Consider the following 111,272-nt stretch of genomic DNA (forward strand, 5'->3'; position numbering starts at 1 on the left):
GTAAAAGGTGTTTATGCATGTTTGTCCCGGGTTTTTGTTGCATTTACACTGTTCTGCCCACTAGGGGTCACTGTGGAGACGAGTGTCGGATTGTTTCGAAGCCTCACATTTGCTTCAATTGTTTCAGTGTTCCACGAAGCCTTGATCTGCCCACCAATACCATCTACTTCTGATCCAAAACACGGTGCAAAAATAATTAAGTCATTATTTAAACAATTAATTTTTATTTTCATTCACAAATAAAACGGTAATGAGTTATTTTACGTTTGGAATCACTTCTACAGCAGAAGCATTACTCAGACCAGACTATACAGAGCAACCTCAGACTCGTAAAGATGCATTACTGAAGCTCTGGGTGTTGCTAATAAATTACAGGTCGGCGATAGGCTTGTGTGGCCAGTATGGATATTTTTCCTTGTCCAGCTTGGTCTCCGGGAAGGTGTTGTTGAGATCCTCTATGGTCATCTGGTCGAAGGGAATCATGTTCCTGAACTTATCAAGCTGCCAAGGACAAACAAGGACATTTTATTGAAATGCTTCAAGCTTGTGAATTTGATCAAATCACAATTATTTCATTAATGAGTATTATGGAAAAGCTTGATTTATTAGCACAGCCCGACATATCTTCGGTTCTGTAAGAATTCAGCGCTCGTAATGTGACAGGTACAGGTTGAACTTACCCCCTTCTCATATTCGGCGATGCGAGATTTAGACGCTTCCAAGTAAGCAGCTGCAGTTTTGTTCTGAATACATTGAGACACAACATAAATATATGTGCAAAAAAACAAAACTATTCTAAAGAGAATAATGGCCTGAATTTGGCCTGGTACAGTAAAACTCCCTGTATTTTCAGAATGACACCTTAACCTGCCATTACAATTAGCAAGTTTGATTCAAAACTCAGATTTTTTCAATATTTAATTTGCATTAGGACTCCCTCCTGGAGCGACGTTTGACACACTTGATATAAAACATCTCTGGGAGACTCACAGAATCCTGCTCCTGGGAATCAATCTTTGCAGTCTGAGTGTCCACTGGCTCAGGGACCGCCAACACAGAGAACTGGAGATAGAGAGACGGGTAGACAGAGAATATAAGACACACTGCAGAAGAAGAGATGGGTTCAGAGAGAAATCACTGGATCTCACCTTCTTCTCAAACTCATCCACCATGCCGGCTTTGGCCACAACTGTTCTGTAGTAACTCCAGTCAATGGGAGCCGGTTTCTCTGGCAAGGATGCAAGTCTGCAAGTAAACATGGTTCAGCACAAATTTATAATTGACTTGACTGATACAACAATTTCTACATCTAAAAACCTTGACAGTCAGACTTGATTAACAATTTTTAAATGTTTTTATTTGATAAAAATCCTCTTTTGCTCACCAAGGCTGCATTTATTTACAGTTTAAAAAAGAAATATTGTGAAGTATTATTTCCAGTTAAAATAACTCTTCTCTATGCGAATATATTGGAAAATGGAATTCATTCCTGTGATGCAAAGCTGAATTTTCAGCAACATAACATATATATATAATATATATAGATAGATACTACTTTTATATTTAAAATAAATGTTATGTTGAACTTTTTTTCCATCAAAGAATCCTGAAAAAAATGTTTTCAACATTGATAATCAGAAATGTTCATCAAATCATCATATCAGAAATGATTTATGAATAATAATGCGACACTAAAGACTGTAGTAATGATGCTGAAAATTCAGCTTTGCATCAGAGGAATAAATTATATTTTATAGTATATTCACATAAATTTTTTTTAAAAAAAAGAGTTATTTTAAATGAAATAGTACTTCATAATATTGCTGTTTTTACTATACATGTATAAGCATATTAAGACAATCTGCTTTTCCATGCATCCAACACAGCTTTAGCAAAGTTTAGCCAGCTTGTCCATTGACCTATGGTGTTTTGCTCAAGGGCACATAATGATGATGGCTTATGGATCACCCCGTGCTGGGTTCAAAACATAAATTCCAGCATACCTTTAAAACCATCACTCCTGTATGAACTACATGCTAGAAACTGTGCAGTGATGTAGAGACTCACTTTGCTGTGATGGAGTCACTGCGGGTCTTCAAGCTGTTGAACATGGCTCTCTGGTTCGGTGGGACCCTCTCCGCAAAAGCCAGCCAGTCAATGGCCTTTACAGCTGCACGTCGGCCTGCCATCTTTTACTCCTGTCAAAACATTTTATGAAGTTATGGTTATTAAGAATAACAAAGATCTTTCACAAGTTAAGCAAACGGGTTCCAGCTGCATGTCAAGCTAATTGTACGACCAGTCGTCCAAAATTGACTTTAAGAAAACATATCATAATATCATAATTGTGAAACCAAGCATGATAATGATTGTTTTCCACATACAAGACATGTAATAGATTCAAAATGTAGCCTAACGTTACATATAATCAGCTACAGAATACCAACATATAGGATGCCAGATGGCTCTAATGTAGCATACTAAAACACAGTTTTCGCATTTAAACAGTATTTATAACTAAAGTGTCACTATTTTCTATTTTGATTACATAAATTAGGTTTATAAGAACAACTGAAATATAAAGCCTTCACTAATGCACACAAGTCGACAAGACAAGGTCAGCGTACGAATTATATAAGATAAAGACAAAAATAAACACCACAAAACCGCGACATTTCATTTAAACATGAAAGATAAAGACTAATGTTTATGGTTTAAACAAGTGAAACCAATAGTGCGCTGTATTATTTAATAAATGACTGGATTTTGACACATACTCACTGCTCAAGGATCAAGCCGCTGCAATGACAGAAGCGTGATGGCCGCCGGAGAGCGGAAGCGCGGTTAAGAAAGCAGCGCTCGTTACTGACACCCAGCGGACTGGAGAAAAGCTGAAGCAGACTTGCGGGTCCAGTTTGTCGCTTTCAGCACTAGCGTAGCCAGAAAAGCGTCTCTGGGTGTGCATAAGAAAAATTGGGTGTGCCACATTTATTGTCAAATTAATGTGCAAAAACTCGGACCCGGCTTATCAGTAACTTTACAGAATAGACTGGGCTGATGTGTAAAACTGGCTTGCCACATAAACATAATACTAGGCCTACAGTATATAAAATATAACTCAGGGCTCAACATTAAGGCTTTACATGTGCTTGTCCTTCGAACAAGTAAAACGGCCATTCTCTTGTCCGGGTAAAAATCCAGAAATCGGTTTAAATGTATGCTTCATCTTTCATTTTAAATTCTTAGATCTGATCAATAAATTCAATTGAAATAATAAGACACTATGCTGTTACCAATCAAATTAATTAATTTACACTGAAAAATTACAACTGCATTAAATAATGTTATGAGATTGTTTTAAATATTTTTGGAAAATACAAATATGACATATTGGAAAGAATTATCCTACTTATCCTTCGCAGGTGACCGTCTTAATGAGTGAGTTATTGAGTAATTTATTCAAATGATTCGTTCAAACGGCTGAATCATTAAGGAATGAGGCAGTTGTTTAATGGGTCATTGAATCTTTGACTCAATCGATTCATTCAAAGCGCTGAAACATTCAGTAATGCGGTGATGTGTTCAGGTGAGCTGCGCTGTGGTTCTGCTGTTATCTTTGTTTTGAACTATTTTCGCTGCTCAAATAGAACTAAAACAGTCAATATTGTGTCTAAAATGTAAGTGACTTGATATTAATTACTTGTTAATTGAACTGTCATATGAAATCAGTGTCATATTTTCAATCGTGATGGTATACAGCACTCTTGGTCACTGTGATGTTGCTTAACTGTATCATATCATGTTATAAATATAAAAACTCCACAATTTTTGAATCGCTCTATATGTTCATTAAGTTTCTTTGTGTGATCTGCTCTCATTTGTTTCCATTTCCCCTCATGAGGCTGCGCGAGCCTCAACAGCACAACCGTACCAGTCAGCGGCTGTTTACGGATTGGTTGGCACTTGGCAGTCCGAATGTCGGCAGATATTTTTTTAACGATAATAATTTAAAAATTAAAATACATTTTAAATGTACAAATATTTTAAGTAAACAACAATAGTCAAAGTTTAGGAAACGTTTTTATTAAAACTTTAAAAAAGAATTCTGCATCTATTTTAGGTGTGCCACCTGCCACTGTGGGTGGCACCGGCACACCCTGGCACACCCGTGGCTACGCCAGTGAGCTCACCTAAAACAAATTATTTCAATTCTTTAGTTGCATCATGGACCTCATCCTAAAATTTAAAAGGCAGTTATATATATATTATTTATATAATTTATACTGTAGCTCAAACAGTAGAGCGTTGGCTCTTTAAAATGCCAAGATCATGGGTTCGATTCCCAGTGGATGACATCGATTTTTTTGGGGTAGGCCTATACCGTAAATATATAGCCAAATGGTATTCTGAAGCAATATTCTCATCAGTGTTTTATCAGCTTTTGTATATACTGAAATCTGCATATTTGTTATATTTACCTCAGGGCGTTATTGACCTTAAAGGCACTGATTTTTATTTTTTACCGTATTAAATGTATACATCATGTTTCATGTCAAATTCTTACATTTGATCAATGAATTCAGTTATTATAATAGAACGGGGCTGTTACCAATCAAATTAAATAATTTACAATCCAAAATTGCAATGAATAGCCAAACGTTGTGAGATTAATGTTTTAAATGTGTAAATATACAAGGGGAAAAAAACAATAATTTTAAACATTAACCTAAACCGCCAGTAGGTGGCGGCAAGTGGCGGTCTTAATAACTGAGTCATTCGTTCAAAACGCTGAATCGTAATCATTCAGTTACAAAACACCGCGCTGGCTGTTGTTTTCTTTTGGAACTATTTTCGTAATAGTTTTGAAATAATTTTTTACAAAGCCTATATTTGAACTAAAACCCAAACCTTCCAATGTTCAGCTCCCCCATGACATTTTATCTTGACAAACATGTTTGAATGAAGTGAAGAAGTGTGACGCAAGTTTTTTTTTTTTAATATAAGGTCTAAGGCAGTCATTTTGACCCCGGCCAGTCAAAATGTCTTAAATGTCACCTGTGACTGTCTCTGTCGGTGACTCGTTGACTTATTGGCTCATTCTATGAAAAGGACCCCTTTTCCTTTTATGTCACCCAATATGTAGCCTAAGCCATAGCCTATTGAAATAGTTTTATGTAAATCAAACAAAATACATGTAGCCCGCACTCATCAGCAAAACCTGAAGTGTTCTTCTCATAATTAAATAATAAAATAGTCGAGTGAAATGATAGATTGGATTAAAAAGAATGAACTTTACGCTACTGTGTACTTCTATAGGCTACAAGTGGTCACTGACCACCCGTCCCCTTTGCGTTGTAGGTTACCGCACAGCTTTTTCACCCCTTGTCCCGCACATCAGTCTGTTGGTTTTTAGTGAGCATATTAAGAAAACGTGCATGCGTTCTTTTGCCTTTTAAAAAAAACATTTTATTTATTCTTTCTGCAGCGTAGTTTTTAACCTGTATTTAGCGATTCGTCAGAAGTCCAACAAATAACCTACAACAGCCGTTTTTAAAATCCTATCCAATGGTTGAAAGCAAAGGAGTAAACACGGGCACTAGTAGGTTGTGACGGCTGTCAATCAAAATGTGGAGCGCTGATTCGTTCCATGTGTTCCCTGTATGAAAACAAATGAATAGTAAATACACATTTTAATTTAATAAAATTGATCAACTTGTTGCTTGCTGTGGTTGTTTTAATTCACATCCTTTCTAAAAGAAAAAAAAATAACGTTTTGGTTTAATATATTCTTAATATATAAGACTGTCAATGATCTAAGTTCATGTTGGTTTATATTTTATTTGTTCATTATTTATTTTGTTGGATTTTAGTTGGACTTGGTCAGAACTGTTTCAAAAATAGTGATCAGCATGATGCCTGCTGCCTTTGGGCTCAGTCATGTTGAATTTAAATTGCATGTACAATAAAGACATGTTATGTTACATTGTGATGTAATTGTGTTTTCTGGAAGGGACTTTAAGAACAAATATTTTTTATCAGCTGAAAGGCAGAATACAAATGTTTTTTTATTACGTTAGATAAACATTATAGTTTCAGGTTATGTTTTAGTGTTGGTAACATGTCCCACATTGTCCCACACAAATTTATAATCGTCCCACATTTGGTTTGTTTGATGGTGGTCCTCCTACTAGGCTACATAAAGAAAATAAAATCGAGAAAGACCTCATTATTTTGGGATGCCATACGGATTGACCTGGCTGAAATTGGTGAGAAATTGACTCATGTAGGCTACTCTGAGTCATTTTATTACGTCAGAGTAAATAGCGTGGAAAAGGGGCAGTGATGAATGGGTTGATACTGTCACTAATAGTCTAGCTCTCTCTCACTCACTCAGCGCGCGCCGCCGTTCACTCGCGTCGCGCGGGTCACGCTCGGGCCAGAGGGCGCGCGACTGGTCGACAGCAGCACACGCGGAGGAGGACCTCTTTACGTCAAGCACAGATGACACCTACTTCTTAAAGGTGAGGAAAAACATATTGGTGGTTATTTTGTTGCATTCAGTCGGATATAATAATACCCTGCTGGCTGCTTTTATGACGGATGATAAGAGCAGGTGTGGTGTTTGTATCTCTTTATCTCAGCTTTGTTTGCGGTAGGATGCGTTATTATTAGGATGGGTGGTTTAAATGTGAGATGTCCGATCATCTAGGTACTTTATCTCGTGTTTCAGGGAGTTAAGGCAGTTTTATTTGCGCATGATTAAATTAATTAGCCTACTATAACGCTGTGCCAAAAAAAAGGTAACCTGCAGCGCGTGCAAGTTTTAGCTTGTCAAACCACTCTCATGCAGTGAAATATGAAACTTAGAAATACATTAAAAAATACTTTCGTTACGTTCGTAACAGGTGCGGATTACCGGTGCTGTTCGGGAACTGATCGCGCGTTCAAGTCTATGCGCGTGATGCTGCCGGTCAAAGTAGACTTATTATATGAACAGAACAGGATCAGAAAAAAAGAGGAATTCTGAAACTTTCATGAAAAGCTACATTGTATTGTCAAACAAATGTTGGGTCAAATAATAAATCAGTCAAATTAATTCGTCGTCAATTTTTCTTGTATAGCCTACTCAGCGATGATGTTTTACAATCAGAAAGCTTTTTATTTTGTACTGGTGTAGAGAGTGCGATCTGTGTGGCCTAAATAAGACACAATGTAATGTAGCATGATAATATCGGTATAAAATATAGTAGCCTAATAATAAAAAATATTTTTCGAAGTGAGGAGAATTTGAGATTAAAATTGACAGTCAGAATGAAATCTATAGGCTTCTATACAGATGACAAAGACTATTATGTTTTGACTAATGCACTTCCATATGTTCAAAAATGTATAACCATAAGATAAAGATACATAGACACAATGGTATAGACATAACCAATAACAAAATAAAATATTTTTTAAATATCTATAGCCTATACACAGCCATGATATAATGTAATTTATTATAATACAAATATAATATAAAAATATCATGCAAATAAAAAATGCAATATTGTCAAATTAATGTAATTAATATAATGAAAAAAATATTTGTATTATTATTTCTCTCTTTTCCACTTTTTTTTTTTTTTTTTGCTTAGTCACAGGAGAATTTGGCATGGCACAAACATTACTCTAAAGCATATTAAGTTACTCAGCACTCAATCCCACAGAACAAACAGGGTTGTGTGGCTGAATGTGATAATTTCCATGGTGGAGATTTAAAACCAGAGAAGTTTACAGCATGCAAAACAAGTGCTTCACCTAATAATCAACCTAGTAATATAAACAAGAAAAATACTATTTAAGGACATGTTTTTTTTTAGATAGTATTGTTAAAAGGCTGATAATTTGCTTGTTGTCTAATTGTATAGGCACTTGAGTGAGGAGACATAATGACGGAGGGTGCAGAGATTCATCAGACCCTGCAGCCAAACAGGGCTGATGCTGCCAGGACGTCCTCTCTGCGGGCCGTAGAAACAGATTCTGGGCCGGTAGAGACGGCCAGCTGGGAGTCAGAGGAGCCGGACCACCAGGAAGAGCAATCCTCCACTTTTCCAGAAGTGCAGCATCATTCCTCTGCAGGACCGGAGGACAGTGGCCAGGTGGCGCCTGAGGGTGGCTGGGGCTGGGTGGTCGTCGCTGCTACCGTCCTGGTCTTAGCCATGACTCTGGCTTTCCCTTCTTGCATCGGGATATTTTACACAGACTTGCAGAACGACTTCCAAGCCAGCAACACCGAGACGTCATGGGTGCCAGCTATCATGATGGCAGTGCTGCATGCATGCGGTAGGGAGGGTTCTCTGATACGAACCGATTCATGCATTTGATCCATTAGTTCATCCGCGCTTTGTGACGCAATCCTCACGGCGCTCCCGCATTCCCCCTCACCACAGGGTCAGATACAGTATCTGAAAAACACTTCTATCAAGTTACTTTACTAATCAGTTGTGCAACACTGATCTGTTTCATAACATGAAATATAAACAGGCACAGAGGTCAGAGGATGACAACGGTGGTCTGTTCACTTCCAGCGCTCTTGAACTCTGGGATTGTACTCAAGTTTTTTGGCCATCTTAAAGGGTTAGTTCACCCAAAAATTTTAATTATCCCATAATTTGCTTACCCTCAAGCCATCCTAGGTGTATATGTATACTTTCTTTGTTTCAGAAACAACACAATCAGAGTTATGTTAAAAAAATATCCTGGCTCTTCCAAGCTTTATAATGGGAGTGAATGGTGCCTGAGATTTTGAAGCCCAAAAAAAGCGCATCCATCCATCATAAAAGTACTCCATACGACTCCAGGGTGTTCATAAAGGGTTTCTGAAGCGAAGCAATGGGTTTTTGTAAGACAAATATCCATATTTATGACTTTATAAACTATAATCACTGGCTTTGGGTAACGACCATACGCGAGTCTAGTTCCGGCTGAAGAGTGACCTTTGACCCGACGCATGACATAGGATATAGGAGTAGCGTAATCTTAGGTGACAGTAGATGTGTCTCAAAGTTCAAACAAATAGGGCTGGGCAACAAACTCAAGCTGCTCCGAAATTTCTTTGTAAAAATACTCACTTTAGGCTTCTAATTCATGACCGGTGTTTTGTTTTACTCTTTCCTCTGTGCTTTTGCGTTCGTCAATACATCATCCGTCGGGAACTAGACTCGCTTACAGCCAGAATCCATTGATTATAGATTATAAAGTTATAAATATGAATATTTTTCTGACAAAAACGCATCACATCGCTTCAGAAACCCTTTATTAACTCCCTGGAGTCGTATGGATTACTTTTATGATGAATGGATGCCTTTTTTTGGGCTTCAAAATCTCAGGCACCATTCACTTCCATTATAAAGCTAAGAAGAGCCAGGATATTTTTCAACTCCAATTGTGTGTGGCTGAAAGTAGAAAGTCATAAACACCTAGGATGGCTTGAGGGTGAGTATATTATGGGATAATTTTCCTTTTTTGGTGAAAACTATCCCTTTAAGTGTGATTCTAAATCTTAAGGAGTACACATGCTCAGTCATGTCGCTGCACTAGAAACAAGTGGGGGAAATCTTCACAGGGAAATTCATCCAGTCATTTCGGTACAACTCAAAGAATAGCTGACGTGGAGAAAAAGGATTTGGGGCCCGGCATTTTTAATCAGCTTAATGCAGCTCAGTATTCGTTTCTAGGCAGCAGTGTCTGAGTTCAAAGTACGCTATGCAACTATTACAATCCATTAGTATGGGTTACATAACAGTAGAATATACAAACGGTGTGTATGCACAATAATTTAGTGAACTGTAGTGAACATATACAAATAATTGAGTAGTGAAGACTGCATAGGGACAGTCAGCTCTGAGTCAGGCAGGAGATTGCTATTGCTGATATTGCTGATCCGGTTCTGGAACAGCTAAGATGCTCTTCTGTGAGAAATGTTTATTTGTCTTTCCAGCCCTTTCTCTTTGCAGTCTGCTGGACAAGTTAGTGCCAAAGACAATGTTAAGGTGATCCCTATTGGTTTATTTTCACACAGTGCTGTGACACCTAAAGTATTCATTTAAGCGGTGCAAATGTTCAATCTCCCTTGGGGTTTTAAAGAGCTTGAAGTAATTTGCACTATACTAACTGCTGTGCTCAGTGGGTGCAGAGTGTCACATCAAATCAAGTTTCTCATTTTACAAACAAAAGGAAAAGGGGCAAAAGAATGACATTGTGTGGCACTCATTTTCCCTCTTGATATGATACCCACTTAGGTGTAACTCAATCGATAAAATAGCTTTTTTAAAAGTGTGTCATTTTTTCTTATCCCAGATTAATGTGAAAGTCAGCTCTAAGTTAGCCTTAAGGCTTGCTTTATGAAAAGTAAACCATTTCAGGACATTGCTCTGTTTGTTTGAGTCGTGTCAACATGTCAACCAATGGCGTGAGTTTAGGGCAGGACTTGGAGGATCACTATAAAAAAACATTCCAGTATAAATGACTAATTACTTACTAAAAATGTTGTTTAATACTGTCATTTATAGTGAACTAAAATATCCTTGATGTCATTTATATTTTAATGCTCATGCTAACTTTTGTCAACTTTACAACAAGTAAATCCACTTCACCAGCTAAATACTCTTAGACAGCAATGCCATAGAAATATACAGAGCTATCTCAAAAACGGAAATTCAAAGACAAATTTCTAAAGATGGCTGTGCGCATAAGGTCTATCTTCACTTGTAGTATGGTTGCAGTACAAACGTTTACTTCTGTTACACTTAAAGTATACTCACTTTTATACACTATAAGACTACACTAAAAAGTAGCATTGAAATACAGTAGTACACTTACAGTACAAGTATATTACTAGTACAATGATATTAGTATACTTAATAAAATGAACTTGAAGTGTACTTATTTTTGTAAAGGCAATTAAGTGCACTTCTTTTTCACAAGGGACCAAAATGTGAAGTTTAACAGTCGAGTCCATATCATCCAATATTGTTTATTACAACAGGGCCACATTTTACTAATTTTTTTTTTTTTTACAAATTTAGTCAGCGAAAACTTAATTTGTGGCCACGATTTGCATTTTTCCCCCCTCCTGCATGTCATAAAGTGATACGACGTAGGGGCTACGGTAACCCATATTCAGAATTTGTCCTAGTAGTGAACACACACACACACACACACACACACACACACACACACACACACGGAGCAGTGGGCAGCCATTTTTGCTGTGGCGCCTGGGAAGTGATTGGGGGTTTGGTGCCTTGCTCAAGGGCACTTCAGTCACTTCTATCAAAGCCTATCAAATACAATGAATGAACTTTAATTTGCATATATAGTGTTTTAATACCAAATGCAAATAGCCAGTGGTTTGGGTGAAAAAAACTAAAAAACTATTGTTTGCCATCATCTGCATATGTGGGAGCGTGAGGAGGACATTAAACAGGATCATCTGTAAGTCAATGTGCGCTATTGTGCGCACACCGTAACCAACCATGTTCATTATTGTTCATAAGACAATGCCATTGTCTTTCCGTAGGCCCCATATGTAGTGTTCTCGTGGAGCGCTACGGTTGCCGTGCAACAATAATCATCGGCGGGATCCTGAGCGGACTGGGAATGGCAGCCAGCTCATTTGCACAGACAATGGTAGAGCTGTATATCACTGCTGGCATTATTACAGGTGGGTATATATTACCTTCACAGAAACAGTGGTGTGAAAATTATTCTTGCTCAGCAGGATGAACCACATGAAATGGACTGAATTATCATCTTTCCTTTAGGAATGGGATTCTCTTTGTCTTTCCAGCCATCGATCACCATGATGGGCCACTACTTTGTGCGTCGTAGGGCATTCGCCAATGCTCTGTCTTCCACTGGCACTGCACTTGGGCTGAGCACCCTACCATTGCTGGCCAACTATCTGCTCAGCAGCTTTGGTTGGCGGGGCAGTTTTCTGGTGCTGGGAGGGGTTCTGCTGAACTGTTGCGTTTGTGGGGCCGTGATGCGCCCCCTTGGGGCTAAACCAAAGACAGAAGCCAGAACCGGACCTACGGACAATCACCACCTCAAAACCAATTGCCTTTCCGTTCATCAGGAAAGAGAGAGTCTGAAGGGCCGCCTACGGGCCACTCTCTCCACCGTCATGCCTTTCCTGCGCAGACACATGGCTTTTGACCTACTGTGCAGTAACCCATACTTTTGTGCCTATGCTCTTGGGGTGTCCTGGATGATGCTGGGCTTTGTGGTGCCCCTGGTTTACCTCGTTCCCTATGCCACCGCACACGGTATGGAGCAAGACCGGGCCGCCCTACTGATGGCCATCCTCGGATTGATCAACATCACCGTTCGGCCCGCAACAGCGCTGGTTTTCGGACTGCCCCGTTTGCGAGGAAACCATTGCTTTGCTTATCTGTTTGCCACGGCGGTGCTGATCAACGGGTTGAGCAACTGCATCTGTGGGATGGGAACAAGTTTTTCAGTACTGCTGGCGTACGTTATAGTGTTTGGGTTTTCTATGAGCCTTGTTGGCTCCTTGTTGTTCACTGTACTTATGGACACGGTCGAGATGAGCCGCTTCCCATCCGCCCTGGGCCTCATCAGTATTATGGAGAGCATCATGCTTCTGCTTGGTCCACCATTAGCAGGTGATGTAATGTTTCCACAGTTGATTTCTCTGACGTTTGTTTGACGTACTACATTTATTAGTTGGTGAAAGCAGAATGCCTGCTTGTATTTGTCAAGGCCAACAAATATTCACCCTCATGTTGCTTTAAACTCATGTGATTTTTTTTGGAAGTACTTACACTTTACTCTTTTCCATAAAACAATTACAATGAGCTCTCAAGCTCCTAAAGGAACAACAACAACAACAACAACAACAAATAAAATAAATGTAGTTCCTCTAGTGCAGTATGTAGACTCCCAAATCATGAACTATATCAAAGAGTATAGATACACCAAGACGGTTCACTCATATTACTACGAATGGGAGAAACTGTAATGTGCAATATGGCGGAATAAGGCTCGCCTTCTAAATAAAAGAGCCAATTCCCACTTGATAAAGTCATTGCGTCACAGTAGCTGTTGTTAAAGCTTCAGTTCCCATAGCAAGCTTTTAGGACTTTTAATGCTACTTGAGCGTAAGAAACAACATTTATGAGACAGCTCATGTCAGATTTGATTCCTGATTTGAAAAATGTTATTTAAATGCGAGTTTGTGAAGCAGATGTTAAAATGTTGCTATTTCTTCATACGTGTAGATAAAAAGCTCCCTAGAGTAGGGTGACAGTCCCGAAATTAGGAGCTTTGTTCCTGCGTCCTGCAAGAAGTAAGCAGTGTCCTGCATTTCAATTGTCTGTATTATTTTTTCTTCCCTGAAATTACAATATCACAATAAGAATTATATTTAAAAAAATACCACTGCTGTTTAAAAGTACATTTGTGCAGCCATCAAATATAGAATGGGGGAAGTAACAAACTAACACAATCGTAGAGAAGGATTTTTCCGCTGATGATGACTAGACAGAGCAAAGGAATCAGTGATGACCCCATCAAACGTTGTTAAATAGAGCTAGACGAGCCAGGACTTCATCTAGACACATAATGCATGGATAAGAGCCCTAATAATGACCCTAAGTTAAGTGATGAGATCGTCATTTGCAGGCTGGTGTCCAGAACATTGAGCACAGGGCATCCTCTCCAGTTACCATTACCATGGTAACTCAAATGTCAAGGCACATGGAAGGTCTGCTCTCACAGCTAAGGCACTTTATATGATGAACCGATTGAATTTGACTTTTTTTTTCACATAAACATTGATCAGCAAACATGCTGATCAGTAACACATGAGGAGTGAACTTCATTGGATCTTGTGTAAGCTCAAACGTGCTGCGTAACAAGAGAATGATCCTTATTGGTTCTTACTGAAGCTCAGAAATGCTGCGTAATATGAGAATAGGCCTAAACCTCATTGGTTCCCGCACGTCAAGTGAACATGCTTGAGCTTCCGTTTACCAGATCTGATGTATGTGTTGATGATTTTTATGTGAATAAAAGCTTAAAATGAAATATGTTCATCATATAAAGCGATCGAGTCTCTTCAGAAACTTTAGAATAAACCGCTCGATTCATATGTATTAGTTGTACAATCTCTTCATGAACAAAATGACAAAGTGGTAGTTGCGCGGACTGTCAATGGAGAAACAGAAATCTCTCAGATTTCATTTCAAATATCTTGATTTGTTTCGAAGATGACCAGTTTTGCGTGAACTAACCCTTTATGTAATTCACAATGATTCATGGATTGAGTTGTTCACTTCCTCAAAAAAAAAAGATGTTAAAGGGATAGTTCACCCAAAAATGAAAATGTTGTCATTTACTAATGCTCATGTTGTTCCAAACCTGTATATGAGGTTCTTTTTTCTGTTGAACACAAAAGAAAATATTTGAAAGAAAGTTGATAACCAGACAGTTGATGGTCAACTTATGCTGGGTACACACCAAAAGATAATCGGGCTGATTTTGGGCCGATTTTCCCCCTTCCGACAATCCTAGCTATGTCCCGATCATCTTGATGGTTCTACAGATTATCTTATCAGATTTTCCCTTGGTTTGAGGTGTGTTAAGAGTGTCCGAAGAACCTGCTCAGAAGAACGTTGGAGCCGCCTCAATCGCGAACATGTTAAATATTTACGATCAGAAATCCTGATGTGAAAAATACTTCTAGGGATCGACTTAAAAGTAATTTATGTGGCTTATTATGATTTTTTTTTTACAGGAATCCTGGTTGACACCACTAGGCAATACGCTTATGTGTTCTTTGCCTGCAGCATAACCGGGTCCACAGCTGGTCTCTTCATCATGTTGTCCTTCTACTGGCTGGACAAAAAGAAAGACAGAGAGGTTAAGAGCTCCTCCACTCATAAAGACACTAATACACTGAAGCCAAGCATTAAGATGACCATAGACTGTGAATATAGTCCAGTGCCTTTGCAAAGTAAGAATGACAGAAATAGAGAGACTGATGTGTGATGTGTGCCAAGACACCACCTTGAGTGCATTTTACCATAGTCTTTTCCCATCCTCTTCTTATTGGTGGACAATCAGCTGTATTTGCCATAGACTATGTACACAAGAGATAACGCATAACATTTCCTGGACTGCTGTAGTAAATGGATCGGACCAGAATTGCAGGTCTAACTGTTCATAGTGCCATATGGAACTGTAATCACGTCAGATCATCTCACAATTTTTTTTTTTTTTAAATACAGTTTCTGTTATTACTCTAAACTACTTCAGGATTACTGACAAATGCCAGTTGCAATTGACATTCATATTACTGTAACGTGAATGTAGAAAACACGGAGAATGTGCAAGACAGGGTCATGCAATTAGTGTTTTTTAAAATGATTTCTAGATGCCTTAAATGATAAATATTAGATCATATATATATATATATATATATATATATATATATATATATGCATAAAACATTTTTAGTTTTGTATAGATGCTGCTTTTTAAAATCAGTAATTTATTTATATATTTGTATGTATTAAACAAAATGTATGCATTTGTGTTGTTTCAGTTTTCCTTAACTAAGCACGGTTTCTGCTTGCTCTTCTGTAGTCAAATCATGCTGTAGAGGAAAAGTGGCACATTCCTCCAGCTGTGCCATATGTTTGTTTTAGGGTGTTCACACTTGGCAGGTCTGGTTTGAAACGAATAGTGCGATTGCTGAGGAGAATGGGTCGCTCGCTGTGTGAGAAGACGTATACAGATCCACCGCTGGCCTATCAGTGGGAAAGTCAGTAGGTAGTGGCTATAGACAAGTCATTACTCCTATTTTCGGACCTTCCGGCCCGCCATAGAACCCTGGTGCGCACACAAACAAGCAGACCAAGAACAACATTTCAGCTTCCAAATGAACTCTAGTGTGGTTCATCTGAAATATGATCGTAACACTGACCAAAGACATCTTAACTAACTAAAAACTGGATGTGATGTCACAAGATGCGACCCTAGTAAAAAGGACAGATGGTCAATAGTGAAGTTACGTTGCTCATTATAGCCTACTGTTACGTCAGTAGTACTGAGAAAATTGTATAGAATAATATCAAAGAAAACAAGAAAATCCAGAAAGCAGAACTAAGAGACAACACAACATCCCACAAAAGAAAAGACCTGACAAAGAACACAGGAAACACAAGGGCTTATAAAGGGAAACATTACCATTACAAGACACAGCTGAATGTAACCGCAACAATCATGAGCGCACAGGCAAAGCACACTGGGAAATGAACTTTACAATGCAAAAGCACAGGAGTCCAGAGGTGGATGTAACAATTACAGTTCGGTACAGGCTTTAGAACTGCATCTTCTGATTTGACTCCTTACACGTTTGATGAACTCTTGAGTTCTTAGCTAGTAAAAACAAAACAAAACAAAAAAACACCATATGCACATAAACATCAAGTGCAGTTAGGGTGAATCCCAATTCTCTGTCTTCCCCCTAGTTTTGCATGTTCACGTGAGAGTAAGGGCTATCCCGATTCTCGTTTTGATCAAGGGGAACTTGATGTCTCCAAGAACCACAAGAGGGCGTCATGTTGTGACTTGTGCAAGATAAACTCTCTCAAGCTATACGGAATCATTCAAAAGCACATACACACTAACTTTTACTTTTGTACAATTTTTACATTAGAGGTGCAAAAGTTCTTATAGGATTAATCTTTGTTTTAATTTTTACCTCACAGAACAGCTGTTTTAACAGTGGTGTGTAGGACTTTTAGATCCACTGTATAATATTTCCTCTCTTCAGATGAACACAAAGGGCCTCAGTCATGAAACAAGAGCATAATGAATCTGTGGAAACCCTTTATAAAGCCTTTCTGACAAAATTTCAGATTCATGAAAGTGGATTCAACAAGTTCATTTGCCCATATTGGTACTCTTAGGTAAGATATTGAGATAAGGTTAAATGCACACATTATAAATAAAAGACCAAGTAGACAAAGACATCGTCCACTAACATTAAATCATGCAGCCATTTTATTTGAGTGTATCAGGAGTATCATATTTAAGTTCTTTACAGTACAGGTTGTGTGCACCATGTTACCTTTCCACTCTTTTCCAACAATTAACTAAATCTAAATAAAATGTTGAGCTCCTTCCATGAAGTGTCCTTCCTTACAGAGCTCAAGAAATGGTTTAATGTCTGTCAGTAGGTCACTCTTAAAATGTCAACCCTGTTACCATGATTACACAGTAAACGAAAAGTGGATTTTTGTGAACGTATCTACATTCAATTCTTTAGTAAGCATCTTAATGTTTCAGCTTGGGTACTATAGGTCAAACTATAGATTAGTCAACCATTTCTGAAGGCACAAGTACACTATACTGCATAACATTGATGACTTGATCACACTTGTAAAATTTCATGAATTTCCCAGACTGCCGTTTACTGTATGATTATGAAAGAAACCTTAACTCAACACTCATTTTATCCCTTTATTTATTTGCGCATATTAGACAGCCAATTTTACATCTTGATATATGCTTTTAAACCAATGCACAGTATGTAAAATTCAATCCTTGTGTCAAAACATGCCATAACATTTCTGAAATAAATTAAACAGCAAATCAGCCCAATTTTAGTATCTACAGGCTTTACTGGGCAACGCTGCTATGTTTACAAATCTATATACATGAAATATAACAAGACAGCCAACAAAAGTGCGTGTGAAATCAAAGACTCAAGGGGTAAATAAACCCTAACAAGTGCTCCTATACTTGAAGTTGAAGCTTTGCATAAATTAACTTAAACACTGTGACAAACAGAAGTTGGCTTCCGTTCCATGAGTGAAATAAATAAACCGTGAATATCAAACTCACCAGCAGATCCAGAGGCACATGGGATAGAAATGAGGTTCGTACAACCACTGACGAAGTTCTGTGACGACGGTCACATTGCAGAGACTGATTTACAGTCGAAGCAGTTTGTGTGTCATTACAGGGGGATGATGACCATGAGATCTTGCACAGTAAACACTTCATAACTGTGGTTCAGTACAGAGTGGCAAATGCAGACATCAGTCTTGAAAACATACATACTTTTTGAAGCCCTAAAAGAGTGGTTGCATTATGCAGACTGGTGTCCAGCCAGCTGGGTTAATAATTCTTTAAAGGAGCTTTTAAAGGTAGGTGAAGTTGTGTAACATGAAGGTTTTCTTGCATTCATTCTAGTTAAACACATCTGCTGACCTCCACATTAAGACCCTTTACTGAACCTGAAAACAGTGGACATGTAAATCAAGGCTGAGGGGACGTTCAGATCTCACACATGCCCAAAACACTCATACAACACACACACACACACACACACTCATCTGTGTGCAGCATACAGTGACGTTCACCTCAAAGAAAATCCCTTTTCATTCTTTTTAATCGTTTTTATATTTGCTAAACATCTTTTAAATTGTGTGGCTCACTAAAAACACTCACACTGAAGCTGAGGTCCGACTCGGACCCTTGTCGTTTCGCTGGCTTTAAGTGAGACCTCGTGAGGACAAGAGAACCACGCGGGACGCTCCTCCCACGCCTGACATGTATCTGTCAGACGCGCGTCATCTCAGTCTCTCTTACACACACACTCACACATTCTCGAAGTGTCCTCTCCGTTTCCCCAAAGTGTCCGAGCTTGTGTGGAAGTGGAACGTCTGTCACACGCTGAGAGGGAGCATGCCGGGAGGAGACACGGCTCGTGGGGAAGCCATGGCGGTCAGGGCACTAGAGTCCAGTCCATTTACAGTCCTGTGAACAACAGCCATGAGCAAAGCATCAATAAACACAAAACACTCCACCATTGAACTTTTCAGCAATAATATTTTCACTATCAGAGGGGGCTGCACGCTACACACTGCTCTAGCCATCACACTTAACCAGGATGTGATCAGAGCACTATCATCAACTATCAAAGAGGACACCATTATCGCTTTCATGGTAGTTTGTAGTATGCAAAATGGACATAAGGTTTTCTGGTAGTCACACACTATTAATGTCAAATTAAATTAAGACTCTAGACCCTTCCCAACAATTAAAAAGCATAATTTACAAAAGTGTGTTGTCCCCGTATTTGTAGTTCATATATAATAAGTAAGATTTCAATGACCACTGAACTAGGAAATGTCCTTGGTTCACATTTCAGAAATCTGGTTACCTTAATTTAGACTTGTTTACCTTAAATTTTACTTGGAGAATAAGAACAAAAAAAAAAAAACTCCTATAATTATTATGAAGGTGACCGGGTCAAATGTGGTTTAAAAACAGCAAAATTATGTTATCAGAGCTGAGAGAACTTATTAGAAAGTTTAGAAACTTTGTTAGTTAAAAATAAATCTAACTAATAATAATAATAATAATAATTATACTTAAACTAATAATAATAATTTCTAATAACAACAACACCATTACTACTAATATCTCTAATATTTAATATCTGTTAAATATATTTCATACACAAATGTCAACCTGTGCAGGCCTGCTAAGCAGACAACAGCAATCCAAACTCTTACGTCTTGTCAAAATACGTAGTGTGGAGTGAATGAGAGAACTTGGTTGCGTTGCTGTTGATGAGATTTCCATTTCCTGTGGCGTAACTTTTCCTTGCTGCCTGGTCCTTGGCAAAGTTCCTACAGGCAGCAAGTTTAGACTCAAGAGCCTGCACAAAAACAGACACCCCACATTTTCCCATCAGTATTTTATTTTAAATCTGTTTTGATACAGGTATCATTTTTAAGTGTTAAAGTGTCGCACACCGATCAGTTTCATGATTAAAGTATTCAGTAATTACCCCGACTTTCCGCAGGAGGTCACCGACGATGTTAAGGGCTGAGATGCGTGCAGATGGTGTGAGGGGAGAGTTTCCATAGCCATTGGTCAACGCTTTGGAGAGAAGAAAAAAAATAAAAGTAACAAGAATGTTACTGCTGTCAGTCAGACACTGTTAAAATAACATGAATATCAATGGCTAATACAATGTTGGTATTATTATTTACATAAAATCATACAGATAAAAAGAAAATGTATCCGAGTAGCCACTGAAAAGACTGTTGGTAGATGTTTGAACGGATGCAAAGGAAACCACCTCTACTGTTGATCAGGTAAGAAGGGAGAGCTATTGTTTGATACTAATAAACTCAAATGACAAAGAACACCAACCTTTGGAAGCGATGAAAGGGTGGTCCATGGTCTTATTCCCTACAGGTGTGGCCGGGAGGGACAGGGACGCTTGCACGGCGGAGTCTGTCTTATCAATGTCTAGGGTGGGAGAGCTGGGGGCCGACATCCTGACAACATCTGTCCTCTCTCGTACAGCCAGCTCTTGCCGCAAGTCTACGTGAACATGAACATTTTGCACTGATAAGCCAGAACAAACTGAAGTGGAATGTTTTGTTCAATTCTTCAACTTGATAGCATCTGCAAACATATTGATTACCACAGAAAAAAACATGTTTGTTTGATAAGATGGCATTACAAAACCTGTCTTTGTGTCCAGAATACCTTGACTTCTATTGTAAGTTCATGGCAACATTTTTGATTGTTTGTAAAGTAAAAATTGACGACGCGGGAACTTTGTCGTGTGTTTCTAAATGATTTATGCGCGCGATTTATGATTTATTTAAAAAAATTAATGTGCTCTCATAATAAGGTCGTCCAAAAGCCACACGAGTTTCAATTCCTCCCCTCCAGCAACCAGTCACACACACAAAATCATTTAGGTTTACATGGGACACTTCTACAATACAATCCATTCCCAATTGACAAAATCAAGTCCTGTCGTACATGTTTCTTCCTCATTTGATAAATTGCAATTGTGAAGAAAACTTGGTCGTAATTTCCGCTTAATCCCCTTGAAAAGCTGAGCAATGAGTCAGTTTGTGTGAGCTACATGCCTTTAATTGCCGTGCTGCACTGAAGCGTGTCCTGTAGCAGGGCTTGACATTAACACCCACCAAATGCGGGTGGATTTCAGAAGTGGCGTGTAACGCAGTCACTCTTACTAACCACTTTGGCGGCTCAAATTTTGGCGTGGGAATACTGTGCGTATTGCACATAATTTGACTCATTCCTGCCGTTTTTGTGCTCAAAGTGCGCGCACAAATCCGCCTCTCAGCACTAAATTGAGTGACTGTTAAAGCGCAATAAGCAGCGAAAAATTAAATACACACAAAATAATGTCAAAATGCCAGTCTTGGCGAGTATTCACGTAAATAAAGAGTCATGTTCTAAGTGAACAAACAGTTGAGAAAGAAAATGCATGTGTACAGTAAAATGGATCGTGCGTCAGGTCTTAAAGTGACAGCAGCCAAATTATGAGGTATTAAAAATATCTATAAGGCAGTTTTCCCCATGGTATTGATTTCAAAATAGTGGCCAGTGAAAATCCTGAGTAGATAGTTACTTTGGAAAACCCCGAGCCACAGTGGCTGGTGAGCAAAAAGGTTAATGTCAAGCCCTGTAGTAAAGTTTACCTCTAGCTTCATCCTTCAGCCTCTGCACTGAGACCAGGAGCGACTCCTTCTCGTCCAGTTCGCTCTCCAGGAAAGCGTTCCGCTCTATCGCCTGGTTTAGCCTCTGTTCAAAGTCCTCCAGAGATGTGATGGTGGCCCTGCACAAATCCAGACCGTCATTGTAAATATATCTTTAGCACAACACTTGCTCCATGTCCATTACTAAACGGTCTATACAAAAGTAGTCTAGCAAATCAGAGCAAAGTTAGTTTAGAATGACAAAATGTTGTCGTGTACCTCTTGGCTCTCTCCAGGTCGTCGTTGGCCTGCTCTAGCTCTCTGACATATTTGTGCAGCTGTTCCTTGATGCCACGTGTTTGGACCAGGTCGTCCTCCAGCATGGAGACCTGCTTATAGCTCTGGGCGTACTGCTGCTCCAGTTTATCCTGCAGTCAGGGACATAGGGGAGACATAGTTTGAGTCACAACCCTCATAAACTATTTGAACTTTCTTACAATGGCTGGTGAAATATATAGATCAGCTATAAATACTTTGTTTAAAAAAAAAAAAATGCAGTTTGATGGTTTGTTTGGAAACTTGCTTATGACAGTGGGTATATTTTTTTCGTTGCAGTGGCACAACACTTGTTTTACTTGCATTTGTCTTAATTATTGGTCAACTGTCCGTCTCTTAAATGAGGAACAGGAAAATGAGGAATATCAGTGACCATGGCAGACTTCTCCTGTAGGTAACCTACTTTATCCACCCCATTTCTTTCAGTCTAAATAAGCATATTGTTTTGAACCATGGTCAAATAATGAGTGTCCTATATTTTCCAAAATGAATCCAAGGACAGTGGGCAAAGGCTAGTTCTGTTTTGGAGAATGTGATCAGTTAATTATCGTGCTTTCTAGGACAGCACAAGCAATCAGTTTAAAGGTTATTTGGGTAAGTAGACCTTGCCCAAATATAAGCAAGCTGTATAAATCAAGTGTCTACCTAAACTCAAGCCATTATCAAGCTATTTCGGTCAGGGTCTTAGAGGATCAACTGTGCTATAAGAGAACTTTTCTGCTGAGCCATTAGCCTTCTATTTTCTTCCTCTTCATCCAGACATCCAATTACAGCGCACTTGGGATTAACCAAGACCCTCGACAGCTCTCACACTGGGCTCTGCTGCATCACACCACTGTGGGGTGTTCTTGATTGAGCACATGGGCTACACTGCTGATCTTTTAGAGATAAAACTGCAGATTAAAGGTGTGTGGAGATATCTCCGTCATTAGGTGCTTTTGTATCCATAGAAGGGCCAAAAATTTACACTTTTGTTGCATTTGATTTCCCCAAATCAATTTGATTTCTACCTGCTACATACTCTTCATGCTCTCAAACACATCATTAGGTTACTAGCACCTAAAACATTTAGACTAAAATAAAAAAATTATTTTTATTTTTTTTGCAATTACCATTCTTCTCAGGTTAGGTTTACACTAATCTGGATACATTTTAAAACGCTCTGTCCACACTAGCGCATCCATACTGAAACTTCTGAAAACGCTTACATCCATGTACTGCGCATGAGTACAACATAATACGCTTTGACGTGTCATTTCTGTCCCGCGTTTATTTACTTTCTGCCTCTTTGATATGTCGCAGCAATGTTGAGGAAAGGCAGTTTTTTTAAATGTACAGCCAATGAGGTGGAGTTGATGAGGGTAAGAAAAAGTTGACATTAATCTTTAACAATCCTATCAAAATGGAGAGCAGCCAAAATAACTGTGGTACAATGTTGTCCACCATCTTGCTTTAAGATGAATGATTCATGACTAAAAATGCGTCACTGTTTTCGAAAGCCTCCATTTTCACAGTTCACACTACAATGTAAAAGCAGCGTTTTCAAATTTCAAGTGGAGAGAAAAAGATGCGTTTCCTTCCAACAAAACGTATTAGTGTGGACAAGGCCTCAATAGTGATTCTCAATATTGAATATTGCTTACAGTATTGGAACAAAAATTTAAAAATTCTAAAATATAACTACATAACTGAAATATACATAACAAATACTACCATTACGTACAGTACCGGAATATTACAATGATTTCTGAAGGATCATGTGACAGCTTTTGCATCAGAAATAAATTATATTTGCAAAGCACTGATGGCTTCTGGGAAGGCTGGGTCGTGTAGTTATTTTTTAATTGCGTTACATTGTAGGCGTATTAAAAGGAAACTACAAAATGGTGCATTTACTTTTTTATTTTTTTAACGTCTTTGCAATTGGTTGATTCCCGCTCCCGTCTGCTCCCGTTAACCATTTATCCTGTACTGTCCAAATCCCGTGATTGATAGCAAAGATGACTCCCATCCTGCAGGAATCCCACGGGAATCCCGTGACCCGTGGGATTCCCGAAAAAATGTCAGCCTCTACTTTGCATCAGAAATAAATTATATTTGAAAAAGTATATTCAAATTGAAAACCATTAATATAAATTGTAATAATATTTCACAATATTACGTTTTTTTTCTTGTATTTTTGATCAAATAAATGCAGACTTGATGAGCATAAGAGACTTTTCAGAAACATTAAAAAATAGTAATTTTTCCAAACTTTTGAACTGTTCTGTATATAAATTAAAATTACAATTTAAATAAATTATTTTTGGCAGTACTGTAATGAGAATTTGGGTGGTAAATGACAATTTATTAATTATATTCCATTATATATTAATTTGTCATAATTCAGACAATAAATGTAACACTGCAAAATATCATTAGTTTGAGTTTGGTAAGAACTAATGTTTTGAAAAAGTCTCCAGTGCTCACCAAGGCTCCATTTATTTAATCAAAAATACAGAAAAAACCCCAGTAATATTGTGAAATATTACAATTTAAAATAACATTTTCATTGTAATATATGTTAAAATGTATTTTATTCCTGTGATCAAAACACCATTTCTGTCCTGTGATTTGCAGCAACATTACTCCAGTCTTCAGAAATCATTCTAGTATGATGATTTGATGCTCAAGAAACTTTTCTTATAATAAATGTTGAAAACAGTTTTGCTGCTTCATAATTTTGTGCAAATATTTTTCAGGATTCTTTGATGAAAAGAACTTAATTAAAACAGAAATATTTCATGACATCATAAATGTGTCACTTTTGATCAATTTAATGCGTCCTACCTGAATAAAAGCAATATCTTAAAAGAACAAATCTTGATCCCAACCCTTTGAATGCTAGTGTACATTTTAAAAATGTATCCCAGATAGGTTTAATTTTAAGGCAAATATAATTGACTATTTCTTTATGTATTGGAATGAAATATGTCCTAGACATGCTAGACAGGTGTTAGGAGTTTCTCTCCAATAATGTGATGATTTCTGAACAATCCATTTTCATAGCTTGGTTTCCAAAAATGGCCTGGCCGGATTTTTTGAGTCCTTTCAAAAGAGCAAGGAAATTCCCGCTCTTGTCTACCTTGAGTGTGTCCACCTCGCTCTTCAGCCGCTGGTTCTCTGACTGCAGGTCCCGGATACGGTGTTCAGCCTGACCCAGCTGAGCTTCCAGCTCGGCCTCCAGCTCCCGACTGCCTTCCTGAAACTCCTGCAGCTCCTCCTGAGCGTCATGACAACTGCAGATATGCAAACATATAAAACAATCACACGTCACCAGCCATCTGGAACAGTGGCGGCATATTCATCACATTAACTATGCAATGCAAATTGACACCCAGACTGCAACAAAGAGCTGACACGCTACAAGCATTTAGGCCTTGACAGCTGGTGCTAAAGCAGATAATGAATTACAGTCACTCAGGACTGTGGCCATTCAGACTGGAGGTCCTAAAAGTGGTCCAAAAGCGACACCCAGTTAAATCCCCGACACCGTGTAACCTAACACACATCACAAAGAAGAATTCAGCAGTTCCTGTTTTTTGATAGTGAATCGGGAGCATCTCATGGCCAGCAATCTATATAATATATACTTTTAATATCTAGTAATATCAGAAATATCTACTTCATGCATTTGCACTGCCAAATGTTCACTGTGAACCCTTGAAGGTCAGGGGTCAGGGGTCACAGACCGGCTGGAGATTAATAGTGCGGTCTGGTGGCAGGAAATGAGCCAAGCAGACTGAATGCAGGGTCCTGGTTGTTTTTAGACCGCGTTTCCGAAGCCATGTGGTGCTGTTTGACATGACACATCCCTTTAACCCTGGTCACTTCCCTCAGGCCTTATTGTGTAATATGCAGAGGGAACCTTAAATCTGTCACCTCCCCCCTCCTTCCCTGAAATACCAGAAACGTGCGGTCTGCCTCCTCAGCACAAAACACTCACTCGACAACAGGAAGCTGCTCAAACGGACATTCAGTCCATATTGGAGGTATTACTCACTACTTTTCAAAAGTTTGAGGGTCAGTAAGTTTTTTTTTCTTTTTCAAAAATAAATGAATACCTTTTATCAGCATTGATACATTAAACTGATCAAAAGTTACAGTAAATACATTTATAATGTTACAAAATTGAAATTTTTTAATCTTACTGACCCTAAAGGCATGTATAATCCAAGTTAATGTGAGTGCTGTTTTCTCACCAATCATGATGTCAGGATGTTGTGGGTGGCTGGGAGTTTGCTTACATCTTTTAAAGGGTTAGTTCACCCAAAAATGAAAATTTTGTCAGTAATTACTCACTCTCGTGTTGTTCAAACCCTGTAAGACCTTCGTTCATCTTCGGAACACAAATTAAGATATTTTGATGAAATCTGAGAGCCGTCTCAATCCTCCATAGGCTTAGAAGCCTATGGAGGAAGCCTATGGAGGAGTGAGACAGCTCTCAGATTTCATCAAAATATCTTAATTTGTGTTCCGAAGATGAACGAAGGTCTTACGGGGTTGGAACAACACGTGGGTGAGTAATTACTGACAGAATTTATTTTTGGGTGAACTAACCCTTTAAAGCTTGGTGTTCTGTCAAGTGAGTTAAAAGGCCGACTCATTTGTGTGACTATTTCCAGGAAAGCATGTTCTGCTCCTTCCTCAGAAGGAGATTCCTGGGATTTGAGAACTTCCTGTGCTCCACCAAGGCTCTGAGACAGTAAAACCACAGCCCAGGAGGAACATGTGCACGTGTTGAAACTGTGTAGGAGTTCAGAGCGAAACAGACAGAGACCACCAGCAGACTCACGGTCAGCATTAGTGCCAGCACCAACTGGCCGCCAGCTCTGTTTTAGATCAGAGACACTCTCCCTCCACTTTTTTTAAGAAGTCAAAAATACGTTCTGAGCTAAAGAACACCTAAACAATACTTTTAAATCCAGCTTTTGCAGGCATGGCTCAGTGAATGATTGAGGTTGCATTTAAGTTTATTGCCATATCAGCGTCACAGGCTATTGAATAACAAACTACAGTTAAAATACAGTACTTTACATCTGATTTAGTATGCAAGTCAACACAGCAAAATAAGTGCACTTTAAAGCAGAAAAAGATTATTAAAACAATGATTTAAAATGTACTACAAGGCAAAACTAAGTTTAACATCATTTTTTAAAAGAGTACTTGAGCGTGTTGGTGTTACGAAACACTGAAAGAGAATGGAATCTCTTCAAGTACATTTAAGGCTAATTCAAACCGCACCAACATAGATCGACCAACGGCAACAGGTACACTCTTCAGGTTTTGTCGGATCAAGCGTTGGTTGGTGGACGTTTACGCAGAGTGAACGTTAAATTGGCATTTGTCGTGTTGTAGAATGATATATGAAACAAACTAAAGGGTTCCGAGGAGTAGGGATGCTAACCGATGACCGTTTGACCGATGGTTGACCGTCTCAACGTTAACCGATCAAAGTTGTCGGTAAAAAAAAAAGTGATCTCTAAATTAGGCTAATATAGACAGTGGACTAAACACTACTACAGTTAGCCATCTTATTCCAAGATATTTTTGTGTGAAGTGAACAAATCCCTCACACTAAATTTTTCATAACTCGCCTGTTTGTACTTAATAAACCAATAAAAACATTTGGCGCGAGGTCACAGCGTTTGTGTTCAAATGCAATGTTTCAAATGAGCTTCTAACGCTAGACTAACGCCTTCATTTTCAACGCGATCACCTTGCACCCAAACCATTTCGAAACTAAGGAGCCATTTGTCCTCCGATTACATACAAGCTCCTCGGCGCCGCGTTTGCGGGACTCATGTTTCGCGCTGTAGGGGATTTTAAAAAAGTGATGTGAGTGGAAGCGCGGCGCCGGGGCAGTGTGTGTGTGTGTGTGTGTGTGTGTGTGTGTGTGTGTGTGTGTGTGTGTGTGTGTGTGCGTGTGTGTGCGTGTGTGTGTGTGTGTGTGTGTGTGTGTGTGTGTGAGAGCGGGAGGCAGAGAGAGATGCGAAATTGCAGGCGCGGCTCGAAATGGCTGTTATGTCAAATAGCGTGGCATATTTTAAACTAATCGGTTAACCGGTTTCAACCGGCTAATGAGGCTCGGTGGTCGGTCAAGAAAATTTTTAGTTTTCGCCATCCCTACCGAGGAGTAGTCAAAGATATGCAGGCAAATCACATACTTGCATAGAGTGCATTTAGGTCCTTAAACTACATAGATATGCATTCCCCACCACTATTGTTATTGTGTAATGAGAACTAGCACATACTATTTAATTGATCACATAATCCAATTTCTTCACTTCAAGCACTGTGAAAGGAAAGCTTGCCTATAACGGAACCGAGAGCTCAACATCATATTTCAAGCATTAGCTACATGTTTTACAAATGACATTGTGAGATGCCCAACACAATAACTGGAACTGTGGAACATTTCCACAGTGTTTCAGTGCATCTCTTTTGTCAGGAGCAGTGAAAGGCTCTGTATGTTGTGGCATCTTCTCTGTTTTTCCATGACAAAGTGCTATAGTCATATTTACAGCCATTCACCACCTGCAGGGCTTGTGATTGTAGGTATGACTATGAACACAGAAACAATCATTACTGCCTCAGCCAGCCAAAGTTTAACTAAAAGAACATGGCCATTAAAAAAAAAAATGAATTGCAGATTGTTTGTTAGAACATAAACAGCGGACTTCCCGTGGCTTTTATGAGAAGGTAAACTGCACAGTTGTAAAAAGCTCAGCTAGTTGCTATATTTAGTAGTTAATGACTTCAGCTTACCTCTTCTTGTATTTGAGAGATAAGCATTTCCAGTAATTGATTTCCTCATCTTTTGAGGAGAATTTCGGCATCATCTCTGTGTCCATGGTGGAGACCTGTAGAAGCAGATGGGAATTAGAGCAGTCCTGAGAGACACACCAAACCTGTTCATTTGCACCTCCAACTAGTTTTGTCCTGGTACAACCCCACAAACAGATCCCAAGGTGTGTGTCCTCATTTGACACAAGCCCAATAACATTTTTTGTTCTCTTAGCTCTTTGCAAGCTCACAGTTTTTCAGGTTTTTCAGGGGGGGGGTTATGTTGTTTATTTATTTCTGGTGCTTTTAAATGTCTTATGTGTCCCTGTACGGTGTCCTTGAGTGCAGAGAAAGACGCCTTTAAATAAAATGTATTATTATTATTATTATTGTACGGTCAAAGCAAGGACATTCTGTCTAAGATCTCCTTTTGTGTTCCACAGAAGAAAGTAAGAGGTTTAGAATGAAATGGAGGTGGGTAAAAGACAATATTTTCAGTTCGGCATGACATAAGCCTTCATATAGATAGACACATGTGAAACCATTTATCACAGTAGGGCAATCGCAGTCCTTCCTTGCTTAAAAGCTTGCTCAGATTAAGATAAATGTTTACAGGTATTGCCCTTTTGAAAACATTCAGGCTAGGCCTAAAGCACACTTGGACATTTATGTGCATCTATAAGTCATGTGTGACTAAAACAACGTCTCATTAACAATCTTCATCCTTGTCTTATTTTGTTTTGGGAAATTGTTTGTTTAACAAGCACAGAGATGTGGTATTTTTCAGATACTTTGACTCAATTAATTCCTATCGTAGGTCATTTAGTGGACAATCGCTCATTAGATCTGACATGATGAAGAGCAGTGAGCCGAATACATCAGTTTCGCTCATCACGGGGCCTCTAAACTAGTAGCAGATGGACCTATACTGCTCCTAAAACAGTCCCAAATATTTCACACATCTATGAATTCTCCGGATTCTCAGCAGTGTCACACGGTGTGACCCAGTGCTTTCCCACACCTTCTACATTCCTGTTGCAAATGACTAGGCATACACATTTGTGTTTGGCACATTTAAATAGTTAGTGAAACCATCGCACCCTCATTATTGTAAAGTTAAACATGGAAGTACAACAAGCAAACTAACATCAGGTTTGAAACTTCTGACTTAAGATTTAAATGATCATTCTTGAAGTCGGCCTGAAACAGAAGTAGGGATAGGCCTAGTCTTCTCTTGACAATTCTTGTGACGTATCCAAGTGAAACAGCTTCACGAACTAGAAAAAAAATGTAGTACAGGACTTGATTTTGTCCATCAGTAGCCTAATTGATTGCATGGTTGTGGTTTTCTATTGGTGGATATCATGTAAGTGACATGTTGCTCCCACCCTGACACCAGTAAACATCATCAGAGAAGAGATGTGAGAAGAGCAGCAAAAGGAGGGGAAGTTATTTTGCTTAAAGATTATGAAGGACCATGGATTAAAATAATGATGTGCTTGGATTAATTGTTTATAATAATGCAATATTTAGAGATCGGCCGATTTTACCAATAAAGCTTAGGTTACCATGTTTGATTCATCAACATATAGTCTAGTTTTTAAAATGGGCACTGAATGAAAACAAACATTACACATGAAATAGTACTGAACTTTAAAATGTAGGCTAAACATAGTACAGAACCATGAAAATGTAATGCACTTTTTTAAAATATAAAACATATATTAATTAGGCTATGCCTTGATCATTTGTTAGTTCATAGTGCATTAAGTACTGTCAAGAGATACAACTTTAAAATGTAAAAATGTATTAGTTAATGATGAAATTAACAATGAACCATACTTTTATTAGCCTTAGTTAATGTCAACTTACAAATGGACACTTAAAGTGTTACAATCATTATAAATACAAACAGTCATGCTTAAAGATGGCCATCTTTAAATATCTACACAAAGGTCACAGCATTGAAGTGTCCCGTTCTGTGCCGAGCACAGTTTCACGTGTCAAAACAAACACCACGAGGCGTCAGTGATAGTTTTCAATTCGCCTCTATAATATATACTATATAAGATATACTATCGGTAAGGATCTTTGCCGATTACCGGTTGTTCAAGCAATCGGTCAACCTCTAACAATATTCCACAACAAAAATAATTGTCCATTTTGATTTCATTGTGACTTATAGTATAAGTTTTTTTTCCAATTCATGTATGACTGTTCCAGCCCTGGATATCACAATTTTAAACTTACTTTGTTTGAAGTCATGTCTAACTTTACGTTTAAAACGCTACACATAATTTCCTTGAGAATAGGTGGCTGTACAGATTCAAATTATAAAAAAGGGCAAACCATAAATTGAGTAAGTTATTTTACATGTGATAAAAAGTTTCATGTTGAACACGGTTGTGTAGTAGTGTTGTTGGGTATGTTCTTTTGAGACTCAACAAATGGTGCCATTTACTGTTTGGACTCGATATTAAACAGATTGAGCAGAAAAGTAGAAATATTCGTTTAAAAAATAATCAAAACTATCCCTCTAATTTATTGAAACAGCATGCAAAAGAAATCACACCTGTCCTGTACAGAACAATCAATCAAACACAAAAACAGCAGTGTTTTCCAACTATGTAGCAGGATTTGGCTCCAATGGGATTCACTCTCCTGAGGGCAGTCAAAGCTGATGTCATTTCAATTGTGGTCATTTGTAATGTCTTAAGCCGTCACGCAGAGTTCCTCAAACCTCCCAAACTGACTCCTGACAGTTAGGCCATCTGTCCGGCCACAGAGCGCCTATACCGCACCACAGGACAGTGGGATGGTTCCTGTCTAACGCAATGCTTTCCGCAACCTACACTCTTTGCCAGTGACTTACACACTGAGTCAGAGGACTAGAGGATAGGCCAGATTTTTTTGCTTTTTTTTTCCAAGGATGACATTCCCAAAATCACAATCCATCACACAATATCCTGCTGAGTAATGCACTTTAAACATGTGCCATATCCTAAAAGATTTGGGGACGAAATCTGTACTTCCATTGAACTGCTTTCAAGTAGCGCCAATATACTTTTTTTTGTTACAAATACTTAGTGGGCTAGGCTATAACTTAAGTTTTTGGTGTTTATTTAGTAGCATATATTTTTGGGGTATGAAAAGACCGAAATGGCATTAGAAATCTTATCAAACCCAATGACACAAAATGTAAACTGTGAACACAAGCACAGACATTGATGTAACTTATACATTAAAGGTACAATTCATATTTGTACATATGTGCAGGACATAAGTAGCCTATTTATCATGCATGTTATAGCGCAAGACAAATGACAACGGATGAAAGAACATAATCAGACATTGTAAACAGCAAATAATCCAAACAGAATGTTCATGTAATATTACTAACAAATATCTAACGTTATGTGAAGATGTGCATGATTTATCTAAGGTAAAACATAAGACCAAGGAGGTCAGATTACCAAATCTGAAGACGATCACGGGTCAACACTCAATACAAAACAACCACGACCACGAGTCTGAAAATTAATAACTAACCATTAGCAAAATACGTCCTGTTGATTCGTTGAGAATCGAAAACCGCCCGTGAATCGTTTAACGTTAGATTGGTGTTTCTCTCGGCAGGCCAGCGGATTTGACCAACGTTTAGAAATAAAACCCAATACAGACTATTATATAATTTAAATAATTACTAGCACAAATCAATGAGCTGCGGTTTAAATTCATCGCGATATGAATCGTTTAATCAAAGACGTTTTAACTGTAACGTTACGCCAGAAGAAACCGGCACTTGAAAAAAAAATCATGTTTCAACAACTGTTGGTCTTCAGTGGCCAGAGAATGACAGCTTAAGATAACAGTCTGTTTAAATTATAAAGCCTTTCATTTCATTACCGCGCTTTGAGCAGGATTTATTATCATAAATGAAATCATAAAGGTCTAGAAGCTGTACCTTCTCATGTCCTAATCCTGAGGTCTGCGAACAAGCTCGGCGTCTCCCCTGAGCTCGAGCGTCGGCTGACACAAATGCCAACGCGACTCCACTGTTTCCCTCTTCAACTTCCGGTATGATGACGACACCGCGTCTTTGCGTCATTCTAACGTCAGTGAAACGCTTGCAGGGCGCGTTCTTGTTTATGAGGTATGTCGGTCAATCTGAAACTGACGCGATCAGCGCATATGGGTGCTTTTAAAACGTGGAAAGATTTCATGTTCCATTTTAATATTGACCAAATCTCATCTGTGAATCACACCACACGATGGCGCGTTAGGTCTTCACGGTAAAGTTCCTGTCTGCCTGGAATAAATAATAATAGGCTAATAATAAGTTAATAATAATAATGAATTAAAACATATTTTTGTAATTTCATCTGAATATCGACATTTGTGAGATTTAGTTAGAACAGTGTGAGGTTAATTGATCTAATTTTGTATCTCTGGAAAATAGTGATCCATGACATTATATTATGTTGAATATCAAAGTTGTTGTGTGTCTGTTTGTTACTGAGGAATTTGTGGACAAATCAATGTTTTTAGATTTGAGTAAATGTTATATATTTTATTTTGAATTGAAAAGATGGGGTACCGTGGGGTAAGATGAGCCACCCAAAATTGGCACAGTATCATGATGTTACTAATGTAAAATTAAATAATTATTGTAATAAATGGAGTTATTGTTCTGTATTTCCATGAATTAAATGTACATTTCAGACATCTTCGGTTTTATTAAAACCTATAGGTTAGTTGAGTGAAATCGTTCAGTTTCATCATTCAATCATTCATAATGTTGTTATTATGGCATATCGTCAAATAAAATATGGGCACTTAAATAATTTAATATTCATATGCCTGCATAAGTGATAGAATAAGTTTACCTTTTAGATGAATCTTTTTTACAGGGATTCTGTTTTGTGTTATTGGATGTTCAATTATTCCACTAAATGGTCAAAATCAAATTTTAAATAGAATAGTTATTTTACATTAACAACACTTAAAAATATATAAAAATAATAATTAGAATTATATCAAATGTCATTTTTGGGCTAACTTACCCCCACTGGGATAAAGTGGCCTCTTTGGAAAAAAAAGGGATGCATTTTACAAGCAAATGTCTCTATTTATTTCCTATAATAACACATTAGCTGATGAACTTACATCCAAATATGTTACAAAATGTTTAAAAGTTGCTGTGACTTAAATAGGACCTTCTTTTTTTAAATTAAATTATCTTTGTTTCCATTCAATTTAGTTGCTGTTGCTGTATTCGGCTATGCGTTTATTTCTCCTTTTTTCATTTATTTATATAGACCTAAATGCTTTGGACCCTTAAAAAAAATATTTTCATGATTTGTCATCATTTTCAATTAACTTAAAATTGACTTACTTTTTTAAGTTAAACCAACAATAATTGTTACAGTGATTAATAATAATAATAATAATAAAGACTGTTATTATAATTAGGCAATTGAAAATATTGGGAATTATTTAATGCGTTTTAAAACTTTTAATTTCTCTCAATATTTCATATAGTAATATTATTATCATCATCATTGTTGTTGTTGTTGTTGAAAATACTACATACATAACGAAAGTAGCCTATGTCTAAAAGGCACAAGTGCTATATAGCCTACTTAAAAGCAGCATAGCTACGGTCCATTTTGAAACATTTCCAGTTTAACGCAGATCTAGTTTTTCAACATTCTTCGCGTAACAATGTCTGTGTCGTCACGAGTGTCAGCATGTTATCTTATGGGAGTATCGGTTACCTGTGCCAGTGTGTGTTTCCGAAGTCTCAAAGCCAGCACAGGCGATCCAGCTGGAGTTATTGAAAGCAGAAAGTCATGGACAAAGAGGCTCAAGAAGACAGCGAGTGTCCGGTGTGTTACGAGAGTCTCACGGACAGCGCCAGGGCGCTCAGCTGCGGGCATCACTTCTGCCATGACTGCTTAGTGCGAACCCTGGTGAACACCAACCAGAACGGCTCCATTAAACGGGATAGTATCATCTGTCCTGTCTGCAGACACCTGACATTCATCACAAAGCACCACGGATTAACATTTTCCCCGTCTGAGGGCAAAAGGATCGGAAGGACACTGAAAGTGCCACCCGTCCCCACTCCTGTGTTCCCAAGGAATTCTGATCACAGGTCTCGCAGTGGAGGTCTCGGCTGTATCGGCAGGTGTCTAAGCAGTATTTCATGTAGAATATGTAGACGAACACTCATCTGTCCTAAAGATGCTTCAGAGGTGTTTATCATAAGTGAGTCGGGTCGACCCATGACAGAAGGGGATGTTATTGACATTGGGACTGCTTGGGGCTTGCAGAGGGACTATGGCAGTAATGGACGCAGATTTTGCACCATCTCCTGTTGCCTTCTGTTCTTAATGATCACTTTCACCTTATTGGCACTGGTGGCTGCCACACTTCCATGGGTTCTTCTGGCATAAAGGCTCCAGCACTGGTATCTCGTGTCCGATCAAACGCTTTAAGAATAGCATATATTATTATTAAGCCACGCTTTCTGAAAAGAGATGCATTGACTGGTTTCACTCAGTCACAATGAATGATTTATGAAGAACAGACGATTAGGAGATCATTTCCAAGGCTTGCTCTGACATGTCTTGGAGGGAAAGGTTTCATTACAAAAACAAAGTCGTTGTATAGTGTTACTTAATGGATAAACAAGTATTTTGTTCTGGATCTGAATCTACAAATGTGTTAGGAAAATGAGGATCTGGAGCCTGACACGCTTCCCTTGAGTTACTGAGGGGACGGGAGACGTTTAAACCTTCAGAAGTAAAGATGAGATTGTCGTCTGGTTGTCATGATCTTGTAGAAAGACAGACTGTGGGATTCAGCTACCGTGGACACAGCAGGGTTGAGAATGGAGAAAAGGGAAGGGTGTGATGGTGAGGCTTTACTTTGAGCTCTTCTTGACTGCTCGCAATGCCTGGAAGGAATGATACACACCCTCGCTTGTCCAGAAATTCTTGTAATGCGGGTTAGCGCTTAGATCCAGCCATGACATGACTAATACCTCACATTCTGCACAAGTTATCAGTCACTACTTGATTGGAGGTTGTTTGTGTCACGTACCTGTGCAGCAATGCACACTTGAACCCTTAAAAATATTAATGTGTACATGTTTGTTCTGTAAGTGCGTCTTCTGCCAGAGGACAAACTGTATTGCTCAGAAGTGTCTTTCATGGCTCAGGTGACATAATGGATTTCTCAGTTTTAAGCATCAATTTGTTTAATGGTTCTCCTAAAAAAAGGAACTTTTTCAGAATTTTTTTTCATTCATTTATCTCATAGGGAAAGCGTTATAAGCACTAAACCAAACTAATCAGAGGTGAATCACAACATTACAAAAGTTTATTTGAAGCAAAAAAGTAAAAGTCAACCAAAAAGACAAAGGTATACAAGACGTTGTACAGTAGTGGCCAAAAGCGATGTTTGTTTTTAATGACCCTACAAGTTCGATTAAATTGTGAGGAAAATATTTTATATTTATCTGACAAAATTGTTTGGCAAAACAAAAGGGGGTAAACTACAGCTACAGTTTTATTTGACTTTGCAAAACAAATGCATAAAAAAACAAAGACGCTGATAGGAAAAAGCATTCATTGATCTGATGTGTTCATAATTTCTTAGTATGACAGCCTGGCCATAAATTATATCCGCACAATTTTGCATGTTTCATTGCGTTATCACAAACAAAACAATTGACTCCAAGCACACATACGCAACATGCTTACAAAATCTTTAACAGAAATTGTAATAATTTGAATAAAGGGTTGAGATGTAAATTTATTTCAAGGCCAGACATCACTTTTGACCACTTTACTGTACTTAACAATGAGTGAGGGAAAGAACTACAATCCCATGAAGCACTGCGAATGACATAATCGAATTAAAACCGATGGAGAATTATAAAAGTATGAATTTAAAGTTGTCGATTATATCCAGAAACAGAGAAATTGTAAGTTTATTTCAAAATATGCATAAATATTCAAACTTTTCAGTATTTTGAGAGCATAGGGAGATCAACTCGATTTTAATGGGAGTGGGCGGAGCTAATGAGATGTTTGTTTTGCTTGTTGCGACTCTCTGATTGGTGTACTTTTCAGTACTGCATCATGGGTAATGTAGTTTTTCACCACATATTCCACTGTTAAACAATTATTTTAAGAAGAAATATTCTTAAAATATTAAATTAAATATTAATCCAAACATTATTAAGATGAAATAATGCAGGCTGACAGCTACAGCAGAAGCAAATAGTGCCGGTTAACAACCTTGTAGCTCACAGTAAGGCTGTGACAAAAGACTTTAAAGGTTTATAAGTTATCATTAAAAATCAATTTCCCTATGGAGAAAATGAATGGAGTTTTTACTTCCAGAACCAGATCGTTGCACTATATAATCACCATTAGTTGGAACTAGATGAGAAATGTTTGAGTTCATATTGAAATAAACACCTGATTAGTCAAAGATACAGCAGTGTCAGAAATCAAGCTTTTACATTTTCTCCCTACAATCCTATAAGGCATGCATACCTTATATAATGTCAGGACATTGTTATTACAGCAGTTTGAGGTTAACATCACTTCTTAAAACACACAAAAGCACTTAGACCAGAAGTATTATTACAAATGTAGAGTTTAATATATATCTATGTATTTCTGACATTCTGATAAGGACTGCGGCAGGCTTCACAGTACAGACTGTGTTCTTCCACTGATATGCTAAGCTGAGGAGGGTGATTTACAGGCAGATTTGTACATTAGTTCATTAAGCAGAGCTGGAGAGGGCTGTACATTGTTGGAACATGTGCACTGATCAACCTTTAAAGTTCAAACATCCCTGGTTCATCACTGACTCCCTTTATTATCTGGATAATTAAATGCATTCTCTGTTCTGTCTCTCCAACTTGCTGGCTTTAACAGGATGATGCAAATGGGCAATATATCAACCGAGATGTTCAATACAGATGATTGAAGTGCATTGAGAAAGAGATCAGATCTTAGTTCATTTTGTCTCCTTTATAAGATTTGTGGGCTCTTTGTCCATTCTGTTCTTTTTGAACATTTAAGTGTATGCTGAAAATGTCACAGATAAATGAATAAATGCATGTATCTGTATAAATTATTGTACTTGTCTGTTCATTTTAAAAAGGTCTTTTGAAAAGATAATTCAATTCATACATTTCCTGGATTCAAGCAAGTAATTAGAGTCTGTTTGACCCTTAGGGTCTGTTGCATGTTGGTTTAACATATTTTGACTTGTATGATAATGCTTACAGTGCTCAATAAGAATTTAACACATCTTATCATTTAAAACTCTTTCTGCACTGATTTCCCCCCACAATCAGTACATAAAATGCAAAGAAAAGCATCTGGTTGAATTTCACAATAACATGTCCAGGTAAGGCCATTTCACTACAAAATCAAAAGAAAATAAAAATATGATTATTAAGATTTTTTGTTACATCATTGCCATGATAAGTACATCAGAAATTACTGCAATACAAATATTTTTGTTTTATTTTAATCTACATCAGTGAAGTACAAATCATACTACGATATAAATACAATTTAAATAATGTTGAATTTTTTATATTAGATTGATTTTTTTTTTCATCGCGGTAATGGCATTTGGTTGTGAAATTGTGCTTAATTATCATGAAAATTATTTCATGTAATAATTTAAGATACAATAAGCTTCTTATTCTTTACAGGAAAACAATTTCTTGTTTGTTTTCTTCTAATTTTGGGGTGAACTATGACCTTGACAGTTTTATGACATTCACCTGTGCAGATTCTGTGTCAAATCATCAGTTAAAATTATCTTTGTATAGTTCATCAGCTGTGATTCTTTAAAAAGTTCCATGGCTATTACATCCATTCTGTTTTGAGTAAATAAAGAACTGAATCTGATGACAGACTAGCTTAATTTTAAGATCAGATTGAGGGTCCGTTTACATGACAAAGACGTACTAAAAAAAGAAAAGTTTTTCGTTAGTGTTTTTTTTTTATGCGCACAGACAACAACGTTGCCAAAACGATCCCCATTCACACGGATCTGCGACTAAAACCGCTGTATTATTCATGCTTGGCCAATAGATGTCGATGTCACTTTGTAAAGAAATACGATGCGCCTATAGACTGAACACGTAACAGGCATGCGCATGACGTTACGTTTTCACAAATTCTCGTTTTTGTAGTAACACGGAGACGATAGCGTTATTGCTTTCAAAAACTTCTACTTTGAAACCCATTTTCTGTTGGCGTGTAAATGAACGGCCAAAACCCATTAAAAAGTTTCCGTTTTTAGTTAAAAAACGATGTTGTGTAAACGGCCCCTTAGATAACGTTTAGCTGTGCCTTTTAACCTTAGAAAAGCGTGTGATAACCGATGCAGTGTTGAACTGGAATGAGAATGCATGTACATACTGTATAAAACCCTCCCACGTCTTCATTAACAACAACATTAGCATTCATTATGGTTGCTAACAGAGAGAGATGAGCAAAAGTTTCATGTTCATAAAGAAAATAAAACATGCTTCTATTGCAGCTGCAATAAGGGGCCTTTACGCTAGTGCATTTCCAAGTATAGGCTAAATCACATTCAGTCAGCACAATCAAACAGACACAACGGCCTCCTCACAGAACACCGCGGGAAACGGCACAGACAGAACCTCACGTACGCACGAAACTCGCCGTTAGCTTCAGGTTATAAATACTGAATGTGAGGGCACTTGCAATTATCATTGTGTAATTACTACAACTATTACTCAGTCACCAATAATCATTAGACTATATTTCATCAAGAACACACACTGAGGCATATCACAGATTTCAGCAAAAAAAAAAAAAAAAAAGTCCTTTTGTCCCTGACGAACACCAATGCTCAAAGAGAAAAACAGAAGCCATGGCTATCCACTGTTGGGAGTAGGGTCCTTCGTATATAAAGCAAAGATTGTGTTGTGCCCATTCCTTCCACAGGACAGAAGTGAGCAAATTTTTCTTTGACCTTAATAAAGTCCTGCGTTTTGTTTTTTTGTAAAAGTTCAGACAAGAGAAATTGCAGCATCTGGTAGTCTCGTATAGTCTTGTTTACTGATGAAACAAATGGCCAGACTCGTGCCATCTCAGTGTGGCATCCGACTATGTGTCTGGGAAAAGCAATGAGACTCTGAAGGATTTAAGGGCCTGATATATTTGAGATGACATTTCACAAAAAGGATCCCTGCCAAGTTATAAATCAGTATCTTTCCATTGATTTTATGGGGAGATACGCTATATAGTGGCCCTAAAAAGTATGTGGACACATCGTGCTTGTTAAACATTAGTGGATCATGTTGATACTGTAGTTCATGTGATGAACGACACCAAATGGGGAACTGACTTTGTACATCAACTAAAAGACCACTAGTTGATTAAAAGTAATTGGGGAACAAAATGGCTAGGTAGTTAGTTCTGAGAAAAGATCTAACATTTGTTTTTAGACATTTTAAGTGTCCAAAACGTTTTAGGGCCAGTGCATTTTTATTTATATAATCAGCCAGTTGCTATATATGGCTAAGAATGAACAGATATACAATTAGTATAATCTGTCGACGACTTAACATATTTTCTAATAATAAGTAGATTGTGTTGTTGATTTATGCTGTTGATTAAGGCTGTTATTGATGAGGTCGGTTTAGGGATAAAATCTCTCTCGGGAGCAAGTCTACCTAAACTTCTGCCAAGTCTGCATTCATATTTCTACATCTAGTTCATGGCTTACAAAAGTGCAAAAAACTCACTTGCTATGTGAACCTGACAAAAAGTGTTCAGGGACAAAATAATACTTAGAACATTATCTCTATACAAGATAAATATGGCATGTCACATTTATGAATATATAACTCATATTTGCCTTTACATTTGTCCTCTCGTTGACGCTTATCTACACGTTTATATACAGTATTGGTATTTACATAAAAGGATAGTGTGACACTGCATTTGAAGCACTTTGGAGGGCATATGGATGCGGAAACACAACAGAAAATGCAAGGCAGTGCATTAGAACAGAAACAGCGGATGATCTCAGTAGTGGCTGCCTAATGTCCTGATAATGAAGAAACACATTTGCAGAAATGTGTTTGCAGTGACCCATTTTAGCACAAGTACTGTTTCTGTTTCGTGGGTAAAGGGCGAGGAATCAATATTTCCAGGGTTCCCACACTTTCTGACCAAAGAATTTCTATGAACAGTTGTTCCAGTTTCTATGATAAGGATTTAAAAATTGACTTCACAAACAGGGAATACTGAATACTCAGTATAATTAGAAAAAACTATAAAGACTATAAAAAAATCTATATTTTTTTAACAGAAATTTAAAAAATGTTATTCTTTTCCCATGACACAATTAAAATTCCCTGATATTTTTCATGACTGTGGGAACCCCGGATTTCCTACCTTGGTTTCAGACACTTTGAGCCTTTAAGAAAATACACTCTAATGCAGCAGTTGTCACTGTGTTGCTAATACTGTATTATGTGTGATTCTGGATACTGTTGTAGCGCAGATAAACACACACCATATTAATTGAATTGACCCTCCGCTAAGCTCCTTACCTCAGTTTTTTTTACTCAATCTGACAACCTTTACTGAATCCCCACCCTGAAAAAAAGTTGCTGCCTTAAATTTTTAAGTATAATCAACTTTGATGTTTAAGTCATTTAAACTTAATTTACATTAAACTGACTTAACTTTGTTGAATCCTGTATAACGTATATAAATAAGTTCAAAATTGCTTAACTTATTTTGATTTTGAGTTAAAGCAATCTAAAAACATGTCATAACTTATTGATCATATAATTAATGTAATTTAAGTTAAAATGACTTACCGGTAAACATTCAAGTTGATTGTACTTAAACATTTAAGGCAGCAACTTTTTTTCTTATACCATGTGGGATCTTTTATCACTATTTGAAGTGCCCCGGCAACAAGAGTTTATTGTATTCTTATTGATATTTTTTTTTTGTAAAATTCAATTTAAAACTATCTTAACACATAGGACTTCCACAGATCTACATTTGCCCTGCATTCCATTGTGAAGGACTTATACCTTCGCCATAATGCCTTTGAAAGGTGTGAGCTTCGAAGGAATGAAGGGTATAGGGACCAAAAAAAAAAAACACATCTTTGCCGAGCCAATTAAAGATGTGCCGTAATCACACAAATGTGCTGCTTGCCTGTGCAAAGAATCATGGGAGTGAATGGGCCATTAGTTGTACCCTTCAAATCCTTCATTTCGAAGGGCCCTTTGAAATGGCCAGTTTTGAGCACTCCGATTTGGAACCACCCTTCAATATGGCGGTCATGATTGTTCTTACTTCGAAGTGCCCTTCGGAGGTGGATTTATCCAGTTTGGAACGCAGCCTAGATATGAGCACTTGTCTGATAATATAATCGGTGGAAATAATTGCTAAGGCCAGAGAGTAGCAGTAGCATTTTAAGGCGAGGCTTAGCGAAAGGCCAATTGGATTGGATTGCTACTGTAAAGTAGTGTAAAGTTTATATTTGGAGAGTTTGAAAGAAAGAAAGAAAGAAAGAAAGAAAGAACTCAGCATTACAAAATTAGACTTAAACATGCTATATGCCAAGTGACCCATAAAGAGCATGGCATGGACCCTGTAGGGAAAACAACAATGTCCCACTCTCATACAGTGAGGGTGAGTTTCAGTTCCAAGCCTTCAGCAAGATTAAGTTTATGAGGTTCCTTTAAAGTATGCAGACTGCCCCCTATGTGCATTGTATTGTAATTGCAGCTCTGATAAGGCAGAAATAAAATAAACAAATCCATCCCAATCAAACAAAACCAACAACACAACAACAAAACGAAACAGACAGAATCGTTCAGAGAGAAACAGGTAACGTAACACAAAACTCCAGGTTCCTCCAGTGGCAATTTGAACAAAATCCATTCTGTTGCTTTTTATGGCACCTGTTGTGTGGTTGGCATCTTCTCTAGTCTAGTATCCGTGACTCAGGGTTTGGCCAAGATGGGGTTCCAGTTGGGCCTCAGCAGAAGATGGCAAGTTCTGGGCGAAGTTGCTTGGTGGGCTCAGGGGTCATAGCGTGGTGCTTTGGCCCACCTCTTCAGACACGGACTCCCCCTCCGGAGAGCTGACTGCAGCAAAGGAGCTCCGACATGGGCCCACCCTGAACTCATCCAACAGGCTATCCAGATTGACATTGATGGAGGGAATTTCCAAACTGAAGTAATCTGCTACAGGATCATGGGAAATGAGAGCAATGGCCACAAAAGTGAAGTGACAAGACATGTTTACAGTAAAACAGAGAGAAACAATGGAAATGGCGATGATGAGGATGTTGAAAAAACACAAGGAGAGAGAAAGCAAAAAGTAATTTCAGTTCCAAGGCCACTGTTAGAAGCGAAGTCAGCGAAGGGTGTTGAATGTGTGTTGCAGCAGGAGAGGGGCATATCAGACTGTTTCCTGGTATTCTACACAGGGATTCTTTCTTTCACACAGAGCCATTGGGAAGGAAGGAGAAATAGGTTTCGTTTCATATATGAAGCCTGTAGTGCTTGCTCCTCCTGCTTCAATCTCTGCTTTGCTTATAAAATATGAAGTAATACATAAAGCTTTTTGCAGTTTTTTCAGAAAGTAAAAATGACTGAATCAGCAGTTCACCACAATCAGTGCTGGGGAATGTTACTTCAAAAAGTAAGGGCCGGATCACACAGAACACGTTTTTGCTGTTAAAAACACGAGACGCGGGTCAGTGGAATGTAAAAAAGTGCAAGGTCTAGACTAGAGAGGCTCTTTCTTTTTCTTTTTTTAAATTTGAACCCCTTTTAGTTTGAGCGCCACCTTTTTAGAATGCCGTGTTATGTGTGAGAAATATGCAAAAGACATGACAGCAACGGTCAAACACGTCTTTCTAGAGCGTTTAAATTGAAAAACAATGAAAAAGCACCACAATGGAATGGCAAAACGAGTACTGTGTGAACGGCCCCTAACGTGTTGCAGTTACTATGCTCCTAAAAGGTAACTAATCCACTTACATTGTTACCTTTTACAGAAAGTAATATGATATTTTGTGTTATTTTGTCTCGAGGTCAAGAAGTCATCTATAACTGTGGTTCCTCTTCAGTCGTTCAGTCGACGAATAGGAATCTCACTAGAGAAGCCAATCTACTTAGAGTGAAACTAAACAAGCCAATGCACATTGGTGTGCAATTATTTGCTTCATCTGCTCAGCCTCGCAGCGTGGGTATATAATGAGCAGAAGGTGCGATTGCACTTCGAATGCTGTCTACAGAGTGTGAATCTACGAGCCATCCTGGTGCGGGTGTTACAGCACAGCAGCGCGAGCAGTCTTTCTCTTTCGCCTCCGGCTTTTTGTTTTTTTCAGGTTTTGAGCAAAATAAAAAGCTGTTATAACAGCTGGTAAGGTGCGCCGTTCAGAGCGCTACCAGAGGGTTGCTTCGGGCAGTGACGAGGGATACCTGAGGATTACGGTGAGCGCGCTTCCTTCGGGGAAGCAACTGCCTAGGAACCCTCATCCCTATCCCACTCCGCAGCCAGTTGAGCCACCAACAGAATGTGCTGGACAATCCTCGCGATGTGTACCAGTCGTTTCCTTTGGTGAAACGACTGGTTCACATCGCGAGGATTGTCCAGCACATTCTGTTGGTGGCTCAACTGGCTGCGGAGTGGGATAGGGATGAGGGTTCCTAGGCAGTTGCTTCCCCGAAGGAAGCGCGCTCACCGTAATCCTCAGGTATCCCTCGTCACTGCCCGAAGCAACCCTCTGGTAGCGCTCTGAACGGCGCACCTTACCAGCTGTTATAACAGCTTTTTATTTTGCTAAATAAAACAAGCCAACACAAGCCAAACAAGCCGACAGCGACGATCAGATGCCGATCGCTGCATCGGAGGGTGGGTCAGACCTCTCCGCGGACGACGACACGGCGCCGCTGCCTCCTTCGGGTGTGCCGGCGGTACCCGAGTCAGACCCGGAGATGATGGCCATGCTTTCCTGGGCCGCCAACAGGATCGGGCTAGAGTGGAATCTTCCATCGTGTCCCGAGCCCTCGAGGCTGGATGATTGGTATCTCGGGGTGATGCGCGCTGGTTCTCAGCAACCCACCCCAGTACCTTTCTTCCCGGAAGTGCACGAGTAGCTCACGGGAACGTGGACGGCACCTTTTACTGCCAGAAACCGTCTCGGTGGCTCCTCCTCCCTGACCACCCTTGATGGCAGGGCAGCTAAGGGGATACATGCGTATCCCGCCAGTGGAGCGGGCCGTTGCAATGCAGCTGTTCCCTAATTCCACTTGGTGCGGAGAACCGTGTCTTCCTTCCCGGGCCTGTAGGTACTCGTCGGACCTATCCGGCAAGGCTTACAAGGCCTGTGAGGAAGCTGTCTCTGCCATGCACGCCATGGCGTTGCTGCAGGTTCACCAGGCCAAGGCACTGACGAGGTCGAGAACTTCGCCCAGCAGTTCTCGGCTGTACAAAAGCAGACAGAGGCCATCAAACACATCCTGCAACTCGCTGCCCCACTCTGGATGTGCATACGGTCCCTTTGGTACCGCTTGTATGGTCTCTGCGAGCCTGGTTAGCGTTCCCCAGTCTCATTCCAGCTGGCTCATTCGGGCCATCAGGCTCGGCTATGCGATTCAGTTCGCCCGGCGTCCCGCCAAGTTACGGGCCATTCACTCCACTACAGTGAGAGTAGCCTATGCCCATGTCTTGCGCGTGGAGATCACAGTCCTACTGGCGAAGGACGCGATAGAGCTGGTCCCTCCAGCCGATATGAGGTCAGGGCACTACAGTCCCTACTTCATTGTACCCAAGAAAGGTGGTGGGTTCCGACCGATCTTGGACCTGCGAGTTTTGAACCGGAGTCTCCACAAACTACCGTTCAAAATGCTTACACAGAAACGCATTACTTTCATGTCTCGATTCTTCCTCGACACAGGCCGTTTCTACGCTTTGCGTTCGAGGGTCGAGTATATCAGTACAAAGTCCTGCCCTTCAGGCTGTCGCTGTCCCCCCGTGTCTTCACGAAAGTCACGGAGAGGGCCTTTGTTCCCATGAACAGGGCATTCGCATCCTCAACTATCTCGACGCCTGGCTCATACTAGCACACTCGAGAGATCAGCTATGCAAACACAGGGACCTCGTGCTCAGGTCAACTGGGAGCAGAGCAAACTCTCCCCTGTGCAGAGGATCTCTTTTCTCTGTATGGAGTTGAATTCGGTCGCACAGACAGCGCGCCTCACAGAGGAACGCGCTCAGTCTGTGCTGAACTGCTTGAACAAGTTCAAAGGCATGACGGCGGTCCCATTGAAATTCTTTCCGAGGCTCCTGGGGCATATGGCAGCGGCAGCAGCGGTAACCCCGATCAGCGTGCTCCATATGAGACCGCTTCAGCACTAGCTTCATGGCCGAGTCCCGAGATGGGCGTGGCATCACAGCATTCACAGGGTGGCAATCACACCGGCGTGCCGCCAGACCTTCAGCCCGTGGTCAGATCCCTCGTTCCTGTGGGCAGGAGTCCCCTTGGAACAGGTGTACAGGCATGCTGTGGTATTCACAGATGCCACCGGCTGGGGTGCCACGCACTTTGCTGCTGGTTGCACTGGCCTCTGTCAAGAGGGTAGGGGACCTGCAGGCATTTTCGTTTGACGAATCGTGCCGAGAGTTTGGGCTGGGTGAAGACCATGTTGTACTGAGACCCCGGCTTGGCTATGTGCCCAAGGTTCTTACACTTCCTTCAAGGACCAGGTAGTGAACCTGCAAGAGCTGCCCCTGCAGGAGGCAGACCCACCCCTGACTTTACTCTGTCCAATGTGCACTCTGCTTTAAACGTGGACAGAACACAAAGTCTCAGGACCTCAGACCAGCTCTTTGTCTGTTACGGAGGCCAGCAGAAGGGAAAGGCTGTCTCCAAGCAGAGGATGGCCCACTGGATAGAGGATGCCATCGCCTTGGCTTACCAAGCACAAGGCGTGCCCTGCCCATTCAGGTTAAATGCTCACTCCACAAGAGGCATTGCATCCTCCTGGACGCTGGCACCTGGCTCCTCGCTAACAGATATCTGTGGATCTGCGGGCTGGGCGACACCTAACATGTTCGCTAGATATTATAGCTACTCGTAAAGCCGGTCTCCTCCCGTGTTCTCACCCTAAATTGTCGGCTTACTGCACCCTTACTGTAAACCCTTATTACTCCAGAGTTAAAAACCTGTTGAGTCCTCCAACACCCTCAGCCCGGACATGTCAGAGCGTTGGGTGCCAGGCCTTTATCCGCTGAAATCTCGAGAACCGGGTCTAGGCTGGGTCCCATATGTTTGACCCTACTGGGATCCCATATGTGTATATTTTCTCCACGGCTGCTCCTAACGGAAGCCTGTGTTAAGTCACCCAGTATTCATATGTAGTACAACCTTCGGGCTAGTCCATAGGTATTTCCCACATAACTCCTTGAAGAAAGTGGCTTCCACAGCATTTTACTTCCTAACAGAAAGGGCACGCTTTCCCACTGATATCCAATATCTCACTGTATGGGTTATCACGGAACAACGGTGACAGATTCACTCTGTGTAAGCCTCCTCCTATCATCCTTCCAGGCAAGAAGAGGTAGAGGCTTGCACAGGGCACTGGATGGGGTGCAGCAGCTGTGGCCCTTTGGTAGGGATTCCTATTCGTCGGTCTCGAAATTGCGTCGACTGACCGACTGAAGAGGAACGTCTCGGTTACATTTGGTACCCCTCGTTCCCTGAAGGGAACGAAGACGCCATGTCCCGTCTCCACATCTGCTGCCGCCCGCCGGGGTGGCCAGCTTATCAGGCTTAGCTCCTCAGCAAAAAACTGAAGTGCAATCGCACCTGCTGCTCATTATATACCTGCGCTGCAAGGCTGAGCAGCTGATGCAAATGATTGCACGCCAATGTGCATTGGCTTGTTTAGTTTCACTCGAAGTAGATTGTCCTCTCTAGCGAGATTCCTATTCGTGGGTCTCGACGTGGCGTCTCCGTTCCCTCCTTCAGGGAACGAGGGTTACCGTATGTAACCGACACGTTTCCTGCTTGGCTTGCAGATGTTTGTATAAATTCTGAGGTTTTTTTTTTGCTGTGAAAAAGTATTTGTTCCCTGACATAATTTGCCTGCAACAACAAATATAGCATGAAAAATGTCACACAATGACTGCATTAAATGATTTACACAGGAATTACAATAGCTGGAAACAATGCATGACACATTTGTCACCATTTGTAACATGTTACAGATTATAAGGTGGCTTTACTCTGCCTTTTATCTGCCAATGCAGGATTTGGATCTTTAATTTGACAGTGTAAAGATTCTTAATTTACTTGTATTATTTCCAATTGTATCGGAAAATAAGCCGAAAAGTAGTGTAACTTGTTACATATTACCGGTATGTGCCATTATGTGTTACTTGTTACTTGTTTGAAAAGGTATTTTAGCGTAAATTAAAAAAGTAACACTACTTGCTACCTAACACAAAATTTGATTACATAATGTGTTACCTGTAAAGCACATTACCTGTAACACAGGTTACCTGTTACACACATTACGCTTTACCCCCAACACTGACCACAATGACTAAAATACTCCACCCATAGACAACAAGATGGGAGCAAATTGAAGATGTGGTAACATTAAGAATGTTGGCAGTGGACTATGAGGATTGGTGGACTGTATCTGATTGTGATGACCTCCCCTGTGTAAGCATGAGATGGACGCGGATGGCGTAGTCATGACCATTGGGGGGGGGGGGAGGGGGGCAAGAACTGCCACCCTATGATGGACCCGACTCAGAAAGAGTTTGGTTGGGTGTTTTCCAATGTCCACCAATGCGGTGGTGAGGATATTAGGAAGGGGAATGGATCACGATGTGAGGTCAGGGCCAGAGGCGTTGAAATGAACTTCATAAGTGACGACGTTGGCAAATATGGGGTGTTGCTCAGGAAAGTAAGGCCATAAGCCATGCACAGACCAGTCTCGCACCATGCACAGACTACACTGACAGAATGAAGAAGCCAGAAGCAGTCCCGCGACTTGGAGAGAATGACAGAGCTGGGGAAGGAAGTGTTACGGTATGAGACAGAGAGCAAGGCTGTGGTAGGCCCCAGATTCAGCCACAGCACCAGGCCAGATGGTGTGAGATGAGGCTATGGCACGGGCACAGCAGGTTCTGGCTTACCCTAAATGTCCCCCTCACACTCAGCCCACACTCAGTCCCTGGCCTCACACAGCTGCAAGGTGCACAACGATGACAGGGGATAAAAGAGTCATACATCAATCAGTGCTCAGGAGAATGACTGACAGACACGCCTCACATGATAGAACATACAATCAGTGCAGTACAGCAGGCCACTAGAATGATACAAAGACCACAGAACCTAATTTTAGGGAAACAGTCGCCGTCTGAAGCTGAGAAAACAAGTAGGGCTCGTACTGAAGGTGAAGTGTGTAATTTTTTCTTCTTCTAGGTTTTTTCAGACTTTCGCCATAAAGACGTGGATTCCTAGCATAGAAATCTAGACGCACCCTAGCGGCAGCAAAATAAATTTTGCAGCCAGTTTAGTCTAGCAACTCTCCATTGGCTTTCGAGCTGGAAAAACCAAACTCTAGAAAGGCCAATCACATTGTGTATAGAGTTGGTGGGCGGGCTTTACATAATGACGGCAGAGTTGTGACAGTTCCGCGTGGATTCCCTGCTACTTGAAAACAAAGAAGATGACCGCTGCTGCTGGCGAACAGCTGTCTTTCGAATTGGCTTTGGCCGCAACTCTGGAGGACTCTGAGTTAAGCTTTTCTTTGAGAAAAGAACAAAGAACGGCACTTAAGTCATTCTTAAAAAAGGAAGATGTGTTCGGAGTTTTGCCAGCCGGATACGGCAAAAGTTTAATATATCAACTAACTCCGCTGGTGGGAAAATGCATGGGACTCACTCAGCCACAACCGTTCGTTGCTCTGGTTGGTTGTAGCGCTATCCTATTGCGTGCTGAGAAAATCTGAAAGACAACCGTTTATCCCGCCCCTTTAAATTGAGGCATGCAAATGGTGAGTTCCCAGACCTAACATCTTGACGTGGATCTGGCTTGCCAGGCTAGTGGATTCCTACTGAAATGATTGGATTTAGCTCACGAAAATTCACAAAGCAGTTGACGATTTCCAGAAAATGCTTGCAAAATCTCCATGGGGAAATCTTTCACCCTCACATGTAATTCTCGGTTAACGGGGATTCCTATTGAAGTGACTGGATTTCGCCCGTGAACATTCACTGAACAACTCTAAATGTGACTGCACTTTCAGTGCGAAAGTTGAAAGTAAAGCTAGCCAATTAAATTGGAGTGGATGATTTTCAGCTTGCTAATTTTTTTGTACTGTGGGAATTGTCTGCAAGTTGACTACTCTAAAGAGCGTAAACTAAGTGGAGTCTGACATGTCAATCAGCTTCTTGCTCAAGTAAAGGCATGAGTTTGAGTTTGGTGTTTAGTTCGTGGTGGGGCGGAAGGGTCGGCATAAAACCTGAATGGAAACACTCATTATTTTTACATTTCTGTTTGGTTGTGCAAAAATTACACACTTCACTTTCTAGTAATATATATATGCTACATCCCTGGGTTTTGAGTGAATTCCCTTTGTGTCCACTTTTTCACAAGTTATAGAGCTAAAATATAAAATCATAGGAATTAAAAAAATAATTATCATACTGTACATCTCAAAGGCAACTGAATCTATTGGTGCCCTATATTTAAGACAAACAAATCTCTTCACATTTCATAAGGGATCTGGCTTTTTAAAGTCCATCGCCTGCGTAGGATGGAGAGACAGACAGTTCGAGAGAGGGATGCTGGACTCCCACTCGTGATGTTGCCACTGAGGCATGTTTACCTGTGGACATGCTCTCTCCAGGGGACAATCCGTCAAGTAGACCCTGCTCCAGGGGCTGGGGAACCGTAGGAGGGACGGTGGGTGGCTGGGGAGGGGGTAGGCTGGGTCTCTGCCTGGGCTTTGGTGTGGGCCGGGACTTTGTGAGCGTACCAGTCAGAGAGGGCGGCGAAGACAACATATGGGGTCCCCCTAAAGGGGTCTGGCCAGGGGAAGAGGTGGGCGCGTGTCCAGTGGGACAGCCCAAACCGTACGGGGAGGGGGTACTTGGGGGAGTGGGGGACAGGCTAACCGGAGACGGCTGACCTGTGGATTGGTCTGACATCCCCCCCGACTGGCAGTAGGGAATCTTGGGTGGCACAGGGGCCAGTTTCTTAGACGCTGTAGGGAGAGAGAGAAGACACAATCAAACATGCATGTAAGTAGCTTGTAGACCATGACCCTGTTTAAACCTGGTATTAACATCTGTTCTGGGTGAAGCGTGAATTATGTGAAATGTTATTATTACAATTTAAATCAATCATTTTTTATCACTCAAGCTGTGATTTGTATATGCACATTTCTGAAATACATAACTTAGACAGTTACCTCTGATAACAGATCACTCTAAATTGTAATGTGTAATTTTCTGTAAAGCTGCTTTGAAATGATGTGTATTGTGAAAAGCGCTATACAAATAAATTTGAATTGAATTGAATTGAATTAAATAAAAAATGTCATGATGTAATTATCAAATAAAATGAATAGCATTTTCCTTTCACCTTTAATGCAGGTGTGTACATATATATATGTTATCAATACTTTATAGTTAGAAGTATTTTTAAAATAATAAACATATCATTAAGTTTTGGGGGACTTGCAACACATGACAAAACATTTTTTTTTCTCGCTCATTATTTTTTGAAGACTTGAAAAGCAAAATTATGTCTCACGTTTAAGTCTTGTTTTCTAAAAAAATATATACAAATTAAGTGTTTATGCTTAAAACAAGATTTTTTTTGTAAACTTAACATCTAAAGTAATTTTCCTTCTCATGTAAATTAATCGTGATTTAAGAATTTGTAGATATTAGTACTGGCAAACAAATTTGTTTATTCATTGGTTTATTTTTTGCAGTGGACTAACCTTAACTTGTCATTAAAAGGACAAATGTGACTAAATCAATTAAGACGTGTATACACTGATCTGTCTGATCACCCAAATCACATGTTATACCAATTTTAAAGAGAATTGTATCTCTACGTGAAATTTTATAAAACCATTAAAGTGGAACCCCAATGGAACGAACCATTGCGTAAGGTGTGAGGACTGTGCTCGGCAGAGTGGGGAGACTGGCTGTTGCTCTGCTGACCGCTGACAGGGGGCACTGTAGCTCCTGCTGCCTGCACAGCCTTGTGGCCAATCACAGGAGAGAGCTCCTTGCTTTTCAGAGTGCTGGAGAGAGATAAAGACATGACTGCCTGCCATCAGTCTGCACACATCATATCATTAATGACAAGGACCCCTCATGTCCCCAATCATCAAAACTTAAGTGCTAAACAACATGCTGCCGGTTTTGATTGTGTCTGAAAAGACCTTGACAAAGCATTGGCATAATTGATCTGGGAATCGAACCCATGTTTCTGGCACCATGCTTAACCAGATGAGCTAAATATGGAAGCTTGTTTCTGCCACAGAATAAAAAAAAGAAACCCTTTTTCTCGCTATTGTGAGTTTATATCTCACAATTTTGACTTTATAAACCACAATCGTGAGTTTATATCACGCAATTCAGACTTTTTTTTATCGTAATTGCGAGTTTATAACTAGCAAATTCAGATTTTTTTTAAAATATAAACTTGCAATTGTGAGAAGTCTCAGAGAAAAAGAAAATAAGAAATCTTTTTTTATTTTTTCTTCTGGGGAAGAAACACGCTTCCATTGTTAAAAAATAAATAAATAAATAAATAAAGCAACAAAATGTTTTTGTTGCTACTGTAAATTCTTAGCTAACATGAAGGAGATTTGAAAACATCCACAAATAAAATCTGCTTTCATGTGAGTGTGATGTATTTTTTTTTCCCAAAGACATGTGAAGGTGGATTTACAACGGGTTTCTCATCCACGTCAGCAGGAGGGGGATTGAGTGTCCTTGCCCAGCAAACACACACGCACGCACGCACGCACGCACGCACGCACGCACGCGCGCGCGCGCACACACACACACACACACACACACACACACACACACACACACACACACACACACACACACACACACACACACACACACACACACACACACACACACACACACACACACACACACACACACACACACACACACACACACACAGCATGTATCTTTAATATGACTGAGCATGTGGAGCTTGTTTTTCACTCTGACAGTTCTATTCCAGTGCCTCTGCTAAACTCTGGGGAAGATTAATCAAATGCACACATGGACACAAGTTGTCCACATAGATCCGTGCAGACATGCAGAGAACGCCACTATGTGACTATGTTTGAAATGAATCCGTCACATCTATGACTCAATCTCTGCAGTTCCCTTTCCCTGCGGCTTTTGAATGAAGGCTCACAAGGGTATATGGGGTGGGGAACTTCCACCATTGCGATACACAGTCAACATCATTAGTAAAATGGCTAATACTGTCCATTTTGATGCTAAGCGCTCCTAATAAAGATCTTAGATTGATCTTTATTGCATTGATGGAGTCTGCATGTGCAGCAAGCGATGGGAATTCTTATTATTCCATTGACATTCCTGCAACCCTTCAAACAACTTGGGACACTGATGGTCCAAAAAAAGAGCATTCATATACACAATTCCCACCTCAATTAAATTTGTGGCCTACATTGCTGTGAAACGTATGAATTCTAATTTGATTTGGTAAGCTTTGTTTCATTTTTCAGTGCCGTTATCAAATTCAGATGGCTACTCAGTAGGGAAGACTTAAATCTTGCTCAAATGATTACATTTTAAGTGGCCAATTTTTCCTATATAGTGTCTATAGCTTTGTTCCAAAAATCTAGTGAGTTATCGCAATGTAAAAACACATGTTGTCATAACTTATTGATCATATAATGTTTTTTACAGTGTGAACAAAATTGTACGAATTATAAACTTTTGTTGGTCACACAACTTATTTTCTGCAACAATCCAAAAGTCAATGGAAAAAACATAGCTTTTGTCGAGGGAACCAGGGTGATACTAACTTTCGAGTTGGCATAAACCAATATAATCAATGCATCAGATATTACCATAATGATTAGCAAATAACTCAAATGCCACACATAAACATTGAGTTTTACTTCAATGGAACTTCTCAGTACTGAGTACATGTAATAATAATAATAATAATTTGTTACATGTAATGTAAGTGCCTTTACAATTGTAAGAGTTCATTGCAATTGATTTTAGGAAGTCCTTACATTTCTATTTTCCAATGCTATCTTATAAGGCAGAATAAATTAGTTTCCCATTGTTTGTAAGAGTGTTTGTGTTGTGAGAGCACCTATGATGACTAAAAGAGCTCATTAGGGTTTGGAACAGAGCTGGTGTTTATGTACTTGCACATCTAGTATGACTATTCCAATGAGCAAACAGACCTCATGACTTAATCAATACATTCATAAGCATCCATGTCACCATGAGCAGCTCCATCCATGTACTTATTTCTAACAGGGTAATTATAGCTCAATAAAACTGACACTAAAACTAAAACCAACCAACTGAAATAAAATAAAATAAAAAAGCTTAAACATTTCTCATTTTAATTTAATAGGGTTAAGTTGAAGTAAAAAAAATTGTCTTATGGTTACATAAGTAACTCTGGTTCCCTTCTAAAGGAACTCGAGCTGTGTCGAGATGCTGTGGGAACACCCCTGCGTGATTGTGTCGTGATCGTGAAGCGCATGTTCAATGGTGGGCTGAGACGTCATAGGCGGGTGATGTCATCGGTCAGGAAACTATAAAGCACACCTGAAAACAGACCGCGCTAGCTTCTGTGCCTTCAGCAAGCACTCTCTGTATACTGTCTCTGTCTTATAGTGTTGTCTATAGTGTATATATATATAATGGCGAGCAAGCAAGAGTTTAAGCGGTGTGCTGTTCCCTGCCCTCGTTTTATCACGGGTGGGGACACATACCCGCTTTGTGTTGCTTGTTTGGGAGTGGAGCATGCCCAGTCAGTTCTCGAGGGGGCTGACTGTGAGCATTGTGAGAAGCTGTCCATGAGGACGGTTCAGTTCGCGCTCCCCAGGGTGTGGGTCCCAACGTACATCTTGGCATCACAAATGGATCTGACAGCGGGGTTTGAGATGGGCCCAGCCCTATCTCAGCCTTCACCTGCCAGATCCAGTGCCATATCTCAGGGAGAAGCACAAGCTGCGGTTTCTTCTCCCTGGGCTTATCTCCTTCCACCTTGAAGGTGTATGTGGAAGGTGTATATCTGCTTACCACACTCCTCTGGGTGGTGCACCATTGGGGAGAGATCCTCTCATTACTCGTTTTCTTCGTGGCACCCTGAGGCTGAGGCCTGCCATGCGCACTAGAGCACCGGCTTGGGATTTGGCCGTTGTTTTGGAAGGCCTGGCTTTGGCTCCCTTTGAGCCCATTGAAGAGGTTTCAGAAAAGTTCCTTACACTAAAAACTTTATAAGGTCCCTTTTCCTAAGGTCCCTTCTAATGTTGCGGGCCCAATAGTGCTGCAGGCCTTCTGTCCTCCACCTTTTAATACAGCAGATCAGGAAAAACTTAATCTGCTGTGCCCTGTACAGGCTTTGGATGCTTGCGTACACAGAGCTACCCTGATGTGTAAATCGGATCAACTATTCGTCTGTTTAGGGTCACCAAGAAAAGGTTACCCTACATCCAAGCAGAGGATGAGCAAATGGGTAGTCAAGGCTATCTCACTTGCTTATGAAGCGGCTGGTCAGCCTTCACCTTTGGCTGTCTGGGCCCATTCTACCAGGAGTATGGCTGCCTCAAAGGCTTTATTATCGGGGGTTTCCCTTCATGACATCTGTGATGCAGCAGGCTGGTCCTCACCGCATACTCTAGGCTCCACTCTAGGGTCAAGGGTGCTTGCTTCTTAGTGTGTGCAATGATTTCACATAGAACAGACATTTGCTATTATGGCGTTGTGGGTATAGTGTTCCCACAGCATCTTGACGCAGCTCGAGTTCCCTTGAAAGGGAATGTCTCAGGTTACGTATATAGCCCTGGTTCCCTGAAGAGGAAGCACAGTCTGTTTTCAGGTGTGCTTTATAGTTTCCTGGTCTATGACATCACCCGCCTATGACGTCTCGTCACACCATTTGACTGATTATACACATGCTTTACGACGCAATCATGCAGGGGCGTTCCCACAGCGTCTCGACACAGCATCTCGTTCCCTCTTCAGGGAACTAAAGTTATAAGTTATTATATATATATATATATATATATATATATATATATATATATATATATATATATATTTAATATGTATTTTCAGTTATTTAGTTATTATTAGTGGTCAAATCACTTAATCTCATTAAATATAAAATATATGCATGTGTGTGTAAATGTATATATAATTAATCAAATATATATATATATATATATATATATATATATATATAATGTACACACACACACACACACATATATATATACAGTATATACACAATAAAATCAATAAAAACGTTATAGATATATATTTAAAAGACAAACTACTAAAGATGACAAAAACAACAGAAAATACAGAACTGAAAACCGAATAAAAACTACTAAAAATTACAAAGAAACAACAAATTACTGAAATCTAACTAAAATGGAAAATACAAAAATAAAAAATGATTCAAAATATTGATATAAAATATATAGATATATTTGCAGAAGAAAAAAAAACCCTAATAAAAATGTACTAAAACCATTAGTTAACCACAACCAAAATTAAAATGAGAATGCAAAATATAAAACTGATTCAAAACATTAACAAAAACCATTATGGTATTTCAGTGATACTACAATAACACTGATTTCTATTTGAAGGATACACTTTCGCTAAAGGCCAGTGACATCATCGGCAACCTCAGGCTTCCCTGGACAATGAAAATGTTACAGAATCTGTGTGATGAGGCTGAAAAAGTAATAACTTCACAAAGAAAATAAAGAAGAATAAATAAATAAGGAAAAAACAGGATGGAAAGAGGGAGCCAGTATGGAGTGATCTGAGGTGAGCGCTCAGACAGTGTGGGGAGCCCTGGTGGACATCACAGTGTGTTGCGAAGGCAGGGTGGCCGCAGGCAGGTGGTATTTACCTAGTCAGCCTGGGGGGTCCTCTGTCGCGGGCACATGGACAGGCGGCCCACGGCGGGGGGGCGGAGGAGGGGAGGCTAGGGGGGTTTCCGAGGGACACGTCATGGCGGGTCAGCACGAGAGGGGTTTTAATGTAGAGGGGCGAGGCATTGGCGTCAGGCGGAGTGGCATGCGGGGCATCACACACTGGGCCGTGTTTGGGAAAGTGCAGGCAGCTAGGCTTGGGGTTGGAGTTGATATCGAGTGAGGAGGAGGAGGAGGAGGAAGAGGAGGAAGGGGGTGGCTGGGGCAGGGGCAAGGGTGGGCCGAAGCCGGCCCAGCGCAGGGGTGGAGGCGGGGAGCTGGGAGGCTGCGACTCGGGGCCGGGGGCCACGGGCCGAGCGCAGGGTGGGGGTTTGGGGTAGAAGTGGTGGGAGGACGAGGAAGGGTAAGGAGGGGGTGGCCGCTCCTCCACGTGGGACGCATAGACATGTGAGGAATCCGGCCGATTGGGCGACACGTCGTCTGAGCTGCAGATATTGGAAACAATAAAGAGCAAACACAGGAGAGAGAGCTCTGGTCAACTGCACACGGATGGATGTTGAGCTCCAGCTGTGGCTCGCTGGCGTTAAACAATACTGATCACATTCTCAGGATCCTTTGGTCCGCATGTTTGTCTCAAGCTGGTATGAGCATTTAGCCAGTTTAGCGCACGGCAATGAGCAAAAGGGTTAGCAAACAGCAAGCTTAGCAACGAAAAACAGGCGCAAGGAAATGCTCCCATCTCCGTTGGGAGGAAAAGCACAGCAATGCATTAAAATGGAAAAACTGAAAATGACCTTGTGTCTGCGCACTGCACCAAGGGAAGAAAAAAAAAAATCTCTGTTAAAACAACCAAACATCAGAGAGAGTTTGGTGAATATGCAATAATCTATCTAGAGCTGGTGCTTTAACCATGCTCTCCAAATGCGATGAAAACCCAGAGCAGTTAAACACAGACACAAAAACCCTTTCATTGCCTGAAAGAGTGTCAGAGGAGGGGAGGTAAGCCAATCAAATCATCAGCCATCGCAAACCCTAAATGCAATGACTGAACCATGGCGTGACCTCGACTTCATTAATGTATGATTTACATACGGGCTTATGGGTTGAGTTTTATTGAAATTAAATGAATGGGAAGCCACAGCAAGAATGTCTTACATTCATGAGATAAATTGTTCCGAACTGTGACATTTTAACCTCACTAAATGATAATATATATATAGGCCTGTACACACTGCAAAAGTGACAACCACGTTCAAATCCAGAAGTGAATCCTCTAAATTATCGTTTTGGGTGTGAACAAAATACTGTAGTCACTCCTGAAATTGCAAATGAGAAACTGTAAAGATATTTTTAATGTATTTAATTGTTTTTTTTTTTAATTGCAATTGATTTTGGGAAGTACTTACATTTCCAAAGCTATCATATAAGGCAGATTAAATCCCTTTTATATTGTTTGGAAGAGTCTTTATGTTTCGAGAGAGCCTATGTTGACTAAAATAGCTACCTAGGTCGGCATCATTAAAAAAGCTTTTACTGTCATTTTTGATAAAATGAATATACATTCTTGCTAAATAATAATAATAATAAAAATATATTAACTCAACCCTCGCACTAAAACAAAAAACAACCTTCACTTGAAGAAAAATCTTCACTTTATTTTGATGGTCCATTTAACACGTTCTGTTGACTTTAAGTAATGTTGCACCTACATGTCTAACTCTCATTAAAGTGTCAGTAGAGTATTAGTAGACTTTCTGACTCCAAACTTTTCAATGATAGTGTACCTGTTTCACTGATTTTTTCTTGCCCCGCACCAGGAGAAGAGACTCGCATTTTGCATGGGCTTTTAAGGCAAGACCCTACAAGTGAATAGGGTAAAATAGTAGACAGTATATACTATGTACTTTTTATAACTGGGTAAAACGTACTACGTACTACGTACTAACCCTGAACCTACTCCTAAATCTAACCTTTACACATGTAAACCTTATTTTACTCAGTATTTTCTTAGGTAAGTACACTAAGCACACGTACTGTAAAATAAAGTGCAACTGATATCACCATGAATTCCCTAGTTGATTAATCACAGTGCATGAAGACAATTGTTTTGTTAAATGTTATGCTTAAATGTTATGCTTAAATACACAAAAGAAGCATTATCTAGTTAAATATGAAATTTGAAAAATATTCCAGAACCGAAATTATTATCATTATATCTCCAATATGTCCACAAAATTATGTTTCGTGTGTCCACACTGTTTCTCCATAAATTAGAAAATACTGTCAACAGGCAGAAAAAAAATGCACTTTCACCATGCTTTTAGGAATAAAATGATATATAAATGAGGTGAATATTATATTAACAAACCCTTCTGTGAAAAACGTAAAATTATTGATAGTAATAAAACTTAAGTAAGTGCTAAGACTCGATGCATGAGAAAAAAAACTGACTTTGAGAAAACAGCCTTTAAAAATATGTAGTGTAATCAAAATCTGCAGATGCAAATAGATACAGTGTGATTAAAAAAAAAACACTTAAATGTGTATTTTGGATGTTTTCTTTCCACTAACCTAGAAAAAGAAAACAAGTTATGCGAAGAGTCCAAAATCTCAAAATTGAGGAGTGGATAAAAAAAAAAAATGTTTTTTTCCTGTAGTGTCTTGCCTTAATTACTGTACATTACAAGAACTAGTTGTTGAGTTTGGTTCTGTACACACAGTACAGATTTAAAGTAAATGTGATTAATCCAGTTGCAGAACGAGGATATCACTCTGGAAACTGAACTCTGTGTGTACAGAAAAGGATGGAGGACTGGCAACTGTATTCAACTGCAGTGTGTACGCGGCCATACTGACTGCTCTACGTAAAGAAAAAAGAAATGACTTCTATTTATATAGACTCAGTGAGGCAAAAATAAAACGGTAAAGTAGAACGAGGAAAGCATGAAAAAGCAGAGGAAATGTCATTAATACACAAATGCAGGGAAAGCAAGAGAGTTAATCGCTGAGTGGAAAACAATGATGTCACAAGTTAATTCTACTGTGAAATGCATATACGGTACATTGAAATGTCAATGGAAAACAGGTAGAGGATGACGGGGATCACGTGTTGTTGTTTTTTTTACCTGCCCCTGTCTCCAGGAGGGGGGGTGGGGATTGGAGATGTGGCCAGCTCACCGGGCTGTTCACAGATCAGCGTGTCCGCAGGAGAGCCGGGCGGCTGTGCGCTGGGAGGCGTGGATGAGGATTTGCGGGACAGCGTAGAGGTACTTTTGCCCTTTACCCACGATGTGTCCATCACTCTGACACCCACACTGCCCACAGAAAGACCACAACTGAGTCAGTCAAAAACACAACACAACATCTAGATGCAATGCACAGAAGCGGTAACCCTCTTAATCATTACATCAACTTGTGCGTTGTTATTACAAGCCAGCATGGGTCATTATTTTGAGAGCAAAAACAGAAGTGAAGTACAAAGTGTTTCTTGAATATATATTCAAAATATTGTCATTTATTACAGATGCCAGATGTGTAACTCCCTCAATTATGATCATGTATATTCTTATAAAAAGAAACATTGTTTGTCATTTAATAATTAATGTCACGGGGTAAACACTTTATAGTAACTTTTATTGTTAAAATTAACATTAATTATTGTAACTATTACAATACATAATGTAAAATATTTTTGTTTTCATTTTTGATTTATACTGTATTCACCATTGTTTAAAAGTTTGGGGTTGGTAAGATTCTTTTAATGTTTTTGAAAGAAGACTTATGTTCACAGAGGCTGAATTTATTTGATCAAAAACATTTGCAGTAAAAACAGTAATATTGTAAAATATTACAATATTTTTTTATTTCAAATGATCCTTTAGAAATCATTCTAATAGGATGATTTGATGCTCAAGAAACATTTATTGTCATCATCAATATTGAAGTTAGTTGTGCTGCTTAATTTATTTATTTTTTTGGGAACAATAATTAAAATTAGATTTTTATCAATTTAATGCATTCTTTAAAAAACATTACTGACCCCGAACATTTGCAATTATAACGTAAGGATCGTTAATTAAAGGGACAGTTCATCACCATGGGTTGGGGGGTTGGCGGGTTGGGGGGGGGTTGGAGGGGGTTTTCAGTTAAAGGGGTGATGAACTGAGAAATCAAATTTTCCTTGAGCTTTTGACATATAGGACGTCAAAGAGGATAAAACCTCTCCTCTGCAAAAGAAGATAAACGCCTACTTCAACACGGCCTGTTTAGCCCCGCCCACCGACTCGCACATTACATGCTATAACATAGGCCTACGACGAGGTAATTTTGCTAAACTGGATCGAGCTACCAAGCAATAAACATTTACGAAATATTGTGCAGTACCTGGTTGTGGAAGAAGACAGTTGCTGCATAAGCTTCCTTCAGATTCCAATATTAGGAATGCGTGGTTAAGCTTTATTAAATCAACAGAAAATCAGTCATAATTTCCAACACAGGCTCTGCAAACAGACTTTTACCACACGGATCTGCCAGCAACGCCACAAACATGTCGGTAACATGTTTATTTTAATGCCTTATCAGTGAGCAGTGTTTCTTATGTGTAATTATTCAAGTTCAGTATTATCTTTCTCTCAAAATCATTCAATACTGTTTATGCATCAGTGACTAAACGATCAGCTTCACATAGTTTCTCTTAAGATGAAGATGAACCGCCCAAGTTCATGCCCTAGTTTGCCGGCGTGCGTCTGTGGAGGGAAAAGTCTGCTTTGCGCGGGTGCAAAATACGAATGATACATGCGTCGGTGTACAAAGTCAATTGCGCTGGGTGCAAAATAGGGCCCAATATGTCCATTGCATCAAGTGATTTATTTAAATGTAAGTGCATTCTAGTTAAACCACAATATAAATTGGGACCAAAGGTGTTACCAAAAACAAAGAAAGCTCGCAGTATTACAGAAAATGTGGTGGACAGTACCTTTGAATTTTCCTAATGCTGCATTAAGTGAAGATAAAACAATGATTTTAGAGGAAACGCAGTGTTTTTACATGTCTAGAACAAGGAAATGATATGCAGACAGGGAATGACAGCTGAACGATGAACCATGTAGAGTGCAGTGGGGGACATGTGTAGTTTGACAGTGTTTGGCGGATCAGGGCGGTCCAGAGGTGAGAACATGTCAGTCTAAATGATCAGCTGGCACTCTTTCCTGCTGCGACATCATTAAGCCTCATTCACTGTAATTGCCTTTACCCCGGGAGCTGTGGACATAAACAATTAGACACATATCCTCCGCTTTAACAAAACAAATCAGTCCTAAAATACGCTTGATCAGCGTCCTTAATTGTTATGTAATCTATACATAATTTTGTCAAATATATAGTATATCTCTCCTCTGCCACTGTTTTCATCTTGATTACTTATGAAGTTTCCATCAATGAACTGTGCCTATGTGGCTTGAGTTGTGAATAATAATTACATTAACTGATTTGCTGAATAGTTGACCTTGGAAAGTCAGGGTTACTCATAAGCACTTTTCAGGCGGGATTAAAAGGACAGTTCACACAAAAATTTAATTTTTGTCATCAGTTATACTCACCATCACCATTGTTCATCTTTAAAACACTATGCAGATCATTGTAATAAAACCTGAGAGATTTCGGTTGCTCCGTTGAAAGTCCATTCCACCAAAAATGTACATAAAACATGGTAAAAAAAAAAATCAAAATGAGCAGATGAAAGATTAAATTTAGGCTTTTATTCACAATTAAACGGAAAACGGAAAAGATTCTGCTTTGTCACCACCCGAAAAGCTTCTCTGGCACCAGAACCATCGCCGATATTGCCTTGATCGAAAAACTTTTTCCTGATGGGGCATTGATTTATGATTTTGAGCCTGAACAGACCACGGAGAAGTCTTCTGTCAGATTTTAAGTATTTTAAAGTGCTTATAATTTAGGTCAGATTCAACTTACTTACCTAAGGTGTCAAATTACGCACTGTAAAACATACATATACACACACATATATATATGTTTTACAGTGTGTTTTGACACATCTCTGCAGTTAATATTATGTGGTAAATCATCAATGTTTGCCAGAACGCAGTATTTTTTTGAAAGGGGGTCTGGAGTAGGTCTCTGACTAAAAGAAGTCTGGATTTCCTCCTCCGTATGCGGTATTTTTCCACCTCCTGGAGCATTGCAGGTGGCATGAGTCAGAGCCTGGCACATCTGCCGCGTGTCTGTCGATAGAGGCAGAAATGCAGCCCCCTCAGTGAATGATAAGGGAGCAGCGGCCCTCTTTCAACACTCCATCCACGTAACCATAGAGACCGTGGCAGCCCATCATCCCGAGACCAGCTCTATTCGAGGGAGGTTGAAGGAGTCGCTGAGATGTTCCCGGAGTTCAACTCCAATTGAGAACAAATGACACAGAAAGGCTACTGGATAACGACATGACTGACATCCCAGTCTAAGTGAATTACTCGCTAAACACATTAGCTATCTGCCGCTGCCTCATCCGCCACTTCTAATTGGTTCAAGCGGCACGGGCACTATCTAAGCCTGTCGGTAATGGGCAGTTAGTGCAATGATAATAGTGCAGTGTTTAATTTAAAGGGATAGCTTACACTCACAGGAAACAATTCCATTTGCCTTTCTTTTTTTAATGGAACATTAAAGGTGAACATCCTGGCCACTCTTCTCTAAGGTGAATCTGGATGAGGTCAAGCTCTAAAATTATTTTAAAAAACACCCTAAATGGTCCAAATAACTCAGAGATGAGTTTGTGTGGAGCAGCATTTACACAGTGCCATGATTCACTCTGAAACTCGCAGTGCATTTATTTAATTAAATCAGCCATATTGCGATTTCAGTTTTTGATTCACTGTCCAGCCCTACTAGCCAGGATATTCTTCAAAAACTCCCCTTTTATTTCATGGAGGAAAAAATGTCATACAGATTTACAATGACATGAGGGTGAGTAAATTATGACACAATCTTCATTTTTGGGTGAACTGTCCCTTTAAGAAGTAAGGCTGGTATGAGAAGGTAATGGAAGCGTGTGGGAGGGGAAATGAAACATGTAGAGATGGAGGAGGCAAACAAGAGCACAGAACAACCTACCCATCCTTCTTGTAGAATTCAAGCATCATGTTGTCAGTAGCAACACTGAGTGGGCGTCGGCTCTGCTCGTGCAGCTGCTTGCGATCTGATTGGTCCATATCTGGCGAGGGCATGGAGCTGTAGTTGGAGTTGTGGTTGGTGTGGACCGGGCTGCCATAGCTGCCTGTCAGGTTGAACTCAATATCTAAGAATAGCCAAGACAAATTAGACCAAATCTCACAGGAGAACACACTCGTGGGTATGTGCGAATATGCTTTCACAACTCTTTCTATCTAACCTCCAGGGAAGAACCAGTCAGCATGCTGGATGATCGGCTCAATGATGCCAACGATTTGCAGGGACACAGTGGTCATCATTTCCGTCATGTTTCTGTGAAGAACAATGACCCATTTGAACTACACATTTCATAATATAAAACTACTAGATCCATTAAAGAAATAGTTTACCCAAAAATGTCATTCATTCATGTCGATCCAAACCTATACGACTTTTTTTCTTTTGTGGAACACGAAGGGTTATATTTTGAACAATCTTCATGCAGTTCTTCTCTATAAAAAACAATTTATGGTGACTACATCTGTAGAGCTCCAAAAAAAAACCTCGAATGTCACTCTCTTCTACACAGAAAACTTTAACATGACTTCAGATATGACGCACAAGCCATATGAACTACTTTAATGGTGTGTATTGATGTCGTTCTTGAAGCTTGATAGACCTGGTCACTATGAATGGTTGTTGTATGGATTCTTCATTCATTCTGCAGTGTCATTTTAAAATAATTTATCTACTATTGTAGTATTTAATAATATTTTGAACTAGCTTTTAATTTTATATTTTTAGTTTTCATTTCATCATCGTTAGGTACTAACACACGTTTCAAATGCGTCTCCTGTGAGCTCTTCTGTTTGAAGTTCGTCGAGACTCCCCTATTATTTCATGACACTTTAGCCTTCATCATTTTCACTTTCAGTGGGCAAATAGTATTGAATGAACAAACCCGTGTTAAGCGGCTTACGCGAATGAATCTAATGTAATACAATGTAGTATAGTATGTGTATTTTACTTTTTAAGAGGAGAGAGGGGTGCTCTACCTCTCGGAAATTAGTTTTTGCAGGGTGGGATGTCTGCAAACAGCTATATTACACTACATGTAAGGCAATATTGAAAAAAGGCATAACAGGGGCACTTATAAATATTTTATAGTTTTAGTAAAAGGGGTCATCGGATGCCCATTTTCCACAAGTTGATATGATTCTTTAGGGTGTTCATGTAAAGTTTGTAATATACTTTAGTTAAAATTCCTCAATGGTTGTGTAAAACAACACCCTTTTTATCTCCTCAAAAACAGCTCTGTTCACGGTGACCTGTTTCGGTGCATGTCTCTTTAAATGATAATGAGCAACTGCTCACCCCACCCCTCTCTTCCATGAGCATTATGACATCATAGTGCTCCGAAAATCCAAATGGCTTGATTATTGAGAGTGTTTAGATTTTTTGAGGATAAAAAAAAAAAGGAGTGAATGGATTTTTTTCATTGTATGGTGGTTGTGTCAACACACTGCAAAGACACATTTATATATGAAAACACCATATAAAAGTGAATTTTGAATCCGATTACCCCTTTAATAATAACAACACTGTGCTCCACATAAGAAAGACATAAGTCATATGTGCACTGTAAGCAATGACAGAATTTAAATTTTTCACTGAATTGCTTTGTGAATTCGCTGCTATCCACATAAATGAGAGAAGTAAGCCAAACATAGGACATGTACTCACCCTTCTGAATGTGTCCACAGAAGGTTGGGTCCAAGAACTATTGCAATGTTACCTGGTGTCATTTTATTAGCGTCTTGATACTCTGTGAGTTTGGCTAAGAATTTGATTAGATATCTGTTTAAAAAAAGGGGGAGAAAACAGTTTCAGTTTAAATCTCAGTTTGACAAAAGGTTTTAGCCCTGGCATTTACTCATACATTTGCTATTCCTGTCGCTGTATATTATCAATATTTCAGTACGTCTGACTCAAGACATGTGCAGTCAAACAGCAATGAACCACAGCCTATACCTGGAAACCTTGTCATGTGGGTTAGAAGTAAAGACATGCCAAATATTCACAGAATTTGACAGTGGCATTGTAAAGAAAATGCATAACAAATATGAACAGGCCTCCTAATTTTCTTAAACAGTAGCTTTGTTCAAATTTATTCCTAGATGATAATGATATAATATTCATTATTGTGGCTCTTAGCTTAGCTGTCTTTAGCCACATAAATCAGGGCAAAATGAAAGGCTGAATTTGTCCTAGCCAGAAGACAGCATCTATACAGTTGGCACATTAAACAGCTTAGACTAAATTATATTTCCAAACTCCAAAAAATATTCTCAGTAGGGCTAATGAACTCTGAATATGCAGAAAAACACACACTTCCTGACAGTGAAGGAATTGCCACATTGCTCATGAGATGACAGATATTTGACACTCCTCTCTGCTAATGAGCTGTTGCATTCATGACTCATTTAAAGACAAAGACCTTGACAGAAATAACAAATAATAAGCAAATAAGCACCACAAACCTGAAGTTGTTCAAATTGTCTGATGATAGTTTCTCACATGTACCCAACAAGGCTTGAAGTCTTTTGTCCATGTCTTGAATACTAGAGAATGGCCATAAGGAGAGATGCATTAAGGTACATAATATGGATAAACTGTATGGATAAACTGCTGTATGTCCATGCATGGAACTGAACTTGAGTTCTTTTGCTATTAACCTACACAGAAACATATTTATATTGGGTTGATTTTACAGGAGTAAACTGTAATGTGATGTTAAGTTCACTAAACGAAAATGTACAAGTATGCTTTAATACTTGTTTAAGTATGCTTTAACATACAAGTATGTTTTTTTTATGCTGTATAAAATTTATGAAATTGGCAGTTTCCTTGGTAGGAAATATTCTACTGTAAAACTCTGAAATAGTAAACTTACAAGTGTACAATACAAATACATTGATATTAATATAATTTCTACATAAAATATACTTGAACTTTACTTGGTAAGTATATTTTGGGTAAGGATTTGCTCAATTGACAACTCACATTAGATTCCGCCAGGTAGGCAGCTCAATATCTTTTTGAAACAGACCTTATGTCTCACATTAAAGTGAAAATGGAAAATGGTGGTGGGTAATGGCATGTGTGTTGGTGTAGACCGTCAATACTCACTTTGAGGCTTGAATCCATTCATCATAGAGTTCAAAGGACATTAGAGGTTCGGGAAGTTCACGAAGATAAGACTTCAACGCCCCTGAGGGAAGCAGATGAGGAAGGGAAGAGGTCAGTGGAGAGAAGGAGAGAGTGAAAGAGGGAAACACAGCACTAGTGATAGGATGTGAGTGGAGGTGTGCTATTCCCTGCTTAAAATACTAAAGGGAAGCCAGACAAATGAGCTGTCAAAAGCCACAATCAGCATGTAGCGACTGTCAGCTGTGCCCCCCTACCTGGCGGCTACTAGGTCACGCTTCAGGCCCGCTGTAATGAGATCAAATTAACCTGAGACAGAATTTAATGTGAACTGCCATGGGGTCCGAGCCTTTTTTAGCTGCGATCGACTAAAAAGACACTGCGGGTAGATCAGTGAACAATAGGAAGCTAATAGGAAAGAAACAGATGCTCACCTGCGATGGCATGTGGGTCGGCTGAGTACTCCTGCACATCAAGAACCCCGCAGTCCAGTGACGCCTTCAGTTTCTTCAGCTTCGAGGCCGAGGGAGCCACCCGAAATAAACCCTGAAGTGACAGGAAGAGTTCTCAACCAGGAGCAATTCAATCATTTAGTAATCCTGAGGCTAGTAAAGCTGCTTGTTTTCAACCCTGTTTTAACAGAAACTGTGTGTATTACCTAATATACAAAATATATCTCAGTATAAAATAAACCAAAATTGACCTCAGTAATTAAGAACTATACAACAACAGTTATTGAGATAATACTATTATAAAAGAAATACATTCCAGTTTATTTAGCATGTTCATTAAGGAAATAATATATATTTTAATATATCTAATATATAATTATACGATTATTTCCTAAATGAACATGCTAAATAAACCGGAATGTATTTCTTTTATAATAGTATTATCTCAGTAACTGTTGTTGTATAGTTCTTAATCAATAAAAGTTCTTAAAACTTAAAAGTTCTTAGTTCTTAAAAAATCAATTTTGGTTTATTTTGTATATTAGGTAATACACACAGTTTCTGCTAAAAAAGGTTTGAAAAAAAGCAGCTTTGTCATGATTACAGCAGAAACACAGGAAATAGCCTATTGGGTCCCTTCAAGCATTGTGTTGCACAATGGGGGACTTTTGAGTAAAAAAGGCTACACCATGGAAGACTCTGAAGACACACATAGGCTAAAATGCAAACTGGGACACCCTACAGCAGTGTTGTCCAATTCTGCTCCTGGACAGGAGCAGTTTTGCTCCAACCTGCCCAAACACACTTGCCTGAATGTTTCTAGTGGCAAAATCGCATACTGAGTAGGTACTACATATGAATTTATTTCAAGAAAAGTGCTTTGAAAAGTGCGTTCTTTACAGTATGAATGATATTTGGATGTACTATATCAGCCATGTTGTTGCTGTCATGTGACATACAGCGTCAGTCACATCTTCATAAATCCTCTCCCGTATCCATTGTATGCGTACTGAAGTAGTAGGTCTCCAGGTACTTTTCAACTTCTGTTTTTTTTAATACTATGTATTCAGACATACTCTTTTGCCGTACTATTTTTGCATACTATATAGTAGAGAAGTAATCCATTTCGGACGCAGCATGATAATCCTGAAAACCTTGACTAGCTGGTTCAGGTGTGTTTAATTAGAGTTGGAGCTAAACTATTGACTTCCATAGTATTTTTTTTTCCTTCTATGGAAGTCAATGGTTACAACAACTGTCTGGTAACCAACATTCTTTAAAATACCTTCTTTTGTGTTCAACAGAAGAAAGAAACTCATACAAGTTTGGAACAACTTGAGGGTGAGTAATGACAACATTTTCATTTCTGGGTGAACTATCCCTTTAATCAAGTAGAAATATTTAGTGAATATTTAGGGTTATCTACACTACAGTATAATGTCTCTGAATGGCATCTGTGAAATGCCGTTGATTACCACAGACAATAGTTATGACTCGTCCCTCAGTTTGTTAGACAAACTGTGTATACATAAGGCACTTGTGTTATTTCTCAGCAGTCTCACACCTCTTCCTCCATGCCACATTCTAGCAGCATGGTGACGCACGCCTCGATAGGAAATGCAATCTCCCTGCCACTGATGGCTAGATGTTCCTCTAAGGCCTTTCCATATGATGGCTTCTCTATCCAGGCCTCTGGAACACATCATGATAGATGTTAAAATGCATCATTTTCAATCTGTTAAAAGCTACAGAAACAAGACAGATCCACATACGCATTTGAAAGACACCACTTAACCAAACTTGTACATTCAGACACGGAAGTGAAGAGTCTCACCCTGCTGAGCTTTGATCTGTGGCAGCACAGTCTGCAGAATCTCCAAAGACTTCTTGTGGTACTCTGCCTGAACCTCTATGAGCTACAGCAAGACCAATAAGAGGACATACACATGTTGTAAGTGGTCCCAAGGTATTCCGACCAAAAGTACACACTTCCCCTTTAGTGTCCAGAGGTACTTGCCGTTTGAAAGTAGTTTGCATAGTCTATTTCTTTGGCCACAAAATTGTACATGTCCGCTGATAACTGGTCCTACAGAGAGGGAAACAGGTACATCATCATGAATATCTGAAATTTCTCATTTCTCAAAAAACAAGCAAAACATTTTGAGATGGAGGCTTTGACGTAAGAGTATATAAGCTTTGTTTTTAGTGAATTGTTTCACTAAAGGCCCCATGAAATCAAAATTTAGTATGAATATGTTAGCGTTAAGGATATGAATAAGCTGGTGTGTTCCAAAACATTGACAAAATTCGCATTTAGTAGATAAAAGCATTCAAAACATACAGTCTCTCACTTCCGCTAAAATGGATCAGGGATTTTTTATGACATCACCGCAGACTTTAGCTTCTCATCACATCTTCTGTCCAATCAAATGCTCTCCAGAATCTAAAGCGTCCCGCCCCCTATGCTATAAATACCATCTGGCCAAAGCGACCGTTGACACGTCATTGAGTAATATGAGTTGGAGGAGATGTGTGTTAGGTTGCTCAAACGCTCTAGTTTTATTCCGTTTTCCAACAGTACGTTGGCTATGAATGAAATGGCTAGAATTTATTCACACCTCTACTATTGAATCCAACATATCATCAGCGCTCGGATTCGCTTCCATGGTGCTGTCAAGTACGACTTGCAGTCTGTGAAGTACACTTAACCCTATTGGCATTTGAAAAGGGGAGGGACCATTCAATATGTCCTGCCTTAGCTTCCTGCTTCAGTGTAAATTACGTCAACGCATCATACAAAGCTGCTCGTTCCAAGGCACTTCAGTGGGCCTTTAAAGGGATAGTTCACCCGAAAATGAAAATTCTGTCAGTATTTACTCACCCTAATGTTGTTCCAACCCCGTAAGACCTTCGTTCATCTTCGGAACACGAATTAAGATATTTTTGATGAAATCTGAGAGCTGGATCACTCCTCTATACTAGTCAATAGGCTTCTTCAGGGATTGAACTTGCCGGCCTTGAAAAGTTATTAAAGACATCGTTAAAATAATCCAAGTGACTACAGTGGCTCAATCTTAAGTTTATCAAGCGACGAGAATACTTTTTGTGCGCAAAAACAAACATAAATAACGTCTTTATTTCAACTATTCATTTCCTTCTCTTTGGGCCTCTAGTCAGTTCACTAGTGTAATTGTGTAGAGCTACGTCACACGTAGGCTCACTATTGGCCGACGCTGGTCATGTGTGTGATGCGTGTGACGTACAACAACAGAAGCTTACGCTGTTACACTAGTGAACTGACTCGAGGCCCAGAGAGAAGGAAATGAATAGTTGAAATAAAGTCGTTATTTTTGGGTTTTTTGCGCACAAAAAGTATTCTCGTCGCTTGATAAACTTAAGATTGAGCCACTGTAGTCACTTGGATTATTTTAACGATGTCTTTAATACGTTTTCGAGGCCAGCAAGTTCAATCCCTGAAGAAGCCTATGAACTAGTATGGAGGAGTGATCAAGCTCTCAGATTTCATCAAAAATATCTTAATTCGTGTTCTGAAGATGAACGAAGGTCTTACGGGGTTGGAACAGCATGAGGGTGAGTAAATACTGACAGAATTTTCATTTTTGGGTGAACTATCCCTTTAAATGCAGAAGAAAGAGTGAGATAAATCGTCACCCTGCAGATCTCCATCCGATTGGCCGTCTCCTCCATTTCCTCTCTCAGGGCATCAGACTTGGCTCCGCCCTGCTGCACATTACTAGGGTGACTTGAAGACTTGGATGACTGTTGCCACCTACAGCCCAGGAGGACATATGACACCATCAGAGCACAATGTGGGTAATGCGGAAGAATCAAATCTCAGGAATCAACCATAATATAGTTCATACCGTGTCCTTGCAGAATCCATGTCCAGGACAAGTTTGGCTAAATGTTTTCGCTGTTTCTGAATGTTCGGAATTTCCACCTAAACATAAAACCGTGCACATATGAGAAATAAAAACATGACCTTCATGCACTTGCTGAAAAACCTGTTGTAAACAATCTAGTACATGCCTTCTGTCATCTGACTGACTTGGTTCATGGTTCACGTGTCATTTTGCTGTCAAATTTGATTTTTATGAACTAAACATAAGAATAACTTTTATATTGTTAGCAATATTTTAGCATGAACACTTATTTGACTGTATTGCATTGCATTGCATTATATGATTGTGGAAAAAGTATGCAAGATGTGGATTTCAGCATAACATTGAAAAAAAATAAACATGCTCACCTCAGCCAGCATATACAGAGGCTCCACAACATCTCTTTCAATCTGTAACTCAAAGACGAGCAGCTCTTGAGCCAACTTCTCCTCCGTTTCGCCACAAAGATTCAGCATCTTACTGCAGAAAGACCATCAGTCAGTCAAACTAGTCAACGAAATCAGGACTGCATCCTGTTTCATTCACAAACTTCTTAGTGAATATCATGAAAGATCTCAAGAAGTTGGATGTGAGCATGAAACGGTAGCCACATCTTTTGATCATGTTGATGTCAAAGGGTGTGTGCCCAATCAGACACAGTGGTACTTTGGTGCTGTTTCATCTGTCCCTTCATAGAAACTATCCAAATGCAAACCAATACAGGTTGCATGACAAGAGACATTTAGAAACCAAACTCTCTAACTATGAAGACAATCCAAAGAAGTCAAGACTGGTCTTGTTAACATGATCCCATGATCCCTACTCAGTGGGTACAGTAGGTGCTATAACTACAACACCAGGCTGCAAAAACCATCTTTCTTCTTTTTGATTGGGTTTACAGGCAGCTTGCAAAACAACTTAATTAGATGCATGCTGCCACCTATTGTGTTGGAGTGTGGTGACAATTGAGTCTAAGGGTACGTTTACACAACAACGATATGCTTAACACTGAGAGTTTTCCGCATACAGACGACACCATTGTCAAAACGATCTCCGTTCACACGAATCCACAAAAATGACTAAAACGCTGTATTCTGCTGACAGGCCATTAGATGGCGATCAAATACTATAGACTGAACATGTAATGCGCACGTGCATGACATCCTCATCTTCAGAGATACACGTTTTTGTTGTTTGCACGGAGACTGTTTTCAAAAACTTGCACTTTGAAACCCCTAGGGGCTGTTTGCACGACACCGTTTTAAACTAAAAACGTAAAACTTTTTATGCGTTTTGGCCATTCATTTACATGACAACAGCATTTTGGGTGCCTGAAAACGCAAACTTTTGAAAACAGATTTCAAAGTACAAGTTTTTGAAAATGGTCTCTGTGTAAACAACAAAAAATGTGATTCTGTAAAAACAATGACGTCATGCACATGCGTTTTACGTGTTCAGTCCATAGTGTTTCATCGCCATCTAATGGCCAGGCAAAAGAATGAGTTTTTTGTCGTTTTCGCGGATCCGAGTGAATGGGTATTGTTTTGACAATGGTGTCATCTGGACGCAGAAAACTCGAAGGAAAAACTTCTCAGATTTAAGAATATCGTTGTGGTGTAAACATAGCCTAAATTTATAAGGCAGATTTGCTATATCATATGTTTAAGTCAACTGTTTCTTATAACTTTAAAAACATTTTATCATTTTACCTTCTTCTGGTAATTTTGTGGAATATTGTGTATTTTTGTGGAGATATTGCCCTGGCACAGTGTTGTTATTGTTAACTAATATTAAAACTAAAACACTTAAAAATCCCCTTTGGTCACTGAGATAAAGCTGAAATAAAATAAACTGATTTTAGCAACTAAGTTGCTAACTGAGCGACGGGTTTACTTGATTTTCCATACATCACTTTTTTGAAAAATCATGTTAAAATGTGAATATTACATATGATTCAGACTTCTGAGGAACGTTTATTTGTATCTCTCCATCATCACTGTATTGCATTGGATTATATATTTTATGTTACTGAAATAAAATAAGTTGAAGTACAAACATAACGAAAACTGGTATAGATTTAATCTAAATAGAAATATAGCCTATGATAAAACAAAAAGTAAAAGTGACAAAGGGACATGAAATTATTCAAATTTAAAGAGGTCATCCTCCGACACGATCTGGGACGACATTAAAATAAACCGATCACTTGTATTCAACCCTGGGATGCTTCTGAAGACACAAACGAGCTGTTTAAACTGGACTTTTTAAGCTGTGTAATTTACAGGATGTATTAATGGTTCAGAGACCTCTTATATGTCACAGGATCAAGGCAAAATTGATTTCTCGTTTCATGACCCCTTTAAACTATTATTACAATGAAAACTAAAAATATAAAAAATCTTATTCAAATATGAATAAATACAATGATAAATACAAAATACTTAAATATCACTGAGTATGATGCATAGAAATCCTGTCATTTATTTAAAGATAGGATTAATTGCTTCTGTTCTGCTTTGAGCAACTGTTAAATTTGGGTTGCCCAATCAAAGTGATTTATTGGCCATTTCATTTCAGGCTTAATCTGTATTTCAATACAAATAATATGTGTGTTAAAATATCATATGAAATGAGTGAAGGCTAAGGAGAGATACAACTGAATCTGAACATTTCACAACTTTTTTTTTTTTGGCATCATGTATTGCTACCATTCTTTAGTCCCATCTGTCAATTTCCCACATTTTGCATTTTCTCTTTTTTTAACTCAAGGACATAAAATACAGAACCTGTTCATCTAATATCTGCACTTCAAAAAGGGGTTTTCTTACTCAGTAGCCGATGTGTGTCTTGTTTTCCAGTACAAATATCTAACATTCTCAAAATAAGAAACATTTACATGAAAAGCAAAATGACATAAGTCTTGTTTCCTAAAACAATGCAAATCCTAATCTGGCATACTATACACACTAGACAGAATGTAAATTAGGATGCAGCCCAAGAGAAACAGTTTGAGAATTTAGTTAGAGGTCGAAATACAAAGGAAAGTACTTAATGTATGTGAGCTCTCACCCAAAAAGAGAGTCGTCTCCTAACACAGCTGCTCCCTCCACCATACATTGAGCAAGTGTCGTCAGGGGCAACTTTTTCTGTTTAGGGAAAAATCACAATCAGGTTTTTATGAGAGTAAACCATTCCAGTGCAGAAAACAGAAATAACTGAGGTGTAAGAACTGACGTACCGCGGGCGATTTGACTGATCTCTTGTCTAAATCGGTGCCTTGTTGTCCCTGCAGACAGGCAGTCAGCTTCTTATGTGTGCTATGAGAGACCTGCTTTACCAGGTCTAAACGCTTCTCCACCTGAATGCAAAATAAGCACGTATGGAAACATACAAACAGGGTAGTGTGAGATAAGAGTATAGATTACAACAGTGTGCGGTTGTGTTCACACTGATCTCAGTACAGATTTATTCTCACCTGTAGCAGGTCTTCACTCAGTACCTCTGTTTTTTCAGCTCTGTAATATTATAGAAAACAGACATTTAGGTGTTGCATGAGCAAGAGGTTGAATAATTTAGCTATGGGAGCGCCTCGGGATGACTATAATTGCCTTCTGTAAGTATTTATTAAAGCTGCAGTCCGTAACTTTTGGCGCGCTAGTGGTTAATAAACAAAACTGCATGAGTCTTGCGGGAAGAACATTGTAGCCGGAGCTACTTTTCTCTATTTGTGTCTATGACGCGTCACGCAGGTACTGCTACTCCGCAGTAGTACGACCCATATCAGTCTAAAATAGTCTGAATATAAACCCTTGTTGTAGGAGTAGCCAAAGTCCTTTTAGACAAGTCATGCCACTCGGCCGCCATCTTGGCAACGCCTCCGGGCAGCTATTTCGGACTAACAAGACCAGGCTCCTATCTAAATGAATGGGCAGAGAGTCAGAACTGCATTTTCACTGGTCACCGGGACATAAAAAACTGCATGTATAGAAACAGCAGTAAAATATGATAAAAATCGCTGAAAAAGTTTGATGACTTTGCCCCAAAATAAGGTTTAAAACACCTTTCCCCCACAGGTTATAGTTTTACTACGCATGCGCAAGGGTTCTCTCCCTCTCTGTCGTACGCGCGCTACACGGTTTGAAGCACAGTATGTGCGAGCTCTTGCTCGCTCGCTCTAGATTCCGGGAGATTTGAACTAATTTGCATCAGGGAGCCGCTATCAATATGGGGGAAACTCCCAGAACTTCCGCAAACCTCAACTGTGCGCATGCGTCAGTGGAACCAGACGATAGGCTTAAATATTTCCCACCTTGACTGTTAAAAGCAGACGATTGGCTTTCCAGCGGGAGGGGCGGGACATGTTCATACAACCGCCATCTTTGGCGTTACGGGTTGTCTCTATATAGTTGTATTGAGGATTGTGTAAGTGGCATGTCTCTATATAAATAGTCTCTGGCGTAGCATAGTAATTCAGGATAAGACAAAAACATGTCTGGAAAATGGATTCATGATGTACTCGCTTATTATATAAATTTTGTAAATTTTAAAGGTTATGGACTACAGCTAGCAGCTTTAAAACACGTACATGCCTAAACACACACTAAACAGATTTTTTGAGTGGAGTTTGAATGCAACCTTAAAAAATGTGTAAATTTGAGTTGTATTTTAAGTTAAAAAAAAACTCCGCCCCCAATCCCCCCCAGGTCACATACATTCACAAGCCATGAAAACACTTTCATGATCCCCTGTGAATGCGGCGTATTGAACTCTGGCCATTATACATTCATAATGAATCACAGCAAGTCTGAAGCCACAGCGAAGATGCAGAGCAGGTTCTCTTTCTGCTGAACCTCAGATAAGCAGCATGACCCATATGGCGCTCACATACATACAGAAGAGCAGGTTGCCATGGCAGCAAATGCTGGCGAATGAAAATAGACACAGCACATCTTCCCATTCACGATGACAGTGACTTGTTAGAGTGTAAAAGAGGATCTTGATGTACTGAGAGGAGCATTTTGTATCTAAGGTAGAGACAGTAGCATGTGTTTAAAGTTCCCCTTTTATGCTTTTCTGAATATTACAAAATACATAGAATAACACTTCTAACGTCTTAAAGTGACTTTGATATTACCTTTCATTCAGTGTGTAATATAGCTGTCTATGAATGTAAAATGTCTGCAAAGTTTTAAAGATCTAAGTGCATGACAAATAAAGCTATTGTCTCCTAAAAGAAAGACACGATTCTGAACTGCTGAAACGAGTTGTTAGTAATTCCAGTCTCACTTCATGTTACATACATACAGTATGTAAAAAAGTTGCATAATGTCAGCCTAAATGGTCTTCACTGGCTGCCCAGGAACAGTGTGTATTTTGACCCTCAAACACTGTAGTTGTTGCTGAGGTCTGGAAGAGTTTGTTTTGTGTTCTCAACATGTTGAGAAGACGCTGTTTACAGCGCTGCAAAAGCAAATCACTTTTGCGTGTACTTCAAAAGGTTGAGGACTCACACTGTTGATACAGAAAAACTGACGCCATTGGAAGATCCGGTGCTCAAATTCAGATATGGTACTAGGCATTTTGTTTCCGACATTCGCTGTAAGCGGTAGACCAATCACAACAGACTGAGCCATCTGACCAATCAGAGCAGAGTAAACCAATCACAACAGACTGAGCCAACTGACCAATCAGAGCAGAGTAGATCAATCACAACAGACTGAGCCAACTGACCAATCAGAGCAGAGTAGACCAATCACAACAGACTGACCAATAAGAGCAGAGTAGACCAATCACAACAGACTGGACCATCTGATTAATAGGAAGGTTTTATAATGGTCAAAGCATCAGCTCTGCAGACCTCTAAATGTACCTTTTCAGGTGTGTGCCTTTTTGAGAAAAAGAGGCAAGTAAATTATCTTATTATCATTATTAATAAGTCCATTATTTTTTAGATTGCGAAATTAGCAGTGACCATGTTGTGACTTTAGCATGCTGGGACATTAAAATGAATAGGCTACAAATATTTTGAATTAATATATTTAATTACAATTACTACATATTTAATTTAAATAATTATTAATATGTAATTAAAATTATTTAATCATTTAATATTTAAATCAATTATATTTTGATATATTAAATAACTAATAAACCCCTGTTTTATGCAGGTTTAAGGGAATCATACCTTCAAATTTGAGCTATTTTCATTTTTTATATATTAATTTTCACTCCAAAGGGTCTCTGAAAGTTAATACAACTCATACACGACTTTTCAAAATCTGAAGCCCTGAAATATCCCCTCCTTACACATTTTAGCAGCAATTAATAATTCAAATATAACATCCTCCTAAGCAACATTTGTCAATTTCGAGGGATTTTTACCCTTACTAACATCAAAATGCTGGTTTTCCTTCTGTTGGTGACTCATCACTCAGTCTGTCTGTTCTCTTTGAAGACGACATGAAACAGACCCTATCGACTTTCCATATAAATGTCCTTACTCTTTTTGTGCATGATTCATCAGGGCACACTATTACAAAGAAAAAAAAAGTGTTTGTTTTCATAATCTTTCAAAAAATTGTAGAACTTTCTCTGCAACGACTCTTCTAATTCAGCCTGTATGAGAAAAATAATGTTATAGAATAGACAGTTCTTACTCTGATTAGATGAGTCACAATCATAGCCATTTTAAAATAGCCAATGCTCACACCATACTATATTAATGAGCCAAGATGCTACTCCACATGCCAATCATAAATAGCCTGCAGTTATTTAAATTAGTATAAATTATAATTCCTCTTTTAACAATTCAGTTGCCATAAAATAATGTAATATATAATGCACAGACTCAAAAATTGGTGTAATCAAACTCTCCCTTCTGCTTTTGAGCAGCAGTATCCTCCTTTTTCAGGTCGATTGATTAAAAACAAAAATCTACAACAGATGCTTCAAGCTGAACTGCTCTCCTACTCTGCAAATTTCCCAAGGCATAGAAAAAAACAAACAAGCGGGCTGGCAGAGGAAAACAGATGATGCATGTGAATGACCTAGTGCTCAGAGAGAGCAGGCCTGCTGGGGCCGGGCCAGAGCTGAGGCACTGACCGGGGAGATCGTCCCGCACACATCCACTCGGCCTGTCATGAGGTTTACAAAAGCTCTCCTCCACTCACTCTTCAAAATGACTCGTGGGCAGCAGCAGAACTCTCAGATGCAGCAATTCGTTTGCAAACACCTTGCAGGGATGTTTCTTTTTTTAACAAAGGTTGCAATGCACCGCATTGATATTTCCCATTCCCGTTATTGTTCTGGTGGGGTGGACATATATTTATCAACCTTGGTGTGAACGGGCCTTTAATTCAAATTTCGTCCTGTAAAAAAATGATCATGATTTTAACAGTAAAAGACTGTAAAAATGCTACAGTGAAAAAGTGTATTACAATGGTACAAAACAGATATTAGACCTTCAATACGTTGGTAAATTAACATTATATCAGATAATTAAATACGTTTTTTTTGTAACTGTAAATTTAAGTTAAGTCTGTAAATCCTAAAATGTAATTTTTTTTACAGTAAATTTCTGGCAACCACAGCTGCCGTTTTTTTACCGTAAATGTATTTTACAGTGTAATGAGCTACAAGGGATTATATTATAGAATTTTTTTTTTTCTATTTCTTGCCACATCGTGGCTGGAACAACAACATCCAAAGTATGGCAATGATAATATCAGGTACTTATTATGTGCCTTATTTAATGTTAATGTTAGTTTCAGTGTCATCTTGCACTGGGAGAGACAATGGATAATTCACCTCAGATCATGAAAATATATGGAAAAGGAAACTCGGTGTGAACAAACAATTGCATTCTATGACAAAGATTGTTTCAGTCACTCAGTTTGTATTTTTAATATTAAGAGTAATATTTGTGAATTTGGCTATGCGTGTTACATGTTGGTGCTGCAAGAATAACATAGCTCAGGAAATAACTCAAAGAAAAATCCCCACTCATGCCTTCCACGTTGGATAATGCCTTCCACGTTGTGCATTAAAATTGTTTAATGCACAGCTAGCCATGGATTATATATATATATATATATATATATATATATATATATATATATATATAGGGCAAGGGTACAGACAAGGAGTCCCCTAACTCATCAATGCATGACCATCCTTCTAATTCTGGGAAAACTGAGTGAATGAAATCACTGCCATTCAGGTCTATATGAGCACGGTCTACTTCCAGCCAAAGATTTCCAAACTCAGTCTGTCCCGTGGCTTCCTGTGTGAGCGGGGTGGTGCCTGACACTGAGGGGACCGCAGGAACAATGTGTACGGAGCGCCCTGATCACAGACCTCCGAACAGTCAAGACAGCAGCCACACAGACTCAGCCTTTCTCCTTCCCACTTCCTGTCCCGTCTGCAAAACCTCTTCCTGCTATTGTGACTCGAGCAGAGCCAAGCCGCTGTCGGGCCGATCAGCATAATAGCCATTCTACTGCTTTTATTTAAAGACAGAATGAGACTTTATTACTGCAGAGAAGTAGTGCTGCTATCAGGGCTCTTATCTGATGCCAACAGCCCTGTGGTGGAGGGATTGTTTTTGCCATCTGTTCCTTGGCTCCACTTCTTCCTCCATCTTATTTCAAGCACTTTGTCAGGCCTACAACAGTTTGAAGACTGTTTGGCCCTTTCGAAGAATAGGGTACAAAACAAACTCACTAAAAGGAGGTCAGTTAAAGGAGTTCCTCATAATATTAAGTCATTAATGTCCCCCTGTAGTCAATATTTTTTAGCCTTTTTATCCACCAAAATAACATATTTAGACGTTTTTTTCTTTTAAAAAAATTCTTCATGCCTTAGCTTGATCAACACTATCACCCGGTCACCCTTGCCTCATTTAATATACACGGTTCTATGAATATGTAAATTAGCCCCGCCTCCACTCACTCACACCAGCTCAGAGATCCACTCGTTGACGATCACACGTTGACCTGATTGGTTGCAAAATAGTTTGTAACGTCAGAAACACCAGAAATTTCAAACTGCATTTTTGAGACTGCAGAAAATACTTGAGACTGGTTCACTGCAGAAAATACTCAGCAATGGTGTTGACTTATGAATTTGCACATGGTTTGTCTTGAAGTTTATTAAAAACGCCACGTAGACATATAAACAACATTAACAGATTGATTTTCACCACAGGGGGACTTTAGGGATGTTCTACATGAATACAGAGAGAATAAGAAAGTGATATAAAAAGACTGTGAGCAAAAAATAATTGTATTTGCCTGGACCAAAATAGCAAACAATGAAATTACGCTAGGCAAAAAATTCAGTTTACTTGCATTCTGCAACATTTTTTTCCGTCTTCATCCTGATATATCCTCTGAAGATCTACATGCAACATGATGCAGAAAGCAGAGCAGCTGTGTGTCTGTCATCCTGCATGTGTGCAAACAGCCCTCGGCAGTGAGGCAGAGAAAAGGTTCTTACACACTGCTGGAGCCTTTGACAGAAAATAAATGCGTTCTCCATTGACGGCCATTTAAAAGTAGAAATACACTTTTAAATCTAGTTTTTAAGTATCATATTTTAGTATATTGTGGTAAGCACAGGGTGACTCCTGTGAGACACACTGGTCTAGAGTCCCATTGAGGCATTCCGCAAGGATAAAAGCAGGAGTGATGACAGTTGAAGGAGAGATGACCTGGCCTGGGACAGTTCAAGTTGTTGTGGAATTATGTTATATGCATCACTGCTGCTTCGTTTCATCTTTTATTTCACCAGCCAGTTTATTATGTACACCTTGCTAATACAGGGTTGGACCCTTTTCCTTCAGAACTGCCTTCATTATTCATAGCATAGATTCAACAATGTGCTGGAAATATTCCTCAGATGTTTTGGTCCATATTGACATGATATCATCACACAGTTGCTGCAGATGTATCGTCTGCTCACAAGCGGCAACGTTCCAATCTGAAAAATGAAGCCCACCCGGAAGTGTGAAAAACTGCAATACATCGAAAATCCGCTAGGGAGAGGTCCCAAAAGGGAGCAAATGTCCATAGACCCCCATGTTAAAATGTCCGTTTTCACAGCATAAATTCATGTTTTTACAGGTTGGTCCCATGGACTTTTATTGTATTTTTCGACAGGTTCCGAGTGCCTGAAAACTGTGAGGGGGGTGAATCGTATTTAGATATAAAATGTTTAACAAATAAGGGCATGGTTAACTTTGATTGACAGCGTGATTGACAGCTGATAACGGGCTGTGCCGAGTGGAATTCCTGAAATGTTACATCTCGGCCACGATCTGACACAACACATCATACCATACCAAAAAGATTTTCCGAGGTGGCGCCACCCATACCCCCCATAAATGGCCTCAAAACCGTTCTTCAGAAAGTCTATGGGTGACGTCACAGACGCTTTGTCCATATTTTTTACAGTCTATGTCCGCTCATCCATCATGTGAATCTCCCATTCCTTCACATCCAAAAGATTCTCTATTGCACTGAGATCGGGTGACTGTGGAGGCCGTTTGAGTTTAGTGAACACGCTGTCATGTTCAAGAAACCAGTTTGAGATGATTTGAGCTTTGTGACATGGTGCAATATCCTGCTGGAAGTAGCCATCAGAGGATGATACACTGTGGTCATAAAGAGATGGCGATGGTCAGTGACACTACTCAGGTAGGCTGTGGCGTTTAAATGATGCTCAATTGGTACTAAGGGGCCCAAAGTGAGCCAAAAAAATGCAGACCTCAGTAACAAGTGGTTATTTGAGTTACTGTTGCCTTTCATCCAGCTCAAATCGGTCTGGCCATTCTCCTCTGACCTCTGGCATCAACAAGGCATTGTCAATGTTGAAAAGAGTTGTGCTGCTTAATATTTTTGTGGAAACCAATTAGAATATAAATCTTTTGTAACATCATACATGTCTTTAATGTCACTGTTGATCAATTTGATGCATCCTCAATTAATACAATTATTAATTTATTTTAAAAAATCGTACTGACCCCAAACTTTTGAACAATAGTGTATGTATACCGTAGGCCAGTGGTTCTCAACTCCAGTCCACGGGACCCGCTGCTCTGCACATTTTGTATGTCTCTCTTATCTGATACACTCAGTTCAGATCAAGGAGTCTCTCCTAACGAGCTGGTGATCTGAATCAGGTGTGTTAAATAAGGAGACATAAAAATTGGCAGAGCAGTGGGTCCCGAGGACTGGAGTTGAGAACCACTGCCATAGGCTACATATTGTCACATGCCACGGTGTAACCAGAAACGGGCATCAAGAAAGTCAATAGGTCATTCATATTGACTTTTGAATTTGTTCATATGACAGAGTTTCACTTTCACAAACACTCGCGTTTTTCCTTTGCATTTGGAAACCAGTGCTGTTTAGACACCCTAAGGCTGCGAGAGACAGATACCTAAGTCCAGCAAGGAGACACATCCATCCAATTGAAGCCTTCATTGGTTGACTACACTGCTTCAGACAGCCATTTGAGCCCGACAGGTAGTCGGACAGAAGACGAGCCTCAGAGAGCGAGCGAGATGACAGTAGCACATGTTTAAGAGGACACTTCAGTGACTCCCACAGCCCCGGTGCCACTCAGGCCAGAGGGCATTGTTCTCAGAAGTAAGATCAAAGCCAGGGCTCTGTATCAGCATGGATCTTTAAAGAGACAGACAAGGGGTTGAGCTCCTCTACGCTGTTTGTTTTCAGAAGGAGGAGTTTCCTCCTGGGATTTCTGACTTGCATTTGAACTGCCTATCACGTCAAGTGCCGAAAGCCAATTGCACAGTTGCATTTTGGGCAGACGGGATATAAACCCAAACACTGTGGTCTGACTGACCTCAAACATAGACAGGATGTGGAAGGAAGAACGGACGGACGTAGTATGTATGTGTGTGTATTTGTGACTTGTAAATACTGTATGATGTGGCCTACATCAATTTTATAAGAAGTGGATAGAGAGAGGGGTCTGTGTAGTAATCGTGTGGGAAGAAACCCATTATCATGCAAAAGCAGTTTGACACTGACATCTGTCACCATCTTTCTGTACTTATTACAGTACATGCACTGACATAGTTAAGATGCCGGAATCTAAAGCCTTAAAGATACACTTAATTTACTCTCCCATATAATTTCAAACTATGATTAACGTTAGTTTTTCTATAGAATACAAACAAGAAAAGATGTGTACATAATTCTGCAATAAGTGACAAAAAGTCATTTCTAATGTTACAAAGTTTTTCTATATAAAATGCTGGTCTTTTAAACTTTATATTCATCAAATAATCCTGAAATAAAATGTATCACAGTTTCCACAAAAATATTAGGCACAACTGTTTTCAACATTGATAATAATGATAATAAATGTCTCTTGAGCAGCAAATCAGCATATTAGAATGCTTTCTGAAGGATCATGTGACAGTGAAGACTGGAGTACTGATGCTGAAAATTCAGCTTTGATCACAGAAATAAATTACAATGACACAATTGTCCCTTTTTTTCTTTTCACAATTCCTATAACAAAAGCCTTCTAGGCAAACTGAATCAGTAGCTACATTCAATTTTTCGAATGTTTGCTCTATTGGTGGGTATTTTGATTCACCTGAGAGACTCTTTTCAGTCAGTTAATTTAAAAAAGATTTGCTCAGATTCATTCACTGATTTGTTCAGTGAATCTTTGGCTGTGCATTTGCATACTCTCTTGAGTACTTATTTTGAATAAGTAATTACTTCATGACCACTGAAAAGTGCGTTCTATATAGTGTGAGTTTGTGTAGTATGAATGTAATCTGGACATACTACATTCGGCATGTTGTCATTATCATGTGACCTACCAGCGCCAGTTTCCCTGCCATTCACAAATCCTCTCTCCTGGCCTCATGGGATAGTAAAGTGTATATTGTATGAACACTTCTGAAGTAGTGAGTCATCCGGGGACTTTTTTCCGACTCTTTTATGAGTACCGTAAATCCGGACATACTAATTTTGTCATATAGGCTACTGTTTATGGCTTACTAGTACTAGGGAAGTATGCCAGTTTGTATGCAGCCTTTCTGGTTACATCAGTTCGACTGATGTAGAGTGTTTTCTCTCAGGAGACAAAGGAGGAAAGTGATTCTAGATAATATTTAATGTCAGATTATTATAGTTCTTTTACACAAAAGAAAGCTGTACTTTTTTAAAAAAATCATACATAAAATTTACTTCCATGCAGTTTAATTCAGTCAGCAGCTTTCTACATACAGTATACCGAATTGATTAATCGCATCTAACAATTTTGTTTGGTTTATATTATATGTGTATGTGTGCACGTGTATATACTATATATATATATATATATATATATATATATATATATATATATATATTAGAACTATGTTGGTAACAATGTAACTTGCGACAATAGTTGGCTAACAATGGTTTTGGAAAACACATCCCTGAAAGGTTTAAACTGTAATTAATTAGCCTGTGTATTTTTACTAAAGTAAAAAGTCACCCATTCAGACAGCATTACTCTCTGTTATATCACAACCCCTCAACTAAAAGATACACCTCAGTGTCTGTGATCATCGTTGTATTTAAAGAGGATTAATTGACTAACAGTCAGAAAAGATGGCTATTAGTAATAACAGCCAACAAAACGTTTAATCTGAAGATGTTCAACAAAGAGACTTTAATGTGATTCGATTGTAATAAATAGAATGAAAAGGCATATTAGTCATATATGTGTTTGGTCCTTCACAGCCTGCACTATAATTCTAATCTGTTATAGTGTTAGACGTTGAAGGTAAGAAAAGGTATTCACAGGATTCAAAGCAATCCCTTCGAAAGAGAAAATGACCCTTTAAAATAAAACACGTTTTTGCGCATATACCTTTAAGGCTTCAATGCAAATTACCTCTATTATGATTGGCTAATTTCTGCTTACTGACAGTTTGCACTGTTGTTCATCAAGCCAGGCCAAGTTGCTGAATAGGCTACTGAATAGGCACTGACATGTGAACGTGGGTGGTCATACTGTATGTTCACATGCTCATGGTTGTCAAGGCATTACTATCCCGGTTTTTGTGGCTTATTTTCCATAAAAGATCTGTGAGGACTAAGCAAGGAGCTTTGCATTTTGAATGTCAGAGGACATCTACAAACTACATCAAACTGTTATATTTCAAAAGAGCAAAGAGAATCCTTTTTTCCATGAGATGTCCCCTTTAACAAGCGCCTCAAAGCTACTGGTTTTAACCCCAGGGGCGATTTTTGGATTTTAGCCTTAAGACGTTTCAGCCCCATAACAGAATATGAGACGATGTGGGATTCTTAGATGTCACCCTTGCGATTCGTCCATATCCAACCAGGCTGACTTTTTCCCTCCCAGCACAGAAATGAAAAATGGTGCAGAGGAAACTGGCAGCTCAAACTCTTCCTCCTCCTCCTCCTCCTCCTCACTCTGCACCTAAGATGAGTATATCTGATCTAGAGAGAGTAATACACTCATCTCCCACTGTGCCGCCCACTCTCCCTCTCACACAAGAGATGCTACATTTTAATAACTGGGAAACGGAGAGAAAGAGAGAGCGAGCAGGAGGAGGCCTGGAGCGTTGGCGGTGAACTGCATTTTCTTCATGCGAGACCTGCTTTTAGAGTATCTCTCTACAGAGTGTATTTATGAAAATTTCTGCCTCAAAATGCAGCGAGACACATAAGCGGTACCCTGAGATGGTAAGACGGGGAATGACACGAGGCGAGTAAAACAGAGAAACCCACTTACTGAGGGACGTGCAGTGAACTAGGTCACCACTCTGTTAAATATGCAAGAATAACTGCAAGGAACACACATTCGGAAACATCATTCATTCAGAGAGTGTAAAATCTGATTTATAAAAATAGCTAAACCTTCCTTTCCCTGCAGCACATATGCCCAGATGTCTGACCTGAAGGTAGGCCTACAACATCAAATGCAAAGCCTATCAAATGATGTGCAAATGATTTTGCTCAGATGATACTCTTTCACAGCTGAGGAGCTTTAATGGAGTTCTCAGTTGTGTTTTAAAAAGGGTCCTATTATGCGTTTTTACATTTTCAACTGTCTTTGGAGTGTAATGCTGCTGTTTGAGAATGAAAAAGGTCTGCAAAGTTACAAAGCACAAAGTCACTCGAAAGAGTGTTATTCTCTATATCAGTGTGCGCTGTTTCCGAACTCCCTGAAACTCTTATGTTTTCTTCCAGGAACGAACACATCACAATTTCCCTCATTTAGATAATTTATGCCCCAGTCATATGCAAATTAAAGGGGCTAGTTTGAGTTAGTTAGCGGTGTTGAAACTCACGGTTATGGCAAGGGGTGTGACATTTCCCAAACATGCTCAAAGCGGTCGACCAATCACGACACATTGATCCAGCTGACCAATCAGAGTACATTGTGCTATTCAGAAGGAGGGGCTTCATAGAGACAGGAACTAAACAGAGTGTTGCTGACAGACTGGGAAGAGAGGTGCTGCAACACTGTCAAATATGGGAAAAATAATGTGTTTTTGATCATTCGAGCATGAAAACATATTCTAGTGGACCCCAAAAACAAAATCAAGACTTGCCACTGCAGAAGAAGATCAACGCCTACTTCATCATTGCAACTTTGATGTAATATAGTGGCGTGTTAGTGAGATGACGAGGAGAGAACAGCGATACAGGATCACTGGACTAAAAATAACATTACCTTCCAAAGGATCCTAATGCAAAATGGTCTATTTATTTTAAACAATGTCAATGTCAACAATATCTGTTGAGCATTAATTATTTGGACATGATTTAGACATGGACATATGAAACAAAAAAAGAGAGCTTTTTGGCAGCAAATACTTAATATGGGTTTGGTTGATACAGGGATAAAAAGTACCCCATGTGTGAAATGAAATACTATGCTGTATCTTTAATGCTGTGAGCCTAATTTTCTGCTAGAGGTCCTGGACATCTTGTTCAAATACATGGAATCATGGATTGGATCAAATACCAACGGATAAAAAATCAAAACCTGACAGGCTGTGCTAGAAATCTTATAATGGTCCCTGTTTGGATCTTCCAAAAGGACAGTGATCCAAAAACAAACATCAAAATCAAAACAAAAATGGGTCACTGAGCACAAAACCAAGCATCTGCAATGGCCATCCCAGTCCCAGACCTGAACCCAATAGAAGATGAGTGGGCTGACCTGAAGAGAAGAAGCGCCAACATGGTTCTGGGAATCTGCAGGATCTGGAGAGATTATGTATGGAGGAATGGTCTCTGATCTCTTGTCAGTTGTTCTCCAAACTCATCAGGCATTATAGGAGAAAACTCAGAGCTGTTATCATGGGGAAAGGAGGTTGCAAAAAGTAATAAAAGGGTGCAAATAATGTAGCCTGGCTAACGTCAGACTCAAACTCATTGAGACGTGGGTCTGGGAACCACATGTTCTTTTTCTCGCATTTGAGGCGTGGTTTACGAATGTCCAGAGCCGTTTATTGGGTGCTACGAATGTCTATCGAATGCGCCTGTACGTAGCTCATAGCCAATCGTTTCAATTATACCAGATGACGTTTGTAGAGCGACAGAAATTAGACGAGGAGGAAGACAATGGGTCAGAGATATATGTGTACACGATGGCGTTCAGCGACTATTGCCGTTTGTGCTGCATCGAAAGGTAACTTTGCGTTTGCTGCCATGTTGGATCCATAGGTATAAACAAACTGCTTTGGTGTGTCGCATAGACGTCGTCATCGTCTTGCTGCTCCCTCCCCGTTCTGTGATTGGTCCATGGAATCCAGACTGCCTAGCAGCGTGAATAAAATCGCTCTGCGCACAAGGCAGCATGGAGAAACCCAGGCTACAAATAATGTCTTTTGGAGAAAAACATTTATTTCATAATAAGCCCCCCCAAAAAAGAAAAGTAGCAAAAGGCATATTTACCAAGGGGGCAAATAATTCTGACCAGCACTGTAAATTCTGTATAATGCTACAATCAACAATTTTCACCATAAGTTAACCGTGAGAGCTGTAATAGTAAAAAAGTGCTAAAAGTTTTCAAGGCAGTTCCACATAATACTTGGCTATTTCAAAGATGTCAGCCAATCACAGCAGTGGGCGTTTACACTGAAGTCTCTCAGCAGACACGCCCCTTCAAACAGAGCTTTCAAATCAGAGGATAAAATCAGGGTAGGAAAAATGCCTTTTATTTCTAAATTATGACAATTTCTGATGTAATCATACTAAGATTATAAGTGCACCTCAGAAAGCATTATAAAATAATAAAATAATGCAGTTCGTGACCCCTTTAAGTATCAACTTAAACAGATGTTTCTCCTACGACTCTTTAGGAGGAAAAAAGGAGACGCAAATGAGACAATTTCTGAATAAGTAAATATATACGGTAGATACAGAGCTATATCATATATTTGGGTAGGATAGCATTTAAATGTAGAAGAATCTGATAACTGAAATCATTTTGTATCTTGAAAAATTGTAGCACCATTTGAGAAGTTATGAGGTCTAGATTGAAGACAAATGAGAACTTAATTTACTCTCATTGGTACCCAAGAAACAATATAGATATAAGTCACAATGAAACGAAAGTAGCATCAGATCTTTTCTTCCCTATTGTAAGATACATCCAAGTGAAACGGATTAATGGAAAGAAAAAGAAAGTAGTGCAGGGACTTGTTTCTATCCACCGTTTGTTGATTGGATGTTGATTTTTTATTAAAAAGTAATTTATTTATTAAAACAGGCATGGGTGACTAAATCATATTATATATATTATATAATAAATACATATAATAAAATAATAACATGCATTCAGAAAATGTAGGAAATTACCTATGGGTAATTACTCAATTCTTATAGGTTTGAGCTGTTTTAACTTAAAGTGACTTGCTCTGACAAATCTGACATATGTCAGTGCCATTGTTTTGTCTCAAGATGCACCATAATGTTTCTAAGGCATGTTTATAAAAGCTACTTAAATGTCCTAACTAAACTAAGGCTTAATCCTAGCTTAATCTAAAACCTGTCTGTGAAACCAGGCCTAAAGTTTGATTATGAAGCTATGCTGCATATTGAACAAATTATCTTCCCTAAAAATAATATGCAACCATTTAATTACGGTATATTTCTGTAGGGTGCATTTGAACCTCTGATATTAGAAGTACAGGGCTCTGCTTTGTCTTTTCACCTTCCTGCAATAACAGGATGTAATTATCAATATCAAGTAGGCAGCATGCTGTAGATGAACAGGCTTTGAAAACGAGATGCATGGTTACTAGGCAACCAAATGTGAGATTCCTATATCATTAACAGCCAAAACAAAGTTCTGGAAAAAAAAAATGGACAGTGACAGTGAGATGAATACAGATATAAAGGGGGAATTTAGCGAGAGGAAAAACAAAATGGAGCCTTGAAACAAGCATAGAAAAGATCAGCCAGATCTGTAGCGTTCATCAATCAATCCAGGAGGAAACAGACTAATTTATTGTCAAATTATACATTAGATATGGTAAACCTTCAAGTATAATGAAAAAAAGAATGGTTGAATAAGTGAATAACATAGAGACATATAGAGGTATTAAAATAAATGTGGATATATATAGCGTAACTAAATGTGGAATAATCTGATTAGGAAAATTTGAGTTCATACTGAAATTGTACCTTTGAACACAATTTGAAATCAGTTATTTTTTCATTTTAGTTTAATTACAGTAGTTTAGGTTTTGGTAATTTAGTCATTTTTACTATATATATATATATATATATATATATATATATATATTACCTATATTTCTATTTAGCTTCTATTTCTGTTTTACTAATTAAAATAGTACTTACAGTACTATTTTAAGTTAGTTTCTAGGTGTTTTCACGCCATATCATTATTACCGTAATTACGAGATTATGGCTTGTAAAAAGCATTCATGTCTTCGTAGAACCCATAATTAGAATTTGTAAACTAGTAATTTTCTGAGAGTTCTGACCACCTGTTCTACCACCTGACCACTGCAGATTCATATTGGAATCGATAGTGTTGACATAGAAAGGCATAATTCTGAGTGAAAGGACGTGACCAGCGCGTGACGTTGTCATCTTGTAATTATGGTAATTACAGAATTTAAAGCTACAATATGTAAAAAAAAATTGCCGCTAGGGGTCGCTAACCTCTTACAATAACAAAGGCGTAGGTTGATGACGAGTAAGCTGAGTTATAGAACTTGTCGTCAATGATCTAATTATGTTTATGAATGAGTGAATACATTGATGTTTTAAACACTGTGGTATGAAGCAGGGCGCGATTGCTAATGAGAGACAGATATCAGCACCACACAAGAGTCCCGCGGATATTAAGGAATAAGGACATTTCATTCTACCAAACTACCCGCAAGCGCTGAATTACTTTTCAAAGGTCAGTTAATAGACGAATGAAACTTGTGAGGTAACGCAGTGCTGTTTCACTTGGTCTACACTATCACACTTAACTGCATTTGAGTGTGTTGAAAGTTATAATGTTATTCTATGTGTCAGTTTGTCAGGTATGAGACTAGCAGTAAGCTAGATCACCATTAGAATAACATAGGCTACTGATCATTTTCTAACATTTCATCATGTTGAGCTATATAACATTGATTAGTTGTCTAATAAAGTATCTCGGTCAAGTTGAAGTTTGTCACGGACGTGGAGCTCTCGGTATCTCGAAAACGCCACGCTGATATTGATCCTCGTTCTAGTTCTCCTTTTGTCCCAAAGTCTGCTTGCCATGGTCCATAATGTTTGAATGAAACAACAACAGCGTGAGCGTGCCGCTAGACGTAACGCAGTTGTCCACGTCTGTCGCCATGGTTACTATTAGGCTTGGGCGGTAATACGGTAATATCTTATACCGCGGGTTCTAAAAATAGCAACGGTATCAGTTTCAATACCATCATACGGTCATAAAAAATACAATGCACTTATATAGGAGACAAGGATTAAATATTAAATATAATTTATTTAATGCCTAAAAATGCGTGCGTGGTAGTCATCACGTAATAGCGTGGAGGAGAAAGAGAGAGAGAGGCGGGAAGATTGCGTGTCGCGCACTGAGTGACCTGGTCTCGAATAAGAACACAACTTCTGCAGTTTGGCAGTATTTCGGGTTTCGACCGAACGAGAATGGAGAGGCGGTAAATACGGACGAGGATATTTGACAATTGTGTAACAAAAAGGTGACCGCGAAAGATGGAAATACCATCATACAATACCATACGAAACCACCATCCACTCACTGCTGCGAGGATGGACCCGAGTTCACTCCACAAGAAGCAAGTGGATGAGACTCCCAGAACATAGTCTCATAACGGTAAGCATAAAACGTGCAGAGAGTTCCCCAGGGGCAGGGGTTCAAATTTAAAAAAAGGGGGTATTTATATATGCTTGCATCACATAAATAAATTATATTTAAAAGTAGGCTATATTAAAATAGAGAACCATTTTTTAAATTGTAATATTTTTTCCTGCACACTGAAAAAGGCACGCGCCGAAACGCATTTGTGCAAATAAAACAATTTATGCATAGTGCGGCCTCTTTCCTTTTTATATATTCTAATCATCGGGCCAGCATTCTTAACATTTAAGTTTAATCATTGAGTCAAGCCTGCTCCTATTTCCATTCTTTTAATATTTTTTCCTGTATTTTTTATCAAATAAATGCAGGCTTTATGCGCATAAGGAACTTATTTAAAAAAAACGTGCATGCAAATTTGAACAAATGGAATAATATACATTAATGGACTTATTTATTTATGCATTCATTCGTTTATTGAGGCCTGTTCATTCATGCATTCGTTTATTTAGGACTAGTCATTCATTCATTCATTTATTTAGGCCTATTCATTAATTCATTCATTCGTTTATTTAGGCCTATTAATTCATTCATTCGTTTATTTAGGCCTATTCATTCATTCATTCGTTTATTTAGGCCAATTAATTCTGTCATTCGTTAAACGAATGAATACATTTTCTGGAGAAAAATGCTGCCGGGTGTTTTCCCCGGATGTCGCGAGTGGCACGAAAGTACCACTTATGCATTATATGACTACTTATGCCTTATATGTTTCAAAGCAGCTTGTTTCAAAGTAAACATGCTGGTTTTTCTAGTGAAAAAACTTGACTAGATTTGATGCCACTTGCCATTCGTTCCTATTCGCACTGTGTTTATTTTTTATTATTTAATTGATTCAGGTATTTTTTGTTATTAAAAGTTGTTTGGGCGGTGTGATTTAATTTAATTGATTTTTGTGCGAAAACTGTTCTGGATGTTTATGTTAATTTAATTATGTTTGACTGTTGTATTTCACTTTTTTATAAGCTGCTATTTGTTGTTAATAAAAGTTGTTAATATTGTTGTGCATGTTATTTTGTTAATGTTTCAGTATTAGTGTTAGGTATTGAGTTTCTGTACGGTTTAGGCACAAGCCAACAGTTTGGTGACGCTGTCTGAGCCTTACGTCATAATTTTTAATTATTCACGGTAATACCGTATACCGAGGTAAAATAGGGAGGTTTGACGGTATCAAAATTTGGATACCGCCCAAGCCTAGTTACCATAGCTAAAAAAAATATATATATAACTATATTTTGTGACTCCGCTTCAACTGCTGGCACTTGGCTAAATGTTTGTAATTGTAAGTTGAATAAATCTTTTTGTATTGCTAGCACTAATCAGTCAGCAGCTGTACGACTGAACCATTTTCAATTTCAGTAACTGTATAATGTTCTCAAGCAGCTAAGCTGACGGCCGCACCAACATTCTCCCACTCAGCAATCTATATTTTATTGCAAACTTCTGCAAAGTCCAGCCAAAAGAACAGCTTTCAAGCTTTTACATCTATGAGAAGGCAATACTTCGACTTTGCAGTGTTAAGTTTCTTTCTTTTTTATTCTCTTCTTGGTTCCTTCTATAACTGCTCATTGAGAAACATGGATATGTTTCATGCATATAAGAACTTGAATAATTTAAAAAGGTATTTTAAAAAAAGCATTCAATGTCACTTCGGGGAGCCAAGGTGTTACCAAATGCTTGTGCATGTTCAGATTATCCAAAGAAATTGAGCACAGAACATGTCATGCTTTAAGTTTTAAAAAGCTAATCATTTTTTGCTCCAATACATTTCTTGTGATGCAAAACAAATACACAATATGTGCATATTCTTGATGCATGCAAATGAGGTTCAAGGTCGGGAACCTTCTGAACAATTTCATCACCAACAAAAAAAGCCCCCAGAGTGCCCTGCATGTTTCTGAAGCCATCAAGAGCAGTTAGCTACTGAAGGGCGGCAATTTAGCAGTTATCCAAATCATATGCTCTGTAAGTGCTCCAAATGAGCGAATGAGAAATGGATGAGTCAGTCAAATAATGAGCGCTGATTAATGCAGGTAAGGAAAGTCCTGCAGAGTCAGAAAACCATCTCCCTGATTGAACCAAACGTCCAATCAAGCATAAAATCCAGACTGAGAAGGCCTTGTTAGGCCTCAAGAACTGAATGATCCCCAGATAGCATACATATCCGGCCCTCATCTGGGCCAACTATGGCACACATGACTCAATTCTGGCAGCGGCAAAGGTCGTGTGGGCCATATCTGCCCCACACACAACAAGCCGGTTTAGTATGAGTTGTGGCTTGCTGTGTTTGGCCCAGATGTGGCCCATGTGACCTTTGCCACTGCCAGAACTGAGCCATACGTGCCATAGTTGGCACAGATGAGGCCCGGATATGTATTCTATTGCCGGCTACAGTCAGGTTGATTCGGAATTTGGTAAACTGAGGTCGGAAACAAGAGTAATCAAATTATATTATTCTATTGACAAAAAAGACACACAAATACATTGAAATCCATTCATACTATATTGGCTTGATATTTTAGGAAGAGGGTTTCTCACATTGGGGATCATCATATTTGGGGGCATCAAAAAGTCAGAAAACCCCTGTATAAGAGCAATAAGGTGACTGAACAGTCAACAGTCCCTACTCAGTAACCCTAGTCAATCTGGGTTCGATTTGCAACTGCAAATGCTTGCTTGTGGTCAGAGGAACGTCATGAGAAGCCTGTGTGCCAACTCAGCGGTAATGTATTCCGGCTTGAGAGTGTGTGCTTTCTGAGCCAGGCAGAGGGGCGAGACAGATTGACGGAGACAATGAGTGCAAAAGAGGACTGTCCATTCCAAACAGTGGATTCGTTCGGGTAATTGGACCGTGCATTAGAGAGGGGCCGCCTGCCCTTAATTGCTCTACAGACATCTATTACTGCGCAGCAACGTGTATTATTTCAAAAGGCCTGGGCTTTGGAACAAGAGCAGGGAGTGAGAGAGAAAAAAAAGGGGGAAGAGTGTCGGTTGGTGGCTACACGGACCTGACGCTAGAGGTCTCAGCTAATATGTTCTGTTCCGGAATGTTCTGGAATCTGTGGAAAGAATCTTGACGCGCTGTATTTATCAATTACACTTCAAAGTTGCTTTATGATGTCCACACAACATTCATCCAGAAGGTTACTTTGGAGCAAGTTCAATTTGAAGGGCACATATCATGAAAATCTGACTTTTCCCGTGTTTAAATGCTATAATCGGGTCCGATAAGCCGATCAGATTTCTACGTCAGAAGGGAACCTTAACATATTATTAACGCCTCTTAAAGTTTCCATCCATGGCGGCGCCATTTTGTTTTCGCAAGAAACAAAACAGTGTAACCAGTTCTAACGCAATGGCAAACATTCGAGAAAAGCATGCAAACTGTTCTGTTGTCGCTGCACAGACACAACACTATTTGACATCACAACTATTAAAAGTCACAGCTGTCTTATAAAGACCTCAGGGAACTGTGTCAACTTGTGTAAAAGTTAAACATGAATCAATGTAACTCCACAAAAACTACATAAATGTATCCACTAACCATTCAGTCCAGGTGCGGCTAAAAGTTACGACCTCTCACTGAGTCTCTCTGTAAGGGTGTATTCCGGTACTGGTTATTTCTGAGATTTTGGATGAGTGATATTATTGTTATTCCCAGTGTATCCGAAGCTCGTGTAAAGAATCGTCCCTCTTCTGATTGGGGGCGCGGAGGAGCAGCTCATTTGCATTTAAAGGGACACACACAAAACCTGCGTGTTTTTGCTCACAACCAAAAAGGGGCAAATTGGACAAGCTATAATAAATGATCTGGGGGGGTATTTTGAGCTGAAATTTCACAGACACATTCTGGGGACATCATAGATTTATATTACTTCTTGTGAAAAGGGGCATAATATGTCAACTTTAAAGGTCTCAAACCGCTTATTGACTTATTGAAAAAGAGGATGGTCACTATTGTACTCGATTGCCATAAAAACTCATATCGGTCATCTACTCTCTCTCTCTCTCTGTGTGTGTAAACCCACTGCAGAGACTGACTGCTGCCACTAACCAGTGAACACACACCAGCAGCACTGGCATGAGTTTAGTCTCATTGCTGCTGACAATGCACACCTGCACTGCCCCAGAGACACTGGGGGAGAGAAGAGAGTAAGAAGGAGAGCTTCCTTATAGAAGCGTTTCCCATCTAATTGAAAATTAGGCCACTGCAGATACATAGACGAATGGTCGCCATGATGTCTGAAAAAAGACACTGTCCCTCTGACTTACATCAAATATAGGCTAGGCTAATGATAGAGCTACAGTAGCGGGGCTAAAGGCTCAGCTTCTTTCCCAGGCTGGCACACACTGACCCTAACTGTTTTAGGACAAGTTTTAGAACTGGCGAAACTTTAAAGCATTTTCTATTTGGCTATCTGAAAAGGGAGGCATCACACTGTTTACAAGGCAATAGAATAAACTAAATCATTGGACTACAGGGATGTGCGATATATTGGAGACTATATTATAGACCATAATCTGGCCAATACCTGAAGAAAATAAAGGCCCAGATACACAAACTGGTGTGATCTCATTTCGAACAAAATCAGGCCAAAACGAATTTCGTTTGGGGTTACTTTAGGGAGGCCGAAACAGTTTGCCTCAGGCTGGTAAACACATCGAACTACCATTGGTCTGTGGCGATTATGTATTATGTATAGCTAAATTAAATCTTTTCATCATTTAAAGTGATCATGTGTCTTTACAGAAGAATTGGATTAAAAAGCTCAAATGATTCTAATTAATTATCTCTCACTGGACTTTTCACTTTGTCACACTGAATTGTCACAATGCATGCATGTTTTTTCAATGAGCCTGGGTTGGGACTTTGAATGTTTGGACAAAAACAATGAGAAAATATTAAATATATCTTCATTTATGTTAAGATGAAGAAAAAAAGTCTTATGGCAAGGGTTACTATCTCTTTAAATTCTGTAGGAATAGGCAATTTGACACTAGTTTTGAAGTAACTGTCACGGTTTACGTTTTTAAAATTCAAACAATTTCTTTCTATGCCGCCAATCTATAAAAATATTAAATAATTATACACTTTGATTATGATTTTAGTGGTAAAGTTCTATCTAAATTAAATATTATAATAATAATTAGATCAAATGTTACATTTGGAGCATTAACCATATTAAGCTACAGTGGGAAATGTGCAGGATCCTCTTAGCTATAATGAAAAAGACAATTCAGCAAAATCAAAAAGCTAAAAAACAATAAAACTGAGTCCCAGTTTTAAAATGATCATTTTCTGTATGCTACAGGAGAGCCCTGTTTGATTCCCTGGTTTAAACTATAGGTCGGCTGAAGATATCACCGATAGTGTTTGCAATTATTCGAAAATTATTAGAAGTATTATTAGAACTAGACAAATAATGTTGTCTCCTAAAAGATCCTAAAAGATTCATTCTGAACTGTCGAAATGAGTCATCATTTCTGGCAGAAAGGAGGGGCTTAGAGAGAACGAATCCTTGATCGACCCGTTTTTGAAGTAAATCTATTGTAGGAGACCTTAGAAAAAGAATTTTAATACAAATTAGGGATCTTTGAAATGTCACAATAGGGGCACTTTAAACTCCACACTATGTCCCCACAGGCCTTCTGATGTATGTTTTGGCTACAAATTGCAGTATGCTTGAATTATAAACATGGGGACCGCCATGATCACTAGAAGGGCATTTCCTAATGTAATTAAATTATAGGGGCCCCACAAAATCCAGCAGTTATACAGGCCCTTAGTCTGTAAATAATTATAATATTTGTATTAGTTGTATGCCTGAGATTTTAATGAAAACCCCAAAAACATGCAATTTGGTCAAATAAGTTTTCCAAATATCTGTTCCTCTCCGCTCCCTAAAAATGGTTTAGTCTGGGTAGAGTAGACCAATCACAACAGACTGAGCCATCTGAGCAATCAGAGCAGAGTAGACCAATCACAATCTCTGAATCTTGTTGGTGTACATTTTTTGGCTGTTTGAACCGCTTATACAATCTCTTTTGTGTAAGCGGAGGGCAATCCTTAAAAGACTGCTCCCTTCAACGCTTGTCCTAGACCAGGTGGGATACACGCACAACTGCAGTTAAACCTTTTGCAAACCACTTGCCATCAATCATAGAAGCTCTGGACACCATCTCTGCTAAGTGCAGTTTAACCAATGAAGCCAGGTCAGAGGCCAGTGGTCTAAAACTTCATGTCATTCAAAGCCATAGTTTTTCTCACTGCATGGAAGAAAATGTTGCAGCCCATTGAAGACAGAAATCTTATTATTCAATCAGGGAAAATTACAATGGAAGTTGAACTAGGCAACAGACAGGCACTGAAGGAAGAGATGGAGAGTTCAGAAGATGCCAACCAACAGGAGACAGAAGAAAATTGGTTTCGAAACGACGTGTTCTTTCTGGCATTGGGTAATATAATGCATTGGTTACCCACTTCCAAATCACTGCAAAGATATTTGAAGAGTTTGCTGCAATCTTAAAGGTAAACGACTTCGAAAAAGATCAGATTCACCCAGCTTGCCAGTTATAAGTGAGCAAATATTTGTGTATTATGTTCAGTTAAAACCTTTATTTGCATTTAATGTGATCTGTTTTGTTATTTTGTAAGAAAACCCTGTTGGATTATTACATTTGGGCCTCCATGCTCATATCTTCTACATATGATATGGGCTGAGGGTGGTTGGGGCTCACATTAATATAATTTCAGGGGGCCCTGAATTCTCTAGCCACAGCCCCGAGTGACAGCTGTTTGAGAATTCACATGTACCTCAGACCTCAGTTTTACTCAGGTCTGGCTTCACATCAACTAAATGAATTGAATATATATTATATATCTATATCTATATCTATATATCTATATCTATATATCTATATATATATATACTGTGTAAAGTGCCTAGCATAAGTGAACACACCCATGCTTAAGTTGACTAAAAAGAGGAATAAAACATCATCTTTTGGAAATTGATCTTAATGCCTTAATTTAAAAAATGAGGAAAATTCCAACATTTAAGGACACCAATTTTCTCTGTGAATGAATAATGTATTGTAAATAAATAAATGTTCTTCCTTAAAATACAGGTTGCATAAGTTAGGACACCCCTATGTTAAATTCCCATAGAGACAGGCAGATTTTTATTTTTAAATGCCAGTTATTTCATGGATCCAGGATACTATGCATCCTGATAAAGTTCCCTTGGCCTTTGTTATTAAAAAAGCCCCACATCATCGCATTCCCTTCACCATAATTTAAGAGATTGGCATTTTTTTTATTACTCTTTTTAGTCAACTTTAGCATGGGGGTTTTCACTTATGCTATCCACTGTATATATATGCATTATATAATTACAAACTTTTATGTTAGATGAGATTAATCGCGAATAATCGATATGACAACACTAATTATTGCTCTTTAAGATAGCATAAATCATGTAAGCGTTTGGTATATATGTACATACAGTACATACATAAAATTATTCCCCTGCAACATGTGGGCACTCACTGTTGTGTGGGCACGTTTGTAACGCAGGGCCATTAATCAACATATACACTGTTCCCAATCTCTCTACTGATGGCAAAAAACACACACAGCTCCATAAGCACTTCCGACGTACTGTTCCCAGTAAAACCAAGCTGGCAATCTGAAGGAAGAGGGAGGCTTCCATACTTCCAGAGAGAGAAAACACTAGAGGCATGGTGCACAACCCCACCAAAAAAACCCATAAACACTCACTGCCACAAAAAACATGAATGAGAAGACTATAAATATAGTTTCAATGAGAACACAGAGAAGGTTCAAAAGTACTTGCCCCTGTGCTAGACAAACACAAATACACACACAGAGCAGCGGGTAGTCGTCTTCATTCAAAGAGGGCAAGAGGAAATGTAATTTACAAATGATGACAAATTAAAACAGTAGGGAGGGTGGGTGACACAGCTATAAAAGCATCTGGACAAATGTCAGATACATAAAGGGATGCGCAGTATGACAGTATCAGAGTACAGTGTGATAAATATTTTTTTGCTGCAATGGCTTCAAGCATGACTCGTCCAAACAGAATTTGGTCTGAATTACACTAATTTTGTTTAAAAGTTTCAGATCAGTAAGATTTGTTCAATGTTTTGAAAGACGTTTCTTCTTCACCAAGGCTGCATTTACTTGATTAAAAATAGAGAAAAAACACAGTCATATTGTGAAATACTTATTAAAATTGTGTTACTTATTTAAATAACTGTTTTTGGTTACACTTTATTTTAGGGTGATGTAGTTACATTGTATTTACTCAAATAAGTAATATTAATTAACTACATATACTTATAGAGTTACAGTTAGGGTTAATTTTAGGGTTAGTTACTTGTAATCCATAATTTACTGTTATTACTGTAGTAAATAGATGTAGTAACGTAACTACGTCACATTAAAATAAACTGTTACCCTGATTTCTATTTGAATAATGTTCCTGTAATGTTAAAGCTGATAATTTCCATCTCAAAAAGCCATTTCTTATTATAATCAATAGGTGAGCTGCTTCAAATGTTTGTGGAAAAAATATCAAAAATCAATATATTTTTTTCAGGATTATTTCACTTTTGATTAATGTAATGTGTCCTTATTAAATTAAAAGATTAAAAGTATTCATGTCATTCATTTAATAAAACGAAATCAAATAAAAAAATACTGCACCCAAACTTTTAAACTGTACTGTTTATAATTTTTTTATAATGTTGGTTTCACTGTTTTTAACTCAAGTGTTAAATAATGGGAGACATATCATTCATAAGTTAATAAATAATTTTATCTTTTAAGTTTACCTTCATCAAGTTCCGAATAAAAACAGAAAATAATAAAAATAATTTCACTCTGAAATACATCATAATGGCTCAAAGTCAAATGCTTTAAATTTTCGTGCCGTGTCAACTTAAAAATGCTATGTCGGCAACCAGTTGCGAATTTAACTTAAACACATGGGATGGAAACGCTGCTTTATTCTCAAATGTTTTATGCGACATTCCAATTTTGTGGACAAGTGAACAAAATAGACAAAAATGGAAGTTGCTGCAATCGGGGAAAGCCATTGTGGCTCTTTATTCCTACATCATAAATGAGAGGCAAAATGCAATAAACACTGACATATTATCTGTTATTTGAATGCTGTTGTTTGCGAACGCAATCGTGCGATACGCTTCTGGGAGGGAATTAAACCAAATCTTTCTGATGACAGACTCTAGCTCAGGCATTTCAGAACGATCAAACCAACAGTTGAGATGATGCGTTGCGATTGGTCCACTGGTCACATCCATTGTTGAGGCTAAATAAAAAAAAGATTTATTCGGTAAATGTGTTTTTTCCATCATGGTTTATCCGCATTTCTTCTTATCAGATAAAAATGTATCCGCCTCAATTGAACGTTTTTTAATGTGCACTTTTTAGAATTTATGCTCATCTTTCCATGCTCATAAAAAAAGTGAGCGTTGCATGATGAAATGAAGGGAGTCTGAATGCAATTGGTTCGACTGCAGCACGGCCTTGCGTACGTCAGCGGAGCGAAGACAGTCATCACAGGAAGAATAAGATATAACATTTTAATTTAAATTTGATCCGATTTTTAATCAAATAAAAATATATTTATGCATGCATAAATCGTTCACAGTGAGATCAGTAACACAAATGAATGAAATAAAGTCTTATTTGATCCCATGCTGACTTTAATTTGTTTAAGTAGCAAGCAAAAGTAAAATGGCGTTGATAATGGCTAACATGTGTCAGTGACGTAACAAAAGACATTGAACATCTCTTACACTGCATTACCTCTGTAAGACTGTCAAGGTCATGAACACAGTTTCTAGGTGTCACTCTCAGCTGATATGGGGAGATGCGACTCTGTACTCCTGACAGGAACATGCAACTCTATTTTCCAAAGCAAACATCAGTCCAACATGCCCTTTCCGGCCCTGGAACATATTATTAATGACTCAGGGACACTGTGTTGTTCAGGAAACATGTTGTTTCTCATTACCGCACAGCTATACAGACAGAATGCCACAGTGGCCGCTGCCACAGTTCCCTGGACATTACCAAGGAAAGGTAGGGAATACTAATGCAGAGCTTATGCACAAATACACACACACAAATTGGATGCCCTGAGCAAAGCTGGAAATGGTTTTGGGGAGCTGGGCTTGCCATTTTCCACTGGCCTGCTGATGCCAACCAGAGGCGGTAAAAGAGAACCAACCCTTCTAACCACCAACTGAGAATGCATCTGAAATGATGACACACAACATCACGCTGGCATAACCGCCCAGCAAGGAGCTGCCTGATAGCAATGCACACCTTCTGGCCCTATGCAACGCCTTGTGCACAACAAACCCTCCTCATCAGGTGAGAAGAGAGAGGGCCGAGCGAAGAATGTAGCGAACCACGTGAAAGGTCAAGCGTCTCACACCTACTCCAGCGTAAACAGGATAAATGTGGCAACCACACAACCTTTCTAAAACACACTTCTTTTTTTGCAATCTGCAATACATACTGCATTATAAGTTCTGTGTGCGGGGAAATTCAAAGCTCTGAAGCAACGGTGACCTTCTCCATCACTGACAGATCTTGCTGATGTACTGCACCCAACTCCTCCTTTTTTTCTTCTTTTTCTCTCTCTCAGAGATCAGTGTGCATGAAAACATTGCGCCTTTCCCATTTCCCCACTCATCCGCATCCATCCTCTGCATCAGCTGGCACTTGAGACATGTCATTCTCCTCATTCAAATCAACGTGTGCTGATACAGCAGTGCTACATAAAGCTGCGTTTGATGGAAATGCATCCGGGAGGCTCGTGCATGAGGGGGGTGTAGTGTCAGTGCCATGGGGAACCTCCGAGAAGCATTTTTTTGCTAGAAGAACTGCCTCTGCAGTGAACCCGTTACGCACAAGGCACGGATGCACAACCTTTAATTAGCTATGCCTTATAATAATGCATGGGTATGATAATGAATAAAGGTATTTTCAGATGCATTGCGCAATCAAGATGACGCTATTTGTGAGTTTAACTATGCATTATCTTTATATTAAGAAACAGTGAAAGTTTGAATGGGAAAATATAGCCTATGTGAATAGGAAGCTACTGCAGCTAAGGATGGTTTCCCATTCTTTTTTGTAAATAAATTATAATGATAAAAAAAACTTCCGTCACGCAGTAAAATGATCGTATTTAAGACCATAGCTCTCACCTGCCAACAGTCTGATTGGCGAGCTGTCGCATCCGATTGAATTGCTTCTTCATTTTTGTATATATCTTTTTTTCTGCGTTAACACCTCGAGCGCAAAACAACCCGCATTTCTCTCAAAATAAAGAGACGTAATCCGGTGCGAATATCCCCGTTATTCCCATCACACGCCCTCATGGCAAACCGAAAGAGGGTGGAAATGTCCTAAGATGCGTGTTTCAGAGCATTTTTGTGCTGCTGCTCGGCTGAGATGATGCTGGGCGATTCTCGCATCGGCGAACTGACAGCAGCGGAACGACGAGGGCGCGGTGTAGCATGGGAAATGCAGTCTTATAACACACGATCCATGTGCGGAGCGCTTTCTTATTATTTTTTTAAATGGTGGACATGTATGCAGTAGAGCGGATAGCTTTTAGTCTGTACTGCCGTTCAATTCCATTGTAGCATAATGCTTGTAGACAATAGACTGTGTGTAAACAATGCTTGGATTCAAAAGGATCTCATAGGCCTACAAGAAATATATAGGCTAGGCTATAGCCTATATGATACAACTTTCATAGGCTACTTAAACGCCAGGTAAAAGACAAGTCATTTTTGAAATTGGAGTACAATATTTTTGGGTTGTGAAATTCTGCGTCACAGCAGGTTTCGCATCGCTTCTGTCGGGGTTAACCGTTAACTTTAAATACAGTGTATCCTAGCAACAGACAACCAGATTCTTACCTCATTAAATATTCATGAAGTTTGTAGGCCTCCAGTAGGCTAGCAGCAATTTTCCTGCTGATTAAAGTTTCCATGTCTGAGGAAAATGTCGGACAACATCAGCACACTGATTTATTTATAAAAGCACTTTATAAACACAAAGCAAGAACACTGTAAAACAAATTGCTGCCTTAAATTAAGTACAATCAACTTGAATGTTTAAGTCTTTACAACTTAAATCCCATTAAACTGACTTAAAAATGAGCTAAATCTTGAAATTTATGAAAAAAAGCTGCAAATTCCTTAACTTATTTTGATGAGTTAAAGCAATGTAAAAAAACATATGTTGTCAATTTGTTGGTCATATATATATTTTACAGTGAATAGGCATAATTATTAGCCTACTATTATCTGTTTGTTTGTTCGTTTGCTTAAGGAGATTCTGACCTTTTTTCAGATTAAAGGCACACAATTTCTTACATTCATGGTATAACACAATGTCGTGATATTAAGCTTAATCTGTTAAAAAAAATGTTGCATGTAAACGCACCCATTCAACGCGTTAAATGGAGAGATGAAGATTTTTTTCTCCTCTTTTTTTTTTTTTGAAGAGGCTCTTTTGTCTGTTTGTATCAGATATGGTTGGCTACACTTTTGCAGATGAACAAGAATTAAAACAGGTCGCTGGATTTGTCCAATCAGTGCTGTTGACCTTAAATATGCTAATAAGGACGTTAATGCTGTAACCCAGGATTAAATAGCCTATGAGCCGTGAAAAACATGTAGGCCTCACAGATAACCCAGTATATCAAAATGCTGTAAATCCATATCCTATCTAAAGAACCAGAGAAAGAAAGAAAGAAAGAAAGAAAGAAAGAAAGAAAGAAAGAAAGAAAGAAAGAAAGAAAGAAAGAAAGAAAGAAAGAAAAAGATACACTTTACAAAATATGAACACTCTATATTAGTTTTGAGTTGTGTTATTTCCATTGGGAGCTGAACAAATAGGCTACTAGGTATGGTTTTGCGAATGTTATTAATTTCCACTGGGACCTGAACATGAGCGGTACTCCGGGGCTTTATGTAGATAACAGTGCCATCGTGTGGCTGCATTCATGTAGTTTGACTTGCACGATAAGGGATTTCCACAGACCCCGGAGTCCTGACAGCCAGAAACTGCATTATTGACCATTGTAGTGGAAATCAGATTGCATCTCAGGAAAGTTTCAGCGATAATTTTTAAAGCGTGGCATGTATTCATGCAACTATGCCAAGTCTATACTCTCATTATTAAAAAAAAAAATGGATTAAAGATAAATCCAAAGATGCTATACAGAACATGAGAAAACAATTAAACTGTTCATATGAAGATGACGAGAATCAAACTTGTTAGATGTAAGCCTACATATAGCAGAATTCTGAGCCACATTAAAATAAAGAAATGGTGATGACAGTCTAACACATGTCATTTTGACAATGTTACAAAGGCTAAGATGATTGTGATTCACACATCCAACACAACAGAAATGCATTTTATTATTTGGCAGATGCTTTTAATCCAGTTCAATGCACCTACAGTCGTGAAGCAGCATGAGGTTAAAGCTACAATATGTAAGATTTTTGTAATAAAATATCAAAAAATCCCTTGCGCAGTGTGATATATTTCCTGCAGTTGTGTATTTACAATATCCCAAAAGTTCCCAAAGATTTTTAATTTTAGAGAAATTCCAATTTTAAATAATGGCTCGTCCATGTTCACTTGTCGCCTGTCAATGATGTTATATCCAAATTATCACTGGTTTCCGCTCGTACTGCCATAGTAACCATGGCGACAGACCTTGACAACTGCGTTTTGTCTAGCGTCTATGCAGTTTAGGGTGATAGTGTAGACTGAGTGAAACAGCGCTGCGCACCTCACAAGTTTCATTTGTTTAATAAACTGACCTTCGGGTAGTTCGGTAGAATGAAATGTTCTTATTCCTTAATATCCGCGGGACTTGCGTGTGTCGCTGATATCTATCTCTCATTAGCAATTGCGGCCTGGTTAATAGGGCCACAGTCATGTTAAAAACGTCAATGCATTTACTCATCCATAAACATTATTAGATCTATTAGCATTATGACAAGTTCCATAATTCCATTTATGCGTCATCAACCTACGCCTTTGTTATTGTAAGAGGTTAGCGACCCTAGCGGCGCTGACAGATTGTAGCTTTAAAGAAATTAAATGGTTTGACAACTTTCTTTCTTGTGGTGACATGATGCTAATAGAAAGAGGATTTTGGTGCTGTACATATCAGTAGGCTGGTCCCTTTTTCTGAAATAGCTTAAAAAATTTAATAAAAAATGCCATTTTCACTTACTTTTGCTGGTTGATTAAAGAGAAAAATCTATAATACCTGTGAAATATGTGTGTTAGCATTCCCATTAATAACAGTTGCTTGGCCTCTCATCACTGCTTGCGTAATTAAAGTTGGCATGAAACAAAAGTTTCAATAATCTTTTCTTCTCTATTGTGATGTATATCCGTGTGAAACAGCTTTGCGAACAAGAAAATATGGGGGACTGGTCTTGATTTTGTTCATGGGAAATTGATTGGATGGTTGTGGTTTGCTATTGGTGGATCTCGTGAGTGACAGGTTGCCCCGCCCTTACGTCAGTAACACATCATCAGAGAAGAGATGAGATGAAGCAAGAGGAAGGGGGAGTTAGTCTTGTTTAAGATTTTGATGGCACACAAATTAAATAAAAAAATATATAATCTGGACGGATGAATCGCAAATACTAAAAAATATTTTAGGTGCTAATTTGCATTTTTGATTTTGCCCCACTTCACTTACTTCACTCCATCTGTTGTAAAACATAAATTAATTTTAATGTCATAATAAAGTGTCACACAACATTACCCACATATACATTTTAGAGTGTGTGTGTGACAATGTTGCCAGCAATGTTGTATTATATTTATAATTTCACACTGACATTCTAATCTTCCAATAACCTCCATGTCACTTTCCAAAATATTCATGAACCTCATAATTCTGTTTTGGCATTGGGATACGATTTTATTATTATTATTATTATTATTATTATTATTATTTAATACTAATCCTGAGACAGAATCAGTCAACAGGGCTAGACTATATATTTTAATTTCAGCTGGCAGTGTGAGATGGCAACAGCCAATAGTTTTATTGCTCGAATTCACAATAATTAATGTTTTCCACATCTGCAATTTGCAATTTGTTTTCTATTCTATTCTAATCATTTTTACTATTGACACTTGTATGTGTAACTGATTCAAATGCATATTTGGTCACAAGTGGGAATCATCGGGGTCCAAGCAACAATTACTCATGTGGACGATTAGATGTTGCAGTTGAAATGTATCTTTTCAAATACAGTGTGTGCATAATTAATATGCCAGTCAATATTCTGATCATAGTTTTTTCCCCAAGCACATTTTACCAGTTCCAAACCACATCTTAATAACTACTATTAAATTTGTATATAAAAAATGTATAAGTGATATATAATTGTTAACGAGGGCTGGAAGTGAAAAAAAAATGCTGGACAGCTAAATGCTCATACGGTCAGCAGGGCCAAAAAAAAAATGTAAAAAAATAAAAAGGTTGAGAAGAAAAGACGCGTGTTAACTGCAAAAGACTTCAATAATTAAGTTGAAGAATTAGGCATGAAACCATCAGGAACCCTTTATTATCCAGTGCTATCATTTTCCAGGACTGCAACCTACCTGGAGTCTCCGTTTGTCAGGTTCTCAAGGACTTTGCTATGGTAATGAATCCTGAAATATGACCTCCACTTAATAAGAATCACAAGCTGAAGTGTTTTAAATTACATGAAGAATGATTTAAAAAAAAAGTTTTATGGGTAGATGGGTTGAGAGTGCAATTTATAGTATTGTATTAGAATTGGTTCTTACTGAAGCTCAAACGTGCAGCGTAACACAAGAATGAACCTCATTGGTTCTTACTGAAGCTCAAACGTGCAGCCTAACACAAGAATGAACCTCATTGGTTCTTACTGAAGCTCAAACGTGCTGTTTAACACAATGAACCTCATTGGTTCTTACTGAAGCTCAAACGTGCTGTTTAACACAAGAATGAACCTCATTGGTTCTTGAGGAAGCTCAAACGTGCTGTTTAACACAAGAATGAACCTCATTGGTTCTTACTGAAGCTCAAACGTGCTGTTTAACACAAGAATGAACCTCATTGGTTCTTGAGGAAGCTCAAACGTGCTGTTTAACACAAGAATGAACCTCATTGGTTCTTGAGGAAGCTCAAACGTGCTGTTTAACACAAGAATGAACCTCATTGGTTCTTACTGAAGCTCAAACGTGCTGTTTAACACAAGAATGAACCTCATTGGTTCTTACTGAAGCTCAAACGTGCTGTTTAACACAAGAATGAACCTCATTGGTTCTTGAGGAAGCTCAAACGTGCTGTTTAACACAAGAATGAACCTCATTGGTTCTTGAGGAAGCTCAAACGTGCTGTTTAACACAAGAATGAACCTCATTGGTTCTTACTGAAGCTCAAACGTGCTGTTTAACACAAGAATGAACCTCATTGGTTCTTACTGAAGCTCAAACGTGCTGTTTAACACAAGAATGAACCTCATTGGTTCTTGAGGAAGCTCAAACGTGCTGTTTAACACGAGAATGAACCTCATTGGTTCTTGAGGAAGCTCAAACGTGCTGTTTAACACGAGAATGAACCTCATTGGTTCTTGAGGAAGCTCAAACGTGCTGTTTAACACAAGAATGAACCTCATTGGTTCTTACTGAAGCTCAAACGTGCTGTTTAACACGAGAATGAACCTCATTGGTTCTTACTGAAGCTCAAACGTGCTGTTTAACACGAGAATGAACCTCATTGGTTCTTGAGGAAGCTCAAACGTGCTGTTTAACCCTTTCACACGTAAGTTTAAAATATTCTAACTACACCCCAGCGTGAGTTTTTCAAGGCGACCGTTATTTAGAACTTGTCACTTTAAAGTTTCCATGGTGACGCGTCATTGCTTGTCACGTGACACAGCGCAACCACAACACAGCTGAATGAATGATGATCTGCTTTTATGTCATTTCCCCTTTTTTATTAAAAACATTCACAAATGTATTAGCTATAGCATGAAACACTGACATTCCGATTGTCAAATATGTGCAAGTGGATGTGTTTTGATGTTTAAACATCTTTATAACGATCGCGTTAGTTGAGCTGTATGCGCGATGGGCGGCGCCATGTTAGTTTGTTTCACAGTTCAGAGAATCGGATCTGTTGGATTTACACGTCAATTCCTCCACTTCTCACGAAATGCATGAAAGTAAGTGGCCGGTTAACTGGGAGAAGAATAGGGTCAAATGTAAAGCTACTTACACTATGTGTATCTGATATGAATAAAACGTGTCGTCTTATTATAATGTAAAGGATTATTATTGCCGCTTCCATTCGCTTACTTTTTCAAGTAACTAGTAAAGTAAAGCATTACTTTTTAAATTTACAACAAAATATCTGAGTTACTTTTTCAAATAAGTAACGCTAGTTACTTTTTCACATTTATTGCCTGACAGCTCTCCTGTCCCCATGTTGAGAGAAATAAAGTGAGGTGTTGTGTGCATTTGCATTGAACATGCATTTACTCATCTCACTTGCACAAAAACATTCAGTATTCCTCAAAATGAATAAAAACAGTCAAATGCAATCTCAGAATTTTGTGCAAAAGTTTTATAATTAACTATGTTAAATTACACAAATATACTTTATGTATTTAATCTCACTTTATTAACCAATGTCTTTGCTGCTGACCTACAATGATCTAATTCAACCATACTAATATGCAAAAATGACTTTAGATTAGGTTTAGAAATAAGAGTGTTGAACTTCCGTCTCCTGTATCCTATTGTTATTTAATCAAGAACAGCAGCAGCTGAAAGGTTTGTTTGAGCGGCGCCCTCTATTGTACAATAGTAAATATGCATTTCCTTCAGCCTTAGGCTTATTCATTTAACTTTTGATGTGAAAGGGCCTTAACAATTGGCAAAAATAGATTGTTTTAGCTGTTATTAAAAAACAGACAAATAAGCCCATTCAGGTGAGAAAAAGTAAGCAAAAGTATTGTAACGCATTACTTTCCATAAAAAGTAACTAAGTAACGTACTTAGTTACTTTTTTGGGGAGTAACGCACTATTGTAATGCATTACTTTTAAAAGTAACTTTCCCCAACACTGTATATGACAGCACTGAGTGGGGCCTTCTCTGGCTCAGCCCCAGCAAACGCGCGAAAGCACGTTTGAATTTAGCAGTTGATCACGTGATGCACTGACCGTTCTAATCACACCGTAGTGTTGTCACGATACTAGAATTTCTAACTTCGATACGATACCTTGAAAAATATCGATATTCGATACCATTTTGGATACCACAGAGAAAAAAACTGCCACAATATTAAGGGGGTATTTTTTTTATTTAAAGCTAAATATAACAAGTCTAGAACATGACAATGAGGTATATTTTACATGAACAAAAATGTCCTGAGTTCTATCTGTTAATATTTTTTCATTGGACCAGAGCTAACATGATCTGTTGTGTTTTTATTACCTACTGTTATCAAAGATTAAAATATACTGTAACAAATGCATTGGTCATCGGTCATAAATGCTGGTTAATACATTAACTTAATTTGATGAACAGATTTAAACGCAAATGTGTGTGCATCACACACGGAAACAATGCTCACTGGATCAGCATCTAGTCAAGTTACCTTTATTTATATATTGCTTTTAATAATACAGATTGTGTCGAAGCACTTAACTGTATCAAATTGGAGGATAGAGTGTCAGTAATGTATAATAATAAGGTTAAACATTCAATTTTCAGTTAAAGGCATTTCATTATTGAATTCAGAGATGCCATTGTCTAGCTCAGTTTAGTTTAATTAGTATATGTGTAATCAAATTGATGATAATCGCTAATGAAGGCAAATTGCAGAATTAAATAATAATTTTTGAATAAAGTTAAACAGACACAAGTTAATTTACATCTGACCACAGTTACAATATTTACTTGTCTACGATTCCTCAGTCAGATTATGTTAACTTTAAGAATTACAGTGAAAAAACGAAACACAGACTCATAT

General features: G+C 38.8%; 5 protein-coding genes across 13 annotated transcripts; 2 read left to right on the top strand and 3 right to left on the bottom strand.

Annotated features, from left to right (window-relative positions):
• Positions 1–204: 204 nt before the first annotated feature.
• atp5pd (ATP synthase peripheral stalk subunit d) lies at positions 205–2,909 on the bottom strand. 2 transcript variants are annotated; one of them, XM_077211710.1, is made up of 6 exons: positions 2,782–2,909; positions 2,068–2,198; positions 1,149–1,245; positions 991–1,062; positions 681–743; positions 205–501 (listed from the first exon to the last, which is right to left on the bottom strand). In XM_077211710.1, exons 2-6 carry the CDS (start codon positions 2,187–2,189, stop codon positions 370–372), a joined length of 486 nt encoding a protein of 161 aa, XP_077067825.1. In that variant the 5' UTR covers positions 2,190–2,198; positions 2,782–2,909; the 3' UTR covers positions 205–369. The 2 variants fall into 2 exon arrangements, with proteins under 2 accessions (XP_077067825.1, XP_077067824.1); XM_077211709.1 differs by having other exon boundaries at positions 2,778–2,900.
• A 3,486-nt stretch (positions 2,910–6,395) lies between these two features.
• slc16a5b (solute carrier family 16 member 5b) lies at positions 6,396–15,205 on the top strand. 2 transcript variants are annotated; one of them, XM_077211774.1, is made up of 5 exons: positions 6,396–6,521; positions 7,914–8,328; positions 11,567–11,710; positions 11,811–12,674; positions 14,807–15,205. In XM_077211774.1, the coding sequence occupies exons 2-5, from the start codon at positions 7,935–7,937 to the stop codon at positions 15,058–15,060; spliced, it is 1,656 nt and encodes a 551-aa protein (XP_077067889.1). In that variant the 5' UTR covers positions 6,396–6,521; positions 7,914–7,934; the 3' UTR covers positions 15,061–15,205. The 2 variants fall into 2 exon arrangements, with proteins under 2 accessions (XP_077067889.1, XP_077067890.1); XM_077211775.1 differs by lacking the exon at positions 6,396–6,521 and adding an exon at positions 6,584–6,613.
• A 2,320-nt stretch (positions 15,206–17,525) lies between these two features.
• ndel1b (nudE neurodevelopment protein 1-like 1b) lies at positions 17,526–32,832 on the bottom strand. The gene is made up of 9 exons (XM_077211779.1): positions 32,683–32,832; positions 28,701–28,795; positions 25,018–25,171; positions 21,837–21,985; positions 21,561–21,697; positions 20,248–20,421; positions 19,880–19,971; positions 19,602–19,747; positions 17,526–18,840 (listed from the first exon to the last, which is right to left on the bottom strand). The coding sequence occupies exons 1-9, from the start codon at positions 32,824–32,826 to the stop codon at positions 18,750–18,752; spliced, it is 1,182 nt and encodes a 393-aa protein (XP_077067894.1). The 5' UTR covers positions 32,827–32,832; the 3' UTR covers positions 17,526–18,749.
• A 1,679-nt stretch (positions 32,833–34,511) lies between these two features.
• On the top strand, positions 34,512–37,877 carry LOC143721434 (RING finger protein 222). The gene has a single exon (XM_077211796.1). It carries the CDS (start codon positions 34,571–34,573, stop codon positions 35,174–35,176), a length of 606 nt encoding a protein of 201 aa, XP_077067911.1. The 5' UTR covers positions 34,512–34,570; the 3' UTR covers positions 35,177–37,877.
• A 3,875-nt stretch (positions 37,878–41,752) lies between these two features.
• arhgap44a (Rho GTPase activating protein 44a) lies at positions 41,753–103,719 on the bottom strand. Of its 7 annotated transcripts, none has more exons than XM_077211754.1 (22): positions 103,418–103,719; positions 75,204–75,243; positions 74,967–75,086; positions 74,798–74,874; positions 72,097–72,208; positions 71,711–71,787; positions 71,499–71,616; positions 69,844–69,912; positions 69,661–69,742; positions 69,391–69,518; positions 67,809–67,920; positions 67,357–67,438; positions 66,708–66,788; positions 65,911–66,024; positions 64,409–64,500; positions 64,132–64,315; positions 60,132–60,320; positions 56,985–57,491; positions 51,968–52,113; positions 50,683–51,060; positions 48,986–49,037; positions 41,753–43,011 (listed from the first exon to the last, which is right to left on the bottom strand). In XM_077211754.1, exons 1-21 carry the CDS (start codon positions 103,468–103,470, stop codon positions 49,030–49,032), a joined length of 2,769 nt encoding a protein of 922 aa, XP_077067869.1. In that variant the 5' UTR covers positions 103,471–103,719; the 3' UTR covers positions 41,753–43,011; positions 48,986–49,029. The 7 variants fall into 7 exon arrangements, with proteins under 7 accessions (XP_077067869.1, XP_077067868.1, XP_077067874.1 ...); XM_077211753.1 differs by lacking the exon at positions 48,986–49,037 and adding an exon at positions 61,982–61,999; XM_077211759.1 differs by lacking the exon at positions 56,985–57,491 and adding an exon at positions 61,982–61,999 and having other exon boundaries at positions 103,418–103,676.
• Positions 103,720–111,272: the final 7,553 nt, after the last annotated feature.

The sequence above is a fragment of the Siphateles boraxobius genome, unplaced genomic scaffold (assembly GCF_051911475.1).
Source record: "Siphateles boraxobius isolate OS27281-9 unplaced genomic scaffold, OSU_SipBor_1 66, whole genome shotgun sequence".
Classification (NCBI taxonomy): Eukaryota; Metazoa; Chordata; class Actinopteri; order Cypriniformes; family Leuciscidae; genus Siphateles; species Siphateles boraxobius.

What these genes read in the sequence shown, in the direction of transcription:
- slc16a5b (XM_077211774.1), top strand. Translation starts at nt 7,935, where the DNA reads ATGACGGAGGGTGCAGAGATTCATCAGACCCTGCAGCCAAACAGGGCT. An exon ending in GGCAGTGCTGCATGCATGCG is followed by an intron (nt 8,329 to 11,566) that starts GTAGGGAGGGTT and finishes GTCTTTCCGTAG; the next exon opens with GCCCCATATGTAGTGTTCTC. An exon ending in GCTTGGTCCACCATTAGCAG is followed by an intron (nt 12,675 to 14,806) that starts GTGATGTAATGT and finishes TTTTTTTTACAG; the next exon opens with GAATCCTGGTTGACACCACT.
- arhgap44a (XM_077211753.1), bottom strand. Translation starts at nt 103,470, where the DNA reads ATGAAGAAGCAATTCAATCGGATGCGACAGCTCGCCAATCAGACTGTT. An exon ending in GAATGGATTCAAGCCTCAAA is followed by an intron (nt 66,789 to 67,356) that starts GTGAGTATTGAC and finishes GCCATTCTCTAG; the next exon opens with TATTCAAGACATGGACAAAA. An exon ending in CTGTGGACACATTCAGAAGG is followed by an intron (nt 64,501 to 65,910) that starts GTGAGTACATGT and finishes TGTTCTTCACAG; the next exon opens with AAACATGACGGAAATGATGA.
- ndel1b (XM_077211779.1), bottom strand. Translation starts at nt 32,826, where the DNA reads ATGACGCAAAGACGCGGTGTCGTCATCATACCGGAAGTTGAAGAGGGA. An exon ending in CAGGATTAGGACATGAGAAG is followed by an intron (nt 28,796 to 32,682) that starts GTACAGCTTCTA and finishes CTGCTTCTACAG; the next exon opens with GTCTCCACCATGGACACAGA. An exon ending in GCTGAAGGATGAAGCTAGAG is followed by an intron (nt 20,422 to 21,560) that starts GTAAACTTTACT and finishes ATGTTCACGTAG; the next exon opens with ACTTGCGGCAAGAGCTGGCT.
- LOC143721434 (XM_077211796.1), top strand. Translation starts at nt 34,571, where the DNA reads ATGGACAAAGAGGCTCAAGAAGACAGCGAGTGTCCGGTGTGTTACGAG.
- atp5pd (XM_077211710.1), bottom strand. Translation starts at nt 2,189, where the DNA reads ATGGCAGGCCGACGTGCAGCTGTAAAGGCCATTGACTGGCTGGCTTTT. An exon ending in ATTCCCAGGAGCAGGATTCT is followed by an intron (nt 744 to 990) that starts GTGAGTCTCCCA and finishes CAATGTATTCAG; the next exon opens with AACAAAACTGCAGCTGCTTA. An exon ending in TCGCCGAATATGAGAAGGGG is followed by an intron (nt 502 to 680) that starts GTAAGTTCAACC and finishes TGTCCTTGGCAG; the next exon opens with CTTGATAAGTTCAGGAACAT.